The sequence below is a fragment of the Spermophilus citellus genome (assembly GCF_964194105.1).
Source record: "Spermophilus citellus genome assembly, chromosome: 11".
NCBI lineage: Eukaryota > Metazoa > Chordata > Mammalia > Rodentia > Sciuridae > Spermophilus > Spermophilus citellus.
In genome coordinates this window covers 79,184,778-79,325,134 of record NC_138192.1, presented here as the reverse complement: position 1 = coordinate 79,325,134, position 140,357 = coordinate 79,184,778, and the positions used below count along the sequence as shown (strand labels likewise).

Genomic DNA, 140,357 nt, shown 5'->3' with positions numbered 1-140,357 from the left:
CCTCTGACCCAATAAACACACTTATAAAACTACTAATCCAAAAGAGAGACAGTACTATTCTGAAATTAGATGGATATGATGGTTATACAACAATGTAAATGTCCTTAATGCCATTGAATTGTACACTTAAAAAATGGTCAGAATAGCTAATTTTATGTGATAAAATTTATCACAATAAAAACAATTTTAGAATTCAACAAGAACAAAAATAAAGCAGTGTTTCAAACTAAAAAGGGGCCTTTCTTTCTTTCTTTCTTTCTTTCTTTCTTTCTTTCTTTCTTTCTTTCTTTCTTTCTCACCAGGAATGACACCCAGGAGCGCTTAACCACTGACCCACATCGACAGCCTATTTTTATATTTTATTTTGAGACAGGGTCTCACTAAGTTGCTGAGACTGGCTTTGAACTCCCAATCCTCCAGACTCAGTTCTCTGAACTGTTGGGAATACAGGCCTGTGCCACTGTGTCTGCCTCAAAAGGGGATTTTCATGTGTTGCTTTAAATACTTACATCACAAAATTAATGACAAAATTATATATTATAAATGCACATTATCGATTTTGTTTCCACATATACAATTGTATATTCGAGTTGCCTAAAAATGTTTAAACCATCTTCTAAGGAGATGGAATTTTTCTTAAATTTGATTTTGTCATATATTTGGCCATGGCAATTTTCAATCAAAAATGAATAGCCTTTGGGCTGGGGTTGTGGCTCAGTGGTAGAGCGCTTGCCTAGCACATGTGAGGCACTGAGTTCAATCCTTAGCACCACATAAAAATAAATAAAGAAAATAAAGATATTGTGTTCATCTACAACTAAAAATATTTTTGTAAAAAATGAATAGCCTTGCCTAGCATGTGTAAGGCCCATGTTCAAATCCCAGCACCCCCCTCCCACCACAACACACACACACACACACACACACACACACACACACACACACAGTTTAGAAGGCTAAACTAATACTTAATGAAGAGAAAAGCAAAGATAGCTTTGGACATGAAGTGACACAGACTTTGCCATCCATCAACCACTGAGAATTATCTGAGGAGTTATCATAGCAATTGAGAAGTGTACCCAAGGAAGAGATCAGCATGGAAAAATTAAAAGTGATAAGGAAAAAAAAGAAAGAAAGACAGCACCACATAAACAAAGATGCGAGTTGCTACATTATTTTTCATTGAAAATAAAATAAGAAGTAATTGTAATACCCAGAAAGAATGAGGAAATTAGCTATTTTATAGTACTTTCACTTGAGAGTATTTTATGTAGCCATTAAAAATTATAATAATGAAGTTTTTATAGCAACATGGAAATACTTATGCTTAATGTTGAATAAAAAATAAGATGCAAAATTTTATTGACATTATGCTTATCTGCAATATAAATATATGTGTGAATGTGGATGCAGACTGAAATAAAACATGCAAAAACTAAAGCAGTGATTGTGATTGAGTGGGAGACTTATGGATGGTTTTTTTCCCTTTACTCTCTCAGCTTTCTATAATACCATTTCATTGTTGTATTAGTTTTCTATTATGATGAAACAAATCACCCCAAAACCTAGAGGCTTAGACAATAAGCATTTGCTTTCTCACAGCTTTGCCAGATTCTTCAGTCTCAAGATTGCAGTGAGCTCCAGCCTCCACCAAGGGAAGATTCACTTCCAGGCCCACTCTGATAGCTGTTGACAGGATTCAGTTCCTTCCGTTGTCATATGGAGAGCCTGGGTTCCTCCCTGGCTGTCATCCAAAGCCTACCCCCATCCTTGTCACATGGTCTCTCCGTGGGGCAGCTGAAAACGTGGCAGCTGGTTCTCATCAGAGCAAACATGAGAGAGCAAGCAAGGGCAAACATGATGAGAGCCAGTGTCTTTCTGCAGCATAATGTCAGAACCAAAATCTCACGCCTTTGCCTTATTCTGCAGGGTAGATGTGTGTTTCTGGGACCAGTCTGCACTCAAGAAATTGGGAATCATTAGGACCATCTTAAAGGCTGCCTACCACAGTTCTCATAAAATAAAATACTTATGAATATGAACTCTTCTTTTCATCATCCAACAGTGTCTAAAATCAGCCCCATGAGCCATTTTTCTTTGGGGCTAGGACTTAGCAACTCTTTTTTAGCACAATTAGCAACTCTTTTTTAGCACAATTATCAGTGGGAGCCAATTAGAAGTATCTACGTGTACTGTGAAGTTTATGCTTCTAGTCATATCGAGAGACCCCTCAAGACTCTTTCTGAAAGGGCTGCAGTGGAGGTGAAGGCCGGTAAGGAGAGGAGTGTAAAATCAGGCTGCTACTGGCACCCAAAAACGGAATGAGCTCCTCCTCTCCACCTGCCCCCTGAGAGTGAGGATTTCATTTTGTTTTTTCTTTGACATGTCTTTGATACTTTTGACTTGGGAAAGACCACCTTATATTTTTTAAAGGGTTGGAAGGAGAATGAAAAGACAATCAAGAAAAACAACACTAACCAAGCCCCATCTAATAGTTTATCACAGCTACATAGAATTCTACTATAACAGCTGCACAAGGCTTACAGGATGATAACATATAACTTTTCATACAGAATTATCTGGTATCCATGGTAGACCAAAGACATAAGTAGAGATGAGAAAAGAAGAAGAATGGAAAATAAAGATGACCTCCTCTCCCCAGAGAATCAGAAAGAGCAAGAAAAAGATTCATCAATTATGGGGTGATGGTATCTAATTATATCCCACCTATCAATCAAAGCCACACTCTACAAAGTTGCCCACCCTGAGTTTCCCAGTCCTGAGGTTACTGTCTTTGCATCTCAAGCAGGTCATTGCAATGTGAATTTAAGAGAAAAGGGAAACATGCTGAGCTCTTTTCAGCCCAGGTCAGGTTAGAATGACACTTTTAAAAACCATTGCCTGCAGACACCTGCAACAAAGAAATTGTTTGTCCTGGCTTACAGTCTGAAACACTAGGTGAGCCCTCAGAGGACTTGGAACCCTGTTCCATCTCACTGTCACAAATCTGGGAACTCTTCCCGAACTGGATAAGTCTCACTTGGAGTTTGTGATTCAAAAACAGTTGCTCCCAATCCTCAAACCAGATGACAAATCTCCAACTAAGAAAGGTTTTCTATTTTGCTTTCTTGAAAAAAAGAAATCTATTTCCTTTTGTTACTGTCGTTGTTGTTTGGTTTGCTTATTTTCTGTAATGAATATGTGGGAAGATTTTTTTTCAGCTTTGTGGTAGGCAAAGATGTCTACATCCTGATCCCTGGTATTTATGACTATGTTGTGTTACAGGGTGACAGAGAATTCAAGATGCAGATGAAATTATGTTTTCTAATCATCTGACCTGAAAATAAGGAGATTATGCTGATTTATCCAATAATTGCAAGGGTCTTTAAAAGTGGAACCAAATGGTGTGATGTGTCAATTACCTGGCTATTGCTAAACTTTGAAGATAAAAAGGTCTAGGAGCCAAGAAATGCAGTACCTCTAGAAGTTACTAAAGTGAGGAACAGGTTCTCCCCAGTGCCTCTAGGAAGGAATGAAGCCCTGGAGACACCTTGATTTTAGCCCCGTGAGACTCAAGTCAGACTCTGACCTCCAGAACTATAGGAAAATAAATTGAGTTGTTTTAAACTACTAAATTTATGGTAATTTGATAAGATAGTCCCAGATAATAAATACAAGCCAAACAAATTGCTAGAGTATATCTAATTCAGTCTCAGGTTGAATGGTTGTTTTCCTGGGAGAGGTTTCAGAGAAACATCAGGATGGTCTCAGCCTGGTGTAGGAATACTGTCAAAGCAGGCTGAGCCTACCCCCTCGATCATTAGAAGTAGTTGTAGAAACTGCAGTCATAAATTTCTCATCGACTTTTCACACTGAGTTGTGAGTAACTTTCATCTACCACAGAAACTTATTTCAGTTAGTGAAGAAATTGGAAAATGGAGGCCTGTTTATTCAATCAAAATGAATGGAAATATAAAGACATTTAACTTCTACTAATACTCTGAAAGCAAAAAGCCTGTTCTTGGCTTTCTTTAAGAATTCAGAGACATTTTGACTATTGTGGGAAAAAAAAGGAAGAAGTTCTTTAATATCCATGTAAATGAAAGGGGCCTAATTTTTAAAAACTTGTCCTTCATAAAATAAATTAGCTGAAGGGCTGCAGTTGTGGCTCAGCAGTAGAGTGCTCACCTAGCACATGCAAGGCCCTGAGTTCTATCCTCAGCACCACATAAAAATAAATAAATAAATAAAAGTATTGTGTCCAAGTACAACTAAAAAATAAATATTTAAAAAAGTAAATTAGTTGAAATCCTATTAGTCTACTCTAGAAAGATAAAGAAATAATTCATCCTCCAAGGATAAGAACCTGTGGTTGTGGTTTAGCCATTTTAAAGCTAAGGCTGTGGTGTGTAGAACTGGTAAGTGTAGAGAGATGGACTCTTCTTCTTTAAAAGCCTTGATAATTCCATGGGAGTGTCTATCCTTTCCCAGCCCCCTTCAAGAGTCTGCCAAATGGAAGACTGGCAGATGAACGTGGATGTTAAGAGGCATATTCTTCTGAAGATGCACTTGCTGAGCTTCCAGTAACACTTAGGGGAATTGTGTGCAACTATCAATGGGAGAATATGTCCCTAGTACTCTATTTTTAATTTTTTTCAATTAACAATTATGTTTAGTCAATCCCCAGCAGGATTTGCTGGTGAGATTGCTGGCTTCCTAATGCACATTTCTTTTCAGTTAGCTGAGCTAATGTTGATGACCTGTTTTCACTTGAGGATGCACTGTGAGATATATCCAGTGTCTACCTAAATGCATTTGTGAATTAAATCTTGTCTGGGAAGATTTGCTTATTCAACTTAGGGATTAGAAATTATATTGACCCAAGAAGCAAGTCTTGCTATATTTAGTCTGGGATCAATGCCAAAAATGCATAGCCAGACCAAGGGATTAAGGGGCCCTGATATTTTTACTCCAGCATCTTATAAAACATCAAGGTTAACAATTATACCACAGCGCTTGAAAGACACAATTCCCACGTTTCATTTATTTGAAAAAAAAAATATTTTTGAAATTTCCTTTTCAGATCAATGGTATTCAGTCTTGAAGGGAAAGGAAGGAACTGGAAAGGGAAAAAAAAATAAGCCCTTAAGCAAGGACCAGTTGATATTTTTATTCCCATTCTGTAATTTAAAAAAATACACAGAGAGGCTAATTAAGGAAATTACAGACAGGAACAACTAACTGAGTGGATAGCAAGATCAGTGTTCCAGCCTGTGTCTACCTGACTCCAGACCTCAGGCACTTATCTCTTTGCTGCTAATCCTATTTTGGTGTGAGAGAAAAAGGGGTATGTATGCTTCATTTCAGTTGGAAAAGTAAAGAAGTGAGACTATTATAATAATAGAATGGGTTCACAACCTTTCAAGGGCAGCCAAATAGCTTCTGACTCAAGCGTCCATCCCTTTTTTAGACCATCATTTTCCTCCCCTTCTCTTTCGACTTTCCTTCCTAAGAAAAGCACTGATTAAATTAAATATGAAAGCTCTAGAAAAAAAGTCTTCAGGAAGGCACAGATTGTCATTTATCTTTGTATCTCCAGTGTCTGGTACAATACCTGGCCCAGAATAGGTGCTTGTCACTGGCTCATCATAAGAAAGAAAGCGTGTGTTCATAAACCAATGAATCAATGATGATTGTTCTATTTATAATGCTTATTAGAAATGCTGTTTCACTTTCAAATGTAAGAAAGTATTTTGTTATTTCGTTAAGTCAGATCATTTGAATATGTTAAATAATTCAAATTTCTTCCTTGTGTTACAAAAGACATAGACATGTATTTTAGTCAGTTTTTTTTTTTTTTTCTGCTGCAGCTAAAAGATCTGACCAGAACAATTTTAGGGGAGGAAAAGTTTATTAGAGTGCTCATGGTTTCAGAGGTCTTAGTCCATGGACAGCCAGCTCCATTCCTCAGAGCTCAATGTGAGGCAGAACATCATGGTGGAAGAGTGTGGCACAGAGAAGCAGCTCACATGATGATCAGGAAGCAGAGAGACAGACTCTATTCTCCAGATACAAAATATATACCCCATAGCCATGCACGAGATGAGCCACTTCCTCCAGCCACACCCCACCTGCCTTCAGTTAATTTACTTATTGGGTTAAGGCTTCCATAACCCAATCATTTCATCACTGACCTTTCTTGCATTGTCTCACACATGAGCTTTTGGGGACACAGCTCACATCCAAACCATAACAACATGGAACTTTTTCCTTCTCACTATACACAGACATGCACATACATTTAGTACTGTCTTTTATTGCAATTCCAAAACAGATTTGAAATAGTGGATATTCAGAAGCTTCAGCACTCTGATCTCCTATGTAACATTCTCAGAGAGGATTTCTTTTAACTTCGTTAATTTAAAATAAAAAGATCTCTAAAAACAATAGTATTCATAGGTCTCTCTAAAATGTAGAAACCTCTGGGATAGAATTTCTAATTGTTCAACTATAATAGAAAATCATTTCAAAAACTTAGGTAGATGTGAATGGTGTTACCATTAGCAAGAAGTTTCTTTTAAAAAAAAAAGTCACTAATATTTAAAATGTGGATGTATTTGAAGCAGTTGTTGTACCTCTGCTTGTACAACCCCAAAGAATGGTAAAACCTTCCAAAAGTAATCCATAGTGATGCTCTGAGAATTGTCAACATTTACAGCTCATATTTCTCACATTAGGTTTTCTTTAGAAGAAAACAAAGCATCTTAAGTGACTTTCATGCAAATATCAAACAAATTTTAGAAGTTTTCTTCCATAACATTCTATAAAGTACCTTGTTTCCAAGTGGAGAAAATGCTTAAAAATTGTAAAAAATATAAATTTTCCTTCAATACACATATAGTGCCCAGAATTTTCTTGTTATCAAAGTGTATAACAACTTTGCAAAACATTTCAGTCTATATTCTTCAGAATAGAGATTTTTTTTCAGAATATCACCTTTGGCAGATGTATTGGTATAATGAAAATGTCGATACACTTAGGTCATACGTGAGGTGTGTTTGGATTGATTATGTGTTCTAATAGCATGAAATCTAAATGAGGACGTTTTTTAATAAGAAGGTAATAGGACTATAGAGATCTTTGTATGGCATAAAAGCACATAGGAAATTATGTTGTAATGTGAATAAGACTAATTGATCATCTTATTAGAAAAACACTTATCTTGAGAATGAAAAATTACCACACTGTTGTTTGACATTTGGATTGTCAATGGTTTGACCAGAAGAAACCTTAGTTAAACACTCCAGAGACAAAAGCAGTTCAAGGGAACAGTTGTTTGCCAAAGGTCACTGATGGAATAATAGGGTTTTTTCCTTCACAGTCTTAAGAAAGTCATCTCGTGCTGCTATATCCCAATGAGGGAAAAATAAAATGATGGCCAAAAGTCTTCCTTTTATTAAAAATAACAACACCATTCAATGTTACAACCAACACGACAGGACTAACCCAAATTTCTCCATGACAAAATCCCTAAATAGCATATGTAGGCATATCACCTATATTGTGTTCATCTGTAGTACATCAAAAGTAAAATATTGAGCTGGGCCTGGCAGTATATACCTGTAATCCCAGCAATTCAGGAGGCCAAGGCAAAAGGATCGAAAGTTTGAGGCCAGTTTCTGCGACAGTAAGACCCTCGACAACTTAGTGAGACCCTGTCTCAAAATTAAAAAATGAAAAGGATTGGGTTGTGGCTTTATGGTAACATGCCCCTGGGTTCAAGTCCCAATACCAAAAGAAAAGTACAATATCAAATTATTTTATTTTTGAAGAAACATAGGCTAAGAAAACAGTCAAGTTAAATCACTAGTTTTCTAGTTGAATCATCTCATCAAGTAGAATTTTTAGGATAAGTTTAGAATTCACATTTGTTTTAAAATTTCATAAGAAAAAGAGATTTTAGGTAGGCTTAAAAGTATTCATAACAAGAATATTCAATGGGCCCCTCCCCTCTACCTCAGATCTAAGATTTTCAGACAGAAGAGTAAGGAGTATATGTTTATTCAATGCACCTTTGCTAATTTCAGTATGTCCTGAAGCAGCTCAAACTAAGAACTTTAATTTTTCAAATTGTTTGGGATTTTAGTATCACATTAACAAATACCACACAGATGAATTACTTAACAGATGCTGGCAATGGTGCTGAGATGCACTAGTGGACAACATGAGGCACTCTAAATCTTAGGCGTCTCACTCTACCAAGGAGAGGATTTCGGAAAACTAGTGATCTTGCCTCCTAGGAAGTGATACAGAATCTAGGACCATCTCTGGTAAAGTATTTTTTCTTCACCACCTCTCCAGCCCAGAATTTTTGCACAGTGGATTTCAATATAAACACACAGTATAGGCAGATGAGAGCAAAATGAAGTCAAAACAATACAGCATGAAACCTCAATTGTGTGAAGAAGGGAAAGAGGCAACTCCATTCCCCTTTTCTTTGACAAATTGGCTGTTATGGAGCTTCAGTGCCTTGACACTTCTCCCATGCAATAGATACCCACTCCTTTTTTGCCCATTTTGATCACTCTAACATCAAAGGGCTCTCCAAGAACTATTGCTCCAACTCATTAGATCCCCATGGACTATCCTAGTAATTTATCTACTAGAATTTGGTGAGAAACTAGATTGACCACCAAACATTTTCTATCCACAGCAATGCAAAAAAAATTTTTTTTTACTTCTCTTAGGCAAGAGTAATTATGTTTTGTTTTGTTTTGTTTTGTTTTGTTGGAGCTGAGGATTGGACCCAGGGCCAAGGATGAGATAAGCACACACTACTACTGAGCTAGAACTCCAGGCCCTCTTTTTGATTAATGGAATTATTTGTCAGTGGGCTCTGAAAAACACAGTACAGTTTGGGTGGAAACAAAGGTTGACCTACTAAATTACTGTGAGATTCAAATTGTTACTGGCACTTCATTTATGATGCCTATGCCATCCCTTACAGCTTGAATTGCATGAGAAAAGCTCAACAACATCTTACCTGTTCTCTTCAATCAGGAATCCACACTTCTAAATCCCAGAGGGAAATGCATGGATGTCTGAACGAGTCTTTCTCAGATTCTATGAATACAGTTCTATGAATTCAGTAAAATTAGCCTATTTCTAACATTATGTTTGCAAATTGCTGCTATTAAAGTGTTACATGTAACCACAGATTGCCAAAACATCATATAACTTCTATTCCCCCCCCCATTGGGGGGATTGAACCCAAGGCTTTGTGCATGCTAGGCAAATGCTCTACCACTGGGCTACATCCCCATTTCTTATTTTTTAAACATTTATATTTTAGTTGTAGATTGACACAATACCTTTATTTTATTTTATTTATGTGGTGCTAAGGATTGGACCCACTGCCTCACACATGCTAGGCAAGCACTCTACCTCTGAACAACAACCCCAGCCCCCCATTTTTTATTTTATTTTGAAACAGGGTCTCCCTAAGTTGCTGAGGCTGGCCACAAACAATCCTACTGTCTTAGCCTTCCAATTAGCTGGGATTATAAATGTGCATCCAGTTTACCTCATAACTTTTTATGGGCCATACATTGGATATAGCTGTAGGATCTTCTGCCATTCCAGAAATAGATCTGAGTCTGGAGAACCAATTTTCTTTAGAGATAAAAGATAACTTAAACCCAGAGTGTCATGAAGTACCAAATTGAATAGTGGGATCTAGGAGCTGGGCAAAATAGCACACACCTGAAATCCCAGAGGCTCTGGAAGCTGAGGCAGGAGGATTGCAAGTTCAAAGCCAGCCTCAGCAACTTAGTGAGATCCTAGGAAACTTAGAAAGACCCTATCTCAAAATAAAAATAAAAAGGGTTGGGTATGCGATTCAGTGGCTAAGCACATCTGGGTTCAATCTCTGGTACCAAAAAATAAAAATAAAAAATAAAAGAAATGTGGGGTCTACAGAAAAATGGTAGCCTCCAATCTTTTGTTTCTACTTTTTAGTTAACTTTATAAGTTTTTTAAAATCCGCATAATTACTTTCTGAACCTATCATTTCCTGGATTTTTTTTTTGTGTGTGTGTGTGTGTGTGTGGTGCTGGGGATTGAACCCAGGGACTTGTGCATGCAAGGGAAGCACTCTACCAACTGAGTTATATCCCCAGCCCTTCCATCTGATTTTGATAATGGTTTGCATCTTACTCAAATTATTCAATTGTTTGAACACTTTTATCATTGTCATCTCTGAATCACAATCTGTCATCTAAAAATGGCAAACCAGAGCTCCCAGAAGGTCTCTGTCTACCTAGTATAGGCTTTGTCATCAACTTCCTCAATGTTTCTGCATAATCCTTAGGAAGAAATCCATTTAAATTATTTCAGTCTATCTCTCCCTCCACATCTTTCTCTTGTCCACTACTTTTTCAGGAGTATAATAGTCACAGTATTTAATAATCATGTTCTCAACAATGAATATTTTACTATGAATGAAGAAGAGGCTAAATTTAATCTAGATTCAGATGCTCTCATAGCAGAATCAGGTAAACTTTCTGAACCTATCATTTCCTGGATGTTTGATCTTGGGAAAATTATTTAAACTTCTCTGGAATTATTTTTTTCATCAATAAAAGGTAGCTAATAATACCTCCTTCGCTCAGTATGCTGTAAGGATTAATTGGCATGTAATAAAGTGACTAGAATATTATTGGCATATAAGAGATATTAAACTTTTTTAAACAAAATTCAAAAATATTTACATATATGAATGTGTTATTCTTTTGTCAGAAATTTCTTCACTGTCAAATTATCTTTTTTATCATTAAAAAATGGAAATAATCAAGCTTATTTAAAATTCACATATTAAGGGCTGATTTAAAATGGTTATGTAAATATAATGCTACATTGTTTCTACTTTTTAGTTAACTTATAAGTTAACTTATAAGTTTTTTAAAATGCACATAATTACATATATTTAGCATATTGATTTTGTGCATTCAATATTTCCATAGGGATATATATGATAATTCTTTCTTTCTGCTTTCTTTTTCTTTTTTTAATTTTTTGGTGTGTGTTTCCGGGGCGGGGGGGGGATGCTTGTTGGGGATCAAACCCAGGTCCTTGTACATGCAAGGCAAGCACTCTACCAACTAAGCCAAATCTCCAGCCCTTTTTTTCTTTTTGCTTTCTGTTATTAGACATGTAGTTTGTTTCTTGTCTTTAGTGTTCACATCAATAATATTGGAAGGAAAGGGAAACTTTGTGCACAAGTTTATTCTAATTTTTTATTTGTTCATTTCTTACGATATAGTTCCAGAAATGGATTACTGAATCAAAGAATAGGAGCACAGTTTTATTCTTTTTTATTTTTAAAATTTCTTTAGTTGTCAATGGATCTTTTTATTTTCATTTATTTATATGTGGTGCTGAGGATCAAACCCAAGGCCTCACACATGCCAGGCCAGCACCCTACCACTGAGCCACAACCCCAGCACGAAGAACATAGTTTTATGGTTTTGATCTATTTTGTTGATTTTAAATGCAGGGAAAGAGGAAGCTACTGTGAAGTAGTGTAATCAGAGATCTGAATTTGCAGATTTGGAAGATAAGGAAAGGAATATTTCAGGAAGAAAAAAAATGGCTGGAAAAAAAAAAAAGAACAAAACAAGGTAAGAGTTTACTATGAATAATAGGCAATAGGAAACTAACCCAGACTGAAGTAGGAGGTTTGTTTTGGAAATAGAGGGAAATCAGTTTGGATATGTTGAACAGGTTCTCATTAGAGACCCTGAGAGTTACATCAAAGAGTCCGAGCTTGCTGTAGTATGCAGCCAGAGCAGCAGCACAACTCGGAGAGGGAGATGGTTCATGAAGAATCACTGGCAACAGGATTTCAGCTGGATCAGATGAAAAGCACATTGAATCGTGGAAGCTTAGCTCTAATCAAAGATTCACATGTGATGTGGAAGAAGGGGAAAATGGAAAACAATTCAGATAACTTGAGAGAAAAATAAATAAAGGACTTAGAAAGTAGTTAGTGTCAGAGGATAAAGAAAAGTATACTTCCCAATGGTTCTCACCCGAGTGACTAGAAGGGAGAATCAGGTGCCACTCAAGTGCCAATCAGGCAATTGGAAAGGGTAATCAGTTGACTGGAGGTGTGAAATGGGCAAGGAATATTGATTTTTAACAGAGTGTAGAATATTCAGAAAGAAAGGCCAAATATGTGTTGAAAGTGCTTACATATTTCAGGACTCCATCAGTTTAAGGAAGATTCCTTCAAAACAAGAAGTTCATATTGCACTACAAGATGTTTTACCAGAAAATTGTGAAGGAAGTATGGAGTTTCTGAGATGGTGAGATTAGCCAAGGCCTGGCAAATCGACCTATGGCTTCCTAGGACAAAAACATGAGTTCATAATTTATTTTCTTTTTCTTTTTTCAAGAGTGAAAGAAGTAGAGTTATTCAAGTGTGAAGAATAGAAATAACTCTTGCAGAGGCAAGAGGGGACCTGATAGCAGGTTACCTATATTTCAGAATTTCCTTAGAAATCATGTCCCATTGCCCAGGTATAGTAGCACATTCTAGCTCCTAGGGAGGCTGAGGCAGGAGGAATTGCAAGTTCAAGGCCAACCTGGGCAACTTAGCAAGATCCTGTTTCAAAATAAAACCTTAAAAAGTGACAGACTGTAGCTGTTTCAAAATAAGTTTTTTAAAAAATGGTTGGGAATGTAGTTCTGTGATAGATTGCTTGCCTACCTGAGCAAGGAGACACTGGGCTCAATTCCCAGTACCACAAAATAAATAAATAGATAAATAAGTGAATAAGTAAATGAATAAATAAATAAATCATGTCCTTTTGCTATGTTCTTAATGTTTGGGTTCTCCCTAAAGATCATACATTGAAATTTTTATTTATTTTTGGTGCTGAGAATTGAACCCAGGGCCTTGTGCTTTCAAAACAAGCACTCTACCAACTGAGCTACACCCCCGGCTCCATACATTGAAATTTAACACCCAGTATAATAGTATTAAGAGGTGGGGCCTTTGGGAGGTCATTAGAGTGATTCATGCTCTCATGAAAGAGACCCAAGGAAACTTGTTTGTCCCTTCCACCATATGAGGACACAGGAAAAAGGTACCATCTATGAGGAAAAGAACCTTTACCAGATACCAAATCTGCCAGTATCTTGATCTTGGACTTCCTAGCCTCCAGAACTATAAGAACTAACTTTTAATCATTTTGAAGTCACTCAGTTTATGGTATTTTTGTTACAGCAAACTGAATGGTCTAAGACATCTGTTGTCTAGTTCCCACATCAAATATGCAAACACAAGTGTAAAACCATCAGGACACAAAGGAATAAAATTTTGAATTATTTGTTAATTATTATTATTATTATTAAAATTATTATTATTAAAATTGTACTTAATTTTCTGTAACTCCAGTAGATACAAAATTTACAATGCTATTACAGACACAGCTCATTTTATTTGGAGGTCAATGATATATAATTCATGGATGAGTTTTTATTTCAGAAGTTACCTGTGTGAAAAGACTTCTTTCAAATATATATAGAAAATCTTGTCTTAAGAGCAATATGAATAGCTTTGAAGAAATTATACTATAGTAAAAATATGGCAGGCCTCATACCTGCAAAACTTGCAGATGGGCTCCAGTGTCCACCAGGCAGTCACAATTCTGGATTCATCTTTTAACTACAGAAAATTCCACAAGAAGAAACTAATAATCCCCTGGGTCATCCCAACCACTGAACACATACCCTGTATTCTAAATATAATCCTTTGCATTTTTTCCTTAGAGGAATACTAATGACATGTGTGGACCATATGTTGCAGTCTAATATCTCCCTAATCAGCAAGGAATTTCCTTGGATTTTTTCATAGGATCCCTGAGGAACCAGAAATAGACAGCAAGAGAATTCAGTTTGAAGAAACTCTTAGATTGAATTAAATATAGTCATATCTGTAATGGTATCAAGATTTGGTACAAAAATTTGGATGCAGTAAATGTTCTTGAACTTGCATTTTATTTATTCTTAATTATCATTTTTAGTTTATGGGGAAAATATCCCCTTAAAACATTTTATATAATTCAAAAACCACAAATAAGACCATTTGCTTGAATAAAGCCTGGTTGCTCACCTCAAAAAAAAAATACATCATCTTATAAATGAAGACAAAATGCATCAGAATAGTTCACAGCCTGTGGAACCATTTATAGCCCAAGAGGTCCCAAGCATAGTCTAATAGCTAAACATTTTCTTCTTTTCAGAGAAAGAAAGCTCTGGAAATTGCCATTGGTGAGTTACCCTAAAACCCTATGTCAAAATCAAATCATGAATGTGTTAGATACATGAATCTCCCAAGAGTTTTGAGCTATAGGTCTCCAAATCCTTTCGAGTACAAAAAACGATCTGACCCAGGATATTCTGCTTTCTCAAAATCTTCAGAGATGGAGTGGGGAGAGAGGGAGGGGGAGTGGGATCACAAGGAAGTATACTTGCCTATTACCAGAGGTTGTTTTGATTCTTTAAAATTGATAGAAGATTCTAGACTATTTTTTTTTCTTTTCTGTAACTCCAGTAAATATGTTCATTGCAATTAAATAAGATTTTGCAGTCCATTACCCCGTAATGATGTAGCCTTTGGGTATTTTTGAAAACTAAAATTAAAAGAAAAATGAGCAAGTAAGTGTGTTGATTAATGCATCTATGAGGAACTTACACTATCTTTTAAATAAGCTAATGAACATTTACAACAAAATAATAACATGAAAATAAATATACTGTGTATTTTTAATGATAACCTGTTTTTCAAAACAACCACCTGTGATTTAATATTGTCTACCCCATTTCAAAGATGGAGACAATAATGCATAAAGAGACCCACCTGCTATTATAGCACACAATACTTTAATGGGAGCAGCAGCAGCCACTGTCTGACCAGCTAGATGATAGTGATCACTAGAGATTCTTTCAAGAGTTTCAAAGTTGTTGCTGGGCATGGTGGTGCATGCCTATAATCCCAGCATCTCAGGAGGCTGAGGCAGGAGGATCGAGAATTCAAAGCCAGCCTCATCAACTTAGTGAGGCCATGAGCAACTTAGCAAGATCTTGTCTCAAAATTTAAAAATGAATAAATTAAAAAGGTCTGGGGATGGGGCTCAATGGTTAAGATTGGTAGCTTCCTTCAGGGGTTGCTTCTACTTGATTCACACTGCCTTTCAGACCCTGTGGTAGGGTAGGAAAAGTTTGGTGAACCTCATTTGGGTCTTCTTACTTTCCCCATCAGGACCACTTCAAGGTTTCCCTTCAAACCCTACCTTGCCCCTGTATTTCTCCTATTCCTGGAGTATAACAGATTGGAACTAGGTGAGTGTGGTAGCCAGCCTCCAACATGGCCACCAATGATCCTCTATTCCTAGTCTTCACATTCTTGTCGAGATCCTTGTCTAGTCTAGACTCTGGTCTTCTAGACCATGCATTGTCTAGACTCTTCCTACACTGAATCAGATTTTGCCAGTTCAGTCATTAGGTCAGAAAAGTATGGCAGCTTCTACATTAGTTTCTTGGATTGCTCATTTTGGAGAAAACCAGTAGCCATGTTATAAGTATACTCAAGCAGTCCCATAAAGAGGTCAGAGAACTGGAGAGAGCTGACCTGCCAGACTTGTGAATGAACCACCTTGGAAGTGACTCCTCCAGATGCAGTCAAGGTGTCAGCTCAGCTGCATCACAAGTTGCATCACAGCTGATATGACTGTAACTTATTGCAAGATCCTGAGCCAGAACCAGCCAGCCAAGCCATTCCAGAATTTTTTTACCCACAAAAACTGTGAGATGTCAGTTTGTGTTAGAGCACAGTGGTAGAGCACTCACCTAGAACATGTGAAGCACTGGGTTCAATTCTCAGCACCACATAGATAAATAAAGGTATTATGTCCATCTCTTACTAAAAAAAAAAAATTAAAAACTCTTAGATGTAACAAATAATTGTTGTTTTAAACCATTGTTTTGGGGTGATTTGTTACATGGCAATAGATAAATAATACAGGAAGTAAATATATAACCCCTCTCTAAAGGGACATTTATACTTTAACCAAGTTTTCTTACTAAAACAAACAAAACCAAAAATAATGGAATACCAAAGTATGGATGTAGGTGAAGATATCCCCCTGGCAGTCTGTCCCTCCCTACTCTCCACCCTCCCCCTCCCCTCCCCACCACAGCCATTCCTCTAGTTCTGCCTTCTCATAAAATTCACCCTTCTTCCTACTGTGGGGAAATAAAATGCAGAACTTTCGGATCAGGTGACATTTTTCTTTTTCCCCTCAGACTCTGGCAGAGAGATTCTTGATTATAACCTGGTGTTCTCCCCTCCTTCTGGTTGTAAGAAACCCAGAGGAATAAAAAGCACATTTAAGTTCTGGCATCTCCAGTCTTGGCTTTACACTGAGCCAGCAGTAAAATGTCTCTTGGTCTCATTTTTTTTTCAAGACTAAAATGAGCCAGGCATGGTAGCATGTGCCTATAATCCCAGAAACTCAGGAGGCCGAGGTAAGAGGAATGCAAATTCAACTTATCAAGACCTTCATCAACTTATGAAGACCCTATCTCAAAATAAGAAAATTAAAAGTTCTGGATGTAGTTCAGTGGTAAAGCACCCCAGGTTTAACCCCCAATATCAAAAACAAAAAGACTAAAATGAAGGATGATTTACATATATTAAGTGTATACTATATTCTAAAAACTATCCTTAAACAAGTTTTTAAATCTTGTTTTATTTAATAATTACAACAACCCAGTAAGATAGATACCATTTTGTCCTTTTCCCCTGTGGAAACCAAAGCACAGAAGTTAAATGACCTGTCCAAGCCAGATGTCGTGGAGCACACCTGCAATCCCAGAGACATAGGAGGCTGAGACAGGAGGATTACAAATTCAAGGTCAGCCTGGGCAACAGATTGAGACCTTCAACAATTTAGCAAAACCCTATCTCAAAATAAAATTTAAAAATAGACTGAGGATGTAGCTCAGTGATAAAGTACCCCTGGATTAAATCCACGGTTCCACGAAAAAATTTAAAAATTACCTTCCCAAGATCACACAATAATTTAAACCCTGACCCTCTGGCTTCCAAACTCATGCTCCCTGAGTAAACTAGAAAATCTCTTTTCAACCCAAACAGTTAGGATTCTGGACAAGAAGCTCTACTTTGTCTCTCTCCTTGCCTATTGCCACATAAGCACCATTCACCTTTAGCAAGGTATGATGGACCATTTAGCCACCCCACAGTGCTCATAGCCAATCTAGGTAAAGAGGAGGTTTGGTAGAACCCAAGTCTGCACTGGCCATACATGCCTCAACTCTTCCTTCATCAACCTGCTGTTTTCCTGAAGTTTCTGTTTCTACCTTGACGCCAGAACGCATTTGTGGTCTATTTTGTTTTTAATCCCTGGCTAAAAAGTTACATCCCCAGCCTGTTTTTAAATTTTATTTTGAGATAGGGTTTTGCTAAGTTGTTGAGGGTCTCACTAAGTTGCCCAGGCTGACCTTGAATTTGCAATCTTCCTGTCTCAGCCTCCTGTGTCTCTGAGAAATGCACAACAACCCCTTGTCACCATCTTTGACCTGTTATCAGAGAACAGAGTTCAAAGAAAATAGGAGACTTGATAAACACATGTCAATCTAGGGGGAATTTAAGGAAGACCTGAAAATACAATATTTATGGGTGTTGAGAGGCAACTTTTACAGTGTAAGAATACCCAACAAGTGGGCTGAGAGTCTCTCTCTCTCTCCATACACACACACACACACACACACACACACACACACACACAGAGATACACACATACACACACAAACTCACACCATGCACACTCTGGACACAAAAGAAAAATTTAACTTCAATTATCCATAGTTTGCAATTAGAAATTACAGAAAAATCCTATTTTTATTTAAGTATGTACTAATTTGGTGTCATCTTGAAAAATATAGATTTATTTTAAGCAATTTGTAGAAGGCACAACACAATAATTTTTGTCTTGAAAATATTATGCTAAGTGAAAAAAGCTAAACACAAAATAATAGGTAAATTATTCCACTGATGTGAAGTACCTAATGTAGTCAAATTCATAGAGTGGTGGTTATCAGAAATTGGAAGGAGAAGGTAATGGGAGATATCACCTAGTGGTACTGGATTTCAATTTGGGATAATAAAAAGGTGCTACCATTGGACAGTCGTGATGTTGCACAACAATGTGAACATATTGAATATGTGAACATATTCAATGCCACTAAAGTGTAGTTAAAATGGCAAAAATAACACATTTTATTTTATGGATATTTTCCTATGATAAAAAAAAAATTTCAATCATTTGTGAAGGTTGAAGTCTGAATCTTGTCTTATCCTCTTACTCCTCAGTCACCAACTCCCTCCCATTTCTCCTCCAAAGTGCCTGTTTTATGTTTTTCTGTATTCATTGTCTCAAGCCCTCATCATCTCTCATCAAGGCTATTGAAATTAATCCCTAAATGGCCTTGCTGACTCTCACCTCTTCCCCTCTAATCCATCTTACAATGTTGCTTTCTATGTCATCCTGGTGTTTAACACTCTCAGTGCCTCTCTCTTGCCTCTAGAAGAAGCTTAAAACATAGTAAAACGTCATCTTTCATTCAAAAGTAAATCCAGTATATGTAGGGATGAACATACTTTAAACATGTACATTATTTCACTTCCTTTGATTGTGAAATATAGCATGACCAGAGAAGAATGAATTAAATGCGCCCATACAGTTTTAAAAACAATCATAAGCTGCCACTTGCCACAACCAGGTTAAGATAGAGCATGGCTGGTTAGTGCTCAGAACTCAATCCACCACTGGCCAGAAAGTATGGATAGGTCTATAGAGAACAGCAGCAGAATAAACCTCAGACAAAGAAGAGACAGAGATAGACTTTCACACTTCATCATTTTAACCCAAGCATGGGTTGCAGTACCTTCTAGCAGGACCAGAGTGGGGCCCAAAGAAAATTCTTTAAGAAAACAATCTGTTCAGTAATTATGATTATAAAAATCAACATCGTACTAAACACAGCAAAAAGAAATATGGTAGAGAATTCAGTTAGAACAATTAATATGTTACAGCTTTTTCCTTGGAAGAGATAGACATGGATGCAGAAAACTACAATAAACAGCACTCATTCCAGAACAAAGATGTGTACAAAATGTAATGTAGAACACGGAAGGGTTTGAAAATGAAATTAATATTAATCAACCATGAAACAAAGCCAGAAACAACTGGTACTGGGATCTTTATCATCACTTAGTCCAAAATTCCCACTTTGATCTGAGAAGGTTCTTGAGAAACAAAAATGATGGAAGGAAAAAACATAGACTCCACTTCTCCAGTCTCAGAAGCAACCAGCGGTAAGCTCCCAGTGGCACTAGTGGAATTCCCTTCTCCAGAGATCCTTATGATCGACTGAAGCCCTATGTATTCAAGGGCTGCCAAATTTGTTAAAGCAACTGGAGGCTGGCCAGACTGCCACTCCATTTTGTGCTGGGTAGACAGAGTCTTAAGCATGTGAAGCTCCCATAAAGCACTTAATGTTATTTTTGGACTTGTCCAATCTTCCTTACTACTGCTTTTATAAGTTCCTTGAGGGCAGTGCAGTACACTGGGTTCTGAGTACAAATACGAAACCCACTAAAGCTAGTTTAAGCAGGAAAAAAGGTGCTGGGAGTGTAGCTCAGTGGAAGAGTATGTGCTTAGCCTGTGCAAGGCCCTGGGTTCCATTCTCAGCACCAATAAATAAACAAATAGAAAAAACTAATTAAGTTTTGTTATTTCTAAGGGGACTAGGTTTGGAGGAAACTCCACAGCCAGAGCCAGCAACCCTCTAAATTTAATGCCGACACTGCCTCAGAGCTGTACAACTGGCAAGAGAGTCAGTTATTCTTTGTCAAACTGAAAAAGTGAACGGCCGTTGGGAAGAATAAATACTGTACAAGCTAAAAGAGTGCAGCCATGGAGTAGATGCTCCACAAAATTTTAATCATTTTGGCCCAAATGAAGATATTTAATACAGTTAGAAAAACACATATTTTTTAATCTCCTCAGATTTACTGAGCATTATTAAGCTGATAATGAAATAAGTCAACTTCAAAATAAAACCAGTGAAAGAACCAGGATTTTCTCATCACCATTAACCAATTCTTACTAGCTTCTGTGAGGCTTAACTCACAGACCACTGTTGAACTTTATGGGTCTTTGCACAATGGAAACGAAATTGAGATATATATATATACACACACATACATACATATACATATATATATATATATATTTTTTTTTTTTTTTGCTGTTGCTGGGGATTAGAACCCAGGACCTTGGGCATGCAAGTCAATCAATCAACTGAGCTCTATCCCAGGCCTTGCACAATGGAAATAAAAGAATATTTTTATATTATTTTCCAGAAGAAAAAAAAAAGCAAAGCTTATTATGAATAGTTTTCTTCCAGGCGTGGTGGTGTACACCTATAATCCCAGCAACTGAGGCAGGAGGCTCACAAGTTTGAGGTCAGCCTTGGCAAATTAGTGAGGCCCTAAGCAACTTAGAGAGACCCTGTCTCAAAATGAATAATAAAAAAGGAGTGGTGATATGGCTCAGTGGTAAAGCATACATAGATTCAATTCTTAGTATCAAATATATATATATTCTGATAAAGGGTTACCTATATTTTTATAAACTTGCTTTTAACATTAAAGGTTTTATTTCTTAAGACTGGGGTATAGCTCAGTGGCGAATGGCTTGCCTAGCATGCACAGGCATTTCTTTAGTTTTCCATTGTAAATATGGAAAAATGATCATTTGAAGCATAATTTTCCATATCTCAAAGAAATATGGAAATGGCTTCTCCATTTGAATGAAGCTAAAGGTGTACTTTTCTGATTCCTTTGCTAATCATGAATTCTGCCTTTATAAGCACAATTCAGAACTTGTTTCCAACTGGTAGGATGAAAATGGAACATATGTGACACCCAAATGCTGAATTCCCTGTTGAAGAAATTAATGATAGACCTTATCTATCATTTATTTGACTCATGTGTACACCCATGTATGTTACAGACATTTTTATTTAATTATTCAAGAATTGGCACATGAGATGCATTATCTAATTCCTCTGAGGCTTTCCATTGGCAAAAATAAATGCAAGGGCTGTGGCTACCAAATGCATTTTTCTCCTTTTTTATATTTGAAAGTAATGACTTTATTACCTCTACATTTAATGATGCACTATTTTAAAATTTTTGAGCAATACAGAAAGACACCACAAAGAAAAATATCAACAGAATCCTCCTGTGTAGAAATAACCGTCATTAACATTAGGTGAATATCTTTCTTGATATCTCTATGGAGACACTCAGATGTGAGGAGTGATAGATGAACACAGTTAACTTTGTACACAGAAATAATTTTTATAAAAGTAGGTACACAGATTGTATGCTGCTTTTAAATTAAAATATTAAACTTGCATCTACTGAAATTCAACGAGAGAACCAGGTGAAACTAACAGATAATGATTCCTTTTTTAATTTTTATAAAAGTGTCTCTCACACTATATAATCGTAGTCAAGGAAGCTAACTTTATTTGTCCTGTGTTTCAAAGGATAATTTTTTTTTTTGGTAACTAAAATTGAAAGGGGCAGAATTGGAAAGTCTGAAACCTTTATTCTTTATTTACAAATAACCTGGAGCTATATTCGTCATTGTGTTAGAGACAGGTATAAAATAGTATCCTTTATCATTTTTATTCATGAAGCTCATTGATGTGAAGAAATATATAAGTTGCTATCGTTTGAAATTATATGAAACCAGTTTTTATAATCCTATAATATCTTTTTAGAAAATATGTAAATTTTTCAAATCAAAAACCAAGCCAAAAGTTACAAATCTTCCAAAAAAGTGGACTTTTATAATTCTCAGATAACTTCCCTATGTAACAAATTCTGAAGCATCTTCAGAGATACTAACACAGTTGTTTTTGAAGTGTGCAAAAGAACCATATGCTGCTAAGAAAAATTATTATTCTGGTTGCATATATGCTTTTATTTACAGTCAATAATAGAAGAACAAATTGGACTTCTTGGCAAATTAATCCCAGGAAGTTTGAATTGCTTTTTAAACTCAGTTTAAGATTTTTCCCTGATTGAACCCAGTGGCACTCTACCACTGAGCTACCACCTCAACCCTTTTTTATTTTTTATTTTCATTTTGAGACATTGTTTTGCAAGTTGCCCTGAGAAGCTGGCCTCAAACTTGTGATCCTCTCTTCCCAGTTTCCCAAGTAGCTGAGTTTACAAGTATGTACCCTCTTCCCTAGCCTCAATTTAAGGTTTATAGAGACAAACAATATACTATCCTTGTCTGAATGAGAAATATTATAATTTTAATTTATCCTTTGAAGTTCATTTTATTTATTTACATTGAATCTATCTTTTCTACTAGTTTCACAAGCTCATAGTTTCTTTTCCTGTCCCATATTTAAATAAACCAACACACTTCATCGTTTGAAACATGTCTCAGGTTTCAAATGTAAGAGGAAGTATCAGCATTTGTCTATGAATAGAGTAATCTCTCAAACAGTCAACTAAGTGCTAACACTAGAACTGATCTTTGGCCATTAATTAGACTTTGAAGTGTTCTTTTTGTATCAAGCTTTTATTTATTTCAGTTTAAGGGAAATCTTTCATAAACCTGAAATGGAAATAATTGTGGTTTTGTACATAGTTCAGAAAATTCATACTTCTCTCCTGTCACAGTGTGTAGAAGAAAGAATTTCTTTTTCCTGTGGAAACAGAGTTGAAAATGTGATGGACTGTTCCCGATTTAACTTTGATGTCTACAGACTACAGCAAACATAGTCTGTATTCTTAAGAATGATAAATTCAACCCTGGGGAGTGCTACAATGTTGGAAACTGATGTAAATCATCACTGCATTTTATTTTATGACACCTGACCCCCAAAATACCACATATGTAAATTCACATGTCCTTTTGCATGAAAGAAAATTGAACAGAGGTGTGATGGATTTATCTTTTCTCATTGCCTGAAATGACCCAGTATACTAGAAGCAGTGTTTAATGGTATAACATCCCTTTCATCCTTTATTTCTCCCAAGCTTCTTCTAAGGTCTTAGACTCTTAATTCAGTGAGTGTTCACCCATTGCATTCATGAAATATTATATTAGCTTTCTATCACTGTAACAAAATACCTGAGGCAATTAACTTAGAAAGAGGAAAGTTTGTTTTGGGTTACAGTTTTAGAAATTTCAGTCCCTGGTGGGTTGGTCCCATTTCTTTGGGGTTGTGGTGAGGCAGTACATCATAGCAAGGAACAAGTAGTTAAGCAAAGCTGCATACCTCATGGTCAGAACATGAGATTGAGAGAAGGAAGAAACCAGGGTTCCAAAATCCCCTTCAAAGGAACACCCCCAATGATCTTATTTCCTTTTGATAAGCCCTACCTTCTGAAGGATCCACTACCTTCATTCATATAGGGCCATAGGTTGCCAACCAAGCCACTAATACATGGGCCTTTTGAGGAACACTTATCTGAACTATGGTAAGTATCCATTAACTGCCATTTCACTTTCTTCTGTTACCATGTACTACAAATATTTTGCCAGCGTCATCAATAACCCTAGACTTTATTCTCTCCAGATTCATATCCTAAAATTCTTGTTTCTTTCTCAAAATCACTTTAATCCAGTTGTTAGTGGCCTATTCATGGCACTTGGGAACTCAGTAAATATTTGTTGATATATATTTCTCTCTCTGATTCCTTGTCTTTCCATGCTAGATGTCTATTGCAAGGTTTATCACCCATCCTGTCTTAAGCCATCCATAAGTATTGTCTCTGTTCATCCTCATAGACCAATGAAGTAGAGGTGCTATTGTCCCCATTTTTAGAGAAGAAGTACAGCTGAATGACACTGAGTTATTTTCTTCCAGGATTTGTACCCAAGCCTGTCTGTTTCCAAGGTTTACTCTCGTAACCACTACATTTACTTGTCTCCAGACCTCTATTAAACAACCTCACAATGGGGACAAAGATGTAGCTCAATGACAGAGCACTTTGCCTATCATGTGCCAGACCTTGGGTTCAATCCCCTGTACTGAGAGAAGAAAAAGGAGAAGACAAAACCTTACACTTGACCTCATTTGTTTAACGTCTTCTAAAAGTTCTGTTCCCATGAGGTACTCCAGCCACTGTAGCAAGTAACAAATGCAATATATGAAAAGCTGCTAACAACAACCAAAGTGCATTGTTAATTATACTCTGTAAGGATAAAAGTGATCATTTTAGATAACATTTATATTCTTTGTTGGTTTGCAATATATTCAATCAAAAGAATGTGCCATAAGTACAAGGAGGAAAATCTACAATTATCCCTCTTTTGGCTTCCTAGCCTCCTACTTGTACTTTATAGTGTAGTCAAGAATCGTTTATTTAAATGATGAAATATAAAGAAGAGTTAACAAATAAGTACTTATAGTTTTCTGTACCCTTAGAAGATACCATTATAGGACAGTAAGCCTTGATCTAAAATCAGGTTCAACATTCAACAAATAGTGTAGGTACATTATTATGTATGATGTCTACTACAAGCGATCAATTGTATATGCATAGAAATACAGTTAGTAAGAGGTGAAGGGAGAAGGAAAGAGGGCAACAGATCTCATAATGTGGCAGGAGATTCTGAGTGCTGAACAAGTAATACAAATAACAAATACTACAAAATGTTACACAGAAGAGTTCACTTTAAATTTGGATGGTACAAAAAGGTTTTACAGAGGTGATGGAATTAGAGCCAAGTAATAAAGAATGAATTTGGCCTAGGGATGAAGCTCCAATGGTAGTGCCCTTCCCTATTATGTAAAAGGCTCTGGGTTCAATTTCCAATATCACAAAATGAAAAAACAAAATAAATAAGTAAAATAAAGGATGACTTTGGATACACAGGGAAAAGGTGGGAGTAATAATGAGAGACAAGAATATATTAGAAAATGTTCAAAACCAGAAAGGCCCAAGTTTCTGCAGGAAGAGAATGAACAGACCCCAATAAGAGTGGTGAAAATTGTTTGTCAGGCAATGATGTAAGATTAACAGGGAAAAGATGATTGCATTCAGTGAGTTTCTTGTCCTGGCATCCAGGAGCTACTGAAAGGTTGAATTGAACAAAAATGAAGGCACGGCTTTCAAATGGATTGATTTGGAAAAAGAATAGAGGCAAGAAAACTGGAGGCAAGGAGACAAGTAAGGCCATCAGTTGCATTCCTGACTGAGAGATGATAAAGCTGGAGCCAATGGAGAAAGAAAACTGGTGTAAGACATTTTGAAGAAAAAGTAGGACTTAATGACTAATGAAAAGAAGGAGAAATCTGATTATTCGCATCTCTTTTTTTTTTTTTCCAAAGGCACAGAGCATCCACTTTGGAGTGTGTATGTCTGTGTGTATGTGTATTGAACCCATGGTCTTGCATATGCTAGGTAGCTGCACTATCACTGAGCTACATCCCCAGTCAAAAGTCATATATTTTAAAGAAAGAGGAAGAATTCAGAGTCATCTATCTTGAAAGTTTTCAACTTTAAAATATGAAATTAAAGGCAAGAAGTTTGAAAATCCAGGTGTGGAGTACTTATATCCATTTAAAAGGTCTCTTACTAGACTCTGTTTATCTTTTGAAGAGCAGTGGTAACTTTGGTTGTGGGGAGATTATCACCATAGGTAACTTTTCATTCATCAGGTCAACAGGTCAACATGACCTTGTTCACATACACACTGTATAGCCAGATAGATTAATTTCTAAATCCATGGATAGTACCTTAATAACAGCTTCTTGTGGATGTTCATCTTACAGAGTATTATTAAGTAATCTTTTCAGTAATAACCATCAGAATAAAGGACTGTGGAGGAATTCTAAATTCTCTGAGACCAGAGAATTTATTTTTCCTATTAATTAGAAAACATAACAGGGTGAGTCATATTCTTTGCTTGAAGTCCTTTACCTCAGCCTCAGTGATTTCATGCTTCTAGGAAACACTCAGAAGCTAACAGTCTGGCTATGTTGTCTCCATCTAAATCTTTTTATTCTGTTTGTACCTATGGGGACCTCCAGGATGAGGTGGAACTCCCATTCTCAGACAGTAGCCCAGAAGAGCATAGTGGTGTTGAAATGCTTTGAGAGTGCAACAGGGCATCAACTTGCCCTTGTCCCCATTATCTACTATGTGATGCATTTGAAGAAAGCAAACAATGGCTCTGGCTCCATAATGTTGGAGAAAAGCAATTATTGTTATCAATTTATAGGCAATGACTGGGCAGTAGGGATAAAGCAACTGTTTCAGAGAAGGAGCTAAGAAAGATGGATTACCATGAACCCAAGGAAAGTTGAAATTCACCTTTTTTTTTTTTTTTTTTTTTTTTGAGACGTGGATGCTAAGGCTGGCCTCACATTCCCACAATCCTCCTGCCTCAGATTCCCAAGTGTCTGGGATTACAGGTGTGGGACACCATGCCTCTCAGGGCCTTGAGCATGCTGGGAAAGCCCTCTACCATTAAGGTATATGAGCAATATCCCCTTCCATAAACTTCATTAACCTGGACTGTTCCAGGTCCTCAGAGATGCTTTGGTAAATTGTATACATGATTTTGTATTTGTTTTATTAAAGAGGTCTCCCAAATTATGTAAGATTAAGCTTTGCAAAACCTCTGAAAATGTGATATGCTAAATGGTCTAGTGTGCTCTCTGGAAATGCCTCAAAAGTATCTGTTACAAATCCAAATTATCACTGTTTGGCCCTCTGTATTAGCTTTTCCTCACTATGACAAAACACCTAAGATAAATAAATGAGGAAGGCTCACAATTTTAGAAGTTTCAGTCCATGGTCACTTGGCACTGTTTTTTTGTTTGTTTGTTTGTTTTGTTTTTTTGTTTTGTTTTGTTTTTGATGAGGCAGAACATCATGGTGGAGAACATGTGGTGGAGCAAAGCTTCTCACCTTGTGGCAAACAGAAAGAAAGAGAGAAAGGGGCAGGTGTCCTAATATACTCTTCAAAGGCACTCCCACAATGACTTATTTCTTCCAACTAAGTCCCACCTAAAGGTTATACCACTTCCCAATAGTGCCTTAGGCTGATGACCAACCCTTTCACACTTGACCTTTGGGGAACACTTCAGATCCAAATCATAACACCTTCCTTTCCAAGTTATATCAATTAAATTATCAAATGTAGAAGAGGTAATGCTAAATTCTTTGAAGCTAAGTAATAAAACTTTCTTTTATATCAATATTAAGGATTTCTTTTCTGTGTCACAGTAGATTGGGTAGAGAGAGGTGATGGGAGGAGAGGAAAGGGGAGGGGAGGGATAGGGAGGACAGCAGAATACAACAGACACTAGTATTGCTGTATGTATAAACGTGGCTGTATAACCAATGTGATCCTGCAATCTGTACACGTGGAAAAAGGAGAATTCATACCCCATTTGAATCAAATATATGATATGTCAAGATCATTGTATTGTCTTGAGCAACTAATAAAAAATAAAAATTTTTTAAAAAGGATTTCTTTTCTATTGGCTTGTTATTTAATTTAGAGTTTCTGTTGAAATTATATTTCTGAATAACAAGTATAACTTAAGAAACAAATTACAAATGGCATGTTGAATTGGACTATTTTGCATATTTTTTGCATTTTCATGCCTTGGAAATATGATAGAGGTAAAAACCATGAAAATCTTTATTTCTACTTAGATGGAGATGTATCATTATTTGTGAGATATGTCCACCATGGTTTTACTTTAAAACCACAAATAAAGTTTTAACAATGGGCATTTTTCTTGTTGAGAGGTCTGTGGTCAGACTCAACATCTCTCTGAACTGATTAGATCCTGAGGTTTTCAAATTCGATATTCAGCAAATACAGGGCATTTATTTGGCCATAAGAATAATTAAGAACTTCAGAGCTAATGCAACTCTCTTGAGCCTGCTTATTTTTTCAGATGACATAATCAGATGTAACCTAGTCTAGTACTGGTTCTCGCCATATTTGAGTTGGAGGCAGAATAAATCACACATAATTAATCTTTTGGAAATCTAGGTGACATTGCTTTAGGTTTTTACATCAGCAAAGCTTTCACTTGCTAGTACTCAAGTAATGGAAATTTTGTTATTAAACATTTTCTTTTTCCTCACTCCCAATTATCCTGAATCCAGAAAAGTAGACACATGGTCATTATGTGAAGACAAAGGAACATTGAATAGTTAATTACATAACAGCCAAAACTGTCCACTGTGTATTCATTCTTGTAACAGATCGCTAGAGAGTGAATTAGCATATTTAGTTTAAAATCTTGTAAAATAGAAATGAGTTTGTTTTAGCAGCTTAACAGTTTGCATAATAACCTCACACTGCATGGAGATCTTATGCAAAATAACACAAAGCTCTGAATAATGGGAAGGGGAATGTTCTGTAAAGGATCCATGTGACAAGATGAATTTGATAATGTCTAAAATCCACTTTTCTTGCATAAATGCAGTATCAATGTAATCCTAGAGACTATGTTTGCTTTCCTACAACCCAACTCTCTTCCAATGATAGGCCTAAAATAAAATATGTAGAAGTCATTGAATTGTTTGTGTAGCATTTTCACTGCTGAAAGGGACCTCCAGAGGTCACCTAGTTCCTCCCAATCTCCAGCCAGGACTCTTCTTAATACTGAATATAGCTTTATAGTGATCTGCATTAAGAAAGCTTTTAAGGATCCCTGGGGTTGGTCAAAAAATAGCTAATATTGGCCTGATTCACAAAACAGCATTATACGTACATCTAAATAGCCACCTTCCTCAAGGAAGACATCCATCAGGGCTGGTAAGTGCTAGTACTGGCTTCAAAAGGAAAAGCTTTATTTTCTCAGAGAAAGGGTGGTAGATTAAGGAAATGACCAAGCATGCTGGTATTTTTTTTGTTTAGGTGTACATTTGAATGCTTATCAAAAAGGAAACATTGCCATGTCAAACACCACTGCAGGGGAAGCCCAGGAGGTGGCTGGAAAGGAGCAGATCACAGGTCTTTAAACAAGCCTTTTCAAATAGTTGCAGGGCTCAGAGGGGAGTTGTTGTTTTAAACCAGATCTGATTAGCATGAAGTTACTGAGGGACAGATAATGGAACAGAAGAATAATATTGGCAGACTTACATTTTAAGTGATGTCTTTCCATTTAAACAGCTGAGTTTGTTAGAGCTGATAATTTTATTTCAACTCTATTAGATTGTGGGTGCAGATGACAAGAATTTAAATATAATTTCAAACTTCTAAGACAACTAATCATGTTACTGTTTTATAGGAAAAGTCATCCTCCACTATTCTGTAGACATCTAAAGTATTAGATTTGAGGCACTGCTCTGGAATCTAGAAATCTAGCTAAAAGGAGAGCTGAGGTTTTTATCTCCCTTGTTTGGGCCTTTAAGCCTTTCTATTGAATTAACTATTCAGAATTTAAAGATACAAACTGGTGAAAATGACCTAACAATCGTCTCAAGTATCCACTTGCTTTTGGATCTTGGCATTGTTGTTTCTTCTTTCTTTCTTTTCTCCTTCTTCTTCATATTTCTGTGATGTTACACAAAAGTCTGGTCATCAATGACTTTAGGGATGAGAACTGTGGGGCCAACTTAAAATAAGATTAGAGGGTTTTTTGGTTTGCTTACTGATATACCCTCCTGTCAACTTTCAGATTCTGTTTGTACCTCTTGCGAAAAATTGAAAATATTTCATTTTTTAAAAATAGAAAGGCACCCCCTGTGCTCTCTCTTAACCTGGGTTACAGGAAGTAGTAGAATGTGCTAACTACTGGCCTCTCCCAGCCTTCTTTCTAATTCTTGACTTTGGAAATGGGAATTCAGCCACTAAGTACTTTTTGATGTGCAGCTGTCTTTCTCAGAGACAAGTGTCTTCAGGTTTCCTTTCTTCTTCCTCTGTGAGGATAGAAGAAAAAGGAACAGAGCTCCCTGAAGTATCTTCCTGGCTTCACAACATCCCCATAGTGGGTACCTAACCTTTGAGTTAGTGTGCAGTCCACATGCCTGCCATGAAAACTAAGGTACTTAAGCAAAGTATTTCCTTATTTACTTGGATATTTGGCAGAGTTTTCTCCCTTAATTAATAATTCACCATAATTTGCTGTGTGTGCTCCACGTGTAAGCATGGTTATTTTAAAAAGTTGTCAACATAAACATTCCCATAGCAGAATCAAGGAATTACAAATAGAAGAAATTGAATCGACTTCAAAGAAAAAATCAGGATGAAAAGGGTGTAAAGAAAAGCAGAGTACTTGATTCTGTAATTTTTATTACAAAACAAAGTTCAAACCCTTTACATGCTGACATTAAATGTCAAATAGAAGTTCATCACAAGCAAACCTTTTTAAAAAATATACATACTGTATATATTTACATTCAAGTTTGAATAAATGATGTCAAGGTGTAGTTCAGGTTCTAATCTTCACCCACTGTGTAGATTTGTTTAACTACAAACTAAATAGCGATTGTATCTTCACTCAGGCACATGGAGAGGTAGAAACTGCTTTTTAAAAGAAAAAAAAACTGAAGTGCAAATGTAAAGATCATCATTGAAGCAGCTGAGCTACAACAAGGAGACCCTAACTGGCTTTGGTCATTCAAGAAGCTGAATATATGTAGCCTGCCCTTTAAATTAAACTAGAAAAACATTAGGAAGATGCACTTCTGAGTACATCAAAGGGTTGACAGAACTCAACAATTGAATGGCCTGCCACCCTGCACCCAAACCTTGCATGTGATTAATTTAGGCAACATAGCAGTGGAGCTGGGCTGGCAGCTGGGCATCTTTTCCCTGATAAGATACAAATAAGATGCAAACAAGTTGCTTAAGAGACATCAAATATCTGTATACACACCGCCTGGAATTCAGAAGCTAACTAAGGTATTTCCTTTCCCAAGTGAAATCTCTATTAATTTTTGCCCATATCTGCCTCCATCCCAAACTGAGCTCTAAGTCTATATAGAGGTGGGGGCACCCCATGACTTCTGCTGGCCAAGACTCCTCAGACTCAAGACTGGACCTCATGAAGGCTCTTGGGCCTGAGAAGGGCTCCCCGGGCTCCTGCCAGACTTTGTGTGGCTTGTTCCGGTTCTTGAGAGGGGGAGTTGGAGGGAGGCCACAGAGGTGGCTGTGACCAGAAGCCCTTCTCGTTCCCTTTTCTTCTGTTTCATCCTGCGGTTCTGAAACCAGATTTTGACTTGAGTGTCATTGAGCTGCAAGCAGTTGGCTATCTCGATGCGTCGGGCTCGAGTTAAGTATTTATTGAAATGAAACTCTTTCTCCAGTTCTGTCAGTTGTTTGGTGCTGAAATTCGTGCGGACAGCGCTGGAGGGGCTAGCGGCTCCGTACTCAGCGAGTTTGCCTGCAACGTAAAGACAAGGCGTTAGCGGGGAGGGCAGAGGATGCAAAGACTCCGGCTAGCAGTGGGGCTAGAGTTAGAATTCAAAGTCATAGTGCACTCCTCCTGGTCTCTATGAACACAGTTGTGCCAGGAGAAATACTCCACAAAGAGCTCTTTCCTCTAATATTCTCAAAGCCCGGCACATTTTCTGAGCCTGGGCACGCTTAATGAAATTGGCCCGTTTTAGAGAGGCATCAGAACATATTTCCGATGGGAGGCACCGCCGCAAAAACACTCCCAACGCAGTTCCGCGGGGGAGGCTCTTATCCCAGCCCCAAGTGCCTCCACCCAGCGCCCAGCGACTTACTTTTCTTAGGGGCGTTCCTCTTCACTTTCATCCACTCGAACGTGCTGAAGGCGGCCGGGAGGCCAGAGGTGGGAGAGACGGACTTGGGATAGGCGCCCTGGGCTGGGGACGCAGAGTGGAAGGCCCTAGGGTGGCCATCGGCTGGCTCTTTGAGACAGGCGGGGAAGGGGCCAGGCTCGCTGAAGGGCGTGTAATCCACCTGTCCGCTGAGGAGAAGGGAGCCTCCACGGGAGAACACCGCCGAGGTGGCGTAGTGGACGTGCGCCCCGCCATCGTCGGCCGTTCGCCCGAGAGCGCCTGGGAAGTCGTAGGCGGGCCCGGGCCCCAGAAAGCCGTAGTCCGCGCACCCGGCCGTCGCAGCGGCAGGTGCAGTGCCAGGCTCGAAAGCACCCTCCAAGGTGCACGGCGCGTACCTGGGCGCAGTAGGGGACGGCACAGGAGGCTGAGCTGGGGCGGCTGGGGGCGAAGGCGTGGGTCGGGCAGCGGCCAGGGGCAAGCAGCTGACAAACGCGCCGTCGCCGCTGCTCAACGGGAAAGCGGGCTGCAGGGCCACGGGTCGGGCGTCGGCGCGGCAGAACTTGGGTGCGAAAGTGAGCACGTCGCTACCGACCCCACCGCCGCCGCACGACACGTACTCCAAGTAGGAGTTCATGGTTCCAGCACACTGTCCTGAGGAGTCAGGCCAGGATCCGGGTGAGGAACCCAGCAGACGCCGGGCAGGACCACCGCCGTCTGCGCCTCTCCGCCTTTTCTTTCTACCCGAGCTGCCCTCGCCGAATCACGGCGAGCGAATCAGAGGTAAATAGTGGCCTAATATACTAGCCGGGGCGGCCACGTGGCACTGGCTGGCCAATGGGCGCCTTCTCCGCACGGCTCGGGTTCCGACAGGCGCGGCTCCCTGCGCCTGCCCTGCATCCAACTTAGCCCAACCAGCCAGGGGCCGCCGCCCATCGCCCCCAGCCCCAGGGGGAGCGGGCAAGGCCGTGGGGCTGCTTGTGGAAGGGCGGGGCGCCTGTTCCCAGACAGGTATTGGGCGAGGTAGGGGGAGGGAGGCAGGACTGGCCGCTCTGGAGAGGGCCAGGGTTGGAGCGGGTGAGAGCTTGTTCTTCTGGATTGTGGGAGGCTCTACTCTCGGGTGTGGATTGTAGGTGCCGCTGTGTGGAAGGGGTTAAATGGGAGCGTGACTTTCGGCCTGTGGGACTGCTCTCAGCCCTTCCCCAAGGAAGGTAAAATTACTTTCTACCCCTTTTCCTCGTCCCATGCTCTTTCGGTTTTCTTGACACTGGTGTTACCCCTCTCCGAAACCTGGAGCAGATGTTTGGTTTTCCCTCTTTTTCGCCTTGGTGCGACTCATGGGACTTCCAGCTGTAGGTGCAGAGGAAATCTTCACTTTTTGACTAAGATTTCCTTTCACGTTGCGTTGCAGCATTCCCTTCAGCTTCCTCCATCCCTTTCAACTTGTGACAGCCTGATAAGGGCACATATAGTAGTGCCAGGTTTGGGTATGGACAGAAAATAAAGTTTCTTCCTTGTAGGTCGTCACAATAAAGAATCACCCTTGTGGGGGACCGCTTCTTGTGCACCTCTTTGGGAGGCTGGCACATGCACCGTGCTGCTCAGGCTTTCAATGAGGCTCTTGGCTCAAGGGCGTAAAGGTTTCCCAGGGACAGGTCAGAGCTCAGAGGTTTGGATGGGCTTGTATCTTGAAGCAATTAAAGCTTCTGTTCCATCAGATAAGTGCTGCGTTGTCTCTTGCGAGTGAAATCTGAGGGCTTGCAATGTTAATGGGCTCACATCTTTCCCTTGATAATATGGTTTTGTTTACTGAGTGTAGAGAGACGGGAAATAAAAGTGCAATTGGCACAGGAAACCAAGAGTAGAAGAGTTACAAAGAGAAGCTTTACATTGACAAACTTTCCAACTTCCTTGAGCATTTTTTAAAATGTGTTCTTCTTTGGGGCTGTGGGAAATTAAGTTAAATAAACAAATAAAGGTTACTTGCACACATTACTAATGAAAGAGGATGGTTTCTTAAAACCTTGTATGAATGAGAACTCTAAAGAGCCTACTCTTAGCTTACTCAAGTACCCTTGAGTACTTGATCTATTATAGCCTCTAAGTTATGGTGACCGAAGTTTTATTATTGTTTTACTGATCCACTTGTCATCAAAGAGTGATTTACCCTTGCCCAAAATTCCATTTTGAAGCAGTTTGAAGAACTGAAGCCATGACAATCCAAGATGTAGACTTGTGAATAAACAAAGCCACACCAAAATGTAGATGCTGGTGAGGTTGAAGGGTCTCCAGGTTAAGTGCAGGATGGACAGACACCCAAGGGTGAGCACAAAACTTAAGGGATCTGAGTTCCTGCAGTGCTGTAGTTCTTGGGTTTGATTGAAAAATGGAGTCCTATGCTGAAAAATAGCTTTCAACCTTGAACTAGCCACACTATTTCCCTGAAGGAAGCACAATTTTGGAGATTTAGTGAGTAGAAAGTGTACTAAAAGAGTTTTTTTAAAAAAACTTTTTTTGTTTTCACAGCTGTGGTGAGAGTGGGGAGTCAGGAGCGGGGGTTAAAGTAAGAGTTGATATTTGTTCAGACCCAGTCAGCAGTTCCCAGATAATCCCATACAAACAGTTACATTCTGATTATCATTCTTGCTACTCTCTTTAATCTCTGAGTCCCTGGCATATCTGACACCTCAGGGCTCAGAGTTGCCATCTCCATTCCTGGATAGGTTCTTGACTTACTCAAGAAGTCCAGATGCTAGTCCTCTCATACCATGATTCAATACATGTTTGCCAACTAAGATTAGGCAGGAAGTGGGGTGGGAGGAAATACTCTCAAACCAAAGAATCAAAAGATTCATTTTTTATATAGGTCTTACCTCTACTATAAATCTACTCCAGAAGAATCTCTTTTGTATGTGTTCTGGGAATTGAACCTGGGGTTTCACACATGCTGGTCAAGTGCTCTACCATGGAGCTATGTCTCCAGCCCATATTCCAGAAGAAACAATCTTTAATTCTCTCAAAAGAGATTGGGAGATACTCTTGGGGAAAATGTATATAGGAATGTGAATATAGGGTATTCTGAGTAACTTTAAAGTTTGTCTTAGATGTTCACAGTGTATGAGGAAAATGTCTTATTAATTTTAATACTTGTTCAAGCCATGATTTCCCAAGGGTTACTTCTCTTCTGGGTCCTATGGTGTGAGTTCTCTGTGGGAGGTGATAGCAGAGGAGCCTGACTGCCAGGTTGTGTTTGATGTAGGAATGCTTTGAAATCTCTCCTATCCTGCTTATCAGAGCAGCCACACCTTACTCATTACATACCCCCCTCCATGCCTACATTTCTCTCATTCTAATAGCAAACTTCTTTTCTACAGACAGAAGTGATAGAAGGTAGCAACCTAGTCTCATGTGTGTTTAAAGTTGTTCCTAACCAGCCCCTGGCAATTCCCTTCCACAAGACTACTGGGCTACCTCTTGGAGTCATGAGCACAAACCCTTGGCTCCACAACCCCAAAACATAGAAGGTCTTTTGCCTGTTGGGGTAAATATGGGTGGAGGGTCTTTTTTCTTCTGACAGATAAAAGGAAATGAGATTAAGATGCAGGTCTCTGTAGCACTTTTCAGACATCTGAGGATAGAGGTGGGGATAAAAGGAGTCCTAAGGACAAGAATTCTAAACCAATTAGAAGTTTATTAATAACACAACCTTCTTTGAGGAAAACACTTTAGAGTGATGTGCCTTTATAGAGCTTTATAGATGAAAGACTCAAGGGTCAAGCTAGTGTTTGACATACAGTAAGCACTCAATGAGTGTTTCTTGGACAGAAATAAAGAATGGACACAGTGGTATGCTTTACCATGACTGAAACTGGCTAAAGGATATCCTTGGATTATTGACTCCTAAAACCACTTTAGTGGGTAGGAATCACCACAGAAGCTTGTTTAAAAGTGCAGATTCCTTGGCCACTCCCAGAGATTTTAATCCAATAGGTCTGACTCAGGAATCTTTATTTTTAACAAGCCTCTTGAAGGATATTCAGCAAGGTTATTTGGAACCACATTTTGCAATTTTCTGCTTTGGGAGTTGGAGGGATGCAGTATGGTGAGAAAGGAGATGTTTGTGTGGGAAGAACCATGAATAGTGAAAACTCATGGCTAGCTAATGCATGAGTATATCTGTAAAGTATTCAGAAAGCTGTAGAATGGCAGGGCAGAGAGAGAGGTCAATGTCAAGGGTAAACTTTGGTCCAAATGGGCTAAGGTTTCAGAAAATTTATCCTGAAGTTGCAGTCTGTAGGTATTTCCCAAGTTTTATTGACCAAACAGTGCTTTGCAGAGACTGGGCTCACTTCTGCTTCTTGCCATGTCTCTGGCTTGGCTTTGATAATACCAGTGGTGGGGGGGAAGTAAAAAAAAAAATGTCTCTTTCAGTCTCACCAGAGAAAAATTAGAGGTTCTGAAGCAATGGCAAGAGGGAAGGAGTGAGAATGGTGGTCTTCTACTCTCATTTTCTTTCATTTCTCACTCAACCCTCATTTCTTCCATCTCTCTCATCTGGCAGGTACATTTGAGCCCCAGGGATACAGAAGGGGTAAAATGTCTTTGGGCCTAAGAATTAATTCTTGTTCTGGTTAAAGGCTGATCTTTCACAGTCTAAGGTGGCAAAGATAAAAGGCACATTAAAGATAAACTACATCAAACTCTTGATTTTAGAGAGGTAGTCACTTTACTCAGAAGTTAGAAGGCACTGCCATCCTGCCAAAAATAAGGGAGTTTTGACTCTCTACAATCTATTGCCTTTCTACATCCTGCAAAGAGGAAGAAGTAAGGCAGGCATTCCTCTGTTCTGAGGCAGGCCTCAATCTGAGCAAACAGGACAGTATTAAAGGAATCATCCTCATTTCTGGGAGACTACACAGTAGGGCTGACTGAGAGGCCTACTGCCCTCCCTTTGGGATTTGTTTGCTAAACCCCCCACCCTAGACTTCAGTACTTCTACCCTGAGTCTTCTACAAGACAAGTCAGACATAGACCTGGGTCTCTACCCTCTCCACCACCAAGCAAGGGTAAAATAGAACCCCTTTTCTATTGAGTTTGACCAGCATCAGGGACCTGGAAGGACAAAACAAGATGTGTCCCAAAATTAATTTCAATGAATAGAGCAAGTACATAAAAGACATATATGAAAATGCACAGGCATACCCAAGTCAGTTATACTTGTACTAATTATTTACAATTTGTTCTTGTGTCTTTAAAATAGGTAATAAATCCACATTTATATGGTTCAAAATTCAAAGGAGTATGCTGTAAAAAGTCCTTTTCCCACCCTTGACCCTAGCTGTCTAGTTCACCTTCACATCAGTAACCAATTGTCTTAATTTCATGTGTATCTTTCCAGAGATACTTTACACCTGAACAGTTCATCTCCCCCACAGTTTTTTACACAAATGTAACATGATAAACAGATTCTATAACACATGCTTTTTCCCCTATAGTATCTTGAAGATCCCATATAAATACATACAGAACTTCCTGGCTGATTTTACGACTTCATCCTGTTCTACTATACACCTGCCACAATTTATTTAGCCAGTCCCTACTGATGGGCACTTAGCTTGTTTTCAACCTTTCACTATTACAAGCACTTATTCAAGCTTCTACCTATTAGAAAAATTCCCATAAGTGAAATTACTAAGTCAAAGGGTATGTACACTAGCAACTCATTTTGCCAAACTGTTCTCCTTTAAAATGAATCAGTTTATATTTCTAACAGTAACTTGTGAGAGTTGGTTTCCTCACACCCTTACCTAACAGTGGAATATTATGGTTTATTTTTTATAACCTGATAACTGGAAAAGAGTAACTTTTAGGCACTCTTAGAGCATCTCCCAGAATGTCATTCTTCCTTATCTTTTTAGTTCTGTTTTACCAATGGTAGTATATTGACACAGAAAAGGTAAACAGCATGTCACATCCAATGTAAATAGTCAAGGCCAGATGTCCAAAATTATTTCCTGTACTATTCTGTTCCATATAGGGATTAAGGAGGTTCAAAGAGAGGGGGTGACTTCTAGTATCACCTCTAGACATATGACATAAAAAGCACAAAAGCTTTTTGACATTGGCTAAGAGGTCTCCTCTTGGTGGTCTGATACCAAGAATAAATTTCTGTTGGAATACTCCTAAGAATGGACTCTGATTAGCAGTCCAATGTGATCTAGCCCTAACCATTATCTTAGATTCAATATCTGGGAAGCAGTAGGGTGGTGGTGTAGTTTTTAATTTCCCTGAGACTTATTTATATCTGGCCACCCAGGATCTAAGTATTGATCAGCATGAAGTAGGATGTTTCCCCTAGGTTTTAGCTTTATATAGGATACTCACTTGGACCTGGTAAAGATGATACCCCCCACCACACATACACTTCTAATAATAAACCTATGAGGTTAGATATCTTTACTGACTGCTTCACTGATGAATCTGAAGTCCAGAAAGATTAAGTGGATTGCTTAGGGTCACACTATGTATCAGTAGCAAGGCCGAAAATACAATGTAGACCTACCTGAAACTGAACTCCTTAGATTCCCTTGCAGTCTCTTCCCCCTCTGTTCATTCTGGTGAATATCCTGACTTCCAAATCAGACCCTCAAAACAGAAAACTAGGAATTAACATCTACAGCTCCTCTTTTACTCCTCCAACTGATCACCAAGCCCTGTGAGTTCTATCTCCCTTCAGTTTTATTACATTAATTCCTCTGTACTGGAATATATCAACAGCATCCTTATTTGTTCTTCTTGCCTTCTGTCCTTTTTCCAATCAAATACAATACCCCCAAAGAGTTAGCTTTCAAAATAGATAACATGTCCCAGCTTAAAACCTTCCCTGGTTATCTAGAGTAGATCCAGACTCCTCTAATGAACCTCTTTTCAATCAGAACTACTCTTCTTGTTCTAAGTCCAGATCCTGTTCTTTTTTTCCCCTCTTCATTTTTGCATGAGTTGCTTTCTCTGCCTAGCATGCTCTTCCCTCCTAGGCCTGAAAAACTCAGTCTTTAAGGGGAACCTCAATTCACCTCTTCTGAGTAGTCTTTTTGACACTACAGTACTGTTAGTGGTTTCTTTTCTTTATTTCAGGAACAGTTTGAGCACATTTGTTAAAGCACCTATTACATTGGTTTGTTTTGTTTGGGTGGGTTTTTTTGAGGTTCTGTGGTAATGGGGATCTAACTTAGGACCTTGTGCATGCTAGGTAAATGCTCTACCACTATGCTACACCCCCAGCCCTATGACATTATTGTAGGATTATTTCTCTGTTACTAGACTGAGGGGTGCAAACCATTAATGACTCAACTTTGTATTGCAGAGCCCAGCACAGGGCACACAAGACCTGTTCAGTGGTTTTGCTGAAAGGCAGGGGGAAAGAGACAGACTGAACCAAGAACTGCAAGACCAGAGTTTTCATTGCTCAGTGATATCTGGATACTGTGTAAAGCTTAATGCTTCAGATAGTCAGATGTGACAGGAATGGTGGTGCATGACTATACTCCCAGTTACTCAAGAGGCTGAGGGAGGAGGATGGAAAGTTTAGGCCAGCCTTGGTGACTTACTGAGGCCCTAAGCAACTCAGCAAGACCCTGTCTCAAAATTTAAAAAAAGGGTGTGTGTGTGTGTGTGTGTGTGTGTGTGTGTGTATGTGTGTATGTATGTGTGTGCGCACTAGGGAAGTAGCTCCACTGTAAAGCCCCCTGGGTTCAATCCCCAGTACAAAAAAAAAAAAAAAAAAAAAAAAAAAAAAAAAAAAAAAGCTGTTGTCACCCAGCAAAAAGAGTGACTTGGCCAGAACTTTTGTATCTTTTACAAAGATGACATGTGGCATTCTATAAGGGGTATAAGAATACTTCACCACCTACTCCCCCTAGACCCTCCTTCTTGCAAACAGCTGTAAAGTTAATGACTGCCCCCTGAAATGTCCAGTCAATTCGTATATGGTGCTTCTAAAATGAACCTAAGAGAACTGAACTAAAAATACTCAAGAGTCTTTCCCTTAGTGTAGAAAAAGGAAACCTTTCATTGTACCTGGTGTTGTAAGTGTTTTTATTGTTATTTTAAATGGCATTCAAGTTTATCCCAAGTTCAACATTGGTCTTGTTACCTACGTCCTCCCACCCAAGTACTCCTATAAGCAAACAGAAACTTTTAAACAAGAGTCTGCAAAAAACCTTCTGACCCTTTGGGATTTTTCTTCAGAGATGGTTTCGTCCCTTTCTTGGGAGAAAGCAGCTTGTAAGGGCTTCTGTCGCTGGGGCAAGCAGTGGGTGGAGAGGAGCTGGGGGAATGCAGGGTGTGTGTGGGGGGGTGCGAATAAGTCGCCAGGCGCCCGGAGTAGCTCGAGGGCGGGGCTGGCGGGCGGTAGCTCGGGTCCGCGGAGTGCAGATCCCGCTGCCCCGTCTGCACCGCTCCCCGGTGGGCGGGCGCGCGATGGGTCGCGCCCTCCGTTAGCGCTCAGCCCGCGCGCCTGCGTCTCCCCAGCTTGCGGTTTCTGGTCGGCTCCCAGCTGGCCCAGACTTGCTCAGAAATAGGAGGAACCGCTGTCGAGCGAAAAGTGCACACCGGGTGATTGATGAACTCTTAATAGGACTAACCTCTCCCGCCCCCCACCCTGGAGAGAGACAGACAGACACACACACACACACACACACACACACACACACACACACTCTGAAATCCACCCAGCCCCTTCCCGGGCCTCATCACGGGCGATAGGAGACGCGCCGCCAGCGGGTAGGGTGATTAACTCACCGTTTGTCTTTCTGAAAGTGTTCCAGGTGGATTCAGGACCTCCACCCCCAGCCCGCGCGCGCGCACACACACACATCACGTGCAGCGCGGTCCAAGCGGGCTTTGTGCGGCACGCGGGCCAAACCGCCCAGCCACCCCGGCCCGCTGCGCCTATTGTTCCCCGCGGGGGACCGGGGAATACTCTGACTCGGGGTCCGCACCAGTCCCCTCCTTGTGATGTCTCCAGGTCCAGAGGATGGGTCGAGGCTTCCTTTGTGTGTTCTCTGCGGCCACTGGCACGGCGTCGTCACTGCCCCAAGGGAGCAGGGACGTTGGTGCCAGCTCCTTAGAGCACCGCTTGTCCGACCCCGTCCCCGCGTGGCCCTGGTGAAGGAGATGGGGAGGGCTATGGGATTTGTAGGGCGGCGCTGTGAACAATAGAGCCATTAGAAGGCCTTCTCCCATCTCCTCACAAGCCAGGGACGCTCTTCTCCCCACCTAGCCCAATAGGCCCTCCTGGCCTGGATTTAAGCCCAGATTCTCGGGCAAAAACATTCCATCTACCAGAGCTTTCCATGAATCCTGATTTAAACGAAGATCTCCTCCTCCCCTGGCCCTCACTAATATTAAAACCGCACTTCTTTTGTGCTTTTCCCATATCTTTTTCTTACATAAAAATGAGCCAGATAGCTATGGCAACTTGTCAAGTATATTTTGTTATGGGCTTTGAGTGTAACTCAGTGTCAAAATGCAACCTGGGTTTAATCCCCACAACCAATAAATGAAAAAATATATATTTTGTCACAAAATCTAGACCAAGAGGACACATGTTCCTACCTCATAGATGTCCTGGGAACCCCTCACCCACCTCTGCTACTGCAAGGTACTGAACATTTGGCTCTTCATGTGTGGAAACCTTTTGTTTTTCTTCACACTGGATCTGTCCTAAAAATGGATCTTTGAACTTTACAACTTGCCAAGGTGGGTGTGAGACCTGAGAGAACTGCTTAAAAATAGGCTTCATGCCATTTATACAAGTTCATTTGACACCAACCTTGAACCCCATGAAATATGGACATTTGTAGCTAGAGTAGAAAACAAGGTTACAATAGAAATAAGGTTCCATCCTCGGGGTTGACCTTTCTGTTCACCATCCTCCACAGCACCAGGAATGCAGTAAATGCAGGGGATTCATCTGCCCAGTCTTTCTCTCTCCATCTGGGCTTTCTCCAGTTGAAATCTGTGAGAGCCAACACTCAAAGATGGGAAGGACTGGGCTGCGGACAACCCAACCTCAGTTTCCTAAGTGTCTCATGGGTCTAGGAATAGGTATGCTTACCAAGGCCCTAAATATATCCTCTGAGAAGTTGCTGTGCCCAGGAGTAATTGGCCTATAAGTCTCTGGGGACTGGGGCTTTCTATCTTTCATCTTGCCTACTCATAAACTTCTCTTCTCCCATTTTTTTTTTCTTTCAGTTCCTGAAAGAAGGATCAAATGCCAAGTACTCCCACATGAAGAGGACCTTCCTAGATCTGTAACTGGGATTAGCCACTTCTTGAATTCAGCAAGAAGTTTCAGCTAACTCTCAGGATAAAGCCAAAACATGCCTGTGACTGTCCCCCAGGTCAGGCAGAGGAGCACTTGTTACTAGAAAGAAAGCTTACTTCTTTGTTATTCAAACACACACCCACACATATCCTCTTCATCACTAATGAAAAGTCTCAACAGATGGAAAGCCTAAGCTCCCAAACCTGCAGGCTGAGATGATGCACTTCACTCAAGGGCAAGTCCGCTGGTCCAGACTGGGGGAGGAGGAGGGAGAAGTAGCTAGTATAGGTAATCACTATCTCTTAATATTTCTTACAGATAGAAATTCAAAAAATCTTGTTCAGCAAGGTTAGCAGCCTCTGGAGCCTTGGAAACCAATTTGGCTGAAGTGTCTCTGATAGGGACTGGGCTTCAGGCTGCACCAAGGGGAACATACTTGTTATGTATTCTCTTTCTCTTTCTCTCATTTGAAATCTTGTACAAAGAAATGGTATAAATGGATGGTTAGCTTAATGGTTCCATCAGAGGTGGATTTTTCTCTGTCAGTTCCCTGGATGAGGCTGAGGTCTGAAAGCCAAAAAACAGAGTATGTTCCTAATCACTCTTTCTTACCTCCTTACCAATGGCCTGGAGAGTAATCCTGGCCACTTTCCTCTGCAACTTCCCCAAACTCCTGAATAGATCAGTAAGGTCTGGACACACCACTCCAAACTGAGTACTGTTTTTCCCCCGTGGTTGCAAGGAAAGCTCTCCCTCCACCTAAGTCTCTTCCTCCACTCCCATTGGTAACAAGCCTTTCCATCTGCTTCACTGCTACCCGGCCTTAATTTACACTTGATTGCCTGGACAGAACAACCAGGAAGCTCAAACGACTGCCACCCTTCATCTACACCCGTAGGCCTAGGCTTGTAGCCCTGATCTCTTCCGATCTCAAGAAATCCCACAACCTCCCTGACCCCACCTTTCTCAATACGTTCTCTACAGTCAAAAGCAGAGCTGGCCAAGACCTTAGCGAAACACACATATCCTCCCCTTGGACAAACGAGGTATACCCCCCAAAGGCCAATGCCCCGAGCAAACCCAACCCTTCCCCGCCTCCAGGCGTCGGCCAGCGCTGCTTATGTGTGGCCTCCTTCGCAGCAGAACCTGTAGGGAAGCTGTGCACATAATGGCGCGCCTGCTCCCCGCGGACGGAGCTGCTCGGGGCACCCTCAACAGAGTGCTGGTCGGTGACGCCTCCAACAACCTCGATCCTTGGCGCGTTCCCATTTGCTCCTAGTCCACTCGTCTCTGGAGAGACAGGAACTGGGGTGGAGATTTCCTTCCCTGCCAACTTCCTCCTGCAGGTCCGGTTGCGGGTCCTCGGCAAAAGGAGAGGCCAGGGCCCAGGGCGCCATCGCCGGCCGAGCTCCCCTCCCCCACTATTCTTTCTTTGCTTCTGAGACCCGGGTGGGAGGAGGCAGGCGCCTCCGCGGATAGAGCAGCTATTGTGACCTTCCCTCTCAGAGCCGGAACCCAGCCGAGTGTGCACCGCCGGCGGTGGCGGGGGAGGAGGCTACTGTGTGCAAACCTGGGATGCAGAAAGGGTGGCACTGAGAAATGAATGAAGGTTTGCAACTCGGGCAATTGGACCCTTCAGAGAGCGTACGGTTTTGTTTAGATTTGGGTCTTTCCTAACACTAATTGCAGGTTCAAGAGGAGCGGAATTTATGGCGAAGGCCAAGGCGGCTTGTTTATAATTTATGAAGTTTTAAATGGTTGTGCCGCGGGCCCAGCTCTAACCCGGGCGGGCGGCCGCATGGGAGCGCGCCCCCCCAGGACTCAACGCCTCCCCCAGCCTCTCGGAGCGACCGAGTGTTCCCCATCACATGACTCACACCGGGGACAGGAAAGGATGGAGTCTCAGGAACCTCCAGAGCCTGGAGATGGCCGCAGATTTAGTGAAAGGGAACCCCTGCACCCCCACCCCACATACTCAAAATGAGGGCCTCGGGAGGCTGTGGCTGCCTGGAGAGGGAGCCCGTATGTACCCCGCACTTCCTTGGAGCTTGAGTATGAGAGGAAGCTGTTGTCAGCCCAGCTAGACACCTTTTAAAGTCTAATCCATGAAACCCTAAGCCACAGATGACGCTTGGGGCTTTGCAGACACCCGCAGACTCAGCAGATACTCCTGCGGTAACACACCGCGCTGGAAAACGCCTGGAGCCATGATGCATTATGTATTTTTATTATTATTTATGGTAGGAAGAGGAGATGAGGGAAAACCGGGCTGAATCTAAACAGCCTGACAATTTGTCTATTTAATATTTAGCCAGTTAAGAAAGGTGGTTGTAATCCCTGCAAGGCAGCGAGCTTCTCTTTGATTTCCCTAATAGCTTAAAAAATAATTTCTTACAAGACAATTAGAAATTTTGCCTATGGATGCAAATTTCATATAAAACAATGTTAAATCTTGAAAATGGGTAAAATATGCCTTCGTTTGAAGTCATTTATTCTGTTGATACACTTCTACAACATATATACTTTAAACCCCGCTCAGATAAAGTGAAATTTAGCAAAAAGATATCCCCTCCCACCACAACCTAACATGCCATTTTAAAAACAGCACAAAGGAACAAAAAAACCTAAATATTATTTTGAACCATCATTACTTAGCGAAACACAAACATCCAAATAGAAACGATTGTTGTTCCACCAGAAGAAGTTAAATTATTTCCACACGATAGGAATTTCACCTCCTGTCACCGGGGATGTAGTAGGAGTTGCATTATTTGTCAAATCAAACAGAGATGCGTGGGCCAACTTTGCTGAAATACAAAAGAATTAAACCTTATCTGAATGCATTTTCCAAGTGCCCCCCTCCCATGGAATTGGGTGCAAATTGTCTGTCCCTAGCTTGAGCCACGCTAATATTTACAAAAACGGTTATAAATCTTTGAAGACATTTTGCCCCTTTTGTACAAAGAAACAGGAGTAAACAAGGTGTTTATATGTGTTATGTTCCATTAATGAAACTTTTATTACTTTACATTGTGGAGAACATTTGTTTTTCTTTAGAAATGAACTACAAACTACCACAAAGGAAAAATTTATGACAACGCTTCCTAGAGAAAAAGCTTGGGTGCCTGTCTCCAAATGATCGGATTTTTCCCCCATGCACCTTAGCTTTTTCAAAGTACAATTCTTCTTACAACTTCTCTTGTATCTTGTCTTTGATTGTCAGTTTTCTTTCAAAGTTTATTTTTTATTACTTAATGCAGAAAAATGAGCTCTGGCCTCTCTAATGTAACATTAGATTGTATCTAGAAAGAAGGTGGTAGAAACAGCAAACCAAGCTCTGCTTTAGCAAAACCCTATCCCAGTCATCCCACCCAGAACATTTCTAGGTTTGCATCCTCAGATCCCCCCACCATATCAATAGCTGGAATGAAATAATGGAGTACCTCCCAGACCAACTGGTGCAGCAGATTCCAAATTAATAGAATGATGTTTTTCAAAGGGTCAGTCTTTCATAAAGCCTTCCACTGGGATTGTGTGAAAGATATAGGCAAAGTGATCTGCTTGCAAGTGTGTGTGATTAACACAGATACACTTCCAACTGAGAAAATTTTTTTATTCTAAATATTTGTTCAAATAGTACCAGACAATTTGAAATCATTAAACTGTGTTGAGTGGTGAGGGCTGTGGCTGTTGAGAAATGACTAAGGGTTGTCATGCCATGCCACTGGGCTGCCTGACTCTACCCATGAAGGACAATTTGTGGTCTTAATCCTTTACATCAACTACAAACACCAGCCACGGTTACAACTGTTCAAAACTACTCTCTCAACTAGTTCAGACCAAGGGACTAAAGAGGTGAAATGTGGCCCCCATGGCCTGGGAGCGCGTTCCTAAGCTCGGCTGGAGAATTCTACAAATATACATATAAATACATTAAGACGAGGATAAATAATCAGGGAAACGAAATGACTCGCTTCAAATAATAAATACAGATCATTTAGTCCGATGCAATCCTTACAGGATGGGAAGGAGCATATAAATTAAGGTCTCAGAAACTAAGCTAGACGCGGGCCAGGCCCAGGACTCTCCAGGCTCTAGTGCCTCTGCAGGGCGCGCCGCCGATGGGTCTCAGACTTACCTTCGGGGCACTATTACCAGATTAGAGTCCCTCGGTCCGCAGTATATGGCACTGTCAGGCTTATGGGGGGAGTATTCTTGCGGCTGATTTATGGCGAGTCACCCAAAGGAGGACGCGCACGGAGGGGAGGCCCGGTCACCTATGCCTCTGGCCGCTGATGGTTGGGCCAGAGCGGGAAAGGGGGATCTCCGAACTGCCCCCCCCCCGGGCCCCACTCGCCACCCCTCCCCACCACCACCAAAGCAAAAGAGGTAATTGCGCCGCGAATTCGGGCCCACGGCGACCGCTACAGATGTGTCAGTTTGGGGGCCTCGGGCAGGCGTCCCTGAGACGAGTGGTGGGCGGAGAGATCTGTGTAGGTGGGATGAGGGTCGCATGGTCCATGGTGGTGGTTGCCAGGAATTTGCGCGGCACAACTGTAGTCCACGCTGGCCGAAGATGGGTGCGAGAGGTGACCCAGATTGAAGACCGGCCCGGACGCGGGCGCCATGGAGTCGACGAAGTTGCCTCCCACATACACTGGGCTGCCCTGCAGGTTGGCGCTGGCAAAGCCGCCGCCGTTGCTCGCCATAGGGTGGGGCTCGAACTCGGGCGCCGCGTAGCGCTTCTGCTGTGGCAGGCAGCTGCTGAGCGGCGCCGTGTAGGCGGCCAGGCCATACATGTTGGGCTGCGATTTGGCGAAAGCGGGCGGGGAGGGTGCGTCGTAGGCCAGGCCAGGCACCGGCGGCAGCTGGCCAGAGTACGCCACATGGCCCGCGGCGCCGCCGAGCGGCGGGCTGCGCTCTGGGGACTGGCCGGCTGGCGAGTGCAGGATGCCCTTGGCCTTCTGGTCCTTCTTGTACTTCATGCGCCTATTCTGGAACCAGATCTTGATCTGGCGTTCGGTGAGATTCAGCAGGTTGGCCATCTCCACGCGACGCGGCCGACACAAGTAGCGGTTGAAGTGGAATTCCTTTTCCAACTCCACCAGCTGAGCACTAGTATATGCCGTGCGCACCCGCTTGGACGCTGGGCCGGGCGGGCTCTTGTCCTCGCAGCTCTCTCCTAGACAAGGGAGGGAAAGAGAGTGGGCGCTGAGTGAGGGGATAAGGACCCTTTGGAATGGAGAGGGGTGCTTCCCTGACTTCATTTTCCTCCACTACTTCCTTCATTTCCAATCCTGGGGCTAATAAAGGGCTGTGAGATTCCGAGGGAGAGCTCGCTTTTCCGCATCCAGGCCTACCTATCAGTCGCACCTGAAACCTCCATCCGCCTTCTGAGGTCCTATTCACTGGGCCCTCCCTTCCCACTCCATCCTAACCCATCATCTCATCTCCACCCAAAGGCCATGAAGGACTTTAATGAGAGATTAGGAGCAGCTGGTAAGGCCTCCCCCGTGTTGAAGAAAGGCCAGACTTCTTTGAACACTCCTCCCACCCTCTGCTGCTCCTGGGGGTGGGGGGATCTCCAGCCTGCCTTGCTTAGAGGCTGGCTCCTGGGCAAAGCACCCTGCGGGAGTAAATAATGGGAGCGGGGATCTTAATACCTCACTGTATCCCAGCTGCACCCAGAGATAAGGAGGTGATAATCCCACCCCCAAAAGTACTAACATACTGCCCCGGAGTTTTAGAGGTCCCAAGACCAGCTGGAAGCATTTTGAGCATGGCAGTGCTAGGTGCAGTGCCTGGACACTGGCTTCCACCACCCCTGCCACCTCTCAGCTGCTTGTCTACTCCCTCACTGGGAAGACAAATGGATTTCTCCTGGGAGGGAGGGCCTGAGCCTGAGCCTGAGCTGAGGAGGGAGGAGCAGAAGAAGGAGCTTACAGGCAGGAAGACACCTTCCCCCTAGCAGTAGCAGCCCTAGGGAGCAGCAGACCAACCAGAGACCTGATAACAAGCCACATCCCAGGGTTCAAACTAGTCCTGGACCTGGAAGCATGTTCATCTATCTAAAAATAAACCCTGTTAGAGAACACAAGGCCAGAACATTTCAGGAACCAACCAGTCTGAGCAGAGAAAAGGAGCAGGTGTCAGAGCTCCTGGCCATGCCCATCTTCTACATGCCCTGGATGGACCTAGAGAAAACCTCAGTTCCAGGGTCTTCCCTTTTAAGGAGTGAAATCCAAGGCTGCTCCTGTTTCCCAGAATATCCTCTCCCCCTAGGACATGAGCTTCCTCATTATGGATTTGCTGGAATAGGAGAATTGGGCTGGGATAAGCCAAGTAGAGTCTCTTGGCTTTGCCTTATAGGCCTAGAAATCAAGTGGATTCAAATCCACCACTTTACAGTTTTATGGTCTTGGGCAAGTTGCATTTTGTCTAATGATTTCTTTATCTATAAAAAGAGAATGTTACCACATACCTATCCTCAAAGTATTCTTGAAAACATTGGAGAATGCTTGCAAAGTACTTGGTGTGGTTCTTAACACTCTTTAGACATTAACTCATGTTAATTTAAAGGAGTAGGATTCATAGGATATGGGCTACATAAACACCTGGACTTAGGAATCATATTACCTGTCTATAATTTTTAATTTTCTTTTCTTCCTTCCTTCCTTCCTTCCTTCCTTCCTTTTTTTTTTTTTTTTTTTTTTTTTTTTTTTTTTTGTACCAGGGATTGGACACAGGAGTACATAACCCCTGATCCACATTACCAACCCTTTTAATTTTGAGGCAGATCTTGCTAAGTTGCTGAGGCTGGCTTTGAACTCTCAATCCTCCTGCCTCATTCTCTCAAATGGGATTACAGTGCCACCATTGCTTAGCCCTTCCTTTCTTTTAAAATTGAGGCAGGGTCTCACTGTTGCTCAGGCTGGCCTCAAACTCCTGGACTTAAGTGATTCTCCTGCCTCAGCCTCCCCAGTAGCTGGAACCTCAGGCAGGTACCATAGCATCAGGCTCTGTCTTCAAAATTTAAAGAGATGTTGGATGGAAGTGGGTGGGAGCTGAGTTATAACCAGAAGCTCAGGAAAGCAGATAATTTGTCAGTATAAGAAAAAGCTCTTATTAATAAATATGAGACCTGTCCAGCAATGGCACCAGCAGCCCAGAGTGGAAGTGAGCACCTTGTCACTGCAAGGGTATGACCCCAATCATAAACATTAAAAGGAGTAGGATTTTGGACCTTGACCTCCAAGGTTGCACTTAAAAGTCCTGAGTCTCCTGGTTCCTAAGTGACTGGGGCTTCCTGGGGCCATTCTATAGGGGACCTGGTCTAGGGGTGGTCCCCTCAGAGAGCTACCTGCAGTGGCACAGCTGTTCTTCTGCTTGGAGTTCTGTCGAGACTCTTTCATCCAGGGGAAGATCTGCTTGCTGATGGTGGCTGAGGAACTAGAAGCATTGGGCCCACCCTTGGCCTTCTTAGCAGGAACTCCTCCTCCAGGATTGGTGGGTGAGGAAGGGGGCAGGGTGGGTGGTGGAGGTGGGGGTTGTGGGGGCTGCTGCTCTGAGTTCAGACCAGGAGGCTGACTGCCACCACCCCCACTCTGGCTGTTCCCAGTGCCAGGTCGCATGCAGCTGCCATTGAGTTCAGCCCCCTTGTGGCCTGGGGCTCGAAGAGGTGCAGAGTTCTGGATGGAGCAGGCAGAACCTGGATAATCAGTGTCCAGGGAGTTGGCAGCAGTAGGGGGTGGATAGGGCTGATGAGGGTTGCTGTAGCCATAAGTATCAGTGGCTTTGCTGTAGCCATAGCTGCTGAAGAGTCCTGGGTTTTCATAGTATGCAGCCTTCTGCATGGTGCACTCCAGAAGCTCCAGGGCCTGCTGACCCTGCTCAAATAACATTGACTACCACTGTGTCCTTGGCCACCACTTCCAGTGTCTGCTGAATCCTGAGAGAGCTGGGCCAGGCCCCGGACTCCAGGTGACCTGACAAGAAGAAAAGTGAGAGGCCCCAGAGGAACTGTCATTGGCAAGACCAGTCAATATAGAAGGACTAGCCCAGGTTCTCTGCCTCCTACCCACTTTGTGTTGGAGGAATGGGCAAGGTTCTAAATCTGGGATTTACTTATTTGAGCCCTGGAAAAGTCTAAAGGAATTTCACCTAAATGTAAGAAAAGATCTTTTCTTCCCTTTAGTTCAACTCTAATCTAGGGAAGGGGCTTCCTCCCACCCCCAGATATAATTTTCTTTCTTTAACACTGTCAATTCAGGAGCTGGAGTTGTGGCTCATTTCAGCCTTTGAGCCTTCATGAAAATAAACCTATGGCCTCATACATTTTACTATCTCATTTAAACCCCTAAATTGTGAGCTTCTTGCAGGCAGGGACTGTGTCTCATTTATCTATGTAGTTATAACATCATCTCAATGCCTTGCATATGCTAACTGCAATAGATGCTTGTTGAATGAATGAGTGAATGAATGGGTGAATCAATCAGTCATTGGGTAATCTCTCTCTTTGTATGTTTGGTGCTAGGGATTAAACCCAGAGCCTTCTGCATGCTAAATAGGGCCCAACCACCAAACTACACTACACCCCTAACCCATAATCCTAGTATTTTAATGCACAAAACAAGCCCTACAACACACTCAGAACTGTCAAAACCCTCCCCCCAAAGTATGTTACCCACCTAGTTTCAAAATCACCACATCTTTCATGAAGACACAGATAATTCACTTTTTAATGACAGGGTGAGAATTCGCTCAATTAATTCTGTGGGTCAGTTCTGTGAGATCTACAATGCAGAAAGCTAGAAGATAAAAACCAAGAAGAGCACTTAAAGATTCCCAGACTTATTTTGAGGTTAAAAAACATTTATTTCCTTTTATCTACATTTTTCTAGACCTGATACAGTATGTTCCTACTACTTTTAAAGGGACATCATGGAAATGGTTAAAGGGTTTTAGAATTTTAAATGGATGTAGCATGGGTAAATGGAGAATAATTTATATTATAACTTTATCATATTTACCCTGGATCTATTCTATAAATAGATATAATTGACCTCTGCTCTGGATTATCTATTCTACCTACTTTTCACTCAGTCCACAACCAATAAGAGAACCTGTCATGGCATAATTGAATGGACAAAGAAGAAGAAGGAGGAGGAGGAGGAGGAGGAGGAGGAGGAGGAGGAGGAGGAGAAGGAGAAGGGAAAACACAAAACAAGAAAAAGTCTACCCCTTTTGTATCCCCTGACTTTTGATGGGACATTTCTCTCCTAGATCCCCCCTCCCTTCTTCTTGAAAGACCCCTGAGGAGTTAAAGTATAACTAATACCATTCAAATACTTTTGTCTTTTTGATAAAGAAAACTCACAGGTCAGCTCCCTGGTCTTAATTCTTGATCTCATCCTTCAGACAACTTTCCAGAAACTCCCCCTAGCTTCATCATAATAGACCACATTCTGTAGACAGCTTATGTGGCTGAGGTGATTTGACCATATTACCAACATCACTTCTCCATGCACTCATTTTCCATCCACTTTCACCAAAAAGCCTAACCAATTTGAAAAGTTCTTCAAATTAGCTGTTGTTTAGTAGTATTGTCCCCCATTTTGTTTTAAATGAATGTGCCATTTATCTTGATGTGAGACAAGTTTTTTCTCAATGGGATTCTAAAACACTAAGACATAACTGTTGTAGGAATTGTTTCCATTAGTGTTTGTAAATGTACATAGTTAGGCTATCTATTTAACAAAGCTAGATTTAATTCTTTTGATGAATTTTCTTAGTCTCTGACTGTTAAAGTTACTGAATATCAAATGGGTGCTAACTCCTCATCCTGTGACTAATATTTTCATGTGTTTTCCCCCAGGGCCAAAAGACTAGACTGGTTACATTTCAGGACTTTCCTAGGATGCTGCTTCCAGTCTTAACTCTCTGGAAGTCTAAATGGTCACATCAGACACCACCAGAACTTGTTACTGCTTCTGTCATTCCACTGACAACTTTGGAACCAAAACATCCCCCTCCTGCCTCCCAACTTGACCAAGTTTGCCTTAATACATGGAGCAGTCACATCAAAATAGCTTATTTATGAACTGAGCAGGTCTATGGATAGGTAACTGTGTTCATATTTCTTCCTGTAACATATGCCTAGAGAAAACTCTGTGTACAGACCTCAAAAGTACAAGCCCTGGGTAGCTTCCTGAGTAACCATAGTCCGTTCTTCTGCCTGTTTGCATGATCCACTACCTTATGTCCATGGTCCATGTCCATTTCCCCATAAGGGCACAAGTTGTGCTGTTCTCACTGGGAAAAGACTATGCAGTGTCCCAAAGAACTCCCCTCTCCTAAAGCAAAACCTGAGATTATTGTTATGAAACTGGTTGAAGGGCTTATTTCTTTCCAGAAATCACTACTCCTTGTGAACTCTGCTTGAACCTAAAAAGCAGGAACGGGTCATAAATCACTTGGACAATGGTCAACTGTTCAGTGGCTCATCTTTTCCATCACCCACCCCCAGCCCTTTTTTAAAGGCTTTCTTTTCTCGCCCTTTGGTACCTTTGCTCATTTGGGATCCAAGACCCAAATGCCTTGGGGTAAAGACAAGCCCCTGGGGGGAGGGGTGGATGAACCGGGATTGGTATTTTTCCCAAAGTCCTCAGTTGTCCTTTCCTCTCCCTCTTCCTCCTCCTTCTCTCTCCACCCCTCCCCCAGCCCAAGGAATGGGACGTAGCAGTCGCCCCAATCCCTTCCCGCTCAATCCCCTGTCCCTGTTGGGGAAGAATGCCAAATGGGTCTGGCTAGTCCTTTCTCCAGGTCCCTGGAAATTGCTCAATTCAGTTTGGAGACCTAACCGCAGGCCCGGAACCCAGGGCCAAACCGTCTCCAGCCAGAAGAATGGCGTCTTCAAAGCCACCATCACCCGCTCCCTGGCCGCGCTGTCCTGTAGTTTCCGCCGCTACTCCGAAGCAGCAGAGCCCCGATACTTGCTCACTGCACTTAATTCTGCCCAGGATCAATACCTAATATGATACCGAATAAATAAAAGGCGCTCACAGCGGCCAGGGGACGGGGTTATTAAGCAGCTGGAGCTCTCACGGTGCATATCAATGCACCTGTCATTGTGGTTTGTAACAAAATTTATGACTGCGACCACGGCGGCAGTAAACGCTTCAGTAAGGAATGAAAAGAAAAACACTTCCCAAGGCCGGGCACTTTTCAGAAGTGGAAAGCAGGCTCCGCGTAGGAGGCAGCGCAGCAAAAGAATTCCCTACTCCGCACTTTTCCCGCTCATGCATCCTACCAGCAGCGGGATTATATAAAGTAGCCGGCGCCGGCCTCTGCGAGCAGCTCTGCTCCTCGGCCGGCCGGAGTCGGGATGGGACGCGCAGCTTCGCAGAGGACCAAAGACCTGCAGCCCGCCATGGCCTCAGACACCGGGAGGCACCACCGACACGCAGATGCCTGCTGGCGATCGCTCGCCCGCTGTGGCCGTGGGAAGGCCGGGGGAGGAGGAGGTTTGAGAAGGGAGGGGATGACATACAGTCGCCGGTTTTGTCTCCTGTTGCAACCTAGTAAATTCGGACGGGTACACTCAATCTGTGCAAGCCGAAAGAGAAGGAGGAGGTGATGGTGTGCTGGTTGAGTCAGTTTCTCAAAATTCTTTAAGGTTCGAGATGGCCTCCGGCTTCTCTCCCTGCTCTGCCTATCCCAGGGCCTCAGAAGCCCGCGGATCTCTTTCTGACAGCCAGTACTCTTGATGGACATCCCTGTTAAATTCACTGGAACCAGCAACGATTCTCCTCTCCCCGATGGCCTGGCCACTTCAGGTTTTTCGAAACCACTCCTTTTCAGGTTTGCTCAGAAGGAGGTTTGTTTATGTTTTGTCCAAGTTCTCCCTCTCTTGCAGCCCAAACCTCTTCTGTACTATGGAATGCACATTCTAAATCACTCTTATATAGCCCAGATAACTTAATACTGTACTATACCCTGCATTTAAGGCAATGTGCTCACCCCATTAAAGTGCCATAAATTTGAAGGTGGATGATCAGTTATCATGTAACAGGCGACAGTTCACACTGAGGTGATCCACTTCAAAGCTGCCCTTTGTTTTATGTCTTGATGTATGAATCCTGAGATGGCTACTTGAGTTGTAGGACAAATGAAAATGTAGTGGAAATTATTTTTTAAAATCATCCCCACTCACCACAAATTTGTATGTGTGTTTTCTTGAATTTTGTTTCTAACTCTTTTTGTAGGCTCTTCAGTTTCTTTTGATATTCTGTGGAGGCAGATCTGGAACAAAATGGAAAACTCAATAGCAGCCGTTTCTTTCTTAGAAACACACTCGGAGAAGCTTTACCCCCTTTAAGAGTGCCATAATCAATGTGACTATTGTATGTGGTGCCTGCAGCCATTCCTGAAGCCTTTTCCCCAGCAGAAAGAAGACTCAGTGGGCTCCTGGGGAGCTAGAGGCCTTAAACACCAAAGTCTTTGGCTGAATGGGGGACAGCTTGGACCTGAGGAAAGTGCCAGACTCTCTGTCAGGGGGTGACCCTAGTGGGTCAGAGGTGTGCCATGGAGTGGTGGGGGAAGCAGTCAGCTCTCCTCCTGCCCCCACCAAGCTAAATGCTCCTGCTTCCAAACCCAGAGACCAAGCCAACCCTCTAAGGAGCAGAAGAGGACTGTGCAGAATCATGGAGGGAGAGAGCCAGGCTACAGCTTAGGACAGCAGGAAAGGAGAGTAATTCTGTAGATGTATCTGGGAGCATCCTTGTCAGGGCTACACTATTGAGAAGGAGTTGCACACTCTTTCCCACTTTTTACATTTTAACTTTATCTTAAATGGTTTTCCAGACATTTTTCCAGTAAGTACCCACCACATGCTTGGCCTGGGCTGCTCACTCCAGTGTTGGGATTAGGCTGCAAACCACCAAAGATACAAACATCCTATCCACCTACACTCTCAACACAAGAACAGTCTAACCATCACCACCGCTGCTCAGCGGGTGTTGGCCCCCAGTCAGGTGAAAGGAGAGAGACTCGATCTCCCTCTTGCATCTGCCCTGTGCAATTTGTCGACTCAGTAGTTTGCAAACACTAAACTGCACCCGGGAAAGCCCCCACACAAAGCGTTCAGGGCGCTCTAAAGACCAGAGCGCTGCAGCCATAAGCCTTTGAAGTGACCTTTGGCTCGCACCGCAATAACTCACCCCTTAATGAACACCCAACGGAAGCGCCTCGGAGAGATCCCAGCCCGGTAGGACTCCTAACTTCACGCCCCGGCTTCAGCTTCCCAGACGACCCGGGCCCAAGGGCACAAGTCACTCGATCGCTCCCCACCCCCAGGTGGTTCGGCTGGACCGGGCCCTGAGGTCGCCGAGGCAGAGGTGCAAAGTATCAGGGCTCTCAAGCCCGCGGGTCCTGGAGCCGCTTTATATAATACATTCACGTGGGCGGACGTCAACTCTCGACGCTTGATTATTTTTTATTTATTTTTGAAAAAAGGGTTCTTTAGAAGTAGGAGCGTCCCCTCAGAAGAGCTAAGTTGGGAGGCCACCTAGGGCGGTGATCCCCCTGCGCCTCTAGCTAGATTTTGTTTTCCAGCTGCGGCGGAACAGGGTAAGTTTGCGCCTGGGTGTTGGGGGATGCGCCGGTACGTTCTGAGCTCCGAGCGCAGAAGGTTTGGGAAGGGGAAGGGAAAGAGGACCCTAAGTTAGTCAAAGTTGAGCCTCCAGACGAACCCCCAGCGCCTTCTTCAGCGCTTCTTCCCATGCCCACTTACCACCCAGCGTTGACCCAACTTTGGCTTCTGTCGTGCCCTAAATCCGAGCTTAACCCAGCTGGCTCTGGGCCACCAGTTGTAATACCTTTTTCATAGCCAGTAACTTGGAGAACGGGAGGGAGCCCCCGTCCTCCAATTGTCAACCAAAAGCTAGCTCTAGGCAACCCCAGGCTCCATAACCCCACCCCCCAGCAGCACCCCGGGAAAACACTTTAGGATAGGGCCAGCGTGGAGCCTTGGTGGGGATTATTGAAATTTTCGGGGAAGTTATAAGTGAGTGCTCCATGGGGCCAAATGAAATGCTGCTCGCAGTAATTGGATTCAGCTGACTAAGCTGGCAGGCGTGCAGCTCCAAGGCAGTGAACGAAGAAAAATGTTCACCGACTTTAAGTTCTGATGGAGCCAAGCTCAAGCAATTGACAAAACAACTTTACTGCTCTCCTTTGATGGTGAGGCTCCTGGAAATCAGTCCTCCCAATGGGGCCTGTCCCAAAATAGTCTTTGGGAGTGCTCCTAGCTTTGGGGGTCCCTTCCCCTTAAGGTTCAGTCTGGTTTGGCTCAGTGGCCTTCTCTTGAGTACACAGCAACTCACTGGATCTCATGAAGCAACTCAGTCTGGCCTTAACAGGGTAAGACCCGGGCTGAGTTGTCCTGTCCTCCCCCAGCAAGAAGCCTCAAGGAACAAGTAAACAAAAGGATAGGTGGGATGCGGGAATCAATACATGATTTAGCTTTCACTCGGGGTTCCTTGGGGAGAAGAACCCAGAAACACTAAACCTTTTCTCTTCCACTGTTGCAATCAAACCCCTAGATTGGTGAGAAGGAGAGTGGAGAAGCCTCCCAAACTCTTTAGGATAGTTTGGGGGTTCTTTCAAATTTGCAGGGAGAAGGTTGGGAGCATTTTACTCCCAAGGGGGGAAAATACTAAGCCAACAGCAAGAGGCAAAGAATGAGTGTGTGGAGCTGGATTCCAGAACAATGCAGGGAGCTGGCTGGCTGGCCACTGAGTTTATTTTAAATACATATAAATCAACCCGCCTGCACCCAGCCCGGCAGCCCAAGACACAGAATTAATATGATGCTCCATCTTACTTTGGCAGTGACAGTGTAAAAAAAAAAAAAAAGTTTCTTTTTATTCATTTCATTTTCAGCTCATTCTCATAACTGCATGTTACCTTCAAAATACTAACTCCAGCCCCCAACCCCCTCACAGAAACCCCTCCTCAAATTGCCTCCACAACCCCCAGTACTGCCAGCCACCCTCCAAGCCTGGCAAGGTAGTGTCCTCCTAACCTTTTGGTAGGCGGGGAACGTCCCCACAAAGCTCACCTCCTTACGATTAATCACAGTCCTCGATGTATATGTAGAAGTGTATCTAGGTCTACGCAGGCTGCCTCACCAATTGGCAATAATCAAGATCACAGATTACACAGAATAAATCATATTTAGTATCCCGCTCAGGGCAGCAAGCAGCCCCGTGCCCAAAGATTTCCATTTTGTCATGCAATTGCTTACCTGTATCCCAATTTATCATAAACCTGGTGTCCTCGGCCTCAGACTGGGCGCCAGTGGGGGGCAGAGCTAGCCTTCCCCCTTTGTCTGCAGACAACACTGTCCCAACCCTCGTCTTGCGCTCTCGCAGACGCGGCCATATACCCGAGCTCACGGAATTCCCGGTAGAACGGAACCAGTCTGAGGTTCAACTACCAATAAACGCAGGAGGAACGAGTTCGCAGTCCCCGAGCTGGCTTCGCCTGCGCTGCTCTCCGGTCGGTCCACCCACCCGCCGGTCAGCTCTCGGGCCCAAGCGGTGGCCACTCGCACCCCCACCCACTCCTAGGTTCCTGCCCAGCCCTCCCAGGCCCCCCAGAGCTCAGGGTTTGTTTTGCTTTCGGAACGTAGTCCTTTCTGGATTTGGAGAGAGCCCCGGAAACCCCCTCATAGTCGGGAAATACAGACGCTGCCTTCAAATGTGAGCATATTTGTTCACGTGACCCCAAGGGAAGATTGTACTGATTGAGGCTGAAACTTTCACGCCATCCAGCCCCGGAGCGCAGCCAGGCCTGGGGGGATAGGAGGAGGGGCGCAGGAGGCGTGGGACACGGGCTTCTTCTTAGCGGCAGACTCGAGTGGGTGTGGGACGAAGGGAAAGTCTCTCTCTCTCAGGTTGGGGCTTACCCGGCCACAGCCTGGCTGCATGCAATGGGATGGGGACTTGATAGTCTCCCCTCAACGACAAATGACCCTGGCTCGGCGTTCCGCCAGACTAGTTCAGGGGTTGGAAATTTAAAAAAAAAAAAAAAATATTTAGAGGCATATATGGAAAGGGCTGTGAAGCAGCATTAATTTAGGGTTCCCTTAGCTGTGAAGCAGCATTAATTTAGGGTTCCCTTAGCTCACCGGTCGCCTTGTCCGGTATTTGGTATTCGGTATCCAAATGCACCGGGGCAAGACTCTCTCCCGTCGCCTAGGAGGACGCTTGGATCTTCCCAGTGCCTTGTTGAGGCACTGAAGTTGTGGCACAGCACAGGCTGTGGGATTCGCTGGCTCTCATCCCTGGCCAGTCACCCCGGGGAACCTTGCTACCAGCACTATTCCCTGGGGCCTTGGCTGCTTCCGCGGACTCCGCAGGCAAACCACCACTTCGGAGACAGAAAAGTCCCCTAGCAGCTGGCCAGGACCCTCTCTGAACCTTGAGCACCCCACCCGGGTCCTTCGAGGCCTGGAGTTGCCTAGGCGCTGAGCCGCGGCCCGCGGTGACCTGTATACATCTCCAGATCTGAGCAAGGCCTACGGATCCCGCAGGCCCAGCGACAGCCGGGCCGTGACTTCCCCGCTTCCTGCGGTGCCTCCGGGAAGGCAAGAGGGTTTGCGGAATGAGTCCCAGCTGGGCTTACCTGGGGGACAAGGAAACTTCTATTTTATGAATATTAAATATTAACAGAATCCCACCACGCTCCTAGAGGTAGGGTGGGATTCACCGTACCCATTCTGATTGTAGGAAGAAGAATTAAGCACACCTGGGCCAGCGGCCAGCCTCCAGTCTCCACCTCCTGGATTGTAGCTAGCTCCCAGGGATCTCCATTCTGCCCGATCCACATCCCAGATCCCTCACTAAGAAAAGCTCTTCACCCCATTCCCGAAAGGGATTTTCGTTGCCAATGTTGCTTCTCAGCGGCGTCAGCCATGGAGCCCAGTTGCTGCTTAGAAGGTCTCAGACAAGGGAAAGTGCCCAAAAGCAGTAGATGAGCACAGGAACAAGGGAAGAAGATCCTCCGCATCCCTATCCCAGAGACTCTGGGATGTCCCTGAGGATGAGTAAGGGTCCCAGCCTCCAGACCTGTTGGGAGCCCCTCCTTTTGTTCACCTGTCCCAGCCAGGGCGGAGACCCACTCGGGGTGTCTCTCCCAGCCGGACCATGTATGTCCCACTCCACTCCCACTCGGAGGACCCCGCCCCCAAACCTCCCGCTAGGGGCCAAGCCTGAAGCCCGGGGCAAGTGTTAATCCCCAGCCAAAGAGGGGGGCTGCTTTGCGGGAATTTGTCTCCAGGAAAGGATCTAAGCCTTCTTCAATCGGAGCATATGTTCATAGAGCAATAAACCGGAAAGATTTACAGTCCTCGCCCGGCCCCCAACAGCCTCACACCCTTTCAGGAATTACTTACGATGATTTATCACACCAACTCGGGCAATTGTCACACTGATAAAATAGCCCGGGCCGGTGCCCGCCAAGCCCAGGCCTTGGGAGGCTGTTGGCTGCCGGGCTGCCCGGCCAGGGAAGCTTTTTCTGGGTTTCTTTCTGGGCCTACAAGGGGATGTCTGGGTGCGTTGAAGTGGGTGGAGGTGGGAGGGGAGACCATTCTCATTGAGAAAAATGCAAGCAGCTCAGAGAAAGCGCCCGGAATCTGCGCTGGAGTCACTTGCTAAGCACATAAACATTTGTCATCTTTGAATAATTGAATTAATGTGTTATTGTTTGAATGTATAATTCATAACGGAGGAAACTTTGTTTCTTTCCTGACGGGAAAATATACACACACCAAAAAAGAATGAAAACACATATAGTCCCAAAACAACCACTGCAGACAGCCAGTCCCAGCTTGCTGAAATCATCCTCAAAGCCAATGGAGGCATCTCAGGAGGAAAGGAGCCGAATAAAGAGACTGTTCTTTGGGACACATAGGTCAGAGCTGAGAGTTAGAGGAAGAGAACCTTTGCTGCTGCCCCCAGCCCAGGTCCTCAGCAAGCTGGGAGTGGGGTGTGGCGGAAGCAGAGGACTCCAAATTTTGGAGTGCGGGTGGAAAAAGAAGGCTGAAATGGGAGCAAGTGAAAGAGATGGCCTTTTGCAGTTCTCCCCGGCCTCCCCCGCATATCCCTTTCCTGGAGGAGCCCTTCTCGCACTCAAGCTTTCTTTTGCTTTTATTTTAGATCTTTTAAAAAAAGTAAAAATACAAAAAATACAGGGAAAATAAGGAGAAACTCCTCTCTGGGAGAAGGAGCAGAGCTTGGGTGAGGAAAGGGGAGAGTGGGAGAAGCAACTCGGAAATCATTATCTGTTGGTTAAAACCTGCCTGGGGTAAAATTTCAACTCAATTTTATAGCCTTCTATTATGACGCAAAGAAAAATTTACGACCCTCGCTTGAAAAGAGGGCCGGGGCCTTTTCTCGCCGGTTTAAGAATAGGCGGCAGATGCCGTGACAGCGACCATTGTTCCCGGTAGACACAGGCGACCGGGCAACCTCAGCCCGCGTGCGCCAGGCGTGTCCCCAGCCAGGCCGGTTTCTTACAACTCTTGTTGTCTGGGAGCAGCCTGCGCGCACCCTCTCCCTCACCCCTCGCACCCTCGCCCTTTGCACACCCTCACATTCATTCTCTCTCTCTCTCTCTCTCTCTCTCTCTCTCTCTCTCACACTCTCTCTCTCTCTCTCACACACACACACACACACACACGCACACACTCGGCCGCTCTCGGTAATTTTTCATAAGTGCAAAGCTTTGCTGAACCAAGGGTCACTATCCAAGCCACAGACAACTTCTCGCCGGCGCGCGGTTCCAAATCAGGAAGCAAAGGGAACTATTTGTCAGCGGCCCTGACAGCTAAGTTCATTAAGGATTTAAATCTGATGAAATAAAAGTCGCCAAATATTTACCTGCCGGCCGCGCTCCCGCGCCCGCCGCCTGGGGCCGGGGGTGGAGGGCCGGGGGGCGCCGCGCGGCCCCCCTCAGCGGGTGATATTCTTGGGATCCCTGCACTTTCCAAGTCGGAGAGAGCCCTTTGCGTGGCAGATTAATGACGACTCCTTGTTTCTTAAGGGACGTGCTGAATTAATTATTTCGCCAATCACGTGGTCGGGACTTGTAGAAATCTATTCTTATCATCTTCCTTGCACTTTGAAAATTCTCCGGGTTATGAAAGGCCCTCCCCCGGCTGCCAGCGAGCCCCGGCCGCTCAGCCCGGCGCGGGGGGCAGGGAGGGCTCCCCAACATGGCGGGCGGGCGGGAAGCGCCTTCTGCTGAGGGTCCCGATTTACTGTACTGTACTCAGCGGGCTTGGCTATGGACTCGCTTCCTTCTCGTCCCTGCCGGTGATTCAATACACACAACAGTATTGATGTATTGGTGGGCACAGGAGGAGCCATTAACCAGAAGACGGGCAGAGGACAATCATAAAATGTGCCTGAATATTTAAACTTCTGTCTAAGCACTTATAAATACACATGTCCACGCGTCTGGAGCGAGTCCTTCCATATATTAAGGACACATGTCTGATTTTATGCATTCTATTCATTTCCTGTCTCTATCAAGACCCCCATCTATTTTGGGACTCCTGTCTTGGCCCCCTTTTCAAGACTGAGGCCAAGATGAGGAAAAGCCCTAGCGATAAAAATAGTGCGGTACTTTTTTTTTATATAGTGGGAGTGTTTATTGTTGTCTGAGGGGTGGAGAGGTGCTGAGAAGGAGGGGCAGGTGCTGAAGGCCCCAGGTGGAGCTGAGCAGCACCAGAAAAGTAGAGGGAGCCCAGGATTGGAGGCCAGCCCGGTCAGATCAGAGGAGCTACAAGACAGCCTCGGCTCAGGTCAGCCCAGGACCAACACTCTCTCCCAGCTTCTGGACAGCTGGAAGTTTTCTTATACAAATTACAAAGGCTTCCTCTGAGGTCCTAGACTGAAGGGGTCTGGGGCTGACCTGCACCAAGCAAAAAGCCAACATGGAGTCCCCTAATAGCCCAGGCAGTTACTTCTTTTTCTTTTAATAAATAATGCCCAACACCCTGCAACCTGAATTCAATCTCAGACTTTCCAATGCTCACAAAATAATGGTGGCCAAACTGGGATTGTGTTCATACTAGGAGGGGGTAATAATAATTGCTAAGCCTTATACCCCTTAACAATCACACCTTAACACCAAGTAAATTGGTGCCATTTTTTTTTTTTACAGAAAATAATAAGTTGTTTATCTTGAATGTTAGCTTTTAAAAGACTTAAGGAATGCTTCTGTCAAGGCATCAAACAGGAGGGAGATTTTGCTACACCTTTTATTATTTCAAATATAGATCAATGGATTACATCAAAACTACAGGCAACAATTAGTATAAATAATACTTTAATCAGTGGCAGCAAAACATTGGTCAATTCTATTAAAAAAGCATCTCATGTGAACAGACTCCATGGGGCTGACTGACAATGTCATCTCACAACAAAAGGCTGCAATGGACAAAGTGAGATGGGAGTCTGAGGAGCAGTGTCCTCAGCAAACACTTCACCTCCCCCTGTCATGACCCCAACACAGGTTTAAAAAAGTAACACCACAAAACCAAATACTACTGGCCCATACATGGGGGGAACAAACTGGAAATAAATAATAGCAAAAGGGTTCTGGAGCTTTCCACACAGAGCATATTCCCAGATGGAAACTGATTTCCTTCCCTGCCCTAGGTGGTTGGAGGGCCTTTCCCCTTTCCTGGCCCACTCCTGTGGGGCCCAAATGGATACTGAGGTCTGAGTGGGATATCAGGGTTGGGAACTACCCTCTGGGTCATCCAGGCTCCATTAACATTTCAAAAGACAATCCCTGGAAGCTGAGAAGAAGAGCTGAGACTTATAAACAAAGAAGTTGTTTCTCTGATGAAATTACTTTCCAAAGTAGTGGGACTATGTTTAAGAAGAATCTGGGGTTTTCTTCAGGAAAACATGACTCTTGCTTGGCTTTCCTTTGAGACAGGGGAAAAGGCAGTTAAGCAGTGTGGCATTTGGTCTGAAGTTAGGTGAGTGACCAAAACTTTTTGGGAAAGGAAAATCTACACGATAATTCTCCATAATAGATTTGTAGTTAGATGTTGTGAAAATATATACTTTTTTACTTCTCCCCAGGAGAAGGTTCTATGTATGCACAGATTAGGGTTTTAGGAAAGAATCTTATCAACTCCCCAATTTGCCTAAGGATAGTGGCTCTTTTCAAATGCTACATCCAAAGACTGCTCTCTACGTTAAAGGGGGGGGGGGGGGAAGAAGGGTAGTTAGAGTCCAAAAGGTTAAGGGTTTAGAGGTCAGTCCTCCCGGCTGAAATACAGCTAATCGAATAGAAAATTTGTCCTCTGGATGAACCTGATTCTGTAATTTAGCCGAACTTCAGTAAAATACCTTTTCAGCCTCTCAACGTGGGGCATCAGAAAAAAAGACGTCTTGACTATGTATGAACTCTGTGCTTTTTGTCATAGAAACAATGATGCGAATAATGCAGGAATATCCATCTTTAATATCCCGACGTGGCGATATTCAAGTATTGCCATGTGCAAGTCTGAGAGCCAGGCTCACCCCAAAGAGGAACAAAGAGCTGTTCCTAGGGTCTAATACAAAAGACCAAGGCTTGGAAGACACTTTAGAGAAGCGGAATTTTAGCCTAGGGACCTCAGTGAATACCTGCCCTCAGCTCTCAGGAGACACAGCACCAAAGAACACGCCTCTTTTTCCCTCTTCACTTAAGTGTATTTTAAGAATTACTACTAAAAGCTAAAGCATTCTAAAGTACTAGGGAAAAATAACTTCACTATGGATCTTAATATTAAGTTTTTAGCTTACCCTTTCTGCTTTCCCACTTGGGTCACTTATAACTAGGGGTTTCTTTTTTGGAGGCTTTTCTTTTTTGAAAGCTTTGGGATTCAAACTTTTGAAAACTTGTTTCATTTGAGTATATGAACTCTGAACATTACCTTTGACTCTTTCTCACTTATTCTTAAGGGTCAACATTTTTAGAAAAATGAGCTTTAAATTCTTCCCAAACATGGCATTTAAAAAAGTGACTAAAGAACATCTCTTCTGTGGTTCAAGACTGATTTTTTAAAAGTACTATTCTCAAGGCAAAGAAGAGGGTCTGAAAACTTTTGTACTTTTGCAATTTCTGCTTCTAATTAATGGATTGAGAAAAACTTCCTTAGGGTTTTTTCCCCCTTAAATTAAAACTTCAGGGGGAAAACTCCCTAAGACCAACTTTTGTACACTTCTAGATTCAATTAGTTTCTTTCTTAAAGCAATACTTCCTCACCTACCCACTGTTCCCAACTGCACAAACCCTCCACCATATAGGCCATAACACCAATTCCTATGAAATCCTGCTATGCAGGATTTTGGAGCTATTTGGAACCCAGTTGGAACAGAAAATTCAGTCATTATCTGATGGCCCAGGGCATAGAGGTTTTGTTTTCCTTCCCCAGAAGGAAAATGTTGAACCATTTGTTTCCCCCACCACCACCCCTTTCCTTTAATTACCCAGAACTGCTTATAAGCACTGTGCTGGAAAACAAGCACATGTGGGAATATATTTTTCAAGAACTCAACTTCCAGTAGATCCTTTGCTTTCTCTAGAAGGGTTAAGGGTCCCCTATATTTCTTTTCAAGGAATGGGAGGGAGTGGAGTTCCAAAGGCAGGTATCGCCAGGAGTGAGTCCACACATATCTGATCCAGCTCTCTGAAGCTCAGCCCCTTTGGCCATCTAAAGATTTTTGGCATGATGGTGTTAGTTATTTCTGTACCCATTTCCAACAAATAAATATTTAAGCAAATATAATCTAAACATAAAATAACCCGTTTCCTTTCCTTCTTACACTATTTCTTTGGGCATGGGACCATTGGGAGCAAAACATTTTCTTTTTTAATCACTCTGGAAGTATGACAACCCAGAAAGTTCAGAAATCCTGGCCCAGCTTTCCAGCTCCCATTGAAAGCACCTAGCACAGGGGTGGCCAACCTTCTGCCTCAACTCCCCCACATTACTAAACCACAAAGCTCCCTGGAGGGGTGGAGTGGAGGAGGGTGTCCAAATTCATACTGGGGTAAAGCATCCAACCTTCATTTGCAAAGTCAAAATCCAACAGCTGAGATTTTCATGAGTTTAATGACTCGCCAAGGTTTTATGTTCTCAGTAGCTCCTGCCATATAATATACGTAGAGAGAATCCCGCCCATCCCTCCCACCCCCTTCCCCACTCTAGGGAGGGGGCTGCCCTCGGGCGGGATGCTAACCTAGTCCGAGGGCGGCCTGCAAGTCCCAGGTCCACCCCACAGTACCTTAGAGCCCAGTGAGGTGACAGCAGGCCCGGCCTGCCCCCGCAGCTTCGGCTCAGCCTGGAGCGAAGGGAGGGTTGGGCCCAGAGTCCCCACTTCTATAAAGTCGTCAGGTCCGTGTGGTGGTCCTTGGTCATGGGCTGCAAATGCTGGCCTGGGGTGGCTGAGGAGGAGCAGGAGGAGGAAGAAGAAGATGATGATGACCTGCCTTTGGTGTTGGGCAGCTTATGGTCTTTTTTCCACTTCATCCTCCGGTTCTGGAACCAGATCTTGATCTGGCGCTCCGAAAGACACAGGGTGTGAGCGATTTCAATCCGACGGCGCCGTGTCAGATACCTGTTAAAATGAAATTCCTTTTCCAGTTCTAGGACTTGCTGCCGGGTGTAGGCCGTCCGGGAACGCTTGGGCTCCCCGCCGGTGTAGTTGGGGTTCACTGCGAGACAAAAACGGACAGGACAGCCAGGTCAGCGCCAGGCCACTAGTTAGGCCCCTGGCTTCTGCCGCTCACTTCCTGGAGCGCCCGAGGCCGCGGCCCTCCCGCGCGCGCTCCCAGGCTCGCGGCTTCCTCCCTCCTGTCCTCTCCCCGGCGCGCACACTCCCATCCACCACCTCACACCCACTCACTCCCCCCCAGCGCCTCACAAAATCCCCCCCAAAATGCTCCCTTCTCCCTGCTCCATCAAGAGCTCCGCAATTCCTAAACATTTTGAAAATGCCCTTCTCCACTGCCTTCCCTCTCCTCTGAAAATGGAGTCCTCCCCCACCCCACCCCATCCCCACCCCCTTTTGCTCCCACAGCTAAGCATCCAGCCACATGGTCCCAGCCTGCTCCCTCAGCTATAAAAATTTATGGAGAGAGTAATTGCAGCGCCCAAGGAAGCTCCACCCGTCCCCATCCATACATCCCCGTCCACACACACCCTCTCCCGGGGGGCCCAGGCCAATGGGCTGTGGTAGGGGCCATGGGGGCACTGGACCCCTGCCTTACCCGAATTCACATGCACCTTCTTCATCCAGGGGTAGACCACAGCAGGCTGTTTGAGTGCCGTCCCGGGGGGCGGCTGCTTGGGGCCGCCGGGCTGGCTGCAGGCCCGGGCGCCAGGCAGGGGTGCAGGCGGAGGCGCCGGGCACGACTCTCCTGGGGCGCTGTAGTGACCACCAGGGCCGCTGGGCTCTTGTCCGTGACCCCGCGCAGGCAGTGCTGAGCCGGGACCGGGGCCGCCTCCTCCGAAGGGCTGCTCACCGAAGTCTGGACGCGGGTAGAGCCCCGGGGGCTGGAACTCGGCGCCCTGTGCGCTGCCGTAGTAGTCGGCGCCCTGCTCGCCTAGGTAGCCGCCCTGCAAATACTCCTCGCACGGAGGAAACTTAGGGTCCACATACTTAGAGTTCACCATATACGAACTCATGGCCATTAATTTCAGAAGGTAGAAAATACTAATTTTTCTCGTGTTGTCTTTTTTTCTCCTTCCATAGGGCCCTCCTACTTGCTGTCAACTGAATAAAGTTGGGCAGCCATGTGACCAGGCCAACCAATGGGGAGGGAGGGAGTTTATCACTGGGTTGGTGAGCATCTCATAATTTTCACAAATTTAACTAAATAACATACATGTAATCAAGTGACTTGCCATGCCACATTTGAGGGCCCCCGCCAGATGTTAATGTAGTTACAAATCCCCAGCACCCCTATCCCCAGCAGGTAATCTCAGCTTCTGTCTGCCACTGACTTTGCTAACCTTCTATGCCCTCTCTACTCACCCTCTCCTGAAAGCAGCTCCTCCAAAGTGGGCACAGTTCAAGGAAGAATGAATCCTTCTATTCAGATACAGGGCAACGAAGTGTGGAAGTGTGGGTAGGCAAGGTGACCTCTGAGTTGGGCAAAATGACCCAGGCAGGCAGACTGCCTGCCCAACCCGTGGGAGCCGGGACTCTGCCATACAAAGACGGAGTAGGGCTTTGTCTTCATCAGGGTCACCCAAAAGTTACCAGAATCCGGTAGGCCTGAATTAAGTTAGGCAATAAGTAACTGCCATGCTTTTCTACCAGTGCTCAGAATGGGCTATTCCTAGCCAAAAAGTTGGGCCCTGCTGATGAGACAGGAGGTCCTCAATGCCCAGGTTCTTACAGCTGAAGGTTGTAGTGGGAAGGTGGCAAGGGGACCCTCACCTCACCCAAAAGCACCCCAGAAGTGACCACTATCCTTCCTCTCAGTTTGCTTTCTTCCCACATAGGGCTCTAAAAGCCACTGAGTCCCCATTTGGGTACCTACATCTCTTGTCCCTGGAGGAGAGAGCAGGGACTAGAGCCAGCTGGCCATTCACTTTACTCCTCAATACTCCAAAACCTAGCCCTCTAGCCCTGCATTTGTACAACCAATCAGGGTTTCTTTCTGTAGCAATATCCACCGGAGTCTCCATTTAAAGGTGAGGAACTTCTTGAGGAAAAGCCTGCATGATATCACCAGGCACAGTCCATCCTTCTGGAGTCCAAGGTAATGAAACAGAAAAAGGGAGCCGACCCATACCAGCTGCTTTCGTCTTTGGTCTTTGGCTATTTCAGAGAAACTTGAAGTTTTTGCATCGACCATATATTCCCCTAGAATCGAATCTGTGACTATGTGGATACCACACAAATTCGGTTCTACAGGGTATATATAGACAACGTTACAACCTCAGGTCCTACCCAGGGAGAAACTCAGATGGCTGCCAGCTCTGGCCTCTTCCTCTGCATCACCACCAGCCCAATGCAGCCACCAGCATTTTCGGAGACAATTTAAGTAGACTGACAGGTTTGGTGGCAATGTGCAGCAACCAGTTCCTTAATTCTTTGCCAGGGATGGGGTTATTGAGCAGCAAGAAACCAGGACATTCTTCTTAAAAAAAAAAAAAAAAAAGAAAGAAAGAAAAGAAGAGAAAGATAAAGCATCCTAGAGATGGCGGCTTTATTACCCCCTCTTGGGATCCAAAATACCCTTCTCCTTCCTCATCAAGTGATATTTTCCAGAAAGGAGTAAATGCCCTCAGCAGCAAAAGCAAAAGAGGCAAGAAGGAAATCTCTTTTGCCTGTTCCTTCCCCCACTGCTTGGCTAATTCAGGTTGGTGGCCAAGCTAGTTGTCCCAGAAGCCACACATTTACCTTCCTGGGCCCTCAGCCCGGCTGGCCTCTCCGTCCCTGCTGCTCCTGCAGACCCCAAGGCAAGGCGCTGCTCACAGGCACCGAGCTGACCTGAGCTGAGGCCGGAGTGCTAATGGTGAAGGGTAGGGTGAGGGGTCATTCAAAATCATTTACAAACATATCACAAAGTTTCATTATTTTTGCTTTGCCGACAGCAGCACACAAGAGTACAAAAGTTCACGAATTTTGCCCGCCCCAGCGCCTCTGTGCTGTCCGGGGCTTGCCCGTCAGTTCAGGGCATCAAGAACGAAGACACATTTAGAAGCCAGGCAGAGTTCAGAGACAGAGAGTTTTCCTGGCTTGAATGAGGTTTTTAGATGCATGATAGTAGGCCAAGGGTATCCAAATTTTTAATATTGTTTTGATCCACCCCACCTATAATTCAAAAATTAGTTTTTCAGTCTCAGACCTGGGTCTGTGGGGCAGGGATACCCCCACCCCCATCATGCCTGGCAAATTCGGCTGCTTCTATTCTGCACTTGGTACATGCACAAATGCCTCCAACTCTTTGGTTCTACTGCTTTAGTTACTTTACAGGAATTTCCTCTGTGTCTCTTTTAACAAGGGCTTTAAGGCTACTGAATCTCTTTGTCCCAAGAGAGTATCACCAATTTCCCCTAATACCAAGTGCTTTTCTCTACCTGGCTTCCTAGAATAGTGGGCCTACCTAGGTATTGCCCAGGCAAATTGGGGGAGTCTGATGAGGTGGGTGAGGACTTGGGCCAGTGTACACATTTTCATATTTGTTAGACGCTGTGACCTGCATTTCACCTTATTGCTCGACTTGTTCAGACAGGTCAAAGCCAACGAGTTATTGATGAACAAAAGCGTTAAATATTCACCTCTCGCTCAACTGCCCATACTAATGCTTTTGATCTCTCGGGCTTTTTGTGCTGTGTTCAGCTACCAGGCACCAAATGTGAGTTTGCAAGTGAGCAGCATTGGCAGAGATAAGCACCTAGAACCAGGGCAGCAGGAGAAAGGCGGCAAGACCAGGAGGTTCTGAGGACACTCTCAGCCTGGAGCCCAGAGCCCTATTTTACTTGAGCCAGACTGGGTCAGAGAGGAACTAGGTGAAGTGCTGGGTAGATCTCAACATCTCAGGGTGAGCACAGCCCCAGGGAGTCAACTACTACCCAGCCCAGCAGGGCAAAGAAACTCAGCCCTGAGACCAGCACTAGTTTCTCCAACCATGAATAGAGGGGCCGCTCACAAGAAAGGGAGGATGCCTGGTTCCTGCAGCCCTAGCGCATCCCATCTTCCATTATAAGAAAATCACCTCCGTTTTGCAGTGAGGGAGGGGTCATTATTGTTTTCTTGACCACCACTAGCACAATCTTAATGAGATGGTCCTCCTGGAGACTTCACAGATCTCCTCAGAAGTGTACCTGTCTTTCACAGGCAGCTCAGAGAGATCCAAACTTCCGAACCAAGGAACCCAAGAGTCCCTGGCCCCACTCCACCCCACCCCTACTGTTTCCTTAGGGCACCAGCAACTCTGGCCCAGAAATTCTTAAACTGCTGTTATAGAAAAGCAGAGGTAAACAAGAGGAATCTGTACTCTCCTCACCCAGCTCGTGTCGGAAACCCAGAGCCCACACTGCTCAAGTTGGAGCAGGGGGAGGGGTGGGAGAAGGATGTCCGTGTAAAGCTCCAAATTATCAGCCCTTCCCGGAAGCGGGCCAGCTGAAAACACGCCAGCCCATTGAGGGTTTTTTGTTTGTTTGTTTGTTTTTAATTAATGTATTTAAATGGAGGGGGCAGGAGAAGTCTGGGCGAGATTGGGCCAGATTAAGCTGGACTGGGCTGAGGAGGGGGATCACTTGCTGTTTACTGTGTTGTTGGAGCTGGAGGGGATGCTCCCCGCTACTTATTAGGGTGGGCTGCTAATTAGCTGCATGCTTCTTGACCCAAGCGACCGCTCCAGCGGAGCTGCACCTGTGTGAGAGGCGAAGCCTGAGAAGGCCGGGAAGAGCCAGGGAGGCCCAAAGAGACCAGGGCGAGACCCCGCGCGGCAAGTTCCCTTAGGCAGGTGACTGTGAACTAGGCCCCAGAAAAGCTGCCCAGGAGCTCAACTTGGAACCTCCACCTCCCAAAGCGAGCTCTTCTCCACCGGCCAGGCCCGGGGAGGCAGGGCCGTTCATCCACCCGCCCACTGCGCTGGTCCTTCACCCACCATCTCCCAGGATCAGGACCGCCTCTTCGCAATTCGGAAGAAACGGGAAGGTACTTACAGCGGCGCTTTCTCACGGTCCTGAACCTGTTGCAATGAAAACGGAGCTCACTTAAATTCCACAGAATAATAAAAAAGAAATAGATGACACAGAAAAATGACAAGACCCAGACCTCCTCACCCCAGGCCATACCCAGACCTTCCTGCTTTGGGCGCGGGTCCCTGGGAATTGCGCAAAGTTCTCCTCGGACCGCAGCGCCCAAGGGCAGACCCACAGAGAACAGGGGAGAGTTCGGTCCCCACCACCTCCCCCACTCCCCGCACCCTTGGGCAAAACCCTACTGGTTGTTTGGCCCGCCTCAGACTGTCTTTAACAGGGTTTCCGCAGTGGGAAATCGGGAAGCGAGGAGAAAATGGGCCTTTGTGTCTTGCCTTCAGCATAATCAGCCGGGTGGGTGCAGGTCTACTGGAGGGAATGACCGGTCCATCTGTCCCCTAACCCAGCTCCCCTTCTCTCTCTCTCTCTGGAAGTAATTCAGCTTTCTTTTCTAGTTTCAGATCGGTTTCAAATTCCTCAACCCCAACCAGTGACCCTCCAAAACCTGCCTTCTCTTCCTCCCTAAAAAAAAGGATCAGGCACAACTGGGACTTGCCTTTTCTCTTCTTCTCCAATCTAACACAAAGAGCAATTTCCAGGGGAAATGAAGACCCAAATGATAATCAGGGAGGAAGAAAATCAATGGGTTTAAAGGTAAATGGCAATTCTTTAGATTGTTACCTAGCTCTCTGGGTATGACATCAATGTTTCAGAATTGCTGCTGGAGAACCCACAAACCATCTTACAAAGCAGCGGTCCTTTCAGGGATTGGTGTTCAGCTTTAAGTATTTAGTCTTTTCCAGTTTTATTCTAGGATAGCAATCTTCTCTGAGAAATCTGAGGGGCAAAGCCATTTCCACACTCATTTTCTCTCCCCACCCAGAATACCACTGTTTTACTCCACTTATGAAGTAGATGCTCCATCTTGGGGAGGGGAAAGGCAGTAAGTTCCCCTTGTGAGTTAGAAGCCTTCAATTCCTAACTTTCCATGTTCAGAAGAGAAGGAAAGAAAACTTAGATTCCCTTTCTATGTGTCAATTTAGGGTTTAGGCTTAAATTAGAATTAACTTCAATGAGACTCCCTAAGCAGCAAAGTCAGGGCAGAGCAATCCTCCCCCCACCTCCAGTTGTTGTGGAAAAAGTAAGTGACTTACTGTTTTTCTTTCCTAGTGGGCAGGGGAGCTGGGAGTAGAACTGTCTCCTTCTGAGCCCGGCGCTGGCTGGAGCCTCTCACTTTCCTATCGCTGCTCCAGGAATCAAGCATCTGCACTTGTATGCTCTTAACCTAATTTATGGTGGGAATTATATTTTGGCTTGTCAACTCTCAAGCCATAAAACAAAGTTTATTGGAATCACGTGCTTGTAAATAGCCACTCAGGTCCCATCTCTGCAGAACCATAAATAACCTTTGCCTTTAAACTTTTATTCACTAAATAAAGGTTCACTGCAACTGTTCCCTCAGATTTAAATAGTTCCAAATATCCAGAATGCAAGGGAGGTCATATTCATATCAATACCCCAGGCTTTTCAAATAGCATCTTTTCAGAGAAGGCTGTTTAAATTGGGAGATAGTGCTATTTGGAAAAGGCTGGTTGGTGGGCATGTCTTATGATTCTTTGGCTGCATTCGCTGTGAGTACCATCAACTCCTTTATTTCAATCGTTTTCTAGCTTTAGATGTGGTAAAGAGGAAAGTCAAAGGCCACTTCTTATTTGCTTAATGAAAGAAGTTGGAAATTATTTGAGATTTTGTTCAAGTTTCAATAGAGAAAGAGTGGTTAGGGAGAGGCTGGGTGGGCTTCGGGTGGGGATGGCAATTGGCTTCCTCTGTATTGTTGTGGATGGGCTTGGAGAATGTTGAAGATAGCCACATGCCTAGAGCTTTCTATAATTTCCTTAGATCTGAAAGAGAAGACTTTGCAAGTGACCAAACTGCTTAAAACAGCAAGACTTGGGGTTTGGCAAAGTGAGAAAGTGGAGAATAGCCCCATCGGAATCTTTGGCAACTGAAGCTCTAAAGAAGGTTATAAAACAATAAAAAGGTCCTGGTGTGAAGGGGAGAGGGTGTGAGGAAGCAAATGAGGCTCTCAAGGAACTCAAGCACAGGAAGTCAGATGTCCCCACTTCCACCAGGCCCCCAACCACAGGGCTCAGGGCTCACTGGTCCCATAAGGTCCAAATTTGAGTGAGATCTTCAGGAGAGCTCCCCTATCCTCAGCCCCCACCTGGACATTGCTGTCCCCACCACAGGGGCAGCCTAAAAGAGGAGGAGGGAGTGTGAGGCAGTCCTGCTGAGAAAGCCTGGGAAAGGCAGAGGCACTTGGGCCCCAGTGCTTGGGGGAGGCGGGAAAGGTGAGAGTGAGAGGAGGCAGTGGGGAAGATGCGCACAACTCCAATTAGGGACACACAAAAAGAGAATTGACCCCCCCCCCCAGCATCCTTCAATGGCCTGCTAGAGTTGCCTTCAAACAGTGTGAAAACACATGATTTTGGCTATTTTAATAAGGTAATTTGTGTTCCTTTAGATTTGTAGAGCACACATCATACTATACAGATTTCTAAATCAAATTAGTTGCAACAGTTCCATCTGAAAGTCATCTCTTTACAACTTCATTTCCACCCCATTCCACATGCATTTCCAAACTTATTTCCTGATTTGGCTTTTATTAGCTGAAAATAGGGGGCTGGTAATTAGCCCAGACAATAGGACATCCATTCCTCACCCTTTTATATTTCATTATGCACATAGGTAAATTTTATTTTGTTTGCAGTATGTGGCATCTGTTATCAAAATAATGAGTATAGATAACCCTTCAAAAAGTTGTTTCAAATTCCATTAGCACCAGGTGAGCAGCTTTGAAATTAATCTTTATTTATCACCTGTTTAAAAAAATAAAAGTTTGAATATTGAGAAAAGTTTGTTTTTGAGTTAATAACAAATTAATGAAAGGATTAATCATGACTTTTTAGGCAATTATTATGAGATTTTTATGGGACTGAGGTAAGAAGAAGGCAAGCTGAGGAGAAACAGTGCTTGGAACAGTGCCTTCTCCTAATCAGGGCTCAGTAGATATTTTTGGGTGAATAGTGATGAAGGATGGCAATTGAGACTTGCTTGCAACCTTCACTGTAGCTTACACCAGAAGATAACATTTTACAGTCTACTGTGGGTATTTATACAATGACAGAAAAGGAGTAAGAAAAAGGAGGGAAGAATAGGATATATTGAGACAAACATCTATCATTTTCTGATCTTAGGACACTCAGGCAAAGTTATTAAAGAGAAAGTGTCCACTTCCTACAATTGTCCTTTGTCTCCCCCACCCCCAATGTCCTGGGCTTCTGTAGATGAAAGAGAGTGAGGGAACTGGAAAGACAAGCTGAGCATGAATGGGAAGAGCACAGCTAGCAATGTGGGAGCTTGGAGGTTCCCAAAGACTCAATGGTGGGAGTGGTGGTCATAGTCTGTATGTGTTAGGGGGAGAATGAGCCTTTTTAAAAATCTTTAAGGAATTAGTTTCTGAGTAAAGTAGAACTTTGGTATTGTCCCTTCCCACATACCTAGAAAGAGCAAGTCTTGGGAATTTCTGCCTGGTCAGCTTCCATAAGACAGGGCCCCTTGTATGACTTCTCCAACATGGAAGCCACAGCTGTTCCCAGGGGGAGAGAGGAAGGGATTCAGGAGGCTGCAGCTCTATTGAAATGTAATGCAGGTCAGCCCTCTGCTATGTGGCCCCAGGGAAGGATATTTTGATCTTGACTGTAGGAGGCCTCTTGCCTGGAGGTGGTGTTGAGTTCTCCTCTTAAACTAAATGTTTGAACAACCAGAAAGGACAGGTAGAGACTGGGGCTTTGGATGAACTCCATGAACTTCCTGGGCAAAGGCAGAAGGAGTAAAGAGAATGCCCAGAGTTAGTACTTTAGGCACAGGCTGGGTTAAAGCCAGAGAAGGGATGAGCAGGGAGTCGCAAGCAGGAGAAAAATGTGGTTCAGGTACTATTATTATATATTACCAGTACATTACTGGTACTGTACTATTCAAAGCATAACACCTTCCTCCCCTCTCCTCCACAATGGAATCATTGGAGCTTGTTTGGAGTCCTATGGGAAGAAAAGTTGATCCCAGCAGAAAAGGCCAACTGTGGGATATAAGACCCCTTCCCAAAGAAAAGGATGTCTGACTCAGGGTCAGGGCCAGAAAGGGTTCCAATGGTCCCAAGAAGGGTAGGAGTTACAGTAGCCATCTAAATTATAATAAGAATACTGAGGTTAGATGGCACAGAAGTTGGAAGTGGCTAGGGAATTTGAGTGCTCTTACCCAAGGCCATGGACAGACTCCACCTGACAGGGCTTATAGGTGAAAAGACTCTTTTCAGAGAACATCTTGCCTACATGGACTTCTAATGAGGTCGAGAGAAGCAGCTCAGCCACAGCTGTGGAGGAGGCCTTGTGTAAAAAAAAACCTATGGGGAGATGTCATGAAGCCAGAGCTAAGGAGATACACCTGGTTGCAGATGTATGCATATGTATACACTGAAGTAGTATTTATATAACTCTGCATAAAAGATATAAAAAGTCATGTGAGGATCTCATGTTTGAGGTCAGCCAGGGCAACTTAGTGAGACCCTGTCTCAAAATAAAAAAAATAAATGCCAGGCTTGATTGTGCACACCTGTTATTCCAGCAGGTCAAGAAGCTGAAGCAGGAGGATCACAAGTTCAAAGCCAGCCTCAGCAACTTAGTGAGGTCCTAGGCAACTTAGTGAGACCCTGTCTTTAAATAAAATATAAAAAGGGGCTGGGGATGTGACTCAGTGGTTAAGTGCCCCGGGTTCAATCCCTAATACCTAAATAAGTAAATAAAGCTGGGGATATAGCTCAGTGGTAAAAGCACTCCATTCAATCCCCAGTACCAGGAAATAAAGTAAATAAATAAAAAGATACAAAGAATTGGAAGAGCCAATAGAGATTGTGAAGAATAAAGTCTCTCTAAGACACATCTTGGCATAACTATGGCCTGAGTTGTGATCTGGGGCTCAGCCATATCAGTGCACAAGCAGATTAAGGGGTGGGGTGGATGGAAGGGGGTGGTCCCTAGTTTCCTCTGCTGTTGCCCATTGGCCTTTTGTGTTCCTTCCCCACCTCAGATTTCAAGAGACTAAAGAAGGTCCTTCCTCTGGGGCTACAGAAGAGTAAGAGAACCAGCCAGGTGGGTGTGACTGATAGGAGGAAATGGTAGTGATGAAGAAGATGACTGTGGGGGCTAGGAAATGGGACCTGCTCTCAGGAAGGACCTGAAGCCCTCTGTGGTAGAAGACATGCCTGTGTGAGATGAGACTCCTCCACACTAAGAAGCTAGGTACACTTTCCTCCTAGGTATATCCCTGATAAAAGTATATGCTAGGCACTGATTCTCAATAGGCCAGGTTCTATGCTGCCCACTGCAGTAAAAAGATAGAACCCAGAACTTTGTCCTCTTGGGACTACTTCCTGTGTGGCCAAGCCTCTTTTGTTCTTAGTAGAGTTTAAGAATTTGATGAAGGCTAAAGATGTAGCTCAGTGGTAGACCACTTGCCTAATGTGCATGGAAGTGCTGGATTTGATCCCCAGCAGTGAAAAAACAAAAAACAAACAAACAAAAAACCCACCAGGATTTGGTGTTTGGACCAAGTCTGTTTTGGCTGGTAAGTCTGATTGCTAAGCATAAAAGGGATAATAATAATTAGGAACATGATTTGAATTATTGTCCCCAAATACCACTGTAAATACTTAACTAGTGAATTAAAGCAAACAGTGCCTAACATATAATAGTATAAGTAAAAATCCACACAACCACCCTTGAAGGTACTCATTATCCCTACTTTTCAAACTAGGAAACAAGCTTAGAGAGTTTGTCCAACTTGCCTAAAAGTCACATGGCAGGTAAGTGTTAAGAGTATAGGTTAGAATTCAAGGTGTTTTGAATGCAGAACCAGCTCTCTTTGAAATTTCTTAGCCAAAAGTAAGGATCTAGGAGACTCCCTGAATGAGACAATTACTCAGCCTTTGTGGTAGTCAATGTTAAAAAAAAACAATCACAGATGGAGCCCCAGGATCTCTGGGAGATGCCTAGTTGTAGAGACAGACAATTAACACAGCTTCAGAAGAACAAAGAACCAAGCAGGGGAGACACTTGACCAGTGTGCATTAATTTGTTCTGGGGTGGGGCGTTTTAAAACTGCAGGTCCCTGGGTACCATATCTGGACATTCTGATTCAGGTAGTCTGGGAGGGGACTGAGAAATCTTCAGTGAAATCATTGCTCTAGAGTAGGGAGAGAAGGGGGCAAAAGTCTGCATTGCTAGGAGACAATAGGTCATCAGTGGGGTTGATCAGAGCCAGTTGTTAAAGTTGGGTGTTAACTTCTGGTGCAAGAAATGCCTGTAGAGCCCACCAAAGGCCTGAAATGAGCCAAATGGTGGGTAAAGGGTGTATGCATGGTGTTGAGAAGAGTAGAAACATACATGTGTAGTTCTCAAGTCATGAAATAAATGGGTTTTGCCCAGGAGTTCTTAAAGTCTGTTAGGAGTCACAGGATCCAGGCCTGGTTCTAAGTGAGCAGGGGCGAATCCCATCAGCTTGTTGTAGGAGGCTCTGCACAAAGTGCTTTTTGAAGGCACCAGGAATCTGAGGGTAGGGCAAATGACAGGAGAAGCAGCTAGAGGTAGTCTGGCTGGAAACCAATGGGCTGGGAGCAGCTTGCCCCATCACAGGATCCTAGTTGATAGTTCCTAGGAGCACAGCTTACGGAAATCGCGCCCCCTCTGGGAAGGCGGAGAAAACGAGGTGGTCCCAATATCCCAGCACTGGCTTTAAGGCCCTTGGGGCCTCGGAGCTGCCTCCTCTGCTTGTCAGAAGAAGAGACCCCTGAGTATGGGCAAAGCATCTCGAACTTTCGTCCAAGGCTCAATGCACTTTGCTCGCGGAGGCGGAGAGCTGGGAGAGGGAGGGGCGGCTCACGTGTCCTCTTCTTCCCCCCACACCGCCCAGTCAGCTCCCGCCCGGGGCATCAGCGGCGTCGCCGCAGCCCGCGAGACGCTTGTCCTACAGCGCCTCCTCCTGGACAAGGTGCTAGACAGCAGAGCAGAGAGACAGGCAACCCCGGAAACCCCAGTTCTGGGGCTTCGTCCAGCGGGTGGAGGTCTCCCAGCACCAGAGGCTTGTCCTCTAAGGTCCCCGAGGGCTGTCTCTCACCACCCCACCCCCCAGCACAGAAAACAAGCCCGCGGCCCAGAAGCACGCATCCCCCATTAATTAGACGAGCCCAGGCAGAAAATCCGTCCAGTTTGTCGGTTTATTTATTTATTTACTTGACTGCTCTCCGCTGAGCCGCTCTCCCCACCCCAGCCCTCGAACGTGCTGCGCTGGCGTAACAAGATCCGGGAATGGTCTGCCTGAAAGATTGGCCTTAAGTTTGGCGGTTTGAACAGGCGCCAAGAGGAAAGGCCTCTTCCCAAAGCAGACGCACCAGGCTGAAAAAAAAAAACAAAAAAAAAAAAAAACGAAATCTATACACTTCCCCGAGGGTCAAATATATCTATGTCTATAGCTGTAGAAGTACCTTTTAAAAAAAGATCGTCTCCATTGGCTACTAACTGGTGTTTGCAGCCTGTTTCTAAAAATACAGATTTAAATCGGGGTGGGGGGTGGTAAATCACGATTGAAAATAATGTAGCGAGGCAAAACTCTTTGGCTATATTTAGACGGAAGGCTGGAATAAAGGAATGGAGAGTAGCGAATCCTGAGGGAAGGGGTAATGGAGAGATCCGGTTGTATCTTCCTGCCAGGAGTCCACGGCCCCCTCCCCCCACCCATGCCGCACTGGTTGAATCCCTGGGCTGGGCTATTTCACTGCACATGCGCCAGACTAGCACGCGTGGTCGACGTTGCGGGGCACTGAGCTGTGCCCGCTGCGTGCCCTGCGGAGTGCGGTATTCGGCACCACCCTCTACTCCTGCGCCTGGCTGCAAAGGGGCTTCGAAGCCCCATCTGGAAAAGGCAGGAAACGTACTTTTCTTTTTCAGGAAAACCTGTACTAAAAAGCCTCATCCATTCCAATTTGCAAGCCCTGTACCACCAAACCAACAAAATCAAAATCCTAATGTTGTCAATGATAACTCTGTGTTGTCATTCGGATCTGAAATTTCATATCTAGGGCACTTCTTTCCCTTAGTCGTCCATCAAGACGGGGAAAACCACCTTATGTTCAGAGAACACAACTTTTCCCTCTTTCTGGAAAAGTATCAAGTCTAAGGGACCAATCCCTAACAAGACGATATCTATTTACATCATTTCCCAAAACATGGCTCTAAATTGGATTTAAATCGGAATCTGAGTTCTTGGTAGCTTCTCCCCAGCTTCCGGTGCCCCCCACAATCCCTGCCTGGTCGCCGCACTGCGGCGAGGCCGTAAATACCTCTAACAGCTGCCTGCCAGCCCAGGGTGAAATACTGTCTTTGTTCCGATTTCTCCTGCCTCACCGATTCAGAGAACAGAACTCTGGTGAAATATATTTGTTTGGAAAAATATCTGATGGGAAAACACAGTTGGTTTTCAGTTCTAATTCTTGGCCACATTTTTAAGAGTGAGCTTGGCTCTTCTTCCTAGTCCTCCCAGAGATCACAAGCCGTACCACAGCCTGACCCAGAGACACACTGAGGCCCCGACAAGCTTACTGGCTTCCTAATCTATAAATGGACAAAGGTCTGGTCAAGGACGCTAGGAGTTACACTTCCTGGACTCTGAGCTCTTAGGGTACAAGGGTTTTTAAATTTCTTTTCATTTCAGTTGTTGTCGGTTTAACAGAGACAACAGGGCAATTTCGTCAGTGGCAACAACCCCAACTAGTTTCCTTGTGGACTAAATGGCCTGAGTTGAAATATAATTTGCATTATTCCTCTAGATACAATCAACCATATCTTTCAAATGAGCTCAGTGCTATTATGGGGCTTACAAAGAGCCCCTCAATCCTCTATATCTGCCCATGACATCACCCTCTGCTGCATAATTGAACCTGCAGACTACCTTGGTTCTTAGCAGCTTGAACTCACTGGGCCATGAACCTGAGGAAAAATGTTTGAAGCTCTGAACCCACAGCTTGTTCATTAGAGCCACAATTTCACTCCTACCCCCACCCTTGCTCCAGCTGACCTCCAGTTCCTGGCCCGGCCTATGAATAAACCCTGCTCAAGTCTACTTTTCAATAGAGAACACTTTCTACAGATATCAAAGAATGATCTCAACATCATCAAACTGGTAAAGAAATAATTACAAAATACAGAAACTCCAAGTAAAAAAATATCACTTAAGAATTCATTATTTGTTAGTGATCAGAGTTAGTGACTTAGGACAATCCTGCAGATGTCACTGACCACAAATTGTGGCCCGCCATTTTGAAATGAACATAATCCCATAGCTAATACCTAAAAATATCTTTCTATAAATATGGCATATATTGTTCAGAAATGTTCTTCCAGCCAACACTGTTACACTGAAATGTTTGGGGGAACAATAAGGATTTGCTATTAGGTGCGTTGGGGATGATACCCTGACATGCGCAGTTAGACCCCATGCGCAATGCGGCAGATTGTCTAAAGGTTTTCATATTTCACAATATTCATGAAGGAATTAGGCAATAGGATTTGCAAACTGCATCCTCAAGTGCCATTCAAAATCTGTGAGGGAAAAGCAGTATAAAAATTTTCTACGTTTTTCCCCCCTAACAAATGTGTGGTTCAGTAGTTTTGAAGCAGAGAGGAAAATGTTGCTATGTAATGTTTATTGGTAGGCAAAACCCCCAATACATTTAGAAAGCCAAAAGACCTACTCTTTTGCTACTCTGGCAAAAGACAAAAACACCCGGTGTTTGAATTTACAGTGCTTTGCATTTCTGAAATGTCTGTTGGGTTTATCCTAAGATGTGCTCCAGTTTTTTTTGACATTATTACTTCCCAAACCACGCATCCATTTTGTAGCATAAAATAATCCAAATTCATCTGAGAGACTATCAGATTCAGAAGAAACCTATTTTGAGTTATTATTTTTTAAAAAAATCCCCTGAGCACTAAAGAAATATTTAAAATTTTATCCCATACCCAAGGCCCAATAAACATTAAACCCTAGAAATTAGCCAGCATCATTACCAAAGCCTCGATTAAAAAAAAAAAAAAAAAAAAAAAAAGCACACTCTGAGTACATAGAATCCACCCCACCCCCATCCAAAGCTCTAACTCTCAAAAAACACCTGTCAGCCTCTCAGGTACCTCGGAACATAGACAAACCGCAAAACCAACGTCTTATTCTACAGGGTGCCTTTATTGACCCCCCACAATTCCAACAAAGCTAAAAGACTCAGGAACCATCTTCACACCCTTCCTCCAAGGTCGGGATTGAGGGGCTCTTGATTTAGTCAGTGGGATCCTATCTGCTGCTGCCCAACTCTGGAGGAAACCAGACTTTCCCCCTTCGACTTCTGAGCCCAGCAGGTCCCCACCCGGCCCCCAAGGGACATCCTGGGGATGGATTAGAGGGCAGGGGTGCATACAGTGACCCCTAGGTTCCAGGGATGTATAGGGGGCTGGGCTGGGCTCCTCGAACCGCGCCAGGCGGTTGGCACTTCGAGCTCTTCGCTGGCAGCTCTCGGGGCGCGGGGAAGGGGTGACTCTTACCCGGAGGCTGTCCAGCGGGAGCCGGCGGTCGGCCTGGGCGGCTGCTGTAATCCACTAAGCACAGCCTGGCTGCGCGCACTCTGGGCAGCAGGAACTGGCTCATGTTGGAGAAGAAACCGCGTCGGAACCGCGCGGCTATTCACTCGGAGCAGGCCTGCTGCTGCCGGCAGGCGGTGTCAGCGCCGGCGGGGGGCTCGGCGCCTGGGGTTCCTTCCGGGCTCCCCACCAGCTTCGGAGGCGGCCGCGGTGCGTCCGGAGCTAGCGGCCGTAGGGTCAGGCCCGGTGCCGGGCAGGAGCCGAGGCCGCAACGGACCCCGCAACCCCGCAGCCGCCGACTGGAGCCCACCTCTGCAGAGACAAAGGTTAGAAAAAGAGGGGGTGAGGCTCTGGGAAAGCAGAATGCGGGGGGAAATTCGCCTGGGAAATCAGGAAAAAGGCCGTGAAGGCGAGCGGCGCCTGCACATGACCAGCCGCAGCCAATGACGACCGCAAATAGGTCATAAAAAGGTCTATTACCAAGTTGTAAATTTTCTTCAAACAAAAAGGAATTTACTGCAATTCCTTGCGGATTTTGCACATACAGCTCGCAAGCGCCATGTTTTTTCCTCTTCCCCGTCTTTCTTTTTCTCGCCTTTTGCTGTCCTCTCCCTCCTTTCTCTCTCTCTCAGTCCCACTCCTCCAGTCCTTTTTTCCTCTTGTCTCCCAGGTCTGTTGGTCTTTCTCTCTTTCCTCTCCACCCTCTCTCTTTTCTCCCTCACTCCCCGCCTCTCCTCTCTTCTTTTTCTAGGAAAGTGTGTGTGTGTGTGTGTGTGTGTGTGTGTGTGTGTGTATTTAATTTGGCTTAAAACCTCTGTGCCTTTGGCTGCCCTGTTGGAAATGGTTGGCTCAGGTGCTAAGGAGGTCATTCCTCCAGCAAACCCCCAACGTCTTCCACTACCTTGATAACTTGGCTTCTCCTCCCTTCCCTTCATAAAAGGCTTGTCCAGAGGGGCAGCCAAGCACTTTCATTTTTACCCTCTTACCTAAGGCAAGCCTACCCCAGTGATCTTGCCCAGAAAATCTGGGCTCTGCAGACCAAGAAAGCACAATCTCTCCTCCCACTCCTCTCCAACATAAATTCAGATCTTCCATTTGCTGGGGATTTCTTTGGTAGAAGAATTACCAACCAGTCCAATAGCTAAAATGGTTTTAAGTACTTGTCAACCTCTCCAAAATAACAGTTTGGGCATCCACTGTTTGGTCAGTGTCTCCGCATAAACATCCTCCTAGACAGTCTTGGGTTACAAGTAATCATTTGGGATCCCCTCTGAAATTCCTTGCTTTAGGTCCCCTCTGAGAGCAATTCTCATTTCTGTGAAATTCAATCCTAGCTCCTCTTTTTCTTCTTTAACCCCAAATATTTGCCCATTGAAAAGTCTATTCAATGCAGTTGTGAAGAGGAGGGCTCCTTTCTCCTTTTCCTGTTCAGAAAAGGAGTGACTCCCCAAAACCAGTCAAAAATAATGTTTTTCCTCAAAGGCAGGTGTCACATCTTTGCATTTTTCATAGAACTCTGCCTGAAAATAAATGTCCTCAGCTGGCCTCCAGTATTCCCCTCATGGGCATGGTCATCCAGGTTTCAGTGCGTGCCTGAAAAAGGTTATCTCCCCCCCCCCCCGCCAGCATATTGCCAATCTTTTCCTTAAAGATAGCCTTTAAGGACTACTAACAATGTTTATATTTTATATTGGTTATGTGTGTTTAAGTTCTCTACTAGTACCATCTTCACACTAAGTACCTCAGTGAATGTAGACTTCAGCAGGAAATGGCACACCATCCTCTGGAATAGGCAATTTGTAACCTATGAGGAAATTCAGATGACCTTGAATGTTTTTTATTAAAGGACTTCTGTTGCCATTTGTCAGCAAAAGTCATATTCTTTCTAGAAAAGCCAATGGGTCCTAATTTTGCTAAAGGGAACCACAGAAGCAGACAAGAGTTCATTCAAATATTCTCTCTTCCCCTTCCCACCCCCAGATGCCCAAGGACTCAGAAAATACCTTGGAAGTAGAAGACAAAAGCTTGAATGTGAAATGGCAACACCTTCTGCATTGAAGACTAAAAAATGTTTTATTACACAAGGAGTTGGAGCAAGTTGTTGGGCCCTCTCAAGTCTAGAACACTTTCTACTGATCTATACACATGAACTGAGGAAAGAGTGTTGAATTCTAAAAATTTTCTGAGAAATAATCTCGATAATCAATTTGTCTTTTTATTTTCTCCCCTTTTACCCAAATAAAGCAGAGCTTCATGACCCTCCTTTTCAACTTGGGGAACGAGGACTGGGAAGAGACTCTTGGCACTGAATGGCAGCCATATTTACTTTTTCCCCTTCTGTGCAGAAGTAAGCAATGCATTGATCTTTGTGGAACCTTACAAAATGGCATCCCTGAACTGTCTTTTCTCTAGACTGAGACCTACATCCTCTTTTGTGTTTCTCATTCTTGCAAGTACAAAGCCTAATTCACTTGGAAAGCTTAGCTTTTTCATTGTTAACATTGGAGGATCCTATTTTTTCTTACAGACTTAGGCATATTGCTGCAGCTCCGGGCAGAAAAGCACTGCCTGGATTTGCAAAGGGTTCTCTGAAGATTTATGCAAATTTTTGCAGCAAAAAAAATGTTTGTTTGTTGCTACAAAGCTTGAATGTTTACCGATCTGAGCCAATTAGAAAGGCAACTTGGGTGCTCGTCACTGTTCCTCTGTTTATATGCGCTACCATGATGGAGGGGTGGAGATGTCTAGCCATTGTAAGAGAAGGTGGCGAATATGTGTGATGTGTAACTCCTCAGGGTCTTTATTTGGAGACAAACCTATGTGTTTCCTAACTACAGAAGAAAATACATATACCTACATTCATAACACTTTCTCCATGTGTATAATCTATGTATATGTACAAACTCATTTCTCAAATATATCAGTTATTGAAATGAAGTCATTTTCTGTATATGAGCTATGATCATGGTTTAGGGGACCAGCAGGGTCAGAAGGTTCATTTCCAGATCAGCACAGAATGCCAAGGAAGGGACATTTTTACCTTCCCTTCACCTTTCCACCTCTACCCATGCACTAGGTCCCTCACCTAATAAAGAGACTTGCTCAAATCTATAGCTCTAAAAGTGATATTTGGGGAGCATTTTTGAGTGGGAGATCAAGTTTTGCTAATATACAGAAGAGTCCCTTAAACCAACTAGAGTTTAGATAAGCACAGGTCTTTGGATAGTTTATGCTTGGGGCTGCTCCCCAGCCATGCCATCAGCCCTAGGCATCCTTCTCTGTAATAGCCAATATTTCAGGCAGCAGCACACAATGCAAAACATTCTCAAATCCAGCATGTGCATTTGCAGCTGTCTCCTCTCATGCAAGTGTTTTAGCCTCGGCCACGCATGTTTTAAAACTGTCTTTCCTGGATTAAAGAGCCTCTTCCCAGGGTGGAAAACCAGGTAGGTGGTGCTTCATCTCTGACCTGGCCAATACCAATATTTCTCTGGTTAGTGGAACAGCAGAAAGATGCCTGGCAATACCTAAGGGGGCAGGCAAGACTGGCCCCAAACTAAAGATCATCTTTTCTTACCTGTGCAATAAAAACCACTCTGGAAATTAAAATGTGTCTCTAATCTATTCCCAGCACCATGTACAAACACACAAATGTGCCTCTTTAAAAATAAATGGCTAAAATAAAAAGAGCTTTTCAACAACTAGCTAATAAAGATGCTTTCCATTTTGGGGGAAAAAACAATCCTTTTCTTATATTTCTTCCCTCTCCCTTCCTACATTCCCCCCACCCCTGTAAAATGGCAGCTGCAAGAGCAGGCTCCAATGGGAAATGGATACCTTGTTAATAACAGATGCCAAAACCCAGCATCAATGGGAATCAGGGGAATTAAGCTGTGGCATAACCTGGACTCTGGGATGTCCCCTACCGGGCCTACAATTTGAGTATTTTGTGGAAGTTCAAAGCTTTCATAACATCTTAGCAGGATTACCAGCAAGATGAAACACAGATAGTATAGCCAGCTCTCTTGACTACAAGAGCATCCCCCATCCCAGCTTTCTTTTTTTATTTTTTTAAAAAAAGCATGGGAAGTGTGTTACCCCCAACCCTTTCTTATCAGACAGAAGCCTTGAGCAAGTTGCTGCCTTATAAGGGCACTGGCTATTGTATGTAATTCAGTAAAAGGAACATTTGCGGCGCTCAAAGACATTAGCTCTAGAAAGATTCATTTCTTTATTAAGGAGCTAGCTATGTTCTGGAGCGGTTGTTTACACTCGAGTTTTCTGCATTTGCTCTCAAGGTTTGTTTCAAATATGTGAGGCCATAGTTCTCCTGAAGAACAGCAGAGGACCATACCAACCGTCATCTGAGATACCCATAGCAAATTGGCTTAAAAGGAGCATTCGAACAGAGCGAAGGAAATACAAATAAATATGGCACATACTCAAACAGAATCACAGTGGTGGCCCTAGTGTAGAGACCAAGCAATTTCAGGCGATTACAAGTGAGGTTCAAAATGAAAGCAAGGCGACTTGCCAGAGTGAAAGGTTAATGAGTGAAAATGTTATAAATGGTTTTTCAAGTATTAATTCACTCTAGATTATTTAATTGCCATAATTTGTATGGACTATAGAAAAATGATTAAATGTCAATTGTGACGTCCTGAAACTTTTGTCACTGGCCCAACATTTTCCCGAAGTTCAAGGAAGCTGCCAGAGCCTGGACTACAATTATACTCTTTAGCTAACATGTGCTTTTCAAATATTTGGCCCAGACTTTTTCCTGATATATTACATCAACAAAATACTCAGAGAAACCTTTAACTACTTTAGAAGTAAACAAAAGGCACCTGAACCATTCATTATAAAAGCATAAAGAAAAACATAAATAATACATTTTAATCAAATAATATAAAGTAAAAATTCTTCAGGCATAATTTTTTTAAAATTAATACTTAATTTACTCACCATAAAGAAAAGATTTAAGTTGTTCAAGTGCACTTGTTTGATTAATAAAGCATTTCATATTCAATTATTTGTGCTAATAATTAGGAAGCTTACGTTGTTGAGGCAAATCACCAGTTCAGACATTAGAAACTACCATTATAAAAATATAGCTACAAGGTCAGTATCAAATTACCCTTTCATAGGACAGCCCAGGTATTGCTTCTATGCAACACTAGAAAATTTGTTTAAACACCCAAATCCCTCTCAAAGCGCAGAAACCTCAAGAGCAGTGACATGAAGGTAGCTTGAAACACAGGTAAGGTCCTTTCCAAAAAAAGAAAACAGGTGGTGTCCACCAGCATATGTTGACCATTAGTTTTAATAGTCTGTGGTAAAATTTTAAAGGTAGAAGTTAATTTGTCGGGCCTTCAGCTCTGTCTTCCTCCAGCTCTTGGACTTCCTTTTTAGTTTCCCCGTCCTTCACCTCCTGCCGGGAAACGGGAAATTTGTCCTTGTTGTTCTCCTTTTTCCATTTCATTCTCCTATTCTGAAACCAGATTTTTACCTGTCTCTCAGTGAGGGCTAGGGCGTGGGAAACCTCAATTCTTCTCTTCCTGGTCAGATAAGGGTTAAAAAGGAATTCCTTTTCCAGCTCTAGGGTTTGGAAGCGACTGTAGGTTTGTCTTCCTCTTCGTCTACCAGGAGCTGCTGGTTAAAACAAAAAGGTGGAAATCAACGTTTAAAACACTGCAATGGTGTCTCTGCAAGTTGCTGGAGGTTTCTGAAATGGGTCTAACGGGTGAAATATACAGAGTGCTCTTCAGCTCTGTATAAACAGAGTGTTGCAGGCAAGAGAAGCAGAGACAAGGTCTTCACAACTATTTTGTCCCTATCATCTTTACTTTTAAAAAAAACTTATTACTTTATGAATGAGAGCCACCGCGGCTAAACAAGAAAGAAAAGGAGCGGGAGAGGGAGAGGAAAGGGGAGTTTTAAAGCTAGAACGTGAGATGAAAGCAGATTTCTCCCCTCTTAAAAAAAAAAAAAAAAAGGCATCCCAACCTTGTGGTCTCATCCAGGGAAACATTTGAGAAGGAGACGAGCTCTGATTTAAGTGGTCTGGGTCCTCGCCAATATTACCACTGGACGATTTACAGTCAGGATATTGTACCAGCTCGGCCTCTTGCTGGGTCGTAAAAATCGGCTGTCTCTGTAAGTTATCGTATCCGTAAAACTTCGCGGGCTCCCCGTGACAGGCAATCCCGCCGCAGGGGGGAGGCGGCGGCGGAGGCGGAGGATGCGGAGGAGGAGGTGGGGCGGCCTGGTAGGCAGCGGCCGGGCTGCCCCCGCCCGGGTGGAAGTAATCCTGGCCCGGACCCCGGCCGCCCCCACCGCCGCACCCAGGCCCCGTGGGCGGCGGGGACTGGTGCGGGTGCGCGTGCGCCTGCGGGGGCGCGTGCGGGAAGCCCGCGGCGCTGTTGCCATAGAGCTGCAGGGCGGCGGCGGCAGCGTGGCGGCCGCCGACCTCGGGCGCGAAGTGACAGTCGTAGTAAGTGGAATTGATGGCCTCGCCCGCCGCTGCCGCCTTGTACTTGGAGTACAGCGGGTTCACGAAGTACGAACTCATCCGGGCGGCGGCGGCCGAGGACCGACGTAGGACGGCACAAGCGGGCGGCGTGGAGCAGTCAGGGAGCGCGCCTGGGCTCGGCCGCAGTGCCGCGGGGGCCTCTGGGGCGGCCGCTCGCGCCGCTGTGGCCGCCGGACTACGTCGCTACTGCCGCCCGCCCGCCCTGTGCGCGTCGCCTCAGAGTCCCAACAGCCTGGGTGCTCGGCTACTGGGCATTCATGCCCGGCTGGGGCGCCGCCGCCTCGGCCTTGCGCCGCCTCCCTCGCGGGTCGCGGGGCCTGGCCCAGCCCCCGCGCGCCGCCGCCTTCCCAGCCTCTCCTGGCGCGCACCGGCTCGGCTGCAATATAATCGCCGACGCCCTGGATGACCTGCCCCGCTGCCTCCACTGTTTCCTCTCAGGCACCAGGCGGCCCTAGCGCACCGGGACAAGAAAAAAGTGCGCCCGGCCTGCGGGAATATTCTTTTTTTGCTTCAGTTTACAAGTCCTGCTCTGGAGGGAAAAGTGGGGGGGAGAAAGAAACCTTTGCCCGTTGCTACCTCTCCCCTCGCCCCCCCCGGGGTCCCCCCTCCCGCCGGTCTCGCCGCCGCCCCGGTGCGCGCCGGCTAGGCATTTTCGTACCCCACCACTGCGAGGAGAGGTAGCGAGATGGGGGCGAGATAACCGCGCGGAGGGATCCACGCGAAGGCGAGGCGAACCGTATGTCCGACGGGACGCCTCACTCCATCCCCGAGATGCCTCCGCCAGCCTTAAAGGGGGCCCATAAAGCCGCACTGCCAAGGGCTCCCAGTGCCCCGGGGCCGAGAGGACGCCTGCCTTGGCCCGCTGAGAAGGGGCGCGGCAGAACCTTAGACTTGGGGAGGCAGGGAGGACACTCCCAGGAGGCTGCAGAGCAAATGACTCCCTCCTAGAGCCCCTGGAACAGCCCTATGAAGACTGGCCATGAGTTTTGCATTTCTGAACACGGGGAACTTGGACCAGCAAAGTTGACAGACCGGACCGTGCATTTGGTTGGGTCTAAATAGTTTGATTAAAGGTCATAAGTATGGTCCCAACTCTTGGCGTTATCAAACGAATCAAAGTCCTTTCCAACAGAAAGGGCCTTGTGGAAACGAGAGGTACATTTACAATTGACGCACTGCATACCTGGCTGGGGCTCCTAGGTTAATTGATATTTAATGAAAATCATGCCCATGAATATAGTTTCCATCATTTCACCCTTGATAGACGTCAGTACTAGGAACGGGGGAGACTGTAGAATGTGGGAAGAGGGGCATTAGCACTGCTGAGGGAGTAAATAGAGGAGCGGACCGAAATGTTTCTAGCCGAGAAAGAGGACCCACGCTGGGGTGGGTGGCATTTCCTAGGTCAGGACTTGAGACCCCCAGGTCTCAGCCCCCACGCCTGCGCGAGCAAACCTGAAAAGACTGTCCCCCCGATGGCGCACCGGGAACCGACACTCGCGAGTCCCCCTTGGAGCCTTAAGACGGGCATTCGGATCGCGCTGGTTCCAGGCTGCTGCAGGCGGCCCGGTGTTCTGCTAACTATTCTGGTTAATTCACCTAACCTGTGAGATAAGCTGTGTGAGAGTGGGCTCCAGGCTTATCTTAAAGTTGCTAATTTTTCCCGAAAGAAAAGAAAAAGTTAAGCCTAGTTTGTGATTAAAGAGGAGGAGAAGCAGCCAGAGTTATGTATGAATTGTTGAGTATGAATCGGTAAAATATTCCTGATTTTAGCAGCTCTCTCCCGAGTTGCTTGGCATTACACCACCAACCTTCTCTCCACTCTTCTTCTCTCTTCTCCCGTTTTAATAAATATAAAACATTTAATAAGCCATTTAATAAGTGTTCCAGTAAATGTAATGGTTCTCCGCTGAGTATTTTTTTCTCTCTCTTTTACTCAGCCTTTTTCGTGAGTTCCTTGGATGCTGAGCCTCTTTCCCTTCTAGGTAACCCAGTGTTGAGAGGGCATGAGACCCACTGGCCTTGGGAACAGACCTCAAAGACACGCCCAGCCCACCAAGGACGATCTGGTTTAAACTACAACACACCACGCCGGCTTTCCACACCAAATGTAATGCCTAAAAAACCCAAATGGCTTCGAAGTCGCAGCAGGCCAGTGATTTCAATTATCCTGGCATTCCTTGTGGGTTGGCCCAGCTTGTGTGATTGGGAATCCTGAGGGTGGGTCCAGCGGACTGAATATCATTTTTACAAATGGAAAAAATTAAGTTTGAAATGGAAAGGCATAGAAAAATAATATTGTCTGACCCAACTATTTCTACAAGGAATGGCTGGAAATGGTGAGGTTACACAGATTGTTAATGAATCTGGAAATAAAGCCCTGCTTTATTGAAAATTTAGTAGAGAAGGCCTAAGACTTGTTTTAGGGGTGACAGGGGGGTAAGATTATTAAAAATTTTTTGTTGTTGTTGTTTTCGTTTTGTTATTGCCAAGCATCACCAGATAGCTTTCTTTGAATTCAGAGGGGAAGGAACTGATTCTAACAGTTAAGGGTTTATACTTCTATTTTGCAAATATCCAATTAAAAGATTATTTTCAATAAAAACTGTAATGGTAACTCTGTAATGGTGCCTTTTTATTTCACTATTTGGAGTGTGTGTGTGTGTGTGTGTACGCGCGCCCTTGCATGCTATGTGCCCGCTGGTGTTTGAACCCTGATAAATGAATGGGTTTGGGAATGGAATTGGGAACAAATAGAAGAGATAACCCAAATCTCAATGATATAAGACACTTTTTAGAACTGTATGATTCATGGGGTGGAGCTGGGAAAACAACACTACTAAATGCATTTCTACATATTCAGGCCTAATTTAGAAAATATTAAAATACAATTTTCTCTTTGGACAAAACACATTTTAAAAATTTTTTTATATATAATCATTTTGTTTATAATCTGAATAGAAAAAGAGCAAAATTAGCTTCGTAAATAAAGATCTATGCTGTTACACGTTTTCGTTTTGATAGAATGAATTAATTTAGCATAGCGTTTTGGAGTTTCGCTGTACCAAAGTCCAAATTTTCCGAAATCCTGGCTGAGCCAAATTTTATGCCTGGAAAAAACTGATGGACAAGTTAGCAGTGCACACTATTTGTTTTTGGTTAAATTTATCTTAATTTGGAATTAAAAATAAGATTGTAATTATTTTTAATCAAAACCTTTCTCCACCGCAACTACAGCTTTATGAGATCAGAAAATGGAGCAACAGCGCTCTCTAGTGGCCAAATGCCAATCGAGCGACCGAGTTCAACTTCGTTTTTATTTCTCTCAAACCAATTCTAGTCTTGTTCATTAGTCTGACTGGGGTTTGGACCACTGACACAATAATGCTTCTCTATTTGATTGTCAACAAGTCGACAGAGCCTCCTCAAAGCTGAGAATAATTTTATTTGTGCTCCCAAGAGCTTGTAGTAGTGTCTTTGCCAAAAGCTTCCAGCACTTTTGTTGGATACTTTAGGTCCACATTCTGTAATAGCCCAGCTGTGCCTTTTAGCACAATTATAGGACAGGCTAGATTTAACAAAACTCAACTTTTAAAATATCAATTTTCGAGAAGCTTTATTTTCCCTCAAAGGAACCAAGCACTTCAACAACAAAGAAAGTATGGAAGTCAGGAATTGTAATTTTTCTTTTAAAGCTGTTGCTTTTAGCATGAGATAATAAACATTTCTATTTTAACTTTCTAAGTTTGATGTTCTGGGCCCATTTAGTTGGGCAATTTGGGAGGAGTGAGGCCAAATTGAAAAATTTTTGCTGGATTTCTGAATGGCTGTCTGGAAAGTCCCTTTTGGGCTTGTGTTCCTTTGAAATTCTATGGACAGTAATGGGATTTTAAACTTTTATAACAAAAGTTACCGACAGAGCCAAATTGACTAAACATTCCACTTGAAATTTTTTTTTTAAAGCTCAAACTATTAAATCAGCTTAGGTGTTTCCTGATAGGTTAATCTTTTTCCCCCCTCATTTTAAAAAATGCGTTCTGCAAGCTCAGGTGTAATGGTTGTATTTTTGATAAGTGAATATATTTCAATATTTTTGCTGTGAAGTTTGGAATGAAGGGCCCTATACGTTTTTGTAAAGAGGCATGTAACTTCATCTTTTCCCACAGACTATATTTCTGGAGACTCTTTTCTGAGTAAACGACCCAAGCTCACTAACCTTCCTACTCTCAAGTAACAGTGTGTTGTTATAGTGTTTTGTTTTGTTTTGTTTAAGAAGCTAGAGTGTGGCCACAGTCAAAATATTATAAAGAGCCAGTCGCCTTAAGCTACTTCTAATGCTCAGCCCATTTTAAAAACCAGAAACACATCACCTTCTTCTTCCTATCTCTCATTTTTATTTCCTATGTGCTCACACCTCACTCGGGGGGCTCCCTAGCCCCTGCCTTCTCGGTTCAACACAGTCTTGTTTATATTTTATTGTCCAGATTTTAAGACCCAGTTTTGTCTGCATTTTTCCTTTCCTCTCACAAACATCAAAATGAGATGGTTTCAAAGCGAAGCGCCTGGCCTGTCGTAAACTCATTACCTCCAGACGTCTCGCCGGCTTGATGGCTTTATGACACCTTGGCTCTTCCTGTTTTCAAAGAGCTCTAGGTATCGGGCTGGCTGCAGGGGTGGGGGGTACACAGCACCTCCGCCAGATCTGGGCCTTGGCTTTCTGTCCCAGCCCCCCTCTGCTTTCTCTTCGAGTCCCCTCTTTCATCAGGATCCCCAAGATCTCTGCCACCGCCCCCGCCTTCCGCCCAGCCCAGGCCGCCAGGCGCCGCCGCCTCCTCTAGGGCCTGCAAAGACTATGCTCCGCCTGAACCCTCGCTTACAATGACCTTCATTTTAGCCTCTGAATGCGGACCTTAGAGGGCCAATCTGGGGGCTAAACATACACAGAAGCTGGGTGGAGGGAAGGGGGCGGCGGAATGAGGGTGGCCGGGAGTTGTTCCTTGACCATTTTGATCCGCTAAGGTCACTTTGGGGCTCCTGTGGGGAGGGGCGAAAGCTCACAGCTTAACCAGCTTGGACCTCCCGGAGCCAGCTAGCCCCGCTGAGCTGGGAGAGTAGCTCCAGAGCGCAGAGTTGGCCTTTCCCTTGTTTGGAGACCGGGGTTGGCGGCTGGGGCTCCATGGGTTGAGGCAGGCGTGGGGTGGGTTATGTCAAAGCCTTAGCAAAAGGGTGGTTAGTTCCTGGGGCCTGCCGGCTCCCCCAGACGTTGCTGCGGTGCTGACAACTGGGCCCAGAGCACAGAGTTCATTGAAATGCTAGCACCAAGATGAGGGAGGCGCCAAGACTCCCTCAGGGGCTGCACTCCAGGCCAGGTCAGCCCACACAAAGGAAGTTCAGAGGAACATCAGAGAAACCTGCCAGTTGGAAGGGCCCCGATTATTAAGCAATGTCTCCCAAGAATAGAGGCAAAGTCTGGTGAGGGTGATATTTTGTAGAGACAGAAGTGACACAACGTTCAGGACCAGCGTCTGGGCTCCATTTGATCAGGTTAGCATTTATTGGTAGGAAGCATTAACATTTACAACTGGTCCTCGAGCAGGAACCCTGAGGGCCACAAACCAAAGCAGCCCACGTGAGCCCAGCCTTCCCAGAAAGAGTAACTGCTCCAAAACATTAAGAACACACCCCCACCCACCCACCCGAGGCCCCGGGCTTCTTCCTAGGCCTCACTCGAAGTCTCAGCCCGCGGGGTCCCTGTTAAAAGTGGGCTTTCAAAACCCGGTGGGTGACCGAACCACTCAGGCTTAGGCCTGGGCGAGCAGCCAGGGTATGCACAGTGTCTTCCTCTGCCTTCAGCTTCTCGGATTGGGGTGCGCTTGGTCCGGTTTGGCGAGGCTGCGGGAGCTAAACTACAGCACTTTTCAGAAACATGGGGCACATTAACACATTGAGAGGGCTCCTCAAGCCAGCGTGCACTCACAAAATACAGCATTTCCTAAGGAACCGATGAAGCAGGAAAGGGAGGGAGTGGAATAGATGAAACCCCAAAGCCACTTGGTTTCTCCAACACAGAAGCGAGCAAATACAGAGTTCCCCAATACCTCACAGAGACCAACCACACAGTCAATTCTACCAAGAAAAAAAAAAAAAAGTCTGAGTCGCTGCAGAGTTTCTGGAAATCAAGCACCCACAAAGAAAAACTCCGTTGCCTTTGAGAGCTCCTGCCGGTACTGAGCTGGGTCAGTCTCCTTTGGGGCATTTCTCCTTGCTCATCTTTTTCATTTTCATTCTACGGTTCTGGAACCAGATTTTGACCTGTCTCTCTGTGAGGTTCAGAATCCTGGCCACCTCGTAGCGCCGGTCTCGGGTGAGGTACATGTTGAAGAGGAATTCCTTCTCTAGTTCAAGCGTCTGGTATTTGGTGTAGGGACAGCGCTTTTTCCGGGTGGAGCGAGCGTGGATCCAGTTCGCTGCGGGGTTGTCTACGAAGAGGGGGGTTTACAGAGGAGAGCGAGGGGCGGAGGGGAGGCAGGGAGAGACGACAGGGTGGGGAAGAGAGGTCGTTAAATTAATTTCACCAAGGATGGCCGCTTTTCACAACTTGGGGGGAATTATCATAAAAAGCCTTAATGCTCGCGCTGTTTACCGTACAAACCGCGCGCCCAGGGTAGGTGGTTATGGGAAGCTTTTTTATGGATGCGTGTTGCTCGCCTAGGCATGGGTAGGCGTCTAGACGTTTTTATAGGTTAGTAAAACTATCAGTTTTGCACATTCGAGCCTTACAGGTTTCAGCAATAAATCAGAGGGCAATTTCTTTTGCACTTACTTGGGTCAAGTTGCTGCTGCGGCGGCTGCGGATGCTGCTTCTCCTCCTCCTTCAGCGGGCAGCCCGGGCTCGGGTGATCACTGCAAGCCGAGGGCTCCGACGAGCCGCCTGCCCCGGGCCCCGACCGGATCCCCGCCCCGGGCCCGGTTCCCCCCGCCGCCGCTGCAGCCTTGTCCCTCAGGAACGAGTTGCACGAGAAATCGGTGCCGCCGCTCCCCTGGGACTCCCGGGCCGCAGAGCACTCAGTCCGTTTGGAGGAGGAGGACGAGGAAGTGGAGGAGGAGGAGGTGGAGGCTGCGACTGGGGCCGGGGCCGCTCCGGTTTCAGGCTTAATCCCGTAGTGGCGCCCGTTGGCTGGGCCACCGGGGCCAGGACTGGGACCAGGGCCCGGGGCGCCGCCTCCGCCACCGCCACCGCCACCACCACTGCCCGCGCCACCGGGGAAGCCGGGCAGTGGCTCCATCCAGGAGCGCACGTAGCGGCCAGGCTCGGAGGCGGCGGCAGCGGCGGCCAGGGGCGGCGGGGGCACGTACGGGTGATACAGGCCGCTCATCGCCGCCGCCGCCGGGGGCTGGGCGGGCACCGCGGACCACGAGGCAGAGAACACGGCCGATTTGGGGGCAAAACTACACGAGGCGAACTCGGCGGCAGACGCTGCCGGGCTGTCGGCCACACCTGCAGGCCGGCCCTGCGCGCCTGGCCCCGGTGGCCCGAAGCGTGCCGCGAACACCTCGTCGCCCTCATGGCCTATGAGGGAGTCCACGTAGTAGTTGCTGAGGGTGCCACTGGAGGACATTTTGAGGCGCCGTGCGCTCCCACCCAAGGTTACACTGCCCGCCGCCGAGCCGCTCCCCGCCGGCTCCGGAGCCGCCGACTAGTTCGCAGGCTGCAGCCTCCACCATTGGTCGCGCGGCCCACGTGATCATATTTACCAATACCGGGAGTAAATCAGTCCGCTAAACTGGGGGCTGCTGTGATTTAAAAAAAAAAATCATCATCAACATAAGCGCGATAATTAGAGTCCGTAGGCCCAGGTATATGAGCCCGCTCGGCGTGGCCCGGCCCGACCCGGCCCGGCCAGCCCGGCGGTGACTGGGACCACAGGCCCATCAGCGGCCGGAGGAGGCGCTGGGGACTATTTGTTCATCTCCTCTTGCCACTCTTGGTCCTGCAGTCTCGACCAGGGCTCTGGCTCTCCAGCTCCTGGGCTCAGAGCCGCGGGTCGCGCGTCCACAGGCTCACCTAGCACTTAGCCAGAACCTTGAGCAGCCGGAGGCAGGCGGGCCTTTAAGGGCGGCCCCCTGGCGCCCAAGGGGAGTTTTCTCCCCTTGTTTCTCTCGCTACCTAAACCCACCCCTCCCCACACAGACACACACACACACACACACACACACACACACACGCTCTCTCACAGCTTGTCGTGTTGTTTAAAACAGGTGGAAGACCTCTGTAATGATATTATGCCTTTCAATAAAAATTTTATGAGGTGTATTTGATTATAGATTAATGTGTCCCTAATAAAACGGACGGATGGAGCAGCTCGGAGCGCCCCCTCCCCCTACCACATTCACACACGCCCGCGCAGCCACACACAGCCTCGACGTGAGGCTAGGCACACGCCCGAGGCCGGAGGGGAGAGTTGAGGCGGCCTGGCTCGTGGACAGGCCCAGCCAGGCTCAGCGTCGGCGGTGGCCGTGTTGGGGATTTCTGTCAGCCCTCGGAAGGGCCAGCGAGCCGTGGAGTCTACCGCGCAAACAGTGTCGGTCAGGGTCCGTGTCTTCTCCCCGGCTGCTGGAGAGGCCCTGAAAGAAAACACGCGACAGAGGGAAGAACCCAAATGCCAGTTCGGGCCGGCCCCCACCAGCTGCCCTGTCCCCGGCTTCAGTGAGGCCTGTGGGAACCGCGTCTCCCAGGTCAAGGCTGTTTTGCGCCTTTCTCACTAAGAGGCCTCCAAGTAGATTCCCGAAATATGTGGGGAAAAAAAAAAATCCAAAGGGCCAGATCCTTGGGCCACTCCTTTCCCAATTCTTTTTCTTGCTTCCAGAGGTAAGGCTGGGCAGCCTTGAATCTGAGGGAGATGCCCATTGTCACTCCCAAATCCATGGTACAAAGCCTCTGAAGCTTGGCCGGTAGCCGAGACAAAAGCGGCCTGGGTGTCGCTGCCGGCCGGAGGGCATATTACTCGCTCTACAAGTTGCCCAGCACCTTTGAGGACTCCCAGCCCACCTCCAACCCCGGAAAGAAAGGGGGTAAATGGCTACTTGTGGTCTGATTGATTGCCTTTGCCAATGGCTTTCTGATTTTGTTTCAGAGGGAATGCCCTTTCCTGTAACATGGAAAGGTTTTCCTCCCTGACATAGCCCCCAATCAACAACTAATGGCGCTCCCCACATCGCTGGGAGAAATGGGGAAGTTAAAAGTACACTCCATCTTTTGCCCAACCAATGTAAATCCGGGACAAATCTATTCCAGTGTTCCCAATCTAGCATGGATGCAGATCCCTCCTCCTCCCATCCTTAGGAAATGATGCCTCTAAAGGATTCTGTCTGGGAACTTGGGATGGTTCCTGGTCTGGGGGAGGAAGTTTAAAACTGAATAAATACTGAGTGTCCCAAAGCCTCCCTGGCTGAGGACTCTGAGTCTCAGAGCTCCTAAATAGATTGTTCTTAAGGGGGTAAAAAAGGACCCGTTTTCTGAAACTCCATTAAGCTATTGGAGATCCTCTGAAATTGCAGCCAGTACCTGGAGCAACGAATTTTCTGTCAAATTTTCCCCATAATGTTTCTCCTCCCTTTTCCCTGGCAGGACTGGATAAATCTGGGTTCCATGATATGGATTCTGCAGATGCTAGTGGGAATTTCCCAAGCCATGCCTATAAAAGGAATATTGGACTTCATGGAAAGTCATGTTCACTTGCATATTCTTTCAGTCATTTTTTCTATAACTTCTTGCTTTTTATAGTAGTTCCAACTGCATTTTGTAATTAAATACTAAGAGATTTGACTAGAGAGAATCTTTTCATTTCTTCCTTTAAAATTTTTCATATGAGCCACTAAAAAGTAATGACTGAGCATAAAATCCTTCTACAAGGAAAGCAAAGCAAAGTGTGCTGGGAAAACTCACCCATCCTTCCCTTTCACTGGGGCCTGGCTGTCTTGCACTTGAGATAGGGGTGGGGTTGAGCAAAAGGGAGAAAATTGGATGCTATGCAATGCTAAGCTGTTGTTTGTCCTTGCTTCTGTAATGGAGGCCCGGTAGTTTCCAGGTGGACAAGACTAGTTTCAACCTAGCCCCTGAAGATGACCTCCCAGCCAGAAATCACCAAGATCTCCCTGAAAGCATTAAAAAATAAACACAACCACCCCCCACACACACACACACACAGGGGCAGCTAAGAGGAAAAAGCAACTTGTGGCACAAGCTTACTTACCAGGCTCGGGCTAGAGGAAGCTCACACCCTTTGAGAGTGCAATTATATTCTATGGTTGGGGACTGGGAGAGGAGAAAGTACTCTCTTTTCTCATTTACGAAAAATGCAAACCCAGGCGATTATCACTCTTCTTCTCCCACCACTGTCCAATTCTAGCACCATCTCCTGCTCCCTTCACTTCCCCCACCCTACTGCCCCAAAAGCAGTTTAACCAGAAGAGAACCTCCCCAAAGGCTTTCATTTCCACCATAATATTTTTCCATTTCAGAAAGCAGAGGGAGCAAACTTGTTTCCAGAATTTATTGCATTATACATGCTACCAGAACATGCACAGAAAGGACAGGTTGCTGTTGTACTTCTACCAAACCACAGATGCACCACAAGGGAAAGGCTACAAGGCATAAGTTGTCAATATTCCATCTCACCAAGGACAACTGCTAAATTCATTTGTGAAAAGATACATTATAATGTGCTTTTTAAGTCCCCTCCCCCCAAAGCTTGTGGGTTTTCTTAATCTTTTTTTAAATATATATATATATGTGTGTAATTTAAAAAGTACTGGATGTTTTCAAAATGTCATTAGTTCATGATTAACCACACACAGAGAACTTTTGTGTTAGAAAAAAAAAACATGAAAAAGGTCACATTGCTGGATGGATGGATGGATGGATGGATGGTTAGATGGATGCTCTACAGTTCCAATAAGTTAAGACCCAAATGAAAATGTGCAGTAATAGTTACCCTGCATTATGATGAAAAAATAATAAATTACACGTGGTAAGTTTTTTAATATATATATATATATATATATACTCAGGGATTACAGATCACTTGCAGCACGAACAGAATGACCCCAAAGTCACATTCTAGCAGGAAAACAAAACAAAACAAAAACAAAAAAAACAAAGAGCAATGAAGGTTTTGTTTCCACCTTCCCAGTCCTCCAGCACTGGGCTCTGGAACGCGGTGCCCCTCTCTGATCCTGGCCTCCCACCGGCCTCCGACCTAAGAAAAGGTGAGGTTGGCGGTCAGTTCTCGGATCCGGTTCTCTCGGCTCATCTTCTTGAGTTTCATTCGGCGGTTTTGAAACCAAATCTTGACCTGCCTGTCGGTGAGGTTAACGCTCTTACTGATCTCTAGGCGGCGCTCGCGGGTGAGGTACATATTGAACAAGAACTCTTTTTCTAATTCCAGCGTTTGGTGCTTAGTGTAAGGGCACCTCTTCTTTCTGCCACTCTTTGCAGTAAGCCAATTGCTGGTTGGAGTATCAGACTTGATTTCCTCTAACAAAATTAAAAGGAGAAGAAAAAAATCAAGAAGTTTTTTTTTTCTTTCTCTCAGTCTGTTCAAATATACCCTTGGCCATGACCTGCTGGCAGGCAGGCTGCTTTGGGCAACCCTGGTATTAAACATTACTCACAGAGATGGACCCTGGAAGGGATTTTAAATCGATGCCAAATTTCAAACTAAATGCCCAAAGTGACACAATGGGAAGATAGTCTGCATCAGTGGGGTCTCTCTCTCTCTCCCCCCCCTCCCTCTCCCACACATGCAAGCACAGGCACAACTTTCTGACTCAAACAAAACATTAGTATAAAAGTAAACTTTTCTGTATCTCCTAGTGACATTCTCAGTGGTCAGCTCATGACAGAGCAGGAATGGAAGAAGCCATAGCCTAGACAAACCTCCCAACCCCATTGCTTCCTCAGGTCCCCAGATCTGTTGCTTCTTCTCCTACCTACCCTAGGCAGGCAGGGAGCTCCATAGCCAGGTTTATAGGTGCCTAGTCTCTAAAGATAAATGAGGAAGCAAGGATATCTTCTCTACTCTGCCTGAGCATTGTTGCATTTACCCCAGAATTTCCTGAATTCTCATGCCTTCTTGCTCCAACACAAAAGCATTCCCCCAGAAATGTAACCTGCATTGTGGCCCACCTCTGGGCACTGGGAGAGAGGCTCAGGGGATAGGGTTCCTTCTCAAAAACCCAGATCCCTGGTTCTTTGCCCTAGTCCAACCCTAAGGCTGGCCCTGGGAAGTGGGCAATGCGGTTCTGTTCTCCCCCCATGTGCCTTTGCCCTCTTTGTAGATAGATTGCAAAGCCTGCGACACTTTTCCCAGACAAAGCCAAGGTTATCCAGCCCGGCAAAGGCAGGAAGCCCTGATCCCCGACTCAAGCACCAAGCAGTCCAGCCATCTCGTTACCCTAACAGACCCCAAGCTCGCAGGATGCGGGGTATATACACTTGAACACGAACACGGTGCCTTGGGCCACCTTAAAATAATCATTTGGGTGCAAGGCAAAACTGAGATTCCAAATATGAGCTGGAGAAAAGAGGTACTGGGGCCCTGTTTACGAGCTGCAGGTCTCCTTTGCCTCTTTTGTTGCGTTTCAGGTCTAGCTAAGGAAAAATAAACCCGGCAAACCTTTCCTCTGCCCAGGCGCCATCAGCGTGGGGCCAAGACCGGCGGGGAGGGCCAGGCAGCGGGAGAGAAGCAGGGACCATCTCAAAACTGAGATCTCCCTTCTGCAAGCCGGGCGGGAGCAGCACCTGCAAGTCGGGCAACCGACTCCGCTGCCTGGGCTCCGCGCTGGGCACCCAAGCGCTCCCTCTCCGCTGGGTTTCCAGACTACGCGCCCCGCTGGGGTGGCAACTCTGTTCATACCGACCTTTGCTTTCCTTCTCCTGCACTTCGGGACTGGACACGGAGACCTCAGCCAGGCAGCTCCTCTCTTCGGGAAGGCCGCCTTTGGCCTCAGGGCTCTCCACCTGGGAGACTTTGGTGGGCTCCTGGCCGCTCACGTTTTCATTCATCTTCTTTTCCATCTGCAGCTGGGCAGCGGAGAGCTGCGGCTTGGCCGCGCCACGAGGGTTGAGCTGGAGCATGACAGTGGAGCTGCCTTCGGGGCTGTTATTGTACTCTTGGGTTTTCCCGGTGGCGTAGGTCTGACTCAGTCTAAAATATCCAGGGACAGGAACCTCGGGGTTCTCAACGGGACAGGACTCGGGGACCAGCCTCTGGTACGAAGGGACCTCGGCAGAAATGAGTTTGTTGCGCTTATCAGAATACATGCAGCAATTGGATTCTTCTTTAATGTTGGTGGTGAAAGAGCAAGTGGGGACTTGCTGTGTAACAGGTTGCTCTATTCGACAAGATCTGTTCGGGTCTGTCCAACTGTCTACTTGAGGTATATAAGGATGCACATTCATACCCATATTTTGGTGGTTCACTTCTCTTTTGGCCAGAGACGGGAGCAGTCCACAGGTTTGCATTCCATAGGTCCCCATGTCTGCGCTAGGTGGTGGCATGTACATGCTGGCGCTGCTCGAATAAAAACTGTCACTCCTGCAGGCACTGATCAAGGAATCTACTAAAAAAGTATTAGCAGCAGGAGAGCTGTTGGGAAAGGACATTTTGGGGAGGAATTTGAAGAAGAGAGATTGTGTCCTTTGTAGGCTGACATCTCTAGGAAAACATTCCCCGTGTAATTGTGGATGCCTCTGCCGACCACATGACAACCAAGCCAATGAGATTTGAAAATGGCCTTGAGCCGCAGCCTCCTCGCAGGTCACGTGCTCCAGAGCCCGGCCGGCCGGCCGCGTAAGCACGGACAACAGCGACATCTACTACACGCCTGCGATAGTGCGCGCTAGAGACGACTGGCCCAGAGCTCTCCGCCGCCCGCTCTCCTCCCCGCCTCCCCGCAGCTCGTTCCGTCTGCCTGCCCCACTCGCGTCCACCGCCTCGGCCACCGGGCTCCGCCGGTGGAAGGAAAGGCTCGGTCGGAAGGACCTCGGGGAGGACACGCGCGGGGAGGGAAGCTGGAGCTCTGTGGCGCCTGCACACAGAGGCATATTCCAGCGCACACACCCAGGCAGAAACGCGCCCAAAAGGGCCGGGTCCGGGGCAGACGGTTGGGGCCCGGGCTGATTAATTTAGTGCCGGGCAACCCGGGAAGGTGAATCATATTACCCTGATCCTGAGACATCCCACTCCAGGGGTCCAAAGGAAAGATCCCGCGTGCAAAGGTGCGGCCAACGTGTCCCTGGAAGCGGAGGCGACAAGGGCCGCGAGGGCCGCGAGGCCACGCAGCTGGCCGGCTCCGGAGCCCCAAGGATGAGCCCGGCCCAGCGTCGTCCTCTCCCTCGGCCTTCCCGCCCCAGCTCTGAGCCCCTCCGCGCCCCTGCGAGCTACTGGAGCCTTTGGTTCTCAGAGGAACCACACCCTGACCTTTGAAGGGCCGGGCCGCTGGGAGCTTTCAGCCTGAAGACAGTCCCTGGCCAGCCGTTCTCTATCGGGAAAGCGTCCCCCGGGCTCCCAGCGGGAGAACTAAACAGAGATTTCCTTCCTCACACACCCTGATAATAGAAGGCAGAGAGGAAGGGAGGGAGAAAGAAAATAATTTTCTAAAGGAAATAGGAAAACACTGACCGTCAGACTCCAGAAGTTTTAGAAAACTGACTGGGCCAGGCAGGAGAGAGAGAAATGCAAAGGTGTCATTTGGTTTTTCTGCTAAGAAAAATACGTTTTCCTTTTATGGATTTTGTAAAAGCATTGGTTTCTGACAAGCGCAAGGTACAAAAGGTTGTGGAATTTATTAATACATATTAAGAAGAATCAGGGCGATCAATAAAATTCTCATCTACATTCTTGAGCTACTTGGTAATTTTCTTGCTTCTGAAGGTTTTTAAAGAGTTATACCCGCTGTTGCCACACACGGGAAGATATTTTATTAACAAATCAATCGAGACTTTGTAAAGGATAAGATTAATAGTTAAGATTTAGCATAATGGCGTTTGCTTTATGAATTATTGAAAATTATACTATTGATTTTTCCCCTTCACTACTAACCAAGAAGGTCAATTTTTGTTTTAACACAAATCGTCAAATATTTAAGCTATACTTTTGTGTCAAAAGTTGAGTTCTATAGTTTGGGACAATCCTTAAAATTATTTGACAAGATTTTGATTGGCTAAGAGGGGGAACAGATGGGGGAATCTGTCCTCTGATTCCTCTGGTGAGGGAAAGTTCTATAAAGAGGATATGGTCTGGAGTTGTGGTCTAGCTCATTAAAGAACAACCACCGACCACTGCCAGCATGGAAATTCAGAGTTTTATGAGAAACTTGAACAACTTCCTCCCTCCTCTGGTTGCAGGCGGGTGAGCCGCCCAGCGGAAGCCCTGGCCTCGGACAGCAGCAGGGAGCTTTAACCTTGATTTCCAAAGACTTTCCTTAGGTGAGGGGCCCTGCCAGCACAAGGGAGTCATCCTTCCACCTTCCGGATCCCCTTCTGGGCAACCAAGAAAGTAAAGCGGCCCGGGGAGACTCTGATGACCATGAACCAGTTCTCTGTTCCCGGAGGCATCCGTGTTCTTTTCCCCACACTCACTCAGGCATGGGCTGGCCTTGGATTTCAGGCCCAGAGACTGAACTTGTGGGTAAATCGGGTTTCCGCCTCAGCAGAAAATTTCCTTGGGGTCCAATGCTCATTAAAGCACCTCTGCATCCTGGGGACCTAGTAGCCCGCCTGCTTCTTCACAAAAACCTTTTCCAACAAGCCCTTTGGCCCCCTCCCCAAAAGGAATTTCCCCTGGCCTGGTGAAAACAGGCATTGGACATTATTTTCGGCCTTGGGACCAATTCGCCTGTCCCCTCTCAGTGCCCTCGCCCAAACAATAACCCCTTTTAAAAAACTCCGCGGTGGCAATGAGACAGACCTTTTAAACCTTTACGCAGCTGTTCAAATACAACATCATTGTCAGGTTAAAAGCCTGGCGCCTCTAACTGCTCAGGCTGAAGCACCCTGGCTTAGGCAGAGGTTTAAACATTACCTTTCCACAGGGTGGGTATTTTTAAGTTTGGGGATGGGAGTTAAGGAAGGCAGAAGAAAAACAACTTTGGGCTCTAGCTTGCAAATATTCTGTTCAAAGATAACAGCAACTGATCAGCTCCCCAAAATTTCCTTTCTCACACTGTGGAGATCCTAATCTGAGCCACAGCTAACCATGCCCAGAGCTAAACAAAGTGCCCGCTAGCTATACTTGCTTTCGGCAGGCGCCCTGTCGCCAGCTTGGCGCTCCAGCCTTGTGTTCCTTTGCATCTGGGCCAGGAGTGCTGCCCAGAATTCGGTAGCCCAATTTAACCTATCTCTACCAAGGCAAGACTGTTCAATCTAATCAGGAATTTTATGCCCATCAAATGTCTTTTCATAATCCTTATTTATACATGAAGAAAACATCCAAGCTAAAAACAAGCAATTGTTTTTTTTTTTTTTTTTTTTTTTTTTTTTTTTTTTTTTTTTTTTTTTTGCAGAGCGGGTAGGTCTTCTATGAAGCAGGACAGGCAAGAGCTGCCTTTTGCATTTGGGAGCCTTTTTGCTTTTAGCTCTCTGTGATTTCAAGCTCAGTCTCCCACATTGAATTCGATGTTAAGAAGTCTTCACTCACAGGGGGGAGAAAAGTGTATATCAGAGTTTTAAATTGATTCTCACAAAATTCTGGTTTTTTAAAAAATTTCAAATGTTTACCTTCAGACCCGTTCCTTGGGGCCAGAGGCCATTAATATTTTAGAGATTTTTATCTTAAAAATCAAGAAAAACAATAATACGAGAGAATGATTTGGATGGAGGATAATAAAAAATGAACCTTAAGACTTAAAGGCTGAGATGAAGCAAATGGAATTAAAAGGCAGTGGCTTTAAAGGCAACCTTTATTTTGCTTAGAGCATTAATGTAGTTGCTGGTTTCGATCATATTTAGATCAGTTGGGACAGTTACCATTAATAATAAATCAATATTGCATCATAAAAGAGATGGCTACTCATATTTGTATCAAGACACCCTTCTCCCTGGCACAGTTATTTCCAGGAAAAAAAATTAAAAGGGTCGCCTTAGCAAGAAATTAGCGTTTGGAATTTTTTTTAAAAGTGACTTGCATCTGCACTCTTCTGTCTCTGGAAAGAGTGGAGCCCCTGAGCCTGAGAGAACCTGGGGGTTCTTAGAGTCACCTAGAATTAGTCCTGAGCAGCCTCTAAGCAATGTCACTTTGGGGGGACGGAGTGGATGGGGACACGTTAAAGGAGACCTCCCCAGACAGCCCCTCCCGGTTGCACTGTGCACCACCTGGCTAAGGTGAAAAGAAATCCAGGGGGCAAATGGGGAGACTACCACTATGGCGATAAGGAGTCCACGGAAACGTGCAGAAGGGCCGCGGCCCTAGAGCCTTTTTCTGTACAGACACAAAAGACTCCTACTTCGCGCATTTTCCCTCCACTTAAGAATCTGCGACTTTGGTGCTTCAGCATCTATGGCTACCCTTTGCGAGCCCCACACGTTCTGAAAGGTCGGGGGAGGGGAAGGTCTTCAGTCTCCAGAGGTTCTGGTCGGACCCCCCCATCTATGTCAGGCCTATGTTGGAAGCTGCCAGGAGGAAAGGAGCTGCAGACAGCCCTGGTCGCTGGCGGCTGCCAGCCAAGGCCAAGGGGCCCCCTGCATAGCCAGATGCGCAATTGCTGGGGCCGCCTACCCAGGAACACAACGACATTTGGGGAGAGACTTCTCACCCCACGCAGACTGAAGCCCGGGTTAAGCACCAGAAAAGGTCGCTTCACAATAGCTAAGCTGGACCGGCGGCCAGACAGGCGGAGCCCGGGATACCCGCGGGGAACACCCACGCCTCTCCTTGGCGCCTTGCCGGGGAGTCATGGCGCCCCAGCCTCCCGGAAAGCCAATGCTAGCTCCCCTCCCGGAGGCGGGGGAGCGAGCGGACAGGCGGGTCCCAGAGTCTTAGGTCCAGTGCTTGGAAGGCGGGATGCAGAGGCTGCTGACAAGGAGGCCAGCGCTAATTCTCAGAGCTGCAAGCTTTTTCACAATGAACTTCTGATGGGAAAAGAGGGAAGCCATCCTCTCCTAGAGCTGCCCATGTCCTGTTGTCCTGTCCTCTCCCTTTTGGGGTTACAGACACTCCCCAATGTTAGGGGCTTTACTGGGTGGAGAGGGCACGCAGTGAATTCACTGCTTCTGAAAGCAACGCCAAAAACAAGCTTAACACCTCAAGGCCAGAGGGCTGCTTGGAAGGGTGGCTCAGGATCTGTCAAATGCAACACCCGTTTGCCTCAAATACATTTCTGTCCCACAACGCCTTCAAGTATAAACATCCCCCCCCCCCCAGAGCCCGCTGCTTCCTGCAGCCGCGTCAGCCCAGCTCGGCACCCGCACTCCAACTCATAGTCCTGCCTGCGCCTCCCCGGTCGCCTGGAATAACCCTGTGCCAGGCATGACTCGAGGCTCCCTAACCCAGAACGACATCCTCGTCCCTCAATGCGTCTCACTTTTTCCCCCTGCATATACACTCAGCTAAATTACCAAAGCCTGAATGTGTCTTAAACAAAACCCCTTTAATCATCCCAGAGATCTGAGGGCTCACAAGACCGCATGTGGTTTTGGAGAGCCGGGAAGAAGGATTCTACCCCGGACATCACTCTCCACACTCAAACCAACAAGAAAAATTATTTTTGCTAACTTAATAAACTCTCAGTGGCTATGACATATTTCAAAATACCTAATTTATCTGTTAAAAAATCTCTCCTCGACACCATCAGATTATACCAAGGTATCATTTGCCACAGCTTTATCTTCAAGGAGACAACGATTAAGCAATCTCCTGTTGCAGGAATGTAGTTGCTCCCTTTGTTCTGTCTCCATACAACTTCTCACACTTAGTAACTGCTTAGTACAAACAGCAAAACACCTTAGCTGCCGCCTGTTTCTAACGGGCCGAGATTGCTTATTAGAATCCAGTATTGGAAAGATAAGGTACCGCAGCCTCTCCGCCAAACGCGGCTTCTGGAACGTGAGCGCGCCCTCGTGTGGCTGTCCAGGCCCCTGCAAAGGCGAAATGGTACCTCTCGGTTCGGCTTACCTATGGTGGCTGGCGCACAAACTTGCTACATTTAGATGCAGTTAAAAAAAAAAAAATACAGACGGAGAGAGAAAAATAAACTAATGTTAAGCTCCTAAGAGGATCATACTAATAAGGCATTCAGATTTTAACTGATGCCCAGAATTTCAAACAAAGGAATCCCCTTCCCAACGAAATAATTTGTCCGCCTTGTTTCTATTACATCTTTCACCAAAGGTTGAGAGAGGCTTTTAAAGACCATACAAATATATTTTCTTTTGTTCCATAGCTTAGAAAGTGCCATAATTTATTTGATGGGTGGCAAATTGCTTTCAAATATAACAAAGGTGTAAGTCTGAACAGAACTTACTTTTTCAAATGCCTGCTTTTAATACTGCAGTTCTTCATTAGAGCAAAGGGAAACATTTCTTAAGACACCCCCCCCACACACACACATTTCCAGCACATCCCAGCTGTAGTGAAAGCTAATACGCATTTTAGTCTAACCAGTATTTTCAAAAAAGAAGTCAATTGCTACTGAATCGCTCAAATATTTGAAGGGAAATTAAGGTTATTAATCCTGAAATTAGAAATTTTCTTAGATTTATGGGGAGCACCCAGTAGGATTCTGTGTGGTCATAAATGTGTGCATGGGTCTGTATGTGTGAGCATGTATGTATGAGAGTGGGTGGCAGTTGAAAATCACAGAAGAACCTTAAGGCGCCTAATTATTCAGAGAGGTTAAAGGTGATGACCTTGACATTTTGGAAGTTCAAAGGCATACACTTATGCACTTATGTTTTTCCTTTTCCCCCCAAGAGCCTTAGCAATTAAATATTGCTGCATGTAAAATGCATACTGCCTCAGAAGATGCAGGAGGTGCTGTGCATCTTATGGATTTATATTTTGAGTTTGGGCTTATGAGAGGTTAAGAGTCATAAGATTCAGTTCACTCTTTTCAGAGAAAGAGAAGCTTTTCTCACTTCTCCAGTTTATTGCACATTGCGGAAATCTCTTTTGGGCCCACCAGAAGGTGTATAATATAACCCAATTAAGCTGTTTAGAACTTTGGCTTTTATGGTGTTGTCTAGACAGTTCAAGGTTTTGTAAACAGCCTGGCCTGGCCCTGCAACATAAAGTGCAGTGCAGCCCTCACCACATTCTTTAACTTAAAGCGATAAATGCAGGAAGAAGCAGGTCTGCAGCCCTTGGCCCTCATCCAATGAGGGGGGCTTACATTCCCTGGTACAGGCCCACTATGACACTAGCAAGGACCCCAAACCCTTTCCACTCACTAAACCTCATTTTAGCATCCCTCCACTTACATATTAACAAGGAGGGTTCTAATTTTGGTTTCTTCTTTTAAGGAACCCTGGCTCCTTGTCACCTTGTTAAGAGATAATTTGGATTTTCTAATCAGTTTTAAATTTTTGTTTGTCTTTTCAGAAATTCCAAGTTCAGTAGACTAGAAGTGGGGGTGAGGATTCACTTCTTAGGTTCCTTCTGCTCCAGCCTCACTGCCTAAAGAGGACAGCACCAGCATGGCTGGGTCACATCTTTTTAGAAATTCATCACTAACATGATTTTTAAAAACAGTGTTCCCAGAGATGGGAGGGAACTACTCCTATTTTTAGAGACTAAAAAAGTATTTCACTCGATTTTCAGAGAAGGGTTCTGGCCACTAAAATATCCTAATCAGTCACTAAACTTCTTTGAAGAGGAAAATTCATACAGTGTATTGAAGCTGTGACCTCAATTTTACTAGAAACCATTTATTCACACACAAAAAGACAGTGACTCATGCCTTGATATGACAGACCAAAGGTACAGTTCCCAGAGTTTAAATAATCTGCGTTCAGGGAAGGGGAAGGAAGGGATATCTTAATCTCAAAACAAAACGCCAGCGCCTTCTAGCCCTGTGGCCTAACTCCCTACAGATCCCGCTGGGTCCCCGCGAGGACTCTGAGAGGGGGAGGGGGAACGACAGCACTTTGGCGGTAAAATTGTAAAGGGACGTTTGCATTTACCATTTTCCCCTTATTAGGATCCGCTCGGCCAAGTCCCCGGTCCGCAGGCTGCAGTGGTCGCTGGGAGGTCTTGAGTTGACCGTGGGAAGTAATCGTGAAGTTCCACAGAGAAGAGGCGTCATTAAACCCAAGGACATTGGGCCTGCGGAGGGCAGGCTGGTGGGGAGGAGGGTGGGTCAGTGGGGCTCTGGGGAGGGGGCGCTTCCTGCAGCTTTCAAAATAAGGGGTTTCCAGTGAAATACTGCAGACGGTCTCTGTTCAGTTTCTTTTCTTTCATCCTGCGATTCTGGAACCAGATTTTGACTTGCCGGTCAGTGAGGTTGAGCATCCGAGAGAGTTGGAGTCTTTTCTCTTTGTTTATATATACGTTAAAGAAAAACTCGCGTTCCAGTTCGCGGATCTGGTACTTGGTGTAGGGACAGCGCTTTTTCCGGGACCTCTGGGGGGCCACTGCAAGGGAAAGAGATCAAGGGGTGAGAAAGGCCGCTGTCTGCCGGGGGGGCCCCCCGCCCGCCCGCCACTGAGCTAGGGCCAGGCCCTGGCCCCGTTAGGGACGTCCCCTACAGTCGCTGAAAGGCCCTGCCTGCGTCGTGGGGGATGATATATGGGCGGGCACAGGAGAGTGCAGGCGTGGACCTATGTTCACGCCCGGACGGACACACACACACACACACACACACACACACACAACCAGCCTGGCACGGAGATAGGAAAGAGGAGGGCGAGTCAGGCTTTTAACTGGAACCCAAGAGAAGAGAGACACGAGTGCACCCGCGGGGGCATCTGCTCCATTCCAGCGGTGCGCGTCAGCCAGCGGCTTGGATAAAGTCCAGTGCAAGGATCACCCACTCCTCCTCCCTTAAAAGCCGGAGGCTCGCGTGTCCACACTCACCAACTGGCTCAAAATCTCACTCCCTCTCTCCATGGTCTTCAGCACCCCCTCACTAAAACAGAGGGAAAGCTCTCTACTGCGATTAATGTCCTCCTCGAAGTCTACCTTAAGCCCACCTAAATTGGTTTCCTATCATAAACACGCTTTACAACGACCCGGGAAATCTTATAGGATGTATAAACCCCTTCGAATGCTTATAAAGTAGCACATAAAACGGCGCAAGCAGAGGGAGGCCCCCGCCGCCGCCCCCCCGCGCCCACGGCCCCGGGGCTCAGCCTCTCGCCCTGCATCCAGTTGCCTACCTGCGCCGCCGCTCTTCTCGGCCCCCGCCTCCCCCGGGGGGCCCTCGCCATCTCCGCCGCCACCTTCCGCTGCCCCCTTGGGCTCCGAGCCCGGGGTCGCCTTGGCGCAGGGACTGCCCCCGCCGCTACCAGTCCCGGTCTTGGGGTCACCCTTGTCAGAAGCACCCTCGGGTTGTGGCGGCGCGGGCGGTGGCGCGGGCTGCGGTCCGGCGAATGGGGGCCCGGGAGCCGCTTCATAGAACTGATCGAAACCCTGCGGCAGGATGCCATTGCGGCCCACCGCGCTGTAGAAGTTGGAGGCGGCGCCCGCGGGGCCGTGTGGTGGCCCGGGCGCCGCGCACACCGGCTCTGGCGCCTTGAAGAGTACGTCTGGCCGGCGACCCGCCGGCGGGAGCAACTCGCGCTGCATGGCCGCCTCCTCGGCCGCCGCCGCCGCCGCCGCTGCAGCCGCCGCCGCCGCGTAGTAGGGAGCGTAGCCCCCAGCGGTGCCGCCGCCCCCGCCAGGGCCGCCCCCGCCGCCACCGCCCCCCGCGCCGCCGCCGCCACCGCCGCCGCCACGGTATGGCCACTTGGCGCGCTCCAGGCCGTAGTCGCGGAAGGCCACTTCACGCACGGGCTGGACGTGCGGCGCCAGGTTGGAAGAGTAGGGGAAAGTCATCTGGCAGGACGACGGTTGTGAAAGGAACGACGGCTTGCTAGCGAAGTCCGACGGGGCCACATAGTAGGCGCAGCCCGGCAGGTACATGCTGGCTGCGCTCGGGCCGCACTCGTCAAAGTCGTTCATGGCTCCGTGGCGTGCACGCCGGCAAGCCCCGGGCCGCTCCCCGCGCCGCCAACCTGAGCCATCGATTGCACAAGAGGCTTGGGCCAGGATCAACTAAGCAAAAATCCCCACCGGGCGCTGACGTGCAATTCATCTTGATTGATTCTGGTGGTAATTATGTCACGTGACGCCATGGAGAGAAATGTCCTTATATCTATATCAGTGCTCGCCAACACGCCCCGGGACGGCTCCTGGCGCCGAGACGCGCGCACGCTGGGGGCGGATCGGCCTCCTTCTCCCGCCAGTTCTCCCCAGGCGCCCCCTGACCAGGCTGTGCTGCAGGCCGGTCACCTGCGCGTCGCCGGCGGCTGCCACCGCTGGGCGCATCTGCCACCGCCCGAATGGGCCGCCCGCCCGCATTCGCCCGCCCGCGCGGCTTTAAGTACGCGGACCTAGGCCGGCGGGGAGGAGGAGGGAGGGGGAAGAAGGGGGAGGAAGGGGGAAGGGAGAGAAGCGGTAAGCGAAGGGGGGAGCCCCTGCCCTGGCACAGGGGACTAGGTGTGAGGGTGTGAGGTTCCCACTTCCACCCCCTTTCCTGCAGCCGTTCCCTCCCCCGCGATGCCGCCACCCTCTGCAGCTCACCCGCCAGGGAGCATGTTGCTTCTTGTTCTAGGGGTGTAATTGCGCCACTCTCCAGGGATCAGGGAACCCTGATTTACATATTTCTCTGCCCGGAGCATTCACCTCGGAGTAACTTGGCTCTCTCCGGTTCTGACCCAGGGGGCTCGAGAGCTGGCCTCAGAAAAACCCACGCCAAACGCCTCCCAGGCTCTGGTCCAGGCCAGGACCTCGGTGCCCATTAGATCCTCTCTCCTCCTTTCTGGTTTCCCCCCTCTTGTTGTCTCCCTCCTTCTTTTCTTTACTCTTCTCCCTTTTCTCTATCCAGTCCTCTCTCTTTTCAATCTCTATTTCTTTTTCCCTTCTTCCTTTTCTTTCCCCTATCTTCTTCGGTCCCCTCATCCTCTCTCCTTTTCTCTAAACTGTGTGTCACTGTCTCTTTCTCCCTGTCGCTTGTCTTCTCTCTCAGTACTAAAGGGAGGAGGGAGCTCAGCCAGCAGAGACACCCCAAAGCCGTGGCTTCCCTAAAAGCTGGGAGGGGGATTGTCTTATGAACAAAAGAATCTGGTGTCCTACCTTCACTGTGCCTGGCCTTCAGCTCACCCACCAGGAGAGAGAAACACCCAGGTGCTTCAGGCCCTCCTTACCCCCACTGATTTGAGGCCTGGCCTGGGTCCAGTCTGCCAAACACCCAAACCCTTCACTGCTGTGAGAGCCCTGCCAAGGCCTGCTCATCCACAGGGCTCTCCCCGAACCTCCTTTTGCCCTTTGGTCGGCATGGCCACTGCAGCCCACCAGGACATCCGTTGGCTCTCCAAGGGTCTCACTATCGCCTGAACTAAAGCCCCTCTGTACCACCTGGCGCTAAGGCAGATTCTTCAGCACTTCCCATACATCCACTCTCCCCAAGGCTTCAATTTCCTCTAGCTTCAGCATCCCTCTCCTAGCTCAGGGTTCCAGGCAGGCAAGGCCTGGGTTCCCACATCCCACCCGGGCTTTTCAAAGGTAAACCAGTCTCTACTCAAACCCGAAGCCCAGAACCAGGGCAGGAGACTGATTCCATCCCCAGGATTTCTCTGTCCAAGCAACACAGCACTGAGGCCTGGGCCTCAGCCCTATGTCCAGAGCAGGCGGTGCTGGCTGTGATGCTGGTTTCTTCCCCGCCCGGGCTGCTGAAGTGCTGGTGCTGTGCTCTCTGTCCACCGTGCCGACAGACAGAGAAAAGGCGGGTGGTCTGAGCTAATATCTATTTTCTGGCTGATGTACCCCCCCTTCCTCTTTTTCTCCTCCCTCCTTTTCTCCTTCCTCTTATTCCTCCGCCCCTTCCACATCTGCTTCCCTCCCCCAACACTGCGCAAACAGGTCAGTGGCTACTGCAGGGCACCAAGCCTTTCCCCACCTAGAACTGTCCATTCTGTGCCCCCTCCCGGCAGCTGGCACCCCAGCCCAGATTTCAGCTTGCACCCTTCGCCCCAGCCCAGATCCCGGCACACTTATCTGCTTCTCTATCTCCATCCCAGCCCCAAGGCTCTCCCTTTCTGGCTCCTGGTCGACGCCCCTGGATCTCTCTTCTAAAATGGCTCCCCAGACACTGCACACTGGCCCTACGATCATTCAGGACCCAGGGCAGTGGCGGGCCCCCCCAGTATGGTCTTCGAGTGTCGGGGAGGAATGCAAAAAATCCTCACACCTTCTTTCCTCACCGCACGGAGTGGGGCTTAGGCAGTCCGCCGCCCCCCAAATGAAGCCTGCTGGTCGCCGAAAAGGGAAATGGAGAGGACGAACCATTCAAGTTCAACGACATGGCGACGGCGGCTCCGGCGGGAGCCGCGCTTTGGCAGCAAAGGGTGCGCCATCTGCAGAGGCGCCGGGGTGCATAGGGGAAGGGGGCAATGGGCCCCCTTGGCGCATTAGCACAGACACTCGCCCTCCCCCCTTACCCAACCCAGGGCATTCGTTCTGGGCCCAACCGGATTCGCTCTTGGCCCCAGCTGCCTGCTCTATCCTTACCCCCCCCCCCAAAAAAAAAAAAAAAAAAAAAGGAAAACCACAGCCTCTGGACCCGCGCGTTCCCCGCTCTCTCGAGAACCTACCGTGAAGACCCGGGTGCTGTGGCCTTGTCCTTGCCTATGCGGCCCCACCCGAAACGCAGAGAACACACCAGGCCTTCGGGGCGCAGCGAGCAGCTCTACAAACGATAGCTTTCCGCGCAGCGCCGAGACGCGATGCGGTAATTTTGAGCCACCCAAGATAAGACACTAACTTGACCTTAACTTTGTCAGGGCGCCCCTGGTATCTGGAGAACGTGAACAGACACTGTCTGGCAGCTCTCGTAAAAGCTGACTGGGGAAGGGATTCTGAGTCATTTCATTTATTGCCACTACAGTTCTGCAAGAAAGCTTTTCCTCCCTGCCAAACTTTAATTATTTATGCTCTTTTAGGAAACGAAAGAAGGGAAAAGCAGGGAAAAACACCCAGAGCCAGTCCCTTCCCTGCAGAGCCTTAGAAGAGGACTCCTGAAGTCGAGGGATTAGAGAACAAAAATGTGGGGAGATCACCTTTGTCCAGGGACTGTCGGTCAGGCGCCTTGCCCCCACCACCACCGCTGGGGGAGGAGGGGGTGGATGCAGCTGGTAGAGGCCAGTGATGGGGCACACATACACCTCCCTCCTTCACCAGAAGACATGAATATTTACAATGATTCTGGATTTCTCCTCCACCGGCCCGCATCCCGGAAGCCTCCCCAGCCGCCTCCCTTGGGGAGAACCCCCAGGACTTAAAAAGCTTCCGTGGTCGACCCTCTGAGCTAGAAGCCGATTGAATACCAGAATAAACAGTCTCCCCCACTCCCCGCCTCGTTTTTAAAACCTTTTTTCTTAGTCAAGAGGCCCAGTGGACTGCAGCATTTTGGAGGACACATTTATCCTTCTACGAGGGATTGTTGAGCACTCGTTTCAGCATCAATTCTCTCTGGCATTTATTTCTTACAAATTTCCTCGTGATTCCAAATCTCTGCTGGGACTTCAGCTAGGGAAGGAAACACCGTGGTATTTGTATTTGTGTGGATCAGCAAAAGGGATACATATGGAAAACACCGCTGAACCAACAGATAAGATTTTACACTTAGAATAATTTCTCTGTGGGAGTGGTCTTCATGAATATCGACCCCATCCCAGACTAAAGGGAAAGAACATGGAGATTTAATAGTATGTATTTTTAGAGAAACAACCTACATATGTTGTCTTAGAGCCTGGATCTGAATAAGTCTGATTTCTTCTTCCTTTCCCCAGCCCTCTGGACCCGAGGTCTCAGTGTGGCTTCCGCCTTTGTTCAGTTGTTTTCAAGAAGGCAAACCTTTGAATACAGACTGAGACTGAGACCAAGCTCTGGAAACCACCACCTCCCAGTGCACAGCCAGGTGGGGAAGGCTTCGGCACTTCGTGTTTTTTTCCCCCATTGTGTATACATAATTTTTAAAAACACCAATTAAGATATTGTTCAAGATAAATAAAATTTGCTCCAAAGAAGAGGAGTTACAATGTAGAATACGCAGTATTAGGAATTTATCTATTTTACTAATTATCTGAGAGCTATTTTCCTCCTCGGCCAGTTAGGAGTTGGGGGTTTGCCAGGGAGTACCAAGCAGGTTCTGGTTTTACAGGACTGAATTAGAGGCTACAAAGGCAAGGGAGCGGGTCTTGAAGCTGCATTTCCCCAGGGCCCACAGGGATCCTGGCAAAGGTCCTTTCAGGTATCTTCAGCAGGCGTGGCCTCTTCCAGAGAAGCCTGACTAAAACTTGGCAGAAAGATGTTTTGTTTTGAAATATGAGGAACCTCAAATTTTGGCACCCCACCTCTTAATAGCAAGATTCAACATTGAGAATTTAGGTAAAATATAGAAACCTCAACACACAACAAGCTGAGTCCCCTTGGTATTGAAGATACACTCAAATCTGTCCAAGGTCGCCTTCCCCCCTTTGGATATTTTATACATATTCTGTTCATGGGCTTTTATAAATCATTCCTGAATGCCTCGGAAGCCCTTTTCCCATTTAATGAACATTCAAAACTTGAGGTAAAACTACAACCAGTGGGGAAAAACGAATTTGGTGGCTTGAAAAACATTAGAAGGGAATCCAAAGCATTTTCAAAAATCAACATCAGCCCCTTAACAGTTTGGCTGGGGCCTGAAAATTTATTTCCACTCAAAAACATTTCTGTGTCTAATATATACAAGAATTTTTTTCGACAAAATTTCATGACAACTATTAGCACAGAAAATGAAATAGTCTAAACATCAAGCCTCCCTGTAAGATGCCCTCCCCAGGTACAGGCCCTGGTCCTCTGCTGAAAAGAAATCACAGGGACTATGGGAAGGAATCATGAACCCTTGGCCTATCCTGCATCTTGCTAGGAGTTGGGAGGGTGCTACATCTCAGAAAGAGAAAAGTCAGGGACCATAGTAGTTTGGGAAGGGGGAGGCTTGGGTACATTAGAATAAGGTTGGAAGAATAAGGTTACAAGCCCTAGCACACCCTGAACAACACTGTCTGGGATTCAGGAACCCTGGCATCCACAAGACAAACCTGGTAGGGCCCAGGGCTTCAAAGGCTTCAAGCAGGGCAGGCTGGATATGTCTCAGAAGGGACATAGTACATGGGCCTTTGATGGAGTTGGTGAGTGATGGAGAGGGTAAGAGAGGAACTTCTGGTCCTCTCTGTTCTTCAAGAGCAGCAACCAGGGACTGAGAATCTCAGAGGTCTTCTTCCCATCCCTTAACTTTTGAGGAGGAGTTTTTACCTCTCCTTGTGGTAGCACACTAAGGTACTTCAAGAAAGACACTTAGACATCTTTTCCACCTCAAGAGGAAAGCCTTATTTACAGTCTGAGTGTAGGACCCCTCTTCCTCTTGTTTAATCCCTTCTCTTCCCCATGGATATCTTTCTCTCCTACCTGTGCATCAAGCCTCAAAGCAGACCAGCAGCTCCCCTAAGAAGAGCTCAGCTCTGGGGGTCCAAGTTATAGGGTGCATGGGCCTGGTTTAGCTATATGTGAAGAGTGGGAGAAGTAGCGGAATTTTGCTTATCTTGTTAGGAGAATGCAGTTTGCTCTGAAGTCTCAGCCTCTCTTCCTTCCCATGTCTGGGAAGGAAGTCTCTAGCCCATTCTACCCAGCTGGAGGGCCCTGTCCAGTCTGCATTCTGAGAGGTCGCTCAGTTTGTCTGGCCACCCAGTCCCTCTCCTCCCACCACCCAAGTCTGAATGTCTAGGGCAACTTTTGTCCTCCCAAATCAGCCAAGGCAGATGGGAGGAGGAAACTGGCCCTCTCCTTCCTCTAGAATCAAGATCTTGGCTTTGCCACAAAGGACTTCAGTTGCAAAGGTGTATCACAGCCCTTTCCATTGTGGCTGGATCCTGAGGTATTCCTATGTTCACTTCCATCCATCAAGCTAGGCGTCTGCTAAATGCAGAAAGGGTTGGATAAGAGGGAAGAAAGGAGAACTAACTAACAGAAAATCCAAGTCCAAGGGTTCAAGAGTGAGTCCTCATGGCAAATGACCCAGACAAGAGCAAGTACAGGTGACTCCAGACACCACATGGAAGCCTTAAAGTTAAGGGTGCATTGCAACATCCAAAGGCCCCAGGAGCTTATCAGAGAGAGGGGAAAGCAAAAAGGCCCAACTGGCTTCATCTCCAAATCTCCTACTGTCCTCTGGGGCTGTAGACTGAGCAGGAGAGTACCCGGGATCAGTAGGAGTAGGAGCCAGAGGAAAAGCCTCAGCCCCCAGCACCTCCCCCGCACGCAAGCCAGGCCTCGGTCCCAAAGGGCAGGCCTGGCTCCTCAGCCCGCCACACTAGCGGCTAATAGAGCGCCAGCGCCTGCTCACGCAGCACCACGCGCTTCTTCTTCATACGCCGGTTCTGGAACCAAATTTTGACCTGCTGGTCGCTGAGGTTCAGCCTGTTGGACAATTCCTTGCGCTTCTGTCGGTTGATGAATTCGTTGACAAGGAATTCGTTCTCCAGCTCCGCAATCTGCTGCTTTGTGTAGGGTTTCCGCTTCTTGCGGGCCCTCCCAGGGGCCGACCCCCACGGCAGGCCTGCAACACAGCCCCAACCTAAGTCAGCTCTGCCGGCTCCCAGTCGATCGCCCGCCCTCGGCGGTTCCCCTCCCCCTACAACTCCTCCCTGCATCCCACCTCCCGTCCCGGCCCAAACCGGCCCAGGGAGTGTGGGCACCGTTTACCGTCGGGCAGCGAAGGTCGCAGGCAAGAGGCGACGCCCGCCGCCTGCATTGTCATGTTCAAGTTGAGCGGGCCCTTGGTGTCCTCCTTGAAGCTGGCGGCGCAGGGGGCACCCTGGAGCAGGGTCGCTGAGCCTGGAGCCACACGGCTCATACCCGCGTAGTCGTACTTGGCTGCTTTGAGAGCAGCTGCTGCAGGGGCCAGACTAGACTCAGGGACGAAGGGCTGCCGCGTTCGGCCGCGCTCCTCTGGCCCAGAGGCCGCTTCCGGCGTATAGAATTTGACTTGCTCTTCGGGTCCATCCTTGGCCCCCGGGGGCTGTAAGCCAAGAGGCCCAGAGCCAGCCAGGTAGGGCTGCGAGAAGCCGCCAAAGGCAGTAGCGCTGGCAGGCTGCGCTGGAGTGCAAGAAGCAGGCGTGGCGGCCCAGGGCAGCGCGCCGCGCGGGTATGAGATGGGGGGAAGCGCGGCCAACTGGCCGCCATTCGGCCGCAGGTTGGAAAAGTAGAAAGAGTCGGGCGACTGCAGATTCAGAAGCGAACCCACATAGCCCGCTCTGTAGAGACTGCGCTCACACATCTCCAACAAAGGGCTTCGGCTGCGTTCGCAACAGTATTTAGTTACAACCGGGAATAAGAGGACAGGCTCAGACGATTGGACGAAACTTTGCCTGCAGGTTCTTCAAAGTCGGTCATTTCAGCACCGCCTACATCCCCCGACCCGTTTTTCCCCCCCTTCAGGGTATTATGATAACACCAGTAATGTTCGATGGCGAAGGACGAGGCTGCGGGCAGAGCCAAAGCATGTTGAGCAAGGCGAAGCTTCTGCGAGTTTCCGGGCCTGGCTTCAGAAGCTGGAGACATTGAGCTGAGGGTGCCTTTGCCCAAGTCCCTTGGGACCCTTCCTAATCTTGATTGGCTTTGCCACCCTGTCTTCCGCTGGCTACCTGGGCCGGGCTTGCTCCTACGGGCTTTAAGTTGCAGCTTTAACATTTTCAGTAACAGGAACCTTTGGGCTTGTCTGGAGAGAGTGCAGTCTGGCGCGGCCACTTCTGTCCCTGCATCTGAGCATTGCCACTCTTATCCCAATATAGGAAGGATCTCTCAAGAGGCCTCCCCCCAGGGATTCTGGAAGCAAAGATTCATTGCCTGAGCCCTGGGTCCCAGGCCGCAGACAACCTGAGAGCTTTACCAAACACAGAGAAAATGTATCACAAACTCTGCCCAAATTTGGCACCTGGAAGGAAGGATGCTTCACAACAGTCCTGGTGTGTGTCCCCATAGCCAGGAACTCTGCTCCTAGAGAAGTTGCTGTCCAGGTCCCTGGAGACTGCTACCAGGGAATCCGGCATCTTGAGTAGCCAATCCTAGCCAAAGTCTGCATTCCTTTTATCGCCAGGAGTCACCTTGGCAACTATGCCCTGCAAACCAGAACTCCAAACTGTTTATCCGCCTCGTGGTAGACAGTGCAGGACAAACTCCCACCACCAAGTGGGAAAAGGCAGAAGAGCCAAGGCACCTGGCCAGGGAAGAGCAGGGCGCACGGAGGCAACCAGCTAGCGGTGTTTCTTGCCTCTGTGCTTCCAGGGGCGCGGGCCGCGGGCCGCGGGCGGGTTCACCGGTCTGGCAAACAGAAGCGGGAAGGGCAGCAGTTCCTCGCGGGGAACAGTATGCGCAGCCCCATTGCAGGCCCTCTTGTCAAGTCTAGCTGGAGGACTACGGGTCTTCTCATACATCGGGTATCAAGAACTCCCTAGATACTCCGTGGTGGGCGCCAGCCCCAACCTGCAGCAGGCCCCGCAGTCCCGAGCCAAGCTGGAACTGGTTAGATCGCCAGCTCCAGCACCGAGACCACACAGGCGCCGCCAGAGGGCAAGGCTGACCACCGCGCTGACTTTATTGTGTGAGTTATGGCGACCAATTGGGCGGCTCTGGAGAAAGCAGTCGGCCTCTTCCTCCTGCTGTAGGGCGGGGGTGGGGGATGGAGGTGGGGAGATAGGGAAGTGAGGAGGTGGGGAGGGGAGGTGGTGTTGGGAGGTGAGCGGGGAGATGGGGGTGGGGAAATCCGGGGCTCCTTGAGGGCGTGGCAGAATTTCCTTAGGGCCATCTTTTTTTTGGGAAATAGGGATAAGCCCAAGCTGTAAACCCTGTAACTAAAGGCCTAAGGGAACCAGGTATTGGGTCCCTAACAATTCTCATCTTGGGGGACTCGCCCTGTTTTTCAGGAGGTGCAGCCTCCTCAGGCCAAAAGCTCCAGTTCCAAGAGTGCCTGTAGTCACCTCATCTCTGGTCTTCTATGTACAGCGACTTCCTGGTATTCCCAAACCCAGGGGTGTCTCCTTTGGACTCTTGGGGCAGTCTTAGAATGGCTATTTGCCTCTTAGGACTCAATGCATAAAACAACCAAGCGAGAAACAGAAAAGACTGTAACATCTAAACTTCCTCTATTGTTTCTTGCCCAGTCACCCAACATCATCCGCCAGGTTTATGACTTTCGAGGGCTGGCAGGCAAAGCCATTGGGAGCTAGGAGCTGAAGAACCGAGGGGGAGGTGGTGGCGGGAAGGAGGCTAGGCAGATGAGCGAGAGAATGGGAAGGGAGCTTTTGGCGGAGCTAAACGGTAAGCTCTGCCAATGCCGCCGACCGCCCAGGAGATGGCGAGCGCGCTCCACGCCTGGCGAGGCGCTTCCGCACGGTCAAGATCAACAGTGAAGGGCGGTGCAGCCTGCCTGGGGTCGCCAATCCTCCCGGTCATGGCCCGCTGCCAGGCCCTGCAGATAACTTCGTAAAGCCAGAGACCGTCGCAGCGAGGCTGATCCAAAGAGCAAAGCCAAGGGACCCAGCAGGCTGCCAGACTTGAAGCAGCATTGCGGCCGCCTCTTTGTCTGGCCTTGCGTCTCCAACGCTTCCTTCGCTTCTTGTACCACTTTTACACGCGGATCCTAGAACCCCACCAGCGGAGCAAAAAATGTGCCAGGTTTCAGAGTAACTCTCCCAGAGGGTTCTGTCTCTTACCGTAGTAACAGCCTCTCAAACTCCCTTTGCCTTCCGGGCTCCCTGTGGGCCTCGCTTCTAGGGCCTTGGCCACTTACCCATTCCTCTCCTGCCTCCGCAATACGGAATATAAAAGGAACACATAAAAATAACAAAGCCTTCATCTGTTATTGATTTAGCCGTCAATCCAAATTCTACCAGAGAGCATTTGGGCGCAATTTTAATCTTCAGTCAACCTCCTATTTCTCTTAGGCGGAGGGAAACTGACTTGCAAACCTCAAATGGAAAGAAAACGTGGAGGCAAACCTTCTACTCACGATGGGAAAGCCGAGAAATGGACCTAGGAAACGCAGCGCGGTCTTGAACATATTAAAAAAAAAAAAAAAAAAAAGAGGAGGGGAAGGAGAGGACACCGATTGGAAGAAGGAAAATTAGGCCAGTTTCTGATGAAACATATCTTGAGAGAAAAATATTGAAAATTTCAGTGACCCTTTCCAAAGTGTACTGTCGGCGACTATTTTCAGGGGTGATTCTATATACTGAATGGAGAGTCTATCTCTGTTTCTTATAACGAAGTAGGCCCTGCAATTGGCGGTAATACATGGGGAAAAAATAATAATCAAGCTGGGCCAGAGAAAACGAAAGTAGTTCCTAACTTGAGGTCCCTGCGTTTTCTCGAAGAACCAAACCCTGACAGAGAAGTTTACATTTGTGGGAGATTTTAAAAATCCGTGTTTAACTAACTTGCATATCAAAAAGTTCGCCACCACTAAATCCTATTAGGAGCTAACAAGGAAGAGTGCCCAATTTTCCACTGGCCATTTCCCTGAATGGCAAAAAGGCCTTAAAGAGAAAGTTCCCAATTCCTAAAAATTGTGTCTAGAAGTTAGAATGTATAATCGTGTTTTTAGTTTCTAGTTGTTAAGCGTTGTGCATAGACTGCCTGAGAAAAGGACCGGGGATAAGAAATGTTCCTTTTTCGATTTCCAAATATGGATATGCCTTTATAATTTCAAGACCTTCCTATCAAAGGTATTTATAACAGCTTTTCTGGGCTGAAAATTTCCAAGTGAGATTTCCCATAGCCAGGCACACAAATATATATATATGGATTTTTAAAGTAAGTAAAACTGGATTGAGGATGTAGTCCAGTGGTAGAGTGCCCTGGGTTCAATCCCCAGTATGAAACCAAAGTAAATTAATAAATAAAATATTTAAATAAATGTATAATGGAAGAGAAATAAAATTTTATTGGAAAAATTTTAAGGCTAGTCTGGGAAAATACCATTTTAGACATTGCAAATGATATCCTTATTAAAAAAAAAAACATCACTACTTATGTTAAGGGGAGGGGTTGTGCAGAAGTAGAACATGGAGTTTTCAGAGACCAGAACTGGTGCTGAGTTTCCTTCATTTATAGATAACATCACAGTGTTCAGGAGAAGAAGATTTTATAATAAATAAGAACAGTTTCTAGAGGCAAAACAAACTTGAAAAAAGGAAAAAAAAAGTATAAAGACTCGAGGAAACAAGAAAGTTCTGTTTATTTGCATCTCCCTAGGAGTAAAAAAAAAAAAAAAAAAAAAGTGAATTTAAATGCCTGAGGCACTGCTTTATGTGTTCCAGCTCACAGACATTGCATCTAAAAAAATAATCTCTCAGTTGTATAAATATGCAGCACTTTAAAAGTAGTTATTTTGCATCAGTTTCAGAAACATCACTCTTTTCTTCTTGGACCTTACAGTTACACATTTTAAAATGTTCGAAAGATGTTCGAAAGCTCTGTGGGAGTCTCAATGCATTTGTTCAGATAGTTAAGTTCTTCATTGGATTCTGAATAAAAGTTCCCACCCATGGCCACATTGGTTAGTCTCTTTCCAGGGATTGAGGCCAGTTGCATATTCCTGAGTCCAAGGAAAGGGGTGCATTTATACCATCATGGGTCACTCTACCAATTGCAGTTATTTAAGCATTTGCATCTAGAGTTTGAGAAATGAAGGCATCCATGAAGACATATTATTTTCAAATAATTGAAGATTATAAAAGCCCAAATCTACAAGGTGTGTTACAAGTATACAACTAAAACAGAAAGTAAGACCCAAAGTTGGAAAGATTGTCCTCATTTTCATATTGATACAAACACTATTTAATAAGGTAGCTGCTTTTAAAGTCATCACAGTGCCTTTAGCCTCCGATTTTCAGACTTTCTGGGTGACCCCGGGGGCACTGACTCCGGAGAGCTGTTCTACTTGCCTCAGGGCAACTGCTGGGAACTAATAATTCAATTAACTAATCACAGGATATGAATGACTGCTAATGTTCTAACCTAATGGGTTATGAAGATAATCAGTGCTGGAAACACAGATAAAGTGATTTTAAAAAATAAAGACCTTAAATCAGAATGGCACTTCTGAAATTCATTTTGGGGATTATTAAGAAATACTCAAGTCCTTTATACTGGCCTGGAGGGAGAAACAGAGCATTTAAAAACATCATTTAAAAATAAGCCTAGACAAGAACAAAACCAATAATAAACAAGTAGAAACAGAACTACAAAGTCAAGTTGGGAAGCAAAAGGTTTGGGAGCCAGATAAGAGTCAAAAGAGAGAAACAATTCACAAAATTTGCCATCATTGTTAGGGGATAGGGGAGGGGAATTAAATACATATTCAAGTCTTTCCAATGGTCTTTTGGCGACATTTGAAAGCATTTAAACTGTCTGTGGCCAACTTGGCCCACATCAGGAGACAGTATCTTTGAGCTTGGAGACAATTTTCTTGTCCTTCACTCTTCGGTTCTGAAACCAAATGGTCACTTGTCTCTCGGATAGGTTCGTGGCAGCTGAAATCCGCCGCCGCTTGTCCTTGTTAATGAACTTGTTAATGGCATACTCGTTCTCCAGTTCTTTGAGCTGCAGTTTGGTGTAGGGCACTCTTTTCTTCCTTCCCCGTCGGTAGACACACATGTCCGGCTGATTTAAAGCCACATCCCCTGGTACAAACAACAGCATGGGGAAAATTAGACTGGGATATTTGGAGCACTTAGCTGGGAACTGTGTGTGTGTGTGTGTGTGTGTGTGTGTGTGTGTGTGTGCGCGCGCGCGCGCGCGCGCGCGCGCATGCACACATGAGCGCTTGGAGGGATGTAGAAGGAAAAAAACAGGTTGTTTATATTTTATTATTATTTACAGACTTTTTTTTACACATTATTAAAGAAAGGCTATTTGTACTTCAAAACAAAGGCTAATTTGATGGATCATCATGGTTTCTCAATCCGGCATCTTAACAAGCCGGTGATTTTATGGCCTGGTTATTGGGGACGCTCATAGGACAGTTTTTCTACAAATGCCAGTTGCATACATTCAATCACACACAAACACACATGCACACAAATTCAGATATTTTGCTCAACCTTTGATTCCTGGGTCCCCTGTGTTTGGAGTTTGAGCGCTTTAAGAAGCTTTAGTAGTTACCCTGGGGACAGTCCTTGAAAAGTGGGGGCTGAATTCTGTAACATCTCTTAGGAAAGAGGCCTCTTCAGAAGAAAGACAGTCCTTAGCAAAGGGCACCCAGAGACTCTCAACTTTAGGAGAAAAACTCACTTGCACCGCACACACGAAGGAAAGGATTGTGAGAGAGGTGGTTTAAATCAGAGGAAGATTTTACAGCTTTCAGAAGAACTGGACAAACTTTTCCACTGGGTTAACCCTGATCAGGTTAGCAGCACAGGCATCTACTCCCAATTAGGGAAGTACACTCCTAGTTCTTTTCTCCTCTTTCCCGTCCCAGGTTGTCTTCCCCTTTTCTCCATTGTCCCTACCTGGAAAGGATGATTTCCAAAAGTGGGACCCCTGTGGCTGGTCCTTGGCGCAGTACACTTGGCTGTTCCACCCGTTGGCCAGAGTCCAGGACTGGTAGCCCTCCATGGAGATATATGCCTCGTGTCGAGGCTCCCCAGAGCCGAAGGTGGACACCATGTCGATATACCCAGGCACGTGTTGGTAGGGGCTCGCGTAGCCCTGGTAGAAGGACACCTCCTTGGCTCGTGAGGGCACCTCGTTAGTCGGTACACTGCTGCTCGCCAGGCCTGACACGTCCATGTACTTCTCCACCGGGAAGCCTCCCAGAGAGGCGTGCGGGGACGACTTGAGAGCATTCTGCTGTAAGCCCACGCCGTGCGACATACGGCAGCTATAGTAGCCGTTGCCGAAGTGGTAGCCGTAGCCCAGCGCTGGAGCGCCCGGTGGTGCTGCAGCGGCCGCTGTGGGTGCAGGCGCTGTGCACTCTTTGGCTGGGGGAGCCTCTGGGCGCGCAGCAACCACAGCCGAAGACGATGATGATGAGGCAGAGCCGGTGCGCTCAGATGTCCCCGGGTATGCAAAGCTGGAGGCCGCCGCCGCCGCTGCCGCAGCTGCCGCCGCTGCGGCTGCCGCCCGCCCTGAATGTGTCCCAGCGAATACTGGCGCCGAAAGGAAACCGCGGCACTGGCCGGGAGCCGCCGCCGCCGCCACCGAGGAAGAGGAGGAGGCCGGGGCGGCCCCGGCGGCCCCGGCGTCCGCCCGCAGCCCGTCCATGTCCCAGCTCCCAGCACGGCTCATGGCCTGGCCTGGCCCGACCCGGGCCCTGGCCCTGGCCCCGCACAGGACACCATGGCTCGGTACACCTCCTCCCTCCTCTCCTTTCTCTCCGGTTCGCTCGCTCCCGCCCTCTTCCTCTTGCCCTCTCTCCCTCAGCGAGCCTCCCGCCTCCGCCCGCCCGCCCTCCAACAGGTTAGCTCATCGCGGGACGTTTATAAAAACGAAGTTCAGGTTGGGAGGGGGCTTGGGCCGGTCGGGGGGCCGCCTCCCGCCCCGAGGGCGCCGGCCGCGGGCCGTGCCATTGGCTAAGCGGGGCCACGTGGGGGTGGGGGCGAGGGGGAGCCAGACTCCAGGCGGGGGCCTGATGGACCCACCCACCCGGCCCCCACCCCTCCATAGTTCCGTGCGGGGCCCACCTCCCATTCCCTCCCTCCCCCAGACCCAAGCGTTTGCGCCGCAGCCACCCCCACGAGTTGATTGCGCGACGGCCCATCCCAGGCCCTGTCTGCGACCGAGGCGGGCGCCGAGGCCTGCGCCGTGTCTCAGTTATGGCTGTTTTTGCCACCTCTCCTCGGCTCACTGGAGCTGCACAACAAAACGAAGACTAAGGACTGAGATGATCAGACTGACGTGAAAACAGACCAATTTTATTATTATTATTATTATTCTGTTGCTCAGTCTTTCGTTAGTCTATCTCTAGACCTCAGACTCGAGAGAGCCAATGTTCTCTAACTCGGACATTGTTAACCGGCAAAGACATTTCACACTTATAAATTAAGAGTCGTTGGATCAGACCCTTCCTCTACACGTACTCAATCTCCACCCAGAAAATACCCACGAAGCGCTCCCAGGGCGGCGGCAGGGACTCAATAAGAAAATCAAGCAGAGGAAAGACCCACCTCACCTCGGTAAGGCAAGCCTTGCAATCTGCCCCAGCGAAAAAGCTCATGGATGCCTGTTCCACATTTTTACACTCAGGCCGGCCGGGAATCTCCTCCGGAGTTGGGTTTCCCAGTTCTGGCACGGCCTTTCCAGACTGGCAGAAACACTCTGGAAGAGCCGCAGGAGAAGAAAGTCACTCTGCCGCCTGTCGCGAAGCTTCTGCGCCTCGCCCACAAGCCTATGGGCCTCTTGCATTTTGCAGCCACCACCCACCTCCGCCCTTACTCACGCCAATTAATTGAAAACTTCACTTTCCCAAGAACCTTTGTTTCGCTTCCTTTTTCAAGTTATCAACTGCATAGAACTAAGAGGGGCAAGTTAAGAGGGCACTTTTCACAAGTTAAGTGAAAACTTGTAATGGGAGCAACCCAGAGCATCTAGGTCTGATTTCTATGGGATGAGGTAGGCTTCCAACAGCTCTGGTGGGGCTTAGACCCACCTCTGGGATGCTGTTGCCAGAGTGTTAGGAATTACTGTCCCTGATTCCTCTTTATCCCCCACTGCCATTCCTCTATGCCTTAGAGCGCCAGCCCATCATCCCCCTGATCTTAGCAATTAATATCCAGTATGGGTCCTGTGTCCTCCCAAGCTCTGTCTTAGGAGCAGTATTAGTTAAGAACGACCAATGGTGCTAGGGTGGGTGTGGAAGCCCTCAGAGTGAGCCAATTTGTTTTTGTGGCAGCAACTCTCCAGGCTAGCCTATCTCCAAGAAAATCACTCCCCTAAACCTGTGATTGGTGAGGCCAACTGGTCACCCAGTCCCATTGCTCCCAGACCAAAGACAGGCCCTGAATAACATGAAGAAAAAAAGCCAGCAAGACTCTCCTGGGCCTGGCCTGGCATTGCGGGGTGGGCTGCTGGTGTTGAGAGTGTTGACATGCAAAACACAGTAACCATAAAAGGCTCAAATAAAGGGGAAAGTTATGAGAGAGGTGCTGGAAAAGAAAAGCAAGAGAATTAGTTTGACCTTTTTGAAGTCCTAGACATGTTCATGATCAAATTCAAGACAGGGGCAGCCTGAACTTTGCAGAATTGTAGATAATAGAATTTTGCTGATGAGAACAATTTTGACTACTTGGGAAAAAAGGCAAAAGTTAGCAATGAAATCTGGATTGCATTTTTAAAAGGCTGACTAGAACTAGACAGAGTTGTGGACTTTTTGGAAAGGACTAGCTAGGGATTTACTCAACCATTTTAGTACCACATCACTAACCACAGGCCACCTGAGACACTTTTTGTTACTTGTTCTTTTTCTCAGAGCAGGAAAACATTGAGATACTTTCAAATTTTCTCTGACCTAAGAAACAAAACACAACCCCAGATTTATTTAAATATGTCTAAAGCATAACTGGAACTAAAGAATTTTAGTTTATTAAAACTAAAAATTTTGGTAGTTTTATGCTCTTGGATTTCAGTACCATTTTCTTTCTGATAAATATATTTAAACAACCAATTGTAAAAAAAAAAAAATAAAAAGTCAAATCAAATAGGAAGGGAGAATCCATCAAGTTTCTGCTTGCAGGCGGACCATTGCTTTAGACTTAAATTTCCATGCGGTGCATTAATTTTCCTAGAAGGAAAATTTGAATTAATGCTTAGGCTGAGACTTCTCAATCTGGCACTGCTTCCAAATGCCCTTTGGATCCTTTGCAAGACTTGGGGTTTCTCTGTCCATCCCAAAGGGCAGAGAGAGAGATTTTGAATAATAAGATTTGTCTCTCACTATTCTGATGCAAGCCTCCAGAAAAGTTATTAAAGGCTCAGCCCAGTAGGAGGGGGTTCAACCTAGGAAAGAGGCTCTGAATCAGCCCTATGTGGGCCTCTTAAGTTCCAGAACCCCAGGACAACTACTACTGTTGGATCGTAGGGCCATGGCTGAGTACTAGGTAAAGTCGGGACTGTTATGTTACTAAAGTATGATGCTCATAGTTGAATTTGCAGAAACATTTCATTTAGCTTATATATCCTGTATCTGAACTGATTTTGGATTTAAACATAATGGGAATCATTTTCTTTGGTTGTCCTGAAGCACAGACTGAGCCCTACATAACTCTCTCTCTCCCTCCCCCCATCCTTGTGTATCATGTTGAGGTTTTAATAACGGAAATAGGTTTTGTTAAACGAAAGACTTTTGCAATGACAAATGGCTCCAAATTCTTTCATGTTCTTTCATGAAATATTTTGATGCATTTCCTGATTTGGGTGAAAAACTCATAACTTTCTTTGTTGCCCAAAGTCCCACTTTATTCTTTCAACACTTGCTCCTCTTCCTCCTCTCTCCACAAACACCTTTTTTTTTTTTTGTCATGGATGCTGTTATGGAAGTAAGCCTTGCTTTTCTTCCTTGTAGATGATCTTTCAAATTATGCTCCTGTCCTGGGTTAAAATGGGTAAACATCTAACGTAATTTAGATTTAGATTTTTTTTTTTCTGTGTTGCAGATTGAACTCAGGGAACCTTTGTTAAAGTTGCTGTGCTTGCCAAAACAGCAATGAACTCAATTAACCACATAATCAGTGGCTATTAAGACCAGGATGACAGGGTCCTATCAAAGTGGGATCCTGGGGACTCCTTTGAAAGCATTTACCTTGATGGCCACAACCAGGAAGTGCAGGACACCCTCCTAATTAACCAACCTGTAAGAAGTCAGAGTTTGTACAAAGAGACTTAATTCCAAATAAAGTCTTAAGTCCAGTGGAACTGGCTGGACAGTGTTCTCAACCATGTCTGTGTCCTGCCAACTCTGGAGCTAACCTCCCTCTCCAGCCATACCCAGTGTCTCTCAGGGTGGAAATTTCAAAGAAACAACAACCAAAAAAGCAAAAAATCAAAACCAAAACACAACCTAGGATGCAGAAAAGGGGGCTCTAGCAATAGGCACAAAGTGGAATCCTGCATTGGGGTAGTTGGCATGTCTAAGATGTAATCTGTTTAGGTTTAACAACAAAACTAGACTTTATTAAATGAAAATCGTTTGTAACAACAACAAAGATCCACTCCAAACACAAAGCAGCATTTGGTGAAACCTGGTTCGCCTTTCATAGGGCAGTAGCCCTCCTTTGGGACTGAGAAAAGTCCTCCAGCTTGGAGGGAATTAAACAGCGAGGATCTTCCTTGGCAGAGAAGCACTAATCTCACGGGGTTGGGGATGGTGGGGAGGGGGAACAGGAGGGTGGGGCCATAGCTGGAGGACCTGGTGACTTGTTGCCCCTCTCGCTTTTGATAAATAAAATAAAAACTGGGGCAGCAATTTGCTGTTTTGTCAGAGCTCTCTCAAGGTGTGGAGTTGACCTAAAAGAATACACTTTCCTAGCAAAACTATTGTTAGTTTAACCCCAATAAATGCTCATTATGCAATCGCTTGAGGCAAAAGAAAATAAGTCTATCTACCTATCTTCATTTCGCAGAACTCACGGTCTTCACGGGGAATCCACGTCGTGATCACCAGAAGGCAGTGATGAAGTCTAGGAAAGTGCCTAAGCGTGAAGGTGGAGTCCGGAGGCAGGCGGAGAGATGCGAGTGGTCAGAATCCGCTTCCCTGACTGGCGGCGCGCAATTCCCCACGCCTGGCGCTAGATGTCCCTGCAAGTTCTCCCGTCGCTTCTGAGGACAGAGGAGCTTGGGGCAGGCGGTGGGTCTGTGTAGCCCCAGTGTCCAGGGAAAAAAGTACCCACCGAACCCCTCACCCATAAGTGTCCCAGGTGTGTCGCGGGATTTCAAGGGAAGGGGGAGACAGAAGCAACTAAACTGACCCAGATGAGACAGAGAACCAAAGGCTTGCCTGCTCAGGGATGGAGCATGAAGTAGTTAGTACCAAGTCAGGCCTGGTTCTTCAACCCCTCAGTCCTTCCTTAAAAATTGAAACCTCCAGCTGTGGGGGATTGCGCTTAGCCCAAAGAAAACGTGCCACGAGCTCCCCTCAGACTGTAGTTGTTCCGCTGTCCCACCACACTCTGGCCCCAGCTCTCAAGAAAGCATGTGTTTTCACTGGATGGTGGCTGCAGCTACCCGAAACCTTTGGCTAGGAAACCGCCGCGAGGCTCTTCTATAGCTCTAGTTTTACCGGCTCCACTCCCCTCTGGCAGCTGAAATAGATTTTTATTACCTAAAGTCTCAAGCCAAAAAATGTTTATTTACCACTTCACCCCAGAGGACCCGCTGCAAATATTTAGTCTGGAGGCCTAACAAAACAAACAAACAAAAAATTAGGCTTCATTAATGTTGTTCATTCTTTCAAGCAAAAAGTGCTTTTTAAACTGTATGGAGAAAATCTTTCCCGCACTCCATTTCACCCCCATCTTAAAAATCACTGCCAAGCTATGCCTCGTGGGTTGGATTCTTGTCGTACTGAGTGGGCCCTGTACCTTGGTAGTGGGTAGGAGAGCTTGAAGGAACCAGAGGCTGCATCTAAAAACTTGGAACATTTGACAATCCTGGTCCCAGCCTTAGCCTCTAGATTCTGGAAGAGGTGTGAAATTTCATCCATAAACATCAACAGTACTGTGCTGTTCTCTCTACTCTTACAATTTTTTTTGAAGTAGGCCTGAATTTAAATAAGACAGGCAAAATATGAGAAAAATAAAACAAAACAAAAGCTATTCAAAATTTAGAACTACCTTAAGGCTTTTATATTGTTGGAGATAAATTTAAATCACGAACAAGTCGCTAAACTTATGTGTCTAAGAGGGAAATGTAATTAATTTCAGAGTTGCTGTGAGATTTAGAAGAGATAATAATACAGGTAAGAAGCACCTGCAATTACATATAATGACTTTATGTAAATTAGCCAATATTACTACAACTAGTGGGTATGGAGAATAAGTAAATTAAGGGTCACTAAATACTGAAATGGAATATTCACTGCGCTCCAGGAAACATTGTTTGCTAAATGCAGTAGTGAAAAATGGTAGATGTCTTTTACTGTGAGTAGTTTCCCTGACTGCTAAGGAATAAACGTGTTAGAAACGCAAACTTAGTGTTATTTAAAAGGTGCAAAATAGTTTTCTAAACCACTAATGAATGAAGGTGCCGCCAAAAATGGTTTTGTCCCTTTTCAATAGACTGAGGTCGGGTTTGACGCTGCCTTTGGAACTAGAGACGCCAGATCCCAGAGGAAGCGAGGAAGTGGGAGCTGGCTGGGTGATAGAGGAAACGGTGCCTGTCTGCACCCCAGACCCCAGCGGCTGCTGTATTTGAAAAGCCTCTCACAGCCGCCTAAACCGCGAGGAAAACAGACGGGGGCGCCAAACGACAGCAATAAAGGCATCAGCGGATTTCCGCTCAGGCAATGCCTCCACTTCCCCCCACCGCCGCCAGGATCTTGGCCCCCCACGGACCCGAGCCTGGACCAAAGTGCCCCATTTAGTCCCTAGAGCAAGCGGGGATTGAGTAGCGGGGCACCCTTCCTAGATCAAGGGGACAGCGCCTGCCAGAACTCGTGGATCTGGCTGTTGGAGTTGGGGAGCGGGTGGGGGCGTCCACAGGGCTGGGCTCCTGACGCGCTAATGGCCCCAAAGTCTTCATGACGAGAACGTGAGAGCTCGGTGTTGAGTGGTAACAGGGGCACAGGAGGAGGTGGATGGCTGATAGAATCCTCGGAATGTTGCCGAATGCCCAGCGGTCTCTCTGCCCCCAGCCTCAGCATGCCTATTGAGCTTTCCGTTTATTACCTTAAAGAGGTGGAATTGATTTTCCAAGCAAAGCTCGCGATGTTGAAGTAAGTTGGCGCCAAGGGGAACAGTAGAGAAACTCTTGGCAATGACTATATGTGTATATATGTATATAAATATACTTCACACCTCGCCTCCCCTTTCATTCCTGACGCGCCCCCAATGGGTCTAAGGTTAAAAGGAAAGCGCCAACAGACAGATGGGCAAATAGACCCTGGGTTTGCCCCAACGCACCTCGATGTGTTGGGTGTGTCAGAAGGAGGAAAGGAGGGGGCCCAGGTTGGGGTCTGAGTTGGCTCTGGGGCGGGGATGCAGGACCCGCGCACAGCGCCCAGACTGCTAAGGTCTCCTGGTCGCTTCAGAAGCTCAGGAGTTGGATCTCGGTGTCCTATCCCTGTTTTCGCCCTGGTGCCACAGGCGGGCGGGCATAATGCATCCGGAGGTCGGGGCAGGGTGGGGCACAAGCGCGGGAGGAGATGAGGAGCGGCCTTGAGTGAAGATTGATCTTCGTTAAAATGGTTGCCACCGGCGTCATTATGACTATCAAAGTTAACGCCAAGAGGCTCAGCCGCCAACCTCAGGCCGCAAGGAGCAGCAGCAAGGTTGGTTGGGAACTCTCATCGCCCGGACTCAGCGCTGGGAACACGAGGGGCCACAGGTAAGGAAGGGACTAGGGTGGAAAGGGAGGAAGGAGGAAAGACAGAATCAAGGGCAAAAGAAGGAAGGGCAGAGGCAGAAGGCGGCTGACGCTCCTCTAACCCCTCACCCCCTTTAACCTCGAAATCCACTTACTTGGGCACAAATAATCAAATTTGAGGAGGGAAGGGGGAAACTGGCAACCATAAAAAGTGGATTCGGCGCGGCCCGTATGGCACTGTAAATCGCGACTATGTTTAAAGTTAGCTGTCGAATTCTGCTTTCAAGTCGTCCAGTGTAGTTCACTTTCCCCAGGGAAAATGAGTAAGTGAGAAGTCTATCCATCAGCAGAAATATAAAAGTTAAAAACAAAAACAAAACCAAAACAAAACAAAAAACCAAACTAGGGACTTCGAGTTCAGAACAAACCAGGCAAACTTAGAAAAATCAGAGAGGATTTAATGATTTCGGTTTGGAACAGCGGGCCCAACATACTTCCCTGGCCACGTAGCAAGAAAGCGGTTTCAAAACTCTACAAATCTACAGATATCTCTCTCTCTCTCTCTCTCTCTCTCTCTCTCTCTCTCTCTCTCTCTCCCCCCCCTCTTCTCTCTCTTTCCCCCCTCCCCCTCCTTCCCTCCCTTCTTCTCCCCCCCTTCTGTGGGAGGAGAACACCCAGGCTGAGACGAAGAAGTAGCTAGGCAGAGAACTCAGCTTCCTATTTGTTAAATAAAATACATATTTGGTTCTGAAAACAGAAAGATAAGTAATCCAGTCAGGAGCCGCGCAAGGTCTTCTCCTTACGCAACTCTTCCTGCATCCTCCCCCTTGTCCCCCCCCCTTACGCCCCCAGCTTGTAAATGTTTTTAAAAAAATCTTCCTGAGGATCTACTCTGGAAAAATCAAAGCATTATCTATTATTTAACACATATCTGTGTCCATGGAAAAATGAGGAAGGCGCTGCATGATTAGGACCTAAGGGGCAACCCAGCAAACTGAGAGCGTAATGATGCCCCTAAATGAAGGGGGAAATGTGCCGCGGCGCGCTCTATTAATCAGACTGTCAATTTCACCCCCGAGGCCAAACCCCCGGGCGAGCAGAACTGGCTCCGAACGGGCAAAGGACCGGAGCCTTCTTCCTCACTTCTTGTCTCTTCTCATCTTCTACCTGGATCTATTTGTCTGCTCTGAAGTCGCCTTCATTACCCACTGACAGGAGCGTGTATTTATTTGCTTATAAACCTGTTACAATAAATGATTATTCGAACGGCGTCATTCGTACCTTAATGACGAGCGGGCGCTACTTTTTGATGAATGACATCTCGGGCTCGGAAGGATGTATGGGTCATTTTGACCAGTCATTCCCTCGCTCTGGCATCCCACAATTTTTCCGCCTCCCTCCAAAAGAGATAATAATATTTAGAGGCGCTTGCTGGGGCTGAATGAGAATTAGCCCTAGACGCAGAGCATCATTAGGACGGGACAGCCGGGCCACTGTGACATTTTTTAGAAAGCTGAGATGATGGAAAGAATAAGAAAAGAGATGATTCTGATGGAGAGAGGGCTCCACAGCCCTACCGCCAGCAAGAGGTTCTCCAATTTGTCCGACTCCGCTGGCAGTGCTGTGCTGGAGGCCCTGGAAAATTCGCAGCACCCAGCTCGCCTCAGTCCGCGCCTACCTTCCGCCCCCCTACACGGCGCTCTGGGAGACCTCCCCGCCAAGGGCAAATTCGAAATAGACACTTTGTTCAACCTGCAGCACCCGGGCAGCGAAAGCACCGTCTCCTCCGAAATCGCCTCCGCTACCGACAGCCGCAAGAAGCCGAGCCATTATTCAGAGGCGGCCGCCGAGGCCGACATGAGCAGCGACGTGGAGGTGGGCTGCTCGGCGCTTCGTTCCCCCAGCGGCCTCAGCGCTGCGCCGCTCAAGGAAAACAATGGCAAAGGTAAACGCTCAGCCCGCGGACTCTACAGTCCGGTCTTCCTTGCTTCTCCGCGGCCCTCACTAGTCCTTCCCGGTGGCTTTGCCCTTCTCTGACCCTCCGCAAGCAAGCTGAACCGAACTTGCCAGTGTAGGACGCATGCTAGGGACTGCCCACCGGTTCCACTCCTGGAGCCCTCTCACACGGCGCAGGCCTGCGGAGCCTGGAGCTCCAGGACCCGCTCGTCCTGGCTCCTGCGTTCGAGAAAATATTTCTGTGTGCGGGTCTAAGAGGTAGAGCGAGCTGACAGACCCCTAGCGAGAGGCCAAGAGGTCTCGGGGAAGGGTACTCTGAACAGCTTCTCTGAACCCCGGCACCTCTGAGCTCTCAGGGCCGGGTGGAGGGAGTTATTTTCTGGGTAATTCAGGGAGTCTCTCCCGGCGCCTCTGCTCGACCGCCTAGGCCCCCGGAAGAAAGAGTTGAAAAGTAGATTCCACCCCCTAACGGCTCTGGTTTGAGCTGCTGTTTTGGAAACTTCAAATATTTTTTTAACCAAATCTGAAACAAACAAACAAAAACTGTCAAAGAAAGGCTAGAGGCTGTACAGAAAGCCACCCTGGGGTCTCCAGACCATCGAAAACCTAGTGCTTCTCAAACTGCGCCCCGAGGTAGGCATTTTCTCTTTGCCAGTTTTCCTCCTCAGTGGAAAATTTCTAATTACTAAAAAAAAAAAAAAAAAAAAAAAAAAAAAAAAAAAAAAAAAATCCCCCAATTCCATTTCTATTATTTGGTTATGAAGGGCTCCTCAAACTTTATTGATTCCATTAACGGCAGCAATTTGTAAGCATGACAGACCCCATCAATTCCGGCAGCGACTTTCCTTTCTGACGCGACTTCCCCTATTGCAGGGCTCTAGGCCCCCACAGAAACCCATGTGCTGTCGACTGTTTGTTTGCCAGGGTACACGGAGAGCGGCTCGGCGGCTGGAACCACGACGTCAGCGTCGGGCTCGGGCCTCGGCAGCCTGCATGGAGGCGGCGGCGGCGGCGGCAGCGGCGGGGGTGCGGCGTTGGGCGGCTCTGGCTCTGGCGCAGATCAGGTGCGGCGCTACCGAACTGCGTTCACCCGTGAGCAGATCGCGCGCCTGGAGAAAGAATTCTACCGAGAGAACTACGTGTCGCGGCCCCGCCGGTGCGAGCTGGCCGCTGCGCTCAACCTGCCCGAAACCACCATCAAGGTATCGATTCCTACGCGCGCCAGCTTTGGTCTCCCCCGGGGCGTCTGGGTTGATTTCTTTTCCCTCTTTCTCCTTTCTGGGTGGCTAGATTCAGCGAGGGCCTGGAAATCCGCGGGGGTTGTCACCCAAGGAGTTGGCTTATTTCTTCCTCCTATGCCGAATCCTGACGGCTACCCGGCCTGGCTGGCCTGGGAAGACCCCAGAATGGCGGCGCTGGTGGCTCAAACCCGCCCTCGCTTCTGCTTGATTCTGCCCAACGCCTGCCTCCCCAGTTGCCTCCTCGCCCATGCCCTGGTCCCACTTTCCCCTATGCGACAAAGCCAACTGGTCTTTGTTCCTCTGGCACGAACCCGAAATGAAACTTCATTTGATTTTAGAGATTTATTTTTCACATAAATCGTTAATACATGGAGAAAAGGATAGTCTTTTAAAAATCGATTGGGCTGAGAACGTAGTTTCCTAAACATTTTTTTCCCCTCTTGGGAAAAGGTCAACCTCCTGGGGAGAAAACGCAACGAAATTGTGTGTGTGTGTGTGTATTTATATTATTATTATTATTATTTTTATTATACGCCTGGCTGAGAGAGTCGGCAGGTTGGGCGACTTGGTAAACACTTAATGGAGCATTCAACCCTCTAGAAAAAGAGCAAACTTCATGGGATAAAAGGATGTGGAGGCCCTCCTCCAGTTTGATAGGGCTTTCTTTAATTTAGGGTTGTGACGAATGTCTTTATTAGACACTGTGTTAGGAGGGATAGAAAAGTCCCCTTCCCAGTTTATGGGGACATTGCTTTCGCCACTCATTTAAGGCAAATGATTCCCACAAAATCATCCCTTCAATACCCTAATCGGACCCGTGCCCCCAGGGGCAGGTCCTTGAAACTCTGAGGGCTCAAGACCTGGCACCGCGACCTCTCAGAAAAACTGCGCCACAGCCTCTCTTCAGAGGCTGTTCGGAATCCCCGTGCAAATCCTGGGATTGAGAGTCCGGGTGCTCAGCGAGGCTGGACACCGGTGGGTGGCGGGAGGGAGAGGAAAGGTTGGGTTGGGACGAGAATATGCAGCAAGAACTAAGAAAGCTACAGTCCAGGAGCCGCAGCAGGCTGACTCGAGATAAAACTCTTCTTCGCTGAGGAAGGTGTGCCTACGGTGATCTACACATTGCCGTCCACACTGTCCCAACTGGGAGAGCAGAGGGCACTTGGGGCTAAGCCCAGGGTGAGAGGAGAAGGCCAGACCATTCCAAGGGCAGGGAGGGGCCGGGAGGCCCGGGGCGGGGACTGGGGAAATGGGGCGCTCCCTAACTCGGGCCGCGGCGCGGCTCTCCCCGCAGGTGTGGTTCCAGAACCGGCGCATGAAGGACAAGCGGCAGCGTTTGGCCATGTCGTGGCCGCACCCAGCCGACCCCAGCTTCTACACCTACATGATGACGCATGCGGCCGCCACCGGAAGCCTGCCCTACCCTTTCCACTCGCACGTGCCGCTGCACTACTACCCACACGTGGGCGTCACGGCGGCAGCAGCTGCGGCCGCAGCTTCTGGTGCAGCGGCCGCAGCTTCGTCGCCCTTTGCTACTTCCATCCGTCCACTGGACACCTTCCGCGCCCTCTCTCATCCCTACTCCCGGCCGGAGCTGCTATGCAGCTTCCGCCACCCGGGTCTCTACCAGGCGCCCGCGGCCGCTGCGGGGCTTAACAGTGCTGCCTCCGCCGCTGCAGCTGCAGCAGCTGCAGCGGCTGCGGCCTCCTCGGCGGCTGCGGCCGGGGCGCCCCCCAGCGGCGGCTCTGCGCCCTGCTCATGCCTCAGTTGCCACAGCAGTCAGTCCGCTGCAGCGGCTGCAGCTGCAGCCGCCGCAGCCCTGGGCTCCCGAAGTGGAGGTGGCGGCGGCGGCGGTGGCGCTGGGGCCGCGGGGGGCTCGGACTTCGGCTGCAGCGCCGGGGCGCCGCGCTCCGAGAGCGGCTTCTTACCCTATTCTGCGGCAGTGCTTAGCAAGACCGCCGTGAGCCCGCCAGACCAGAGGGACGAGGCGCCGCTCACCAGATAACTACGTCGTGCCGCCAGGGGGCCGTGCCTGTAGCTCTGCGGGTGCCCGGGAGTCCCCTGTGCACCCCCTGCCCTTTCGGTGCGCTTCCCGCTGCTACCGCTGTCGCCAGGGGGCGCCCCGGGGTGCAGGAGGTTGAAAGGAACCTGCCGCGAATTGGAGGGAAGGAGTCAGCGCGAAAGCCTGGCGGGCGTCCCCCCAAATTATTTCTATTTTTGTATTTCCCAACCGTCTCTCCCCCTCTTTTCCCTCCTCAAAATGTTTCCTGCCATCTGGATCCCACTTTCCACCTCTTTCTGAGCTCTTGGTCTCCCCGAAGACAATCCCCCTATCCCCAAAGAACTTCTCCCGGGTCTTGAGCCCTGGCTGTGCGCCCTCACGCCCGAGTTTCTCGGTAGAACCACGACGAAGAGGGAATAGTGTGCGCTAACGCTTGTGGGAGGCGGAGTCACCCCCACCCCCAAGGTTTATGCTGCTGCTCTTTTTCTTCTAACATTTCCTTCTTTTCTTTAAACGAGGGTGGGAGGAGGTGGCAAATTTTCTCTCAACGTGAGTTTGTTGGGGGCTTTGTCCAAGGAGAGCGGGAGAATAAAAGTGTGAGAAGACCTGGAGGGTGGATGGAGAATGCGGGGTGGCTGCGGTGTGCTCGTGAGATAGTTAACTGCGTGCTGGAAACGAGATCCGTAAGACTAGTGACAGCCTTTCCCGGGAAAGACAAAGCCCAGGTGGGGAGAGTGGAGGTCGCGCCTCTTCCTTCTCGGTCCACCATTGTTCGACTGTTTTCTCTTTGGTGTTTGGTTTCAGTGAAATGAAAATGTCTGGCGTATTTTATGCAAAAGTTCTTGACTAGTGAAGTTACCAAACCTGGCCAGGAAAGGGAACGGAAAAGAAGGCCAAGACTGACAGATCACTATAGTCTATTGGTTAGGCATTTTCAGTTTTCTAACTACCGGGTTCCACTCGATCTGGGAAATACTTGAATCTCTAGATATATAGTATCCTAAACATTTCCTTAAACACTTTCCTAACTTCGAACTCGCTATACTCCTCCACTCCTTCCCTCCTCGCTTTCTTTTTCCTCGGGTAAAATGGTTTTTGGCATACTTCTCACGCATGTCTATTGCGCCTTCCCTCTGCAAAGCCACCACTGGGTTGCTGAGACCCGCTCTGCCAACCCCAGCTACAGGAGGGGTTTCCTTGAACTTGAAGAAAGGTGCATCAAAACCCACCAGTGTTAACTGCCACGTCAATTTTGATGCTAATAATGTGCAGATTATGACGAAAATTGCCAATCATGCTCTCTGATGGACCTCCTTTGAATGTGGAATTGTAGAAAAGTTCCCCGCACGGAGACCTGCTGTCAAGTACTAACAACCCGCTAAGGGAAGTCATTAGGAGAGACGGATAAGAGACTCGGTACATAAAACATTGTTCTTGGTGCATAGAATGTATGTTATTTAATGTTATCTCTGTTACCTGAAGTGATTTCGCAGAAGAAAGCCACGTTCTTATCATCTCAATTGCCAATTTTCATTTTGGTAACTTGGACGCCCTGGGTAGACTTTTCTCTGTTAAGTTGATATTCCACCAATGTGAACAGCCTCATTAAATCAAGCCCAGATATTTCCATAATGCTCCCCGCAGAGCCACTTCACTCCTCACATAATGAGATTTTCTGAAGAGTTGAAGCCCTAAAATAACTTGCTAGTGCATGTTCAGGCCCAACGAAGTGGGTATGTGTGTGTGTGTATTAAAAGGTAGGTATGCTACCTACATATGTATGTTTATATATATGTATATGTATGTATATACGTATACATATATTTATGCTCTTAAATACATGTGTAAGAGATACACACATATCCATATATACATATTGGTATTATTTTCTGTGATTTTTTTTTTCAAATTCGTTTCCTGATATTTTAATTTTAAAGACACTGGATTTTAAAATTTTATTTCTTAAAAATAGGCTTTCAGTAAACTTTTGAAATAATTCATTTTCCAGAAGAAATTATTATTTTTATTAAATGGAAAATATTTCAAGGGGAA

General features: G+C 46.3%; 10 protein-coding genes across 15 annotated transcripts; 1 reads left to right on the top strand and 9 right to left on the bottom strand.

Moving 5' to 3' along the window:
- Positions 1–31,193: 31,193 nt before the first annotated feature.
- Positions 31,194–32,676, bottom strand: HOXD1 (homeobox D1). The gene is made up of 2 exons (XM_081262019.1): positions 31,892–32,676; positions 31,194–31,545 (listed from the first exon to the last, which is right to left on the bottom strand). Exons 1-2 carry the CDS (start codon positions 32,541–32,543, stop codon positions 31,205–31,207), a joined length of 993 nt encoding a protein of 330 aa, XP_081118145.1. The 5' UTR covers positions 32,544–32,676; the 3' UTR covers positions 31,194–31,204.
- An 11,821-nt stretch (positions 32,677–44,497) lies between these two features.
- Positions 44,498–81,869, bottom strand: HOXD3 (homeobox D3). 3 transcript variants are annotated; one of them, XM_081262255.1, is made up of 4 exons: positions 81,729–81,863; positions 50,921–51,040; positions 49,594–50,218; positions 44,498–47,415 (listed from the first exon to the last, which is right to left on the bottom strand). In XM_081262255.1, exons 3-4 carry the CDS (start codon positions 50,132–50,134, stop codon positions 46,658–46,660), a joined length of 1,299 nt encoding a protein of 432 aa, XP_081118381.1. In that variant the 5' UTR covers positions 50,135–50,218; positions 50,921–51,040; positions 81,729–81,863; the 3' UTR covers positions 44,498–46,657. The 3 variants fall into 3 exon arrangements, 2 of the variants coding, with proteins under 2 accessions (XP_081118381.1, XP_081118382.1); XM_081262256.1 differs by lacking the exon at positions 81,729–81,863 and adding an exon at positions 54,445–54,463; XR_014018147.1 differs by lacking the exons at positions 44,498–47,415; positions 49,594–50,218; positions 50,921–51,040 and adding an exon at positions 77,630–78,533 and having other exon boundaries at positions 81,729–81,869.
- On the bottom strand, positions 50,921–68,175 carry HOXD4 (homeobox D4). Of its 3 annotated transcripts, none has more exons than XR_014018148.1 (3): positions 66,573–68,174; positions 65,588–66,017; positions 50,921–51,040 (listed from the first exon to the last, which is right to left on the bottom strand). XR_014018148.1 is itself a non-coding variant. In XM_081262258.1 (3 exons), the coding sequence occupies exons 1-3, from the start codon at positions 66,994–66,996 to the stop codon at positions 65,543–65,545; spliced, it is 726 nt and encodes a 241-aa protein (XP_081118384.1). In that variant the 5' UTR covers positions 66,997–68,175; the 3' UTR covers positions 62,550–65,542. The 3 variants fall into 3 exon arrangements, 2 of the variants coding, with proteins under 2 accessions (XP_081118384.1, XP_081118383.1); XM_081262258.1 differs by lacking the exon at positions 50,921–51,040 and having other exon boundaries at positions 62,550–65,747; positions 65,921–66,017; positions 66,573–68,175; XM_081262257.1 differs by lacking the exon at positions 50,921–51,040 and having other exon boundaries at positions 62,551–66,017.
- A 4,111-nt stretch (positions 81,870–85,980) lies between the features above and the next one.
- Positions 85,981–90,126, bottom strand: HOXD8 (homeobox D8). 2 transcript variants are annotated; one of them, XM_081261866.1, is made up of 2 exons: positions 87,771–90,126; positions 85,981–87,413 (listed from the first exon to the last, which is right to left on the bottom strand). In XM_081261866.1, exons 1-2 carry the CDS (start codon positions 88,333–88,335, stop codon positions 87,121–87,123), a joined length of 858 nt encoding a protein of 285 aa, XP_081117992.1. In that variant the 5' UTR covers positions 88,336–90,126; the 3' UTR covers positions 85,981–87,120. The 2 variants fall into 2 exon arrangements, with proteins under 2 accessions (XP_081117992.1, XP_081117991.1); XM_081261865.1 differs by having other exon boundaries at positions 85,981–87,416; positions 87,771–90,122.
- Positions 90,127–93,827: 3,701 nt separating this feature from the next.
- HOXD9 (homeobox D9) lies at positions 93,828–96,482 on the bottom strand. Its single transcript, XM_081261635.1, has 2 exons — positions 95,120–96,482; positions 93,828–94,775 (listed from the first exon to the last, which is right to left on the bottom strand). The coding sequence occupies exons 1-2, from the start codon at positions 95,913–95,915 to the stop codon at positions 94,534–94,536; spliced, it is 1,038 nt and encodes a 345-aa protein (XP_081117761.1). The 5' UTR covers positions 95,916–96,482; the 3' UTR covers positions 93,828–94,533.
- A 2,379-nt stretch (positions 96,483–98,861) lies between these two features.
- HOXD10 (homeobox D10) lies at positions 98,862–102,213 on the bottom strand. The gene is made up of 2 exons (XM_081261634.1): positions 101,218–102,213; positions 98,862–99,832 (listed from the first exon to the last, which is right to left on the bottom strand). The coding sequence occupies exons 1-2, from the start codon at positions 102,170–102,172 to the stop codon at positions 99,555–99,557; spliced, it is 1,233 nt and encodes a 410-aa protein (XP_081117760.1). The 5' UTR covers positions 102,173–102,213; the 3' UTR covers positions 98,862–99,554.
- A 7,470-nt stretch (positions 102,214–109,683) lies between these two features.
- HOXD11 (homeobox D11) lies at positions 109,684–113,409 on the bottom strand. The gene is made up of 2 exons (XM_081261636.1): positions 110,669–113,409; positions 109,684–109,924 (listed from the first exon to the last, which is right to left on the bottom strand). The coding sequence occupies exons 1-2, from the start codon at positions 111,450–111,452 to the stop codon at positions 109,689–109,691; spliced, it is 1,020 nt and encodes a 339-aa protein (XP_081117762.1). The 5' UTR covers positions 111,453–113,409; the 3' UTR covers positions 109,684–109,688.
- Positions 113,410–117,910: 4,501 nt separating this feature from the next.
- HOXD12 (homeobox D12) lies at positions 117,911–118,985 on the bottom strand (the record flags this gene model as incomplete). Its single annotated transcript, XM_081262157.1, has 2 exons — positions 118,296–118,985; positions 117,911–118,149 (listed from the first exon to the last, which is right to left on the bottom strand). Exons 1-2 carry the CDS (start codon positions 118,867–118,869, stop codon positions 117,911–117,913), a joined length of 813 nt encoding a protein of 270 aa, XP_081118283.1. The 5' UTR covers positions 118,870–118,985.
- A 5,037-nt stretch (positions 118,986–124,022) lies between these two features.
- HOXD13 (homeobox D13) lies at positions 124,023–125,879 on the bottom strand (the record flags this gene model as incomplete). Its single annotated transcript, XM_081262046.1, has 2 exons — positions 124,023–124,273; positions 125,102–125,879. The coding sequence occupies 2 exons, from the start codon at positions 125,877–125,879 to the stop codon at positions 124,023–124,025; spliced, it is 1,029 nt and encodes a 342-aa protein (XP_081118172.1).
- An 8,745-nt stretch (positions 125,880–134,624) lies between these two features.
- Positions 134,625–138,308, top strand: EVX2 (even-skipped homeobox 2; the record flags this gene model as incomplete). The annotated part of the gene is made up of 3 exons (XM_081262018.1): positions 134,625–135,051; positions 135,987–136,264; positions 137,598–138,308. The coding sequence occupies 3 exons, from the start codon at positions 134,625–134,627 to the stop codon at positions 138,306–138,308; spliced, it is 1,416 nt and encodes a 471-aa protein (XP_081118144.1).
- Positions 138,309–140,357: the final 2,049 nt, after the last annotated feature.

Coding starts and splice junctions, on each gene's coding strand:
- HOXD1 (XM_081262019.1), bottom strand. CDS start 32,543: ATGAACTCCTACTTGGAGTACGTGTCGTGCGGCGGCGGTGGGGTCGGT. Junction 31,546..31,891: donor GAGGAACGCCCCTAAGAAAA/GTAAGTCGCTGG, acceptor TTTACGTTGCAG/GCAAACTCGCTGAGTACGGA.
- HOXD3 (XM_081262255.1), bottom strand. CDS start 50,134: ATGTTATTTGAGCAGGGTCAGCAGGCCCTGGAGCTTCTGGAGTGCACC. Junction 47,416..49,593: donor GAACAGCTGTGCCACTGCAG/GTAGCTCTCTGA, acceptor TCCCTTGTCTAG/GAGAGAGCTGCGAGGACAAG.
- HOXD4 (XM_081262257.1), bottom strand. CDS start 66,996: ATGGCCATGAGTTCGTATATGGTGAACTCTAAGTATGTGGACCCTAAG. Junction 66,018..66,572: donor GAAGGTGCATGTGAATTCGG/GTAAGGCAGGGG, acceptor TTTGTCTCGCAG/TGAACCCCAACTACACCGGC.
- HOXD8 (XM_081261865.1), bottom strand. CDS start 88,335: ATGAGTTCGTACTTCGTGAACCCGCTGTACTCCAAGTACAAGGCGGCA. Junction 87,417..87,770: donor TCCCTGGATGAGACCACAAG/GTTGGGATGCCT, acceptor TGTTTTAACCAG/CAGCTCCTGGTAGACGAAGA.
- HOXD9 (XM_081261635.1), bottom strand. CDS start 95,915: ATGTCCTCCAGTGGCACCCTCAGCAACTACTACGTGGACTCCCTCATA. Junction 94,776..95,119: donor GCAGCAGCAACTTGACCCAA/GTAAGTGCAAAA, acceptor CCCTCTTCGTAG/ACAACCCCGCAGCGAACTGG.
- HOXD10 (XM_081261634.1), bottom strand. CDS start 102,172: ATGTCGCTGTTGTCCGTGCTTACGCGGCCGGCCGGCCGGGCTCTGGAG. Junction 99,833..101,217: donor GCAGGAGAAGGAAAGCAAAG/GTCGGTATGAAC, acceptor TAATTTTGTTAG/AGGAAATCAAGTCTGATACT.
- HOXD11 (XM_081261636.1), bottom strand. CDS start 111,452: ATGAACGACTTTGACGAGTGCGGCCCGAGCGCAGCCAGCATGTACCTG. Junction 109,925..110,668: donor CGAGAAGAGCGGCGGCGCAG/GTAGGCAACTGG, acceptor TTTCCCTTGCAG/TGGCCCCCCAGAGGTCCCGG.